Source organism: Pleurodeles waltl, chromosome 3_1 (genome assembly GCF_031143425.1).
Source record: "Pleurodeles waltl isolate 20211129_DDA chromosome 3_1, aPleWal1.hap1.20221129, whole genome shotgun sequence".
In the NCBI taxonomy this organism is placed as follows: Eukaryota; Metazoa; Chordata; class Amphibia; order Caudata; family Salamandridae; genus Pleurodeles; species Pleurodeles waltl.
In genome coordinates this window covers 1,342,617,256-1,342,761,434 of record NC_090440.1, presented here as the reverse complement: position 1 = coordinate 1,342,761,434, position 144,179 = coordinate 1,342,617,256, and the positions used below count along the sequence as shown (strand labels likewise).

At 45.7% G+C, this 144,179-nt stretch overlaps 1 protein-coding gene across 5 annotated transcripts; it reads left to right on the top strand.

Annotated features, from left to right (window-relative positions):
• The first annotated feature begins 28,280 nt into the window (after nucleotides 1-28,280).
• IFT46 (intraflagellar transport 46) lies at nucleotides 28,281-138,227 on the top strand. 5 transcript variants are annotated; one of them, XM_069224750.1, is made up of 12 exons: nucleotides 28,281-28,378; nucleotides 37,293-37,389; nucleotides 40,568-40,641; nucleotides 71,981-72,144; nucleotides 72,758-72,832; nucleotides 93,979-94,072; nucleotides 97,034-97,162; nucleotides 109,858-109,976; nucleotides 110,116-110,182; nucleotides 135,839-135,899; nucleotides 136,021-136,106; nucleotides 136,951-138,227. In XM_069224750.1, exons 1-12 carry the CDS (start codon nucleotides 28,352-28,354, stop codon nucleotides 137,044-137,046), a joined length of 1,089 nt encoding a protein of 362 aa, XP_069080851.1. In that variant the 5' UTR covers nucleotides 28,281-28,351; the 3' UTR covers nucleotides 137,047-138,227. The 5 variants fall into 5 exon arrangements, with proteins under 5 accessions (XP_069080851.1, XP_069080854.1, XP_069080850.1 ...); XM_069224753.1 differs by lacking the exon at nucleotides 28,281-28,378 and adding an exon at nucleotides 28,393-28,456; XM_069224749.1 differs by lacking the exon at nucleotides 28,281-28,378 and adding an exon at nucleotides 28,425-28,564 and having other exon boundaries at nucleotides 109,861-109,976.
• Nucleotides 138,228-144,179: the final 5,952 nt, after the last annotated feature.

Here is a 144,179-nt window from a genome sequence, read left to right as displayed (position 1 = left end):
CCAAAGGAACATGCTGACTGCAGCAAAGCGGACACTGAAGTGACCGCGGAAAGACACAGAACCTAAAAATATCACAATGTCATAGGCAAACGCCGAATCAAACAAGGGAATATGAGAGACACTTATCTTGCCTGGCTAAGCAGCAAAGAAAGAGGAAGTTACGTTGGTGTTCTGGACCTTAATGGGATAGCCATCAGGGGATTGGTGGCTGCACGTTAGGCATGTTGGGATACATAAATACTCTATGGTTTTATGTTAATGTACATTTATTAATATGTTGATTGGCTGCTGTTGAAGAGTAGTAAAGAGAGAGCTAAGCATAATCCGAGCCTCTGGTCCTGTCATAAAATTTAAAAGTAGTAAGACTACATGCTTATCCCTGCTGATGATAAATGTGGGATTCTGCAATGTAGTGACTGTCATCTAAAAATGGTCTTTAGGATGCCTTTTGCACTGGTCCGTGATCCAGATTTTCCACAAAGTATACTTTTAAATTGATCTCTCTGGCTTGGAGGGACTTCATTACCGGACAAAGACCTCTGCCAAGGGCCATGCTGCCAATGAAAGTCCGAATGGTAGGTACTTGTTGTAGGAAGTTGGCTCTGTATGTACTATCTCAAAGTAAGAGATAGTGTGCACAGAGTCCAAGGGTTCCCCTTAGAGGTAAGATAGTGGCAAAATTAGATAATTCTGATGCTCTATTTTGTGGTAGTGTGATCGAGCAGCAGGCTTATCAGAGGTTAGTGTTAAGCATCTGTTGTACACACACAGGCAATAAATGAGGAACACACACTCAAAGACTTTACTCCAGGCCAATAGCTTTTATATAAAAAATATATTTTCTTAATTTATTCTTAGAACCACAAGTTCAAGATTTGAACTAAATCTATAAAATGCAAGGTACTTCACACAGGTAAGTTAGGAACTTTGAATTAACGCAATATCATATAGAGTTTTGGTTAAAATGGCAATAAGCTACTCTAAAAGTAGACACAGTGTAAAAATCAACAGTTCCTGGGGGAGGTAAGTATTGGTTAGATTGTGAGGTAAGTAAAACACTTACAAGTCTCAGTTACTGGGCATAGGCAGCCCACCGTTGGGGTTCAAGGCAACCCCAAAGTTACCACACCAGCAGCTTAGGGCCGGTCAGGTGCAGAGGTCAAAGAGGTGCCCAAAACACATAGGCACCTATGAGAATAGGGGTGCTCCGGTTCCGGTCTGCCAGCAAGTAAGTACCCGCGTCCTCGGGGGCAGACCAGGGGGTTTTGTAGAGCACTGGGGGGGACACAAGTAGGCACACAAAACACACCCTCAGCGCACAGGGGCAGCCAGGTGCAGTGTGCAAAGCAGGCGTCGGGTTTGTGATAGAAATCAATGGAAGGACCTGGGGGTCACTCTAGCAGTGCAGGCAGGCACAGGAGGGGCTTCTCAGGCCAGCCACCACCTGGGCTAGGCAGAGGGTCGCCTGGGGGTCACTCCTGCACTGAGGTTCAGTTCCTTCTGGTCCTGGGGGCTGCAGGTGCAGTGCTTGGTCCAGGCGTTGGGTCCCTTGTTACAGGCAGTCGCGTTCAGGGGGAGCCTCTAGATTCTCTCTGCATGCGTTCCTGTGGGGGTCCAGGGGGGTCATCTCGGGAAAGTCACGGGTCGCAGTCGCCGGGGAGTCCTCCCTGTGGTGTTTGTTCTCTGGATCTCAAGCCGGGGGCGTCAGGTGCAGAGTATGAAGTCTCACGCTTTCAGCGGGAAGAGTGAAGTCTTTAAAGTTGTAAAAAAGTTGCAAGTTTGTTGCAGATTGTTGAGCAGAGCCACTGCTCACAGGAGGTTCTTGGTCCTGGGGGTCAGGGCAGTCCTCTGAGGCTTCAGAGGTCGCTGGTTCCTGTTGGATGCGTCGCTGGTTGCAGGTTTTCGAGTTAGGAGACAGGCCGGTAGGGCTGGGGCCAAAGCAGTTGTCATCGTCCACCGTCTCTGCAGGCTTGTAGGTCAGCAGTCCTTCTTTTTAGTTCAGGTTGCAGGAATCTGATTTCCTGGGTTCTTGGGTGCCCCTAAATACTAATTTTAGGGGGGGGTGTAGGTCTGGGAGGGCAGTAGCCAATGGCTACTGTCCTTGAGGGTGGCTACACCCTCTTTGTGCCTCCTCTCCCTAAGGGGAGGGAGGCACATCCCTAATCCTATTGGGGGAATCCTCCAAACTCAAGATGGAGGTTTTCTAAAGGCAGGGGGTCACGTCAACTCAGGACACCTTAGGGGCTGACCTGACTGGTGGGTGACTCCTTCTTGTTTTTCTCATTATCTCCTCCAGCCTTGCCGCCAAAAGTGGGGGCAGTGGCCGGAGGGGCGGGCATCTCCACTAGCTGGGATGCCCTGGGGCGCTGTAACAAAAGGGGTGAGCCTTTGAGGCTCACTGCCAGGTGTTACAGTTCCTGCAGGGGGAGGTGAGAAGCACCTCCACCCAGTAAAGGCTTTGTTCCTGGCCACAGAGTGACAAAGGCACTCTCCTCATGTGGCCAGCAACATGTCTGGTGTGTGGCAAGCTGGCAGAAACTGGTCAGCCTACACTAGAAGTCGGATTGGTATTCAGGGGGCATCTCTAAGATGCCCTCTGGGTGTATGTTACAATAAATTGTACACTGGCATCAGTGTGCATTTATTGTGCTGAGAAATTTTATACCAAACTTCCCAGTTTTCAGTGTAGCCATTATGGAACTGTAGAGTTCATGTTTGGCAAACTCCAAGACCATATACTCTTATGGCTACCTTGCACTAACAATGTCTAAGGTTTTGTTTAGACACTGTAGGGGCATAGTGCTCATGCACATATGCCCTCACCTGTGGTATAGTGCACCCTGCCTTAGGGCTGTAAGGCCTGCTAGAGGGGTGACTTACCTATGCCACAGGCAGTGTGAGGTTGGCATGGCACTCTAAGGGTAGTGCCATCTCGACTTAGTCTTTTTCTCCCCACCAGCACACACAAGCTGTGAGACAGTGTGCATGTGCTGAGTGAGGGGTCCCCAGGGTGGCATAAGACATGCTGCAGCGCTTAGAGATCTTCCCTGGCATCAGGGCCCTTGGTACCAGGGGTACCAGTTACAAGGGACTTATCTGAGTGCCAGAGCTTTGCCAATTGTGGAAGCAAAGGTACAGTTTAGGGAAAGAACATTGGTACTGGGGCCTGGTTAGAAGGGTCCTGGCACACTTTCAATCAAAACTTAGCATCAACAAAGGCAAAAGGTTAGGGAGTAACCATGCCAAGGAGGCAATTCTTTACACAACCCCCCCCCCCCCACTCCCCCCCAAACGAAAGAGGATGAGACTAACCTTTCCCAAGAGAGTCTTCATTTTCTAAGTGGAAGAACCTGGAAAGGCCATCAGCATTGGCATGGGCAGTCCCAGGTTTGTGTTCCACTACAAAGTCCATTCCCTGTAGGGATATGGACCACCTCAACAGTTTAGGGTTTTCTCCTTTCATTTGCATTAGCCATCTGAGAGGTCTGTGGTCAGTTTGAACTATGAAGTGAGTACCAAAAAGGTATGGTCTCAACTTCTTCAGGGACCAGAACACAGCAAAGGCCTCCCTCTCAATGGCACTCCAACGCTGCTCCCTGGGGAGTAACCTCCTGCTAATAAAAGCAACAGGCTGGTCAAGGCCATCATCATTTGTTTGGGACAGGACTGCTCCTATCCCATGTTAAGAGGCATCTGTCTGCACAATGTACTGCTTAGAGTAATCTGGAGCTTTTAAAACTGGTGCTGTACACATTGCTTGCTTCAGGGTGTCAAAGGCCTTTTGACAGCCCACAGTCCAGTTCACTTTCTTGGGCATTTTCTTGGAGGTAAGTTCTGTGAGGGGGGTCACTATTGATCCATATCCCTTCACAAACCTCCTATAGTACCCAGTCAAGCCAAGGAATGCCCTGACTTGAGTCTGGGTTTTTGGAGCTACCCAGTCCAGAATAGTCTGAATCTTGGGTTGGAGTGGCTGAACTTGGCTTCCACCTATAAGGTGACCGAAGTAAACCACAGTACCCCACCCTATCTGACATTTAGATGCCTTGATAGAGAGGCCTGCTGCTTGCAGGGCCTGCAATACCTTCTTCAGGTGGACCAGGTGATCCTGCCAGCTGGAGCTAAAGACAGCAATATCATCAATATAAGCTGCACTAAAGGAATCTGAGCCTGCAAGGACTTGATTCACCAACCTTTGGAAGGTGGCAGGGGCATTCTTTAAGCCAAAGGGCATCCCAGTAAACTGGTAGTGCCCATCACGTGTAGAGAATGCTGTTTTCTCTTTTGCTCTTGGTGCCATTCTTATTTGCCAGTACCCTGCTGTTAAGTCAAAGGTACTTACGTATTTGGAAGCACCCAATTTGTCAATTAATTCATCTGCCCTTGGAATGGAGTGAACATCTGTCTTGGTGACAGAATTAAGCCCTCTGTAGTCCACACAGAACCTCATCTCTCTCTTGCCATCTTTTGTGTGAGGTTTGGGGACCAAGACCACTGGGCTAGCCCAGGGACTGTCAGAGTGCTCACTCACCCCCAACTCCAGCATCTTGTGGACTTCCACTTTGATGCTTTCCTTAACTTGATGAGTCAGTCTGAATATTTTGTTTTTGACAAGCATGCTGTCTCCTGTGTCCACATCATGGGTACACAGGTGTGTCTGACCAAGGGTTAGGGAAAAGAGCTCAGCAAACTGCTGGAGGACTTGCCTGCAATCAGCCTGCTGTTGGCCAGAGAGGGTGTCTGAATAGATCACTCCATCTAATGTGCCATCCTTAGGGTCAGTGGAGAGGAGATCGCGGAGAGGGTCACTCTCTGCTTCCTGGTCCTCATCTGTAACCATTAACATGTTTACATCTGCCCTATAATGAAAGAGTTTGAGGCAATTAACATGGATCACCCTCTTGGGGGTCCTGCTAGTGCTTAGGTCTACCAGATAGGTGACCTGACTCTTCTTTTCTAGTACTGGGTAAGGGCCACTCCATTTGTCCTGAAGTGCCATGGGAGCCACAGGCTCCAGAGCACAGACTTTCTGCCCTCACCCATAGCAGCCTTTTGGTCATACCACATCTTTTGGAGTTATTGGCTGGCCTCAAGGTTTTTGCTTGCCTTTTCCATGTACTCTGCCATCCTTGAACGTAGGCCTAGTACATGGTCCACCACATCTTGTTTAGGCTCATGGAGAGGTCTCTCCGAGCCTTCTTTTACAAGAGCTAGTTGTACCCTAACAGGATGGCCAAACAGAAGTTCAAAGGGGGAAAACCCTACTCCTTTCTAAGGCACCTCTCTGTAGGCAAAAAAGCAGGCATGGCAAGAGGACATCCCATCTCCTTGTGAGTTTTTCAGGGAGCCCCATGATCATGCCCTTCAAAGTCTTGTTAAATCTCTCAACAAGACCATTTGTTTGTGGATGGTATGGTGTGGTGAATTTGTAAGTCACCCCACACTCATTCCACATGTGTTTTAGCTAAGCTGACATGAAGTTGGTACCTCTGTCAGAAACCACCTCCTTAGGAAATCCCACTCTGGCAAAAATACCAATGAGTGCTTTGGCTACTGCAGGGGCAGTAGTGGACCTAAGGGGAATTGCTTCTGGGTACCTAGTAGCATGATCCACTACTACTAGGATATACTGATTCCCTGAGGCTGTAGGAGGTTCAAGTGGACCCACTATATCGATTCCCACTCTTTCAAAGGGGACCCCCACCACTGGAAGTGGAATGAGGGGGGCCTTTGGATGGCCACCTGTCTTACCACTGGCTTGACAGGTGACATAGGAGGTACAAAATTCCTTTACCTTCTGGGACATATTGGGCCAAAAGAAATGGTTGACTAACCTCTCCCATGTCTTGGTTTGTCCCAAATGCCAAGCAAGGGGAACGTCATGGGCTAAGGTCAGAATGAACTCCCTAAACTCCTAAGGCACTACCACTCTCCTAGTGGCACCAGGTTTGGGATCTCTTGCCTCAGTGTAAAGGAGTCCATCTTCCCAATAAACCCTGTGTGTTCCACTGACATTTCCTCTTTCTTGGTCAGCAGCTTGCTGCCTTATGCCTTCAAGAGAGGGACAAGTTTCTGGCCCCTTGCACAGCTGTTCCCTTGAGGGTCCCCCTTGGCCCAAGAGCTCAACCTGATAAGGTTCTAGCTCTATAGGCTCAGTTCCCTCGGGGGATAGAACTTCTTCCTGAGAAGAGAGGTTCTGTTTCTTTTTCTGTGCTGAAGCTGGTTCCCCAGTCTTCCTTCCTTTTCTCTTGGAGGGTTGGGCCATTATTCCGGACTCCAACACCTATTTTTCACCCCGAGCTCTGCACTGTGCCCTAGTCTTGACACACACCAGTTCAGGGATACCCAGCATGGCTGCATGGGTTTTGAGTTCTACCTCAGCCCATGCTGAGGACTCCAGATCATTTCCAAGCAGACATTCAACTGGTATAGCAGAAGAGACTACCACCTGTTTCAGGCCAGTGACCCCTCCCCATTCTAAAGTTACCATAGCCATGGGATGTACTTTAGTCTGATTGTCAGCATTGGTGACTGGATAAGTTTGTCCAGTCAGGTATTGTCCTGGGGAAACCAGTTTGTCTGTCACCATAGTGACACTGGCACCTGTATCCCTCAGGGCCTCTACTCTAGTCCCAGTAATAAGGAGCTGCTGCCTGTATTTTTGCATGTTAGGCGGCCAGGCAGCTAGTGTGGCTAACTCCACCCCACCCTCAGAGACTAATGTAGCTTCAGTATGAACCCTGATTTGCTCTGGGCACACTGTCGATCCCACCTGGAGACTGGCTATTCCATTGCTAACTGGAGTAGTGGTTGAAGTGGAACCTTTCTTGGGACAGGCCTTGTCTCCAGTTTGATGTCCATGCTGACTACAGCTGCGACACCAGGCCTTTTTGGGATCAAAGTTTTTATCCTTGTACCCAAATGAGGATTGTGAAGAGGCTTTGGACCCACCCTCCTGTGCAGGTTTTTGGGGCCCTGTAGAAGACTCTTTACTTTTTCCCTTGGATGTCTCAACACTCTTCCCCTAGGGAGGCTTTGTGACCCCTTTCTTTTGGTCACCCCCTGTGGAAGTCTTAGTCACCCTTGTCTTGGCCCAGTGGTCTGTCTTCTTTCCCAATTCTTGGGGAGAAATTGGACCTAGGTCTACCAGATGCTGATATAGTTAATCATTGAAACAGTTACTTAAAAAGTGTTCCTTCATAAACAAATTATACAGCCCTTCATAATCATTTACACTACTGCCATTAATCCAACCATCCAGTGTTTTGACTGAGAAGTCAACAAAATCAACCTAGGTCTGGCTCGAGGATTTTTGAGCCCCCCCTGAACCTAATCCTGTACTCCTCAATTGAGAATCCAAAGCCCTCAATCAGGGTAGCCTTCATGAGGTCATAGGATTCTGCATCTTTTCCAGAGAGTGTGAGGAGTCTATCCCTACACTTTCCAGTAAACATTTCCCAAAGGAGGGCACCCCAGTGAGATCTGTTGACTTTTCTGGTTGCACAAGCCCTCTCAAAAGCTGTGAACCATTTGGTGATGTCATCACCATCTTCATATTTTGTTACAACCGCTTTGGGGATTTTTAGCATGTTAGTATTCTCTCTAAGCAAAACCTTAGACATTGTAGGTGCAGGGTAGCCATAAGAGTATATGGTCTGGGAGTTTGTCAAACACGAACTCAACAGTTCCATAATGGCTACACTGAAAACTGGGAAGTTTGGTATCAAACTTCTCAGCACAATAAATGCACACTGATGCCAGTGTGCAATTTATTGTAAAATACACCCAGAGGGCATCTTAGAGATGCCCCTTGAATCCCTACCCGACTTCTAGTGTAAGCTGACAAGTTCCTGCCAGCCTGCCACACACCAGACATGTTGCTGGCCACATGGGGAGAGTGCCTTTGTCACTGTGTGGCCAGGAACAAAGCCTGTACTGGGTGGAGGTGTTTCCCACCTCCCCCTGCAGGAACTGTAACACCTGACGGTGAGCCCCAAAGGCTCACCCCTTTTGTTACAGTGCCCCAGGGCATCCCAGCTAGTGAAGATGCCCGCCCCTCCGGCCACTGCCCCCACTTTTGGTGGCAAGGCTGGAGGAGATAATGAGAAAAACAAGGAGGAGTCATCCACCAGTCAGGACAGCCCCTAAGGTGTCCTGAGCTGAGGTGACCCCTGCCTTTAGAAATCCTTCATCTTGAGTTTGGAGGATTCCCCCAATAGAATTAGGGATGTGCCCCTCTCCCCTCAGGGAGGAGGCACAAAGAGGGTGTAGCTACAAGGACAGTAGCCATTGGCTACTGCCCTCCCAGACCTAAACACACCCCTAAATTCAGTATTTAGGGGCACCCGAGAACCTAGGAATCTAGATTCATGGAACCTGAAGAAACAAGAAGGACTGCTGACCTACAAGACTGCAGAGAAGACGGACGACGACAATTGCTTTGGCCCCAGCTTTACCGGCCTGTCTCCAGATTCGAAAACCTGCAACCAGCAACGCATCCGACAGGGACCAGCGACCTCTGAAGCCTCAGAGGACTGCCCTGGACTGAAGGACCAAGAAACTCCTATGAACAGCGGCCCTGCTCAAAGCCAGCAACTTCTTTGCAACAAAGAAGCAACTTTCAAAGACTTCACATTTCCCGCCGGAAGCGTGAGACTTCACACTCTGCACCCAACGCCCCCGGCTCGAGATCCAGAGAACAAACACCACAGGGAGGACTCCCCGGCGACTTCGAGCCCGTGAGTAGCCTGGGATGACCCCCATGAACCCCCACAGCGACGCCTGCAGAGAGAATCCAGAGGCTCCCCCTGACCGCAACTGCCTGTAACAAGGTGACCCGATACCTGGGACCAGCACTGCACTTGCAGCCCCCAGGACCTAAAGGAACCGAACCTCAGCGCAGGAGTGACCCCCAGGCGACCCTCTGCCTAACCCAGGTGGTGGCTGATCCGAGAAGCCCCCCCCGTGCCTGCCTGCACCGCTAGAGTGACCCCTGGGTCCCTCCATTGATTCCTATCTGAAACTCGATGCCTGCTTTGCACACTGCACCCGGCCGCCCTTGTGCCTCTGAGGGTGTGTTTTGTGTGACTACTTGTGTCCCCCCCAGTGCTTTACACCTGCCCCCCGAGGACGCAAGTACTTACCTGCTGGCAGACTGGAACTGGAGCACCCCTGTTCTCCATAGGGGTCTATGTGTTTTGGGCACCTCTTCGACCTCTGCACCTGACTGGCCCTGAGCTGCTAGTGTGGTAACTTTGGGGTTGCCTTGAACCCCCAACGGTGGGCTACCCATGCCCAGGAACTGAGACTTGTAAGTGTCTTACTTACCTCACAAACAAATCTTTACTTACCTCCCCCAGGAACTGTTGATTTTTGCGGTGTGTCCACTTTTAAAATAGCTTATTGCCATTTTAACAAAGACTGTATATGATATTGCTTTTATTCAAAGTTCCTAACTTACCTATGTGAAGTACCTTGCATTGTATGTGTTTACTTCAAATCTTGAACCTGTGGTTCTTAAAATAAACTAAGAAAATATATTTTTCTATATAAAAACCTAGGTGGTCATTCTAACCCTGGCGGTAAAAACCGCCAGGGCGAATGACCGCGGGAGCACCGCCGACAGGCCGGCGGTGCTCCCAAGGGCATTCCGACCGCGGCGGTAAAGCCGCGGTCGGACCGGCAACACTGGCGGTCTCCCGCCAGTGTACCGCCGCCCTTGGAATCCTCCAAGGCGGCGCAGCTAGCTGCGCCGCCGAGGGGATTCCGACCCCCCCTACCGCCATCCAGTTCCCGGCGGTCCGCCCGCCGGGAACCGGATGGCGGTAGGGGGGGTCGCGGGGCACCTGGGGGCCCCTACAAGTATTGCACTGTCTGCTTGGCAGACAGTGAAATATGCGACGGGTGCAACAGCACCCGTCGCACCTTCCCACTCCGCCGGCTCGATTACGAGCCGGCATCCTCGTGGGAAGGGAGTTTTTCCCTGGGCTGGCGGGCGGTCTTTTGGCGACCGCCCGCCAGCCCAGGGAAAAACTTAGAATACCCTCCGCGGTCTTTCGACCGCGGAGCGGTATTTTGGAGGGGGGAAGTCTGGCGGGCGGCCTCCGCCGCCCGCCAGACTCAGAATGACCCCCCTAGTGGCCTGGAGTAAGTCTTTGAGTGTGTGTTCCTCATTTATTGCCTGTGTGTGTACAACAAATGCTTAACACTACCCTCTGATAAGCCTACTGCTCGACCACACTACCACAAAATAGAGTATTAGAATTATCTACTTTTGCCACTATCTTACCTCTAAGAGGAACCCTTGGACTCTGTACACACTATTTCTTACTTTGAAATAGTATATACAGAGCTTCTTCCTTCATTGGTGGATGACAATTAAGAGAACAAGGTGAAAGGCACTTATCTTATGCTGGAGCAGCAAAGAAAGAGGACTTCAAGATGTTGTTAGGGACTCTAACAGGTCCTGGAGAGATATGATTGGTGGTGATGTCGAGATGTGCAACATGGGAAATGTAGTTTATATTTTTCTGTTTTGTGATTGGCGGCTGTTATAATGAGTAGTAAAGAACGAGATGCATAATCTGAGCCTCCTGTCCTGAAATAGAATTTAAAAAATTCTAGCTTGCGCAACAAGAATTTTCAATTCTATTATGGACACGGAGGCGTGGAGCATCTTTTAAAGCTGATCCATAACAATAGATGCAACATCAACCACAGGTTTAAAATAAAACTTACGAAATGTGTTCTCAGAAGACCAGTCAGCTGTCTTCATAATATCTTGCAAACTAGAACCTAGACCAAAAGATTTGGAAGCCATAGCTCCTCTCACCGAATGAGCTCCAAACTGCTCAGTATTAATACCTGCTTCACTCATTAACCATTTGACCTATCTTGCCAAGTTGGCCGAAGTTACTGGTTTAAATGGTTTTTTAATAGAAATTAACAATTGACCATTCATATTTTGTCTGAATTCTTCAGTGGCTGACTCATAATCTTTCAAACATTGTACCACACATAATCTTGAATTATTCGGATACCAAGGATAGGATACCGACCTGCAATTAGTTTTAGTCCTCCTTGAAATGGAAAAGGAAACACCTTCAGGTGAATATATTCTACCAGATAAATCTAAGGCTTAGACATCAGAAACCCTTTTACAAGAAATCAAGCAAAGCAACATAGTCAATTTAGCTGAAAGTTGCTTGCGCGATAAAAACGTATTACTAGGCCAGGAATCAATAAACTTTAAGACTACATCTACATCCCATAAGGAGTTATACTTGGATTGAGGAGGATTGGAAAACCTAATACCTCTCAATAATTTACAGACTAGAGGATGTTCCCCAACCGGTTTACCATCAACAGGCTTATGTCCGGCCGAAATAGCTGACCTGAAATTGTTAATAGTTCTATAGGCTAGTCCAGTGGAGGCTAAACTTGCTAAAAAGTTAACTACTAGATCAATACTTGACTCCACGGGATTGATATTTCTTCCATCACACCAACTATTCCATCTGCGCCAAGCAGAAGCATATCTCTTGTGGGTGCTAGAAGCCCAGGCCTGTTTGATAAAGTCCCTAGCTTGCTGCGAAATGCCTGGGGTTTCCCAATTTTTCCTGAAACCATCCATGCCATCAACGTAAGCGTCCCCGATGAGACCAGGGGATGTTGAAGGCCCTCCGGACTCAACAACAGGTCCTGACGAGGAAGAATGAGCAACGGTAGAGCACACGTTAACTGGAGCGCATTAGGGAACCAGGGCTGAGATCTCCAAACAGGAGTCACTAATATTGTTGCTGCAGCCAGAGGATCCGGTCTCCAGCTGAAGAACTTGTGAATTTGAGTGTTGAGGCGATAGGCAAAAAGATCCACCTCGCAAGGGCCCCATATCTGAACTATCTGTTGAAAAATATTCTGATCCAACCTCCAATCGCTGGCATCTCTCAGATACCTGGAGTTCCAATCCGCTACAGTGTTCTGGGCCCCCGGTAAATACTCCGCTACAATCACCAACCTGTGATCCAGACAATAATGCCAAAACTCCTTGGCTATCTCCGCTAAGACCCTGGACCTCGTACCCCCTAACTTGCTGACGTATCTCACTGCTGACACATTGTCCATCCTTAGCAGAATGCAACAATCCGTCTTGAGGGGGGTTAAACTCTTTATCGCAAACGAACCAGCTAGAAGTTCTAGACAATTGATGTGAAGGGTTTGTTCCGTCGGCGACCATCGACCCCCTGTCACTACAGGTCCGCAGCGGGCTCCCCAACCCCACTGACTGGCATCGGATTCTATCACCATTTCCGGATGGGACCCGAAGATGGCTCTGCCATTCCAGGCTTCCATGTGATGTAACCACCATTGAATCTCCTCTCTGACTTCCCTGGACAACGGGATTAAAGTTGAGTAACTCCAACCTTGGCTCAGATATTTGATCTTTAACCTCTGCAAAGCTCGATAATGTAGAGGGGCTGGGAATATTGCTTGAATGGATGAGGCCAGTAGACCCACCAATCGAGCAATGCTCCTTAAGGAAATATTCGGACTTGCTAGAGCCGCTCTCAACTCCCTCTTTATATTGCGAATCTTTTGAGAGGGAAGAATCAGTTGCGCTTGTATCGAATCTATCTTGAAACCCAAGAATTCTATTACTTGAGTCGGATTCAACAATGACTTCTGTGCATTGATAAGGAATCCCAAATCCTGCAAAAGATTGATGGTCCAGTTCAACTGTCTTTGAACTGTAGCTTGATCCTGAGCCATCAAAAGGATGTCGTCCAGGTAAATTTTCAATCGAACCCCTTTGGTTCTCAAGAATTCCACAACTGGTCTCAACAACTTCGTGAAGCACCATGGTGCTGAGGATAGACCGAAGGGGAGGGCTTTGAATTCCAAGCATCGACCCTTCCAATGGAACTGAAGGAATTTCCTGTGTGGCGGAAAAATTGGAATCAACAGATAAGCGTCCTTTAGATCCAATCTTACCATCCAATCTCCTTCTATTAATATGTCCCTTAACATGTGGATTCCCTCCATTTTGAAGTGTCTCTTTACCAGCCAGGAATTGAAGTCTTTCAAGTTCAAAACCAGGCGATGACCTCCTCCCTTTTTGTCTACGACAAATATAGGGTTGCAAAATCCCTCTGGGTGAAGGGTAGAAAATATGACTGCACCTTTGTCTAAGAGTGCTTGAACCTCCGTATCTATAAAATTCTGATTTTCTAGGGAAAAATTCATTTGAACCGGAGGGGATACTTGGTGAGGGGTACTGAGGAATTCTAGATGAAACCCTGACACAGTCTGAAGTACCCAAGGATCTCCAGAAATCTTTCTCCAATTGTGAACGCATAAAACCACTCTTCCCCCAAGAACAACCTGAGAAGGATGAATGAGCCTTCATTCATTGTGCCTTATCCAGAGTAGAAAAGGTGGAGCAAAACTTAGCAAGTTCCTTAATAAAGGAAGATCCGAATAAGAGACCCTCGGCCGCTGGACCAGCTTCTGAGGTTGCGAGGTCCACCAATTTAGGGTCCATGCGCATAAGAATCGATTTCCTGCGCTCTGCTGATATAGCACAATTAGTGTTGCCCAGCTGGCAAACCGCGCGCTGAGCCCAACCTAACAAGACATCCGTATCGACCGGAATACCAGATTCTTTAGAACTAGCAGCCAAGCTTGTCTTGGCAAGAACGCCATGATCTGTCTAAACCCTTCTTCGGGTCTTTAGAGAATATTTTCAAAAAGGTAACCATGGTCGGGTCAACCTCTGGGGTCTCGGCAACATTGTCACCTAAATCAGGTCTTGGGCATTCCGTCTTGAGGCGAGTGCGAACCTCCTTATCGTAACCTTTTCTCAAGTTGTCGTGCACATATTGCGCTACCTCTGAAGACGGGAGCCAGTTAAAGGATCTAGGGTGTATTATTTCAGAGGGGTCGAAGTTTAATAGCTGCGAAGTAGAATGTTTCTTCGCTTTCTTACTGGAGGATGGCGTGGATTGGTCATCTGAGTCTTGATCTGACGAATCACCAGAAGAGGCAGAATTTCTCAAATTACTATAATTGTGTTCATCAATACGCCTCTTGCGCAGTTTAGCAAAGGCTTCTGCATGAATATCTTCAGGATCCCCCTCAATAATGTTTTTTGTTTTAGCTTTAGATTTGGAAGCGAGTAGAGGGTTGACCCCCTCGGGGTTATCAGAGGATGGCCCCAGGACCCAGCCTTGAGAGTGAGCGTACTCAAGTAGTTGGCCAGAAAAGGGGCCTAAAGCTCTCACTAAGGCATCATTTACGGATTGCTGCACTCTAGAATCGAGTGCCTCCACTAAATTAACCTCCAATTGGTCCACCGTATCTTCAGGGTAGTACCCTGTCTCATCCTCATTCCATTGTGCCATTGTCAGCAATGGAGTATAATCCCAATAAAAGGGGGAGTGAAAAACCCCTTAACAGGCAGATGTAGATTTTAAAGTTTTATAACACTATAATTTAAATATATATATATTCAGGAGGGAGCCGCCTGTATTCCACTCTAGGCAGAGCCTAATATAATTTTACCACCCAGCAGCACACTGCCTGGGCGTCAGGGATACACCTTTTCAGCCTGCCTCAGTCAGTATTGCTGATTGCCTTAAGCGCGCTGCAATCTACGAGCCGATCCAAGGAAAAACACTCGAAGGAATGGATCGGCTCGTAAAACGCACGTGCTGGGATAAATCAATACCGGCAGTGAAGACAGACTGCGCGCAGCACGCGCAGTGCTCCCGCTCCGCAATCAAAGTTCAAACTTTCCTTAATAAAACTACTATAAATGTGAAAAGAGCGCGCAAAATCACGGCGCTGAAAACCGCAAATATACACAAGCAAATTCTTACAATTTTAACAAATAAAACAGAGAATAGATAAAGTGTCACTTATCTGCTGCAAAGCAGCAAAGAAAGAGAAGTGACGTTGGGGTTCAGGACTCTTATGCTTGGAGGTCACGATTGGTGATTGGAGCACGTGACTTATAGTTCATGATATTGGGAAATGTAGTTTTTTCCTTTAACGTGTTGTGATTGGCTGCTGTGTAAGTTTAGTAAAGAAAGAGAAGGCATAATCCGAGCCTCTGGTCCTGACATAGAATGTAGATTTTCCTAGTAATTTATGAAGGAAAGTCTTAATTTTATTAAAGACACGGAGGCGAGTATTATGCAGTAGTCTTTTCTTTATTTTTAATAGCAGCTCCAGTCAAGATCAACTACAAATCCCATAAGGCAAACGGCAAGTAGCCAATGGGAGAAAAAAAGTAGGTTATAATTTGTTTATTTTTTTTTTAATATATTTTTATTGATTTTTCAAAACAAAAGCCATACATTTCTTGCATATACAGACATTAATAACGATTTGTCATTGGTTACAGTTTGCCGTCTGGCTTTCCCGTATTAAGAACGATATATATAACAAAACTCCTAAGAACTTGTGTGCACTACCCGGTATGTTTATTCTGCCCAACACTTCCGAAGTTGCCACCGCATAGGACGAGGCGTTCAATTGCAATGTGGTTCTATTGCCACTGGTGACAGGGGCCCGCATCGCCACGCGGGCGAGGGCGGGGGGTCAGAAGAGCGTAGGCAGGGGGGAGGGGGGGGGCAAGGGGGAGGGGAATGGCACAGTGGAGCGTAGCGCTGGTGACTATTGGTTGAGTGTGCAGGCTTCTTAGTGCTGTGGCATGCATGCATTGGGAGGGGGGGGCTGCTGTGTTATCCAAGTTGGCGAGGCATTAATGATGGATATATTTGCTTCCCCAAATGTGGTGATGACTTTCTGCCGGGGGGTGGGCCCACAGCCTTCCAGGTGGGTGCAGCCGTCTGCGATTCAGGGGGGTCTTTCATCGTTTTTGGCTTCTAGCCTGGACACTAAGACGCCCCAGGTCTCGCAGCCCGCCTGTCGCAGTCCCCTACGAGCTAAATTTGTTAATACCTGGTGCTCAGCGCGAGCCCAGCGTAACGTGAGGGCGAGCCAGACTTTTAAGTCAGGTGTGCTGCGAGCCTTCCAGTTCATTGCTATCAGTCTTTTGTACATTACATACGCTAGATCCACAAATCTGTGCAAGTGTTTATTTCTTTTCGTCCTTGTCCTTAGTCCGAGTAGACAGGATTTGGGATTCGTGTCCAGGTTGAGCCCCGTGATTTCCGCTAAGGCTGTGACCACTCCCCCCCACCCCCCCCCCCACCCCCCAACCGCGGGCACTCCCAGACCATGTGATAGAACTGTGCTGCTGGTATTTTGCATCTGGGACAGGCTGGGTCCGATCCGGGGAACATACGCTTAATCCTGGCCGGCGCCAGATATGTCTGATGTAGATAATTGAACTGTGTGTATCTGAATCTGGGGTTTCTTGAGACCTCGCATGTGTGGCACAGAGCTTTTGGCCATTCTGTCTCTGAGATCGGAGTGGGCAATACGGTATTCCACCTCTCCCTAGCTTTCTGCAGGTTGTCTTCCGGGGGTCTGTTCAGAAGTTTATAAAGGTTTGAGACTGCTTTTCCTTGGGGATCCCAGTTCAGCATGTGGTGCAGGGTGACTGAGATATCAGGCTCTGCGTCGCCAGATGCCCACGTTTTCCTGATTGCATGGCATATCGCGTGGTATGCCAGGAATTGCCCCGGATTGATCTCTGTGAGGGCCTGTATAGCTTCGAAAGTCATTAATTTCCCTTCCTCGAAACAGTCTCCTACTGTGCTTATACCCGCGTCTGCCCAAGTTGTAGGTTAATATGAGCCGGCTTCCACCCACCAGGGGAGCCGATCCAATGGGAGGAGTGGTGAGTAGGGTAGCCTTTTAATTCCCTTTTGGATATACTTCTTCCAATATGTGTGTGCCACTATCATCAATGGATTTGTGCATGTGCTTTTAGTCTGCTTGTCCAGCAACCACACTAGTACGGGAGCGCCCTGGAGTCGGGATTGTAGCCATATGGTTTCTGCCGAGCTGGGTCTATGGAGCCAATTTAAGATCCACTGCAGCTGTGCGGCCGCAGAATAGAGCTCAAAGTTTGGGGCGCCCAGTCCACCCATTGCAACCGGATGATGCAGCGTGGTAAGTGCAATCCGCCTTCTGCCCTCACCCCACACCAGCTGTAGTAGGATGGAGTTCAAGCCAACGAAAAAGCTTTTGGGGATATTGATTGGCAGGGCCGCGAAATAATACAACAGTCTAGGTAATATCAGCATGTTTGCTATAGCTACTTTACCCAGTGGTGAGAGTGGTAGTTTATTCCAGAAGCGTATTGAGCTCTTAACAGAGGACACCGCTTTCCCCAGATTTCCATCCCTTAGATCTTCCGCCTTATGGTAGACGTTGATCCCTAGGTATTTAAATGTGTCGAAGCACCATTTTAGGTGGCCTGACGGGGCGCTCTCTTGCCTCGCAGGGGGCCAGCTGGTTAGTGGGAATATACAGGATTTCCCCCAGTTAACTATTAGACCAGATACCCTTCCGAACTCGGATAGTAGCGACATCACCGGGGCCAGCGAATCCTCCACTCTGCGTATGTATATCAAGGCATCATCTGCGTATAATGATATGGAGTGGAGAGTACCGTTCCTTGACACCCCCCATTCTTCTTTTTTGGCCCGGATGCGTACAGCTAGTGGTTCCATCGCTAAAGCAAACAGGAGGGGGGAGAGGGGGCAGCCCTGTTTTGTTTCCCTGCTAATCGGAAAGGTTTCTGATATTACTCCTCCCGTCTTCACCCTAGCCTGTGGGGCAGTGTACAGAATACGTACCCAGTTTATGAATTTTGGACCAATACCCAATAACTGCATGGTGGCGAACAGGAAGTCCCATTCTAATGTATCAAACGCTTTTTCTATGTCCAGCGATATCACCACTTCCTCGAGTGCGGTCGGGGAGGTATCTCCCATCACACTGAGCAGCCTCCGGATATTTAGGAAGGTGTTACGTTTCGGGATGAATCCATTCTGGTCATCATGTACCAGGATATGCATGTAGGGAGCTAGTCTATTAGCCAGGATTTTGCCAAGTATCTTACAGTCTAGGTTCAATAGTGAGAGAGGTCTGTAAGACCTGACGTCAGTGGGGTCGCGCCCCTGCTTTGGAAGGACCACTATCATTGCCTCTCTCATTGAGGGGGGCAGGATACCGTTGATCCCTGCTTCTTCGAACGTTTTTAGGAGATGTGTGTTAAGGTGTGTCGCAAAAGTGGAGTAGTATTCTGATGGCAGGCCGTCTGTACCTGGGGCTTTATTCCTAGGTAGTTGTTCGAGGGCCTTATTAAGTTCCCCTAATGTGATGGGGGCTTCTAGTGTCTCTCTGTCGACGTGCACTAGTTGGGGCAGAGGAGAGTCTGCTAGAAAGGACACAAGCTGTTGGATGGTGCTTGATGTGCTTTTGGTGTATAATTGTGTATAATATTCCCTAAACGCATCATTTATATTGACCTGCGTAGTAGCTATTGCGCCTGCGCCTGTTCCTATTGCCCCTATTGGAGGGCACCGCCGGTCCTCCAACAGCAGCCACATGAGCAGCCTACCAGATCTGTCGCCTTCCGACTGTAGCCTAGCCACGTGGTGTTTGTGGTCTTGGAGGCGTAATGTGGCATCAGCCTTTGCATGTTCCGCGCGCGTTTCCTTCAGAGCCGTGTATGGCGTTTCATTGCGAGCAACCGAGTTTTCTAGTACTCTTAGTTTCTTCTCCAGCTTGCTAACCTCTGCGTGAAGTGTGCGCCTCACCCCCCATGTAGTGGAAATACAATGTCCATGAATCACCACTTTGTGTGCGTCCCACTCCATTGCTCTTGATTTTGTGGTACCGGTGTTTAGTTCCCAGTACTGTTTTAGCACTGTTCTCAGTGAGTCTGTGAATGTAGGGTCATGTAATGCTTCCGCTTGTAGCCTCCATGTTGGAATAGCCTGGCGCTTCCTGCCCCAGTCCAAGGCTATATTAAGCGGTGAGTGATCTGATAGTGTCTTGGCTAGATATTCTGTTCCGCTGATCCCTGTGCAGATCTCCTGAGTGCCCCACATCAAGTCTATCCTAGTGTGTACCTTATGTGGTGCTGAGTAAAATGAATACTCCCTGTGTCGTGGGTGTTTCATGCGCCATATGTCATGAAGGCTCATGTTACTAGCCCATGTCGATAATGGGCGGCTGAGGTGTCTAATGACTATTGAATGTGTGGGGGAATTTGACCTGTCCAATGCTGGATCTGGCGTGCAATTAAAGTCTCCTCCCCATATGGCGGGTGCTTCGGGGTTCGTTAATAACGCTGGAGTGAGTGTGCTCAGGAACTCAGGCAGTGCGCTGTTGGGAGCGTATACCCCTATAATTGACAATTGTTTGCCGTCCAGCTTACCCTCCACCACCACATACCTGCCCTCATGATCTATCTTGTGCGATGTTTGAGTGAAGGGGACACTTCCTGCTATCCATATGAGTACCCCCCTCGCGAAGGATGAATAGGATGTGCCCACAATCTGACCTCCCCATTTACTACGTAGATCCTGCAGGTCTGGGTCCCGCAAGTGAGTCTCTTGTAGGATTGCAATATGTGTGCCATGGCGTTTGAGTCGTGTGTGCACCCTGGCCCTCTTGCCCGGAGTCCCCAGTCCCCTGACGTTCCAGGTGATTATGTCATATTTGTATGTGCTATGGGTTGTGGATTGGGCCATATTCAATTTGTGAATGTATGTCTTGCTCCCCGGGACCCGGGAAGCTCCATTGGGTCCCCACCGCCCCCGTCGCCCCCGCGGGCGGGCCCCACACCGCCGGGCGTTTGTCCAGTGTTGTGAGCAGACCGGTAGTGCACAAACTAATAGTTACCCTCCGCAATTGGATCCCAACCCCAACTGTGAACTTGCAACAGGCCACACACCCGTAGTGGGTGCGGGCTAAGGTGTATCCGTATGGATATCTGCAGGGGAGCAATAATACTATCCAGATGCTGCTCATTTTAGGGGCTCGCATCCTTCTGCAGACACGGTCCGCAATTAGCTTGGGGCGCTCCCAGGGCAAGGCCCTCCGCCCACCCCCCCGCTCTGCGCCACCAGCTGCGCACAATATGAATAAAGGAGTTATCTCCAGGAGCAAACATGTAAGGATACAGAAGTACAGGTGATATGATCACCTATTTCAGGAGGAAGTAGCAAAGTTCAGTTCTGTGCTCCGGCTGTGGCGGCTGGACCCCCCCCAGGGGGATAGTTCAGTGGTTTTTGTTCAGAGTGCGTCTGCGGACCTGGGGGTGAGCTCCGGGCCTCTCAATGCCTCCGTTAATGTAGAGTCCGAGCTGATCGAGTCCGAGTCCGAGCCCTCCACTGGATGGGACCTAAGCGTCTCAAAGGAGTTCCGAGTTAATAGGGGAGTTTCTTTAAGGGCCCTGGCTCTCTCCTCTGCAGCCTGTTCCTCCGTGGGTTGACCCCTGGCGTGCCTCTTAGATCGTTTCCTAGGTTTCGTCGTTGACCAGTTCTCGTCAGCACCGGCTGCCTCGCGTGGTTGGGCGAAGCCTTTGGCATGCATCCACGTCCAGGCATCTTCCGGAGAGGTGAACACATGGGTGCGTTCATCTGTTATTACGCGAAGTTTAGCGGGGAACATTAATGCATATTTTATGTCATACTCCCGGAGGCGTTGTTTGACTTGGGTGAAGGAATTGCGTTGCCTTTGCACATCCTGAGTGAAGTCTGGATAAGCATGAACAGTCGAATCCTCATACCTGTATGGGCCCTTGCTGCGGAACTGTTGGAGTATGGTGTTCCGGTCCCTGAAGTTTAGGAACCTAGCTATCAGTGGTCTCAGAGCTTGGCCCGATGCCGGGGGGCGTCCGGGGATTCTGTATGCTCTTTCCACTGAGAAGAATTTGGATGGAGTTCCATTCAAGACCTCTTTAATTAACCAGTGTTCCAACAGGAGCTCTGAGCTTTGATCCAGAGATTTTTCAGGAAAACCGAGAAACCGTATGTTGTTGCGGCGGGATCTGCCCTCCGCCTCCTCTGCTCTTCTCAGCAGTGACTTAACTTCTGCATCTAGGCGGAGAATTTGTTTTTGGTTATCCGCTACCGTGGGGGCCAGTTCACTTAGCGCCGCCTCCGTTGTCTTCATTTTATCAGATAGTTTGCCATGGTCTACTCTGAGGATGTTCAGATCTTGCGAAACTTTGTCTATCCTGGTTTCCAGTGAGGTTTTAGTGTCCATGATTGCTTGCAGAACTTTCTCGAATTGTGAGGAATGGGACATGAGCGTGGACTCCAATGACTGCAGAGAGGGCGTATGGTGCTGGTCTCCGGGTGCCTGGCCTTGCGTGCTCCGATCCTGGTTTTTAGCTGATTTGGGCCTTCCGGCCATTTTGACTTATCTGTTGCGGTCTGATTCCTCCTAAAATCACGCGCACACCTGCGTTCTCTGGGCCCTGCAAGCGAGGAGGGCATACAATTCCCCGCGGGGCCACGCCAGTGCAGACTTCAGTGTTTGAGGCTTCGGCCCTGCTGATGGTCCTCTAAGCGAGATCTTATTCAGGCGAACCAGTACCTCCCGTCGCTAGTTCCACACGCGTGTCACAAGCCCCCGGTCGGCAGCCAGCTCCAGGCTCTAGGTCCTCTTTCGGTGTGGAGTAGGGGAGTGGCATTCCCGAGCTTAGTGTATTACGGGCCCGCACAGTTCTTTAAGCGCTATTCCACCCTGTGGTGCAGGTCAGCACCATTTAACAGAGGATATGGCTTAGCTTGATCCCGACTGACCCTGCGCGGTCCACGTCTGCGGTGGCCTCGGTATCCAGCTGCAGGCTCAGAGACGACTCCCGGGGCGGGCGCACCGCGCCATCAGACATGAGATAAAGGAGGCACCCCCAGTGGCCCACGTAAGGATTCGTCACCCGTCCTTCATCCCCCCTTGTGGGCGGGAGGGGGTAGTCGGCACAGGGCAAAGGCAATGACCCCCAGTTCCCCTCTCACCGTCAGGACCTCCAATCTGGTGCAAAACCCCACCTAAGGGGAAGACACCGCCAGCAGCCTCCTGGAGAGAGCGCGACCGCTGTAGCCGAGCACACAGCCGCCCGACAGACTCCACAGCCTTGTGAAGCACCCGGGAGGGTCCAGGGAGCGGGTCCCGCAAGGCCTTTTGCGGGGGGGGGAAGTGCGTCTCCTCGCTCGTTCCCAGCCGCGGCTCGCCGCTGTGCCTCGGAACTCCCCACGCCCAGCGGAGGGGGGGGGAGAGCCCCGATGTCCAATATCCTGGCGAAGAGGGGGGGGCCGCCCAGGGCGGGACCGAGACAGAATATGGGCTTAACGCCCTCGCGAGGTGGGTCGCTCCTGGCTCCGCGCACCCACCTCTCCTCCAGATTCCGGGGCCGCGACCAGCCCGGTGCGGCCGACAAGATGGCGGCCGCAGCTTTCTGCTCCAGTCCGCTCCGCGGCAGCAGCTTTCTGCTCCGGTCCGCTCCGCGGCAGCACCTCCGCCCGGCCGCCCGAACGCACCTGGAGCCGCCAGCAAGTGGAGAGCGGCCGCAGAAGCGGATCCCGCTGCAGGGATGTGGCAGCGGCGCCCCAGGAGCGCCCCGCAAAATTTTTCCGTGGCGAGCCCGAGAGGAGCGCTTAATCAAGCGTCCTTCCCGGTCGCCATCTTGGCTCCTCCCCAAAAGTAGTTTATAATAATGCACCAATCACCGCCGTATCCATGGAATAATACCCATCTTGACTGAAAACAGCCCTCTTTTCTTGTGCGAAACTCAATGAGAAGTAAACAAAGGTATAATAACACAACAAATACAAAACGCCAAACAGAGCGAGAAAACTTCTTGTAGATAGAATAAAAGTCTCTGAAGGAAGACCGGCAGGTTTTGACGACCCGTCTCTTGACAATCCTTGAAAGGAAACACCGGAGAGGTCACCGTACATAAACGAACTCTATAAAGAGGTTTGCTGAGTTGAAGTAGAAGCTAAAAAGGGAGGGTAACAAAATCACAGAGTTAGAATTTGTAGCGGCGGGATAATACTCGCCTGCGTGTCTTTAATAAAATTAAGACTTTCCTTCATAAATTACTAGGAAAATCTACATTTTATGACAAGACCGGAGGGTCCTATTATGCAATTTTAAAGCGATTCAATCACATTTAAAGAGGCATGCTGAATTGGTTTACAATAAAATACTTTGAATACATTATCATTAGACCAGTCAGCCGACCTGAGAATATCCTCTAGACGAGAACCGGCCCAAAAAGCTTTGGACGCCATGGCTCCTCTAGCTGAATGTGCTCCAAAAGCAGAAGTATCTATACCAGCTAAAGACATAATCCCCCGAACCCAACGGGCCAACGTAGGTGAGGAAACAGGATTGTAAGGTTTCCTAAAAGAGATTAACAATTGGGTAGAAGAGGAGTTTCTCAGATCAGCTGTCCGTTGTTCATAAACTTTTAAACACTGACCCACACAGAGTTTGGGATGATCTGAAAAAAAGGGATAAAAAACTGAAGAGAGGTTAGTTTTGGTACGCCTTGCCACATTAAACAGGACCCCGGAGGGGGTAAAATAGCAAGCGGTAACATCGAGAGCTCTAACATCAGATAACCGCTTGAAAGATACCAAACATAAAAGCATAGCCAGCTTAGATGACAACTGCTTTAAAGATAACAAAGAATTGTCAGGCCAAAAAACAAACAATTTTAGCACTGCATTGACATCCCATAAAGAACTGTATTTAGGTTTTGGCGGATTAGAACATTTTACTCCCTTTAAAAGACGACAAACCAATGGGTGTTCACCAATAGGCTTTCCTTGATAGTAATCGTGAGCAGAAGAAATCGCAGACCTATACAAATTAATAGTACGGAAGGATTTACCTTTACTGGCTTCCGACGCCAGAAAGTTGACCATCAGAGACACATCCGCTGTAATGGGATCAACTTGTCTTCCCACACACCAGCAACACCAGAGAGACCAAGCTGATCTATAAGCCTTCTTTGTCCCAGGAGCTGTAGCCCGGTCAATGAAGGCTGCAGCTTCTGCCGAAATTGAAATGCTAGATCGGGATTCCCTGAAATTTTCCATGCCGATAAGATCAGGGACTCTTGTAGAATTAGACTGTGACGGAGGCCTTGATGATTGGTCAAAAGATCTGGAAATGAGGGTATCAGAATCGGGGATTCGATTGACAGTTCCAGGAGGGAAGGGAACCACACCTGGGAGTGCCAATAAGGTACTATGAGGACTAGAGAAGCTCGTTGACGTCTGACTTGTGCCAGAACTCTGGGAATCAAGATAAAAGGAGGAAAGGCGTAATTGAGGGAAGAGGACCAATCCTGAGTAAACGGATCGAAGGCTAGAGCTAGAGGATCTGGAAGCCAGCTGAAAAATCATGGAAGTTGAGCGTTTAGCCGTGAAGCAAAGAGATCTATATGGAAGGGTCCCCACTTGTGTAGTAGGGCGTTGAACACCTGCAGGTTGAGCATCCAGTCGATGGAATCCCGACAGAAACGGGAGTACCAGTCCGCTACCAGATTGAGGTTGCCCGGAAGATATTCCGCTTGAACAGAGATTTTGTTTTGAAGACAGAACTCCCAAAACCCTTTCGCTAATTCCGCTAAAGGTTTGGATTTTGTGCCTCCTAGCCGATTGATGTAACGCACCGCCGAAATGTTGTCCATTCTGAGCAGAACCGAACAAGAAATCCTGTCTCTTGCGAGGCTCCTGATTGCAAAGGAGCCGGCAAGCATCTCTAAACAATTTATGTGCAATTTTGACTCCTTTAGAGACCATGAACCTCCAGTCGAGATTGCACCACACCGGGCTCCCCAACCCGACAGACTTGCATCTGACTCTAATACAAGATCTGGGGCTGATGCGAAGATAGTTCTGCCGTTCCATGCGTCTAAATGGTCTATCCACCACTGGAGTTCTGCACGTGAATCTTGGTCTAGAGCTATAACATCTGAATAAGCTAGACCTTTTTGGATATGACGAATCTTTAACCTTTGTAATGCCCGATAATGCAGGGGACCCGGAAAAATCGCTTGAATTGAGGAGGAAAGCCGACCCACAATCCTTGCTAGAGATCTGAGGGATATGAAAGAACTGCGAAGAATCATAAGAATTACGGACTTTATGGATTTGATCTTTGATGACGGGAGAAGGAGAGTAGCCGATACGGAATCCACTAGAAAGCCTAGAAACTCGATCTGTTGAACCGGCTCTAAGGAAGATTTTTCGTAATTTACAATAAAACCCAGATCCTCCAACAGAGTGCAAGCAAGACGAACCTGAGACAGTAGCAAGGTGCGACTCTGACTCATGATTAAAATGTCGGCTAAGTAAATCACCAGGCGGATGCCTCGCGCTCTGAGAAAAGCCGCCACTGGCTTCATTAGTTTCGTGAAGCACCAAGGGGCGGAGGAAAGGCCGAATGGAAGAGAGGTGAAACGAAAGTACTGACCTGCCCAGTGGAATTGGAGAAACTTCTGCGAGGCGGGATGAATGGGAACCGAAAGATAAGCATCCTGAAGGTCCAACCTTACCAACCAATCTCCTAGAAGAAGAGTATTTCTGAGATGGAGAATGGTCTCCATCTTGAAATGCCGATAAAGAACAAATTGATTGAACTGTTTCAAATTGATGACTGGACGCATTTTTTTGTTCTTTTTCTGGACTAGAAAAACGGAACTGAGGAAACCTGAAGAGTCTAGTGAACAAGGAGTAATAGCCTGTTTTTGCAAAAGAGACTGGACCTCTAACGAAATTAAATTTGATATTTGATTTGAAAATTGAGGAGGAGGAGGAAAAATCTCTTGAAAAGGTTCTGAAAAGAGTTCTATAACATAACCTTGTACTGCGTTTAAAACCCAAGGATCTTTTGTAAGATCCTCCCATTTTGACAGACATTGCGCAATGCGACCCCCCACCACAGGAGTAAAGGAAGTCTGACTTACCGAGTTGTGTAGTGTTTCTGGAATTACGGCCTCCCTTGGCTCTGAAGCCCCTGCTTCTTTGGGGATAGAATTGGGGCCTGTAATCTTGATAGGTGTTCTGATAGAGACCGCGGGAACCTTGGTTGGCGTAGGCTCGGCCGGCAAAGCGGTTCCTACCTCTACCGGCCCTGGAGAAAACCCGAGAAGCGAACATCTTTTTTAATGATTGCTGCGCCTTGTCCAAGACGAAAAGGTAGTCACATATTTGCTTAGTTCCTTGATGAAAGAATCACCAAACAACAAGCCTTCCGCTTTTACACCCGGATCTGATCCGGCTAAATTAACCAACTTTGGATCCAACTTGAGTAGGAGTCCTTTCCTCCTTGCGTGAGTAATGGAGGAATTAGCATTCCCCAACAGGCATACCGCACGCTGTGCCCATAAAGAGAGTTCTTCAGGATCAATGGCCACCTGATCCAACCGAGCTGATTCCGCCATATCAAATATGCGGGTCAAGGGACCCACAATGTCCAAAAGCTTATCTTGGCACGTGGACCAAGCTTTATCTACCCCTTTACGGGGGTCTTTGCCGTATCTGGTAAAGAACGTCAGGAGTGAAGAGTCAATAGCTGGTGTCGCTGTTATTTTAGAAGACAAAGCAGGGCGGGGGCACCCTGATTTTAATTTCGCCCGGACCTGCTTATCCAGAGGGGTCCGGAGTCTGGCAGTGACGTAGTCCGCCACATGATCTGAGGGGAGCCACTCTGTGGAATTTGGGTGTTGAATGTCCCCAGGATCAAACATAGGAACCCCTACTGAATCCAGAATAATGGTGGACCCTGAAGCATGTTTGGCTTTTTTAAGTGGAGGAGGGAAGAACAACTCTCCAACATCCTCGTCGGAACTATCCGCATCCGAATCCGGGTCGTTCGCCTCATCATCTGTGTCCAGAATTTTAGTTATTTTAATAGGGGACGATATATGTTTAGTTTTCACCATGCATTTTCTTACAGACTTAGCTATTAACCCCTCCTTATTAGGAGGCCCTTGAGGAACCACGTCCTCCGCCTTGTGTGAAACACAGTCACTTCCAGTTAGCGTCGCTTTTACATTTTTTTAAGAGATTTGACGCTTTCTGCTTTCCCCCGCAGAATGGGCCAGCATGGTTTTGGACACAATATTTACCACAGAATTCTCTAAATTTTTGAACGTTTTTGCCAAGAGGCATAGCCTGATCCACCGAAGATTGAATAAAATCATTTAAATGCTCCTTTAGAGCATCATCCTCCTCCTCATGAGATATCTGTGCCTGAGAACTGTCCATGGTGATGCAGAAAGCAACCCCTTACAAACAGGCAGGTAAGGGTTAACCTCTCTCAAAGAGAGGAGAAAAAAGTATCCGGCTCCGCCTACGGGCGGGGTTAAATGGTGAGAAAAACTGAGCCGGGAGCTCAGCCAGCGAAGATCGGCTTGTGTAAACAAACACAAACCGGAGCGTCCCAGGAGAGAAACGAGGTAAGCGCGAGTGCTTTTCAACGCGCGAAGGCTGAAATATGCCTTCGCGCGCTGAAGAGACTCAAACGGTTACGAACAGCGTGCGACGCTAGGGAAAAGAAAAAGAATGCGGCTGACAAGCCGACTCAAACACCAACAATCACCATAACAATGTGAACACTTAGTGCATATTAATAACGCGCTACCACAAATAATAATGGAAAAGCAAATACTACTTATCTTGACTGAAGAGCAGCAAGAAAAGAGGGCTGTTTTCAATCAAGATGGGTATTATTCCATGGATACCGCGGTGATTGGTGCATTATTATAAACGACTTTTGTTCTCCCATTGGCTACTTGCCGTTTGCCTTATGGGATTTGTAGTTGATCTTGACTGGAGCTGCTATTAAAAATAAAGAAAAGACTACTGCATAATAGGCGCCTCCGGTCTTGTCATAAAATTGGATATCATGGGAAAAAACACAGTGGCTCAGAACGTGAATCATCTCTCAAAGCTTGCAAAAAAATGTTTACAAAGCCGTGCAGGGGTGCGCTTTGCTATACACCCGCTGCACCGCAGCATAACACACCCTCGCAAGTTATTGAATTAACGGATGACAGATAAAATTCTACCACTGCACAGTTTTGAACAAGTGCGTACATCTGGTTCATACGAAGCCAACAGCATTTTCATGGCTAGCCATGTTCTAGAAATCAACTGACATTTTAGGGTCTAGACTCTAGTTCCCTTTTACAGCTTCCTTTTATTCTGGCATTGATAGGTGCACACTACCTGCCTAAGCGAATCCCCACTCCAAAATGGCTGTCGAATATCTCGCGAGGGTGGAGGGTACACAGCCGGGTCGTTTCCATGGTAACTATATACAGAGCTCGGGAATCGGACGGTGGCCTTACGAGGTAAAGATTCCTCGACTGTTTTGGGCTTTACAATCAGTGTAGGAGATGGAAGAGGCAGAGGAGGGGCTGAAGGTAATGAGACCGGCGGGTGGCATAATTACATCTACAGAGAGTGGGGACAGCTAATCTTTGTGTGACAGTACTGCTGAGGTAGAGCCATAGTTGTTAACTGGTAGCGGCGGAGTGAGCTGAAGCCAAGCGATAGAAATGTCGAGGCCGAACCTGGGACGGTGTCGAAGTTTGGGTGGCGGTATAATTGTGAGTGCACCGAACGTGAGGTATGCCCGAACTGGTGGGTCAGTGCTGGAGGAGGGCTGTTGACGACAACTCTCAGTTGTATAGCCTTGGCAGTGACTGGGTGAAGTGGAGAGTGACTGAAGAGCACTTACAGTGTATGATTGATGCACAGCTTTACTGGTATTTTATTTATTTATGCATTTTTATACAGCGAGGGCATTACCCAGGGCGCTAGAGCGCTTTACCGCAGACATATGTCCTAAGATGGATAGTTACAGTGAGTTCAAATTTACCGAATGTAGTTACATAAGGTCAAGAATTACAAAATGGTAAAATTACAGAAAAAAAAATGTACAAGAAGTGTATATAACAGTGAAAAGAGAATAAGTGCCTCATGAAATGGAGGCAATGTAGTTCCGTGCTAAGAAGTCAGTGAACATGTTCCCGCTGAAAAGGATTAGCTGCAATGTCTTAGCTAAAATATCGTTAAAGGAGGCGAGTCTTCTGTTTAGGTTCGAAGGTTGCCAGCAAGGTGGTAGCGCGTAGGTTTGTAGGTAAATGAGTTACACATTCTGGTTGTGGTACCCTAGAAGGATTGTTCCTGGATCATCGCTTTTTTTTTTCTTTTCTTTTTTTTTAATATATAAAGGGCAGATGTTCTAGCTTCAGTGCTTTGGCATTTCGCGATGGTCTAGAACCTTCTGATAGCCTAAGATTGCCTGCCATGTAACAAGGAGAGGGTGTGTGTAGGGCCTTATGAGTGATGCAAACATTCTTGTGTATAGCCTTGGCTTCAACAGGCAATCAGCGAAGAGTGACCAGCATAGATGTGATGTTTGCATTCTTTTTGGCCCCATAGACCAAGCATGCTGCGGAGTGTAAGGTCGATTTCAGTGTGGTGAGATGGGGCTTGGGGGACCAGTTAAGGAGAAGTTAGAATAGTTGATTTCTGGAGAGCACCAATGTATGTGCAAGATATTTCAGATTAAGTGGCAGTTCATGATTATATGGAAAATGAAGTGGCCGCAGAATCTCATCATTCCAGTGTCCCTGGTCATAACTGTAGGAAACTGGTTTCTGGTTGCAGAAGTCCCTCACTTTTTGCCTGGTTTTTAATGCAACTCTGAAGTGCACTAGGTTTCTGCTAACCAGGTCCCCAGTGCCAGTGTTCCTTCCTCAAAACAAGCTACCTGGTCACTTGATCCCCACGTAGTCAGGCCCTTTATCACCTCTGTAAGTCCCTAGTAAATGGTGCCTCTGGTATCTAGGGAGGGTACTAAAGAGGATCCCCCAAGAGCTGCAGCCATCTTGTGCCACTCTAAGGGACCCAGCACCAAACTCATACAGACTGCCACTGCAGGCTGTGATATGGTGCTCCTAAACGTGAAAACACAACATGGCATACATGTCCCCTAACATTGCCTGTAATATTTGTAAGGCACATCTGCAGCAGGCCTTAAGGAAGGGTGCATTATATTACTGGTGAAGGCATATCACCATGAACAAATATGCCCCTGCAATGTATTTGTCAATTCTTAGACCTAGTGAGTGAACAGGGAATCCATTTTAAGTACATGTGCTAGACACTGATCAATACAAGTTCATCAGCTACTTGATGGCTTCATTGAAAATAGGGATGTTTGGTATCAAACATCTCGTATTAAACCCTCACTGATTCCAGTGATGGTTTTATTAATACATACACCCAGAAGGCTCCTTAAAGGTGCCCCCTGAAAACCTACCAACTGCTGCTGTGCTGACTGACTAGTTTCCACCAGTCTGCCATAACAGACGTTCCACCAGTCTGCCATAACAGACGAGTTTCTGACCCCCACCAACAGTGAAAGCCTTTGCTCTCAGGCGGTCAGGACCAAACCCTGCTCTGGCAGGGGTGTTAACACACCCCTCCCAACCGAATACCCTGCAAATCTGTATTCCAAAGCAGGGGAGCTTCAAAGAAGCCCATTGCTCTTAATATGCTGACCTGGCTTTCCTCAGAAGGGAGATGCTGACCCCCATCCCATAGCCCATTTCACACCTGGACAGACAGGAAAATTAGCTAAGCAGGAGACGTGCTGCATTTGCAGGCTGGACACACCTCTAGGGTGACCAGCCTAGAATGAACACAGCCTTAGGAATTCTACCATCTCGTGTGTGGTGGAATTAGGAATTTGGGGACAGGGTGACGCTCCCGCCCCCAAAGGAAGGTGTAATGACCCCAGGGGTAAGTAGCCCATTGGCTACTACTCCTCACTCCTCTTAACACCCCTAGATTGAGTATTTAGACGACTCCCTACTACCAGTACCTCAGATTTGCTGGACTAAAGAAGAAGAACCCAAGGTGCTGTGAAAAGCGAAAACTGAGGAGCAGCAACTGACTTGGCACCAACCCAGCCGACCTGCCTGCTGTTCTCAACAATTGCACCAAAGACTGGCTGTCCTGCATCTGTTCTGCCTCCAAAAGCCTGGGAGGACTGTCAGCACTTCGAGAAGTAACCAGGATCTCCAGTGGAGTAGGGAAGCTGCTTCCCTGCACCTTGCAGGTACCAAAGAAGACTCCGCACCGCCAACACACAACACCGGACAGCACCACTGCACCTGTGCCCCCCAACTGGAGTTGAAGTGGGCCAATGGTGCCAGCGTGGTTCCCAGGGCCAAAGCCCACCTTGGGTTTGCCAACAGTGGACTTCTCAGTGTCACTTGCAGCCTCTTTCTGAAGGCCCCCTCCATCCGCGAGTATCCCCTGCACCAGAGCCCAATGCCAAAAGACACCATTGCACCCGAGCTCCAAAGTCTGAGGAGCAGTGGGCTAACAGTATCCCTACATGCCTGAGGATCTCAAAGTTCAAGTCCCACTGTGGGTTCCCCCAGACTGGCTGCCCAGTCCCTGTTTGCAGCCTCTTTCTGACCAGACCAATCTTTATTGAAGTGACCAGGATACCTAACGTAACATACCACTGCACCCAGATGCCCCAGAGCCCCCCAAGGTGAACTGTTGGTGTGGCCTTGGACCTTGCCCCATACCCAGCTCCAGTCCAGAAGAACAGTCCTGTAAGTTGCTGCTAAGTACCCCTGTGCCATGTCTGTTTCTTTCCCATAGAATAACATTAGGGCACCTGAGGCTTAAAGTACCTTTGCATCCTGACGCCTCGCTGCCTCCCGAAGTGACCTGTTGGTGCTGCTTTGGACCTTGCACCATACTTACCTTGACCCCAGATGATGGGTTCTGTGTGTCACTGCTAATTATCCATATGCAGTATATGTTTTTTCCCCCCATATGAGAACATTACCGCTCCAAAAATTGCACTGTCAACTTTTGAAAACTAAAAAATCATAACTCGAAAAGTACTCACCCGATTTTGATGATCTTAATATCCACATTTATACAACAGTATGTGTTCTTTTTATAACTTTTTGTCAGATTTCTTTGAGTGTGTGTGTCGCTTACTGCCTTGTATGTGCAATACATGCTTAGCACTACCCTCTGATATGCCTAACAGCGCCCCCACACTACCACAAAAGAGCATTTGGGGTGTCATTTGTGCCTCTGTAATTTCTCTGAGGTTTGCTTTGACTCTTTACACAGTGTACTTCTTTATGGTCCACTATATAAAGAGTCAGGTTCTGTTTTGCTTTCCTTATCTTATGACCAAGCTGACAAAACTTCTCTGGAATGCACTTCTTAGTTTAAAGAAGACATTTATTATTGTTACTTCACCACGAGGTTCCTGAGAGACGAGATTAGTAGGTTGGAAGCACACATTTAAAAGTAGTCACAGCAATGAAAGCAAAATATATCAAAGTACTTCTCAGTTGCAATGGACACAGCAAATACATGTTATTATATTATAGCATAACTTCAAAGCAAATAATAAAAGTCACAATTTCATCACCATAGGGCCTATCACTGCTTGTCATCTTTCTCATGCCAGCAAGTTGATGACTCCTGTTCAACTGCGAGACAGATTTTCCACCCAAACAGGAGGTCAGGCAGCTGATGTCGGCTCCTGACTGAAGTCCTGGAACATTTCCCCTTGCTGCTGCCCAGGGACACCGTTAAAAAGCCTGCTAACAGGCCCCTTAGTCTAAACATGCTGGCTCAGTGGGGGAACCGAACAAGAGTTTGGAGAGTGGCCAAGTCTCCAAACTTCGCTCGTTCCCAGGCTGGATATAGAGGTAAGCACAAAATATACGCTCTCTTATCACGTTAAACACAGCTTGGTCTATCATGTGGAAAAACATAGCTCATCTGCAATGTCTCAACTGCAATGTCGAACTCCACGTTAAAGCCAATAGGCAGCTAACCTGAATACAGAATGTAATGTCTAATGCCATGTTAAAGCCAATAGGCAGCTAACCTAAATACCAAAAGTAATGTCTAGTGCCACGTTAAAGCCAATAGGCAGCTAAACTGAATACAACATGTAATGTCTAATGCCATGTTAAAGCCAATAGGCAGCTAACCTAAATACCAAAAGTAATGTCTAGTGCCACGTTAAAGCCAATAGGCAGCTAAACTGAATACAACATGTAATGTCTAATGCCATGTTAAAGCCAATACAAAGCAAAAAGGCAAGATATCCAGCAGGGATAAATCTGTATCAAATATCTAAGCAAAAACCTAATTTTTTTACTGAGTGGTCATTTCTTTATTACAAATAAATCAATTAAATCCTAGAGTCCACAAATCACCTGTACATCTAAAAAAGTAATCCACAGAAACAAATTCTAAAATAAATCAAAAACAAGCCTAAGAAAACAAACAAGCACCGTGATACATAAAATAAGAGCTGCTTAACCATCAAGTGGCAAGCAGTCACCATTCCCGGTAGTGACAGTTGTGGGAGGAGAGTATCCTGTTGCAGTGAAGGCAATTATTCACTGAAATGAAAGTTCGATCCACTCTCCGAATTATTCAGTCCAAATATTTCCAAAATTCCAACAGTCACTCCTTAGTATGATATAGTCGACGCGTTTCGGCCTTATCACCTACGGCCTCCTCGAGACAATAACGACAGTGCCCTTGGCTTGAGAAGTTCAATAGTAGCGTAAGCAGCAATTTTAAACAGGACTGCAGCCGAACTGATGCTATCTTATTCACAAGAAGTTTGCAGCCGAGTCAATCGGAATCAGAGCTTCACCATATAAGACGCTGAACCAGTGTGCATTTAAATAGGCTGCAACTACGGCCGCCTGGCAAGTTACGCGTGCTCAGTAGACATGGAAAAAGGACTAAACGTGAAGCTCGTCCTAAATGGAGAATATGGGGGCCATTTTGTAATGTACATAAAAACAAAACATACTATAACGGCAATATACTAAACAGGCTCAAATTATAAGCAAAACAACGACAAACATAACAATTGGCAAATGTCTTATCATATCGTTAATTACAAATATAATAGACAAAAGAAAAATCAATCGCTTAACTCCATAAGCAATGCATAATTCAAGAACTTATCATGGGCACGAAGTAATATATTAGCCTTCTGCCACAATTAAGGATAGAGTCTATCTCCTCGATCTCTATCACCACGAGAAATATTATTTTAAGAAAAATTCGAAATTGTCTATTATACACTAGGGACCATGATGTACAATATAAGGAATGATTAACTAAACATAATATATATCTCTGAGGCAGAAGCTATTCAACACCCCTTACATCACACTAAATCAAAAATTAGAAACAATGAGGAATAGTTACAGTTTAATTAATGCCCACATCTCTGACAGATCATTTAGGCCCGTTTGGCCGTCCCAAATCTTTCTATGAGACGGGGTTCCATTTTGTCCAAAGCGGAAGCTAAAGGGGGGCCTGTTTTTGTTTTGTCAACTACTTGTAAGATAGACCACTTAATGTCATCAGGGTGATGGTCTTGTGCAATGTAGTGGTCAACCCCGTACTGTGAATCTAATCCTGGACATGTGTTGAAGTATCCGTGTTTTAGCAGGTTGTGTCGTCTGGCCAATATAAGTGAGTGAACAAGGACATGTGATACAATATATCACATGGCGTGTATTACAGTTTGAAAAACAACGTTGATGGTGTATTTTGCCATTCAACTGCACCTGTGTACTTTTTTCTGTATATTGGCAAGCCAAGCAATTCATGCATGGAAAATGGCCAATAATCGGGGGTAGGGATAGCATACTTCTTAAATCAACTTACTCCTATCATTTTGAATTTTGAGGCTACTGAGAGCAATTTGTGCATTCGGGTTATTCAGACCAATTAGAGGTTAAGGGCTACTGAGAGTTGCAAAAAAACCAAAAATCTTTTACTGAGAGATGTTCAGTACAGAGGTTAGTATGCGTGGTTAGACCATAATGTTAAAAAAGCATTTAGAGCATTAAGGTTGTGGAGAGCAATTAGAGCATTAAGATTGTTGTCGGGTGTTAAAACATACAAGAGCTACAGAGAGTAGTTAGTGCTGGATTTACTAATTGCATGAGTTTTTTTGAGCTTATTAATTCAACATACTTCCCAACGTAAACAACTATTAACGGTTTATCAAATTAAAAAAAAAACATTATTATAAACTTTTTCTAATATTTATAATCTAGTTAGTAAGATAGAATGCAAAAGAAAAAAACAAAGGCAAAACCTATTGGCTTTGCCAGTGCTAGTTGAGTTTACGAGAGACTGTGGTGCAGTGTTACACAGAACATTGGTCTTTGTGGTGAACACACACAAAAATGCAGTTCGTATATTGCACAACTGTGCACACATCACTTTGTGAGTTCTTCCAAATGTTTCCTTGGTTGTCATGTTAGGATAATGAAAAGCTAACCACTTGACTAACCATTAACCTCGGGTTTACAGAGAACATGCCTACCATCAAAACCTTGTCAGGGGTAGTAGGCATTATATAAATGCAATTTTAATACACTGAAATAGCAATCGTGAATTCTCATTTGTGGCACTCACAGTGCAATCATAGTGGCCTGGGGCAAAAGAACAAGTGAAAGGGGCGAAAGGTTGTAGGGGTGGATTATACATCCTAATAGGTAAATATATGAGCAGACCATAAACTTTAAAAAAAAAAAAAAAAAAAAACAGAAACCTAGACAGGAGAGAATGCAATGTGTCCTGGAAGAACTGAGAAAGATGCTGAAAAGCAGAGTGGGGAGATAGACAATTATTATTCTGAACCACTGGAAATTAGGAAATGACCGCTAGAATCACATGATCGTGACACAAGTTTGTATCATTAAGTCATGGCAGTCATATATTTACTTGCTCTGTTCTGAAATTCTGGAAAAAATAGGAGAATAAAATATTCTGTACATGCACTGTAAATATGCTAGTGAAACTCAAGATTTGTTTCAGATTCAGTGTTCTTTAACAACTGTATTATGGGATTCATAAATCACCCTTTAGAAGATTGGCACACTGCAGCCTGCCAGTCTTAATCTGGATAATATTAGGAGAGAAAGTAGTCCCATATTGAAAAGTGGTGATGTCACTGCACCACCTTCTGCCTGGGTTTGGAGGAACTGGCTCTCGCAGCAGTCGGCTATGAAAGATGGCTGCTGTGCAGGCACAGGGAAGACCTGCTCTAAGGGAGAAGAGCAGATGCGTGAAGGACTGACACATGTGGAAGCCCATACCTGGAAAAGGCGCACGATGGTCCAGCATAGATGTGGCCCCCTACCTATAGAAAGATATTATGTTGCAGCCAGAGAAAGCAGAGTATCCGAGAGAGAGAGGGGGAGCTAAACAAGAAGCAGCGGTGCCTGAAATAACACAGGCCGCAGAAACAGATCAAAAGTCGGAGAAAAAGCATCCCACAGTAATTCCGCCATGCCTAGCAAAAATGAATGTCTCCTTCCCTAATGTAACCGGTGCTCATATAAAGTGCTCCAATACCTCTAAGTTGACGGGTGGAGTCACCAAGAAAAGAGAAACTGCGACATACCCAAACAACATACCACCACAGAGGACGAAGCAAAAGAAAGAAAGAAAAAAATACCTTCAGCGTGGTGCCAGAGAGGAAGGATACTGGGCAGTGTCCAATGAGAAGTGGCCGGAAGGAGCACTTGGTTCACAGGCAGCCCGACAGCAAAGAAGACGAAGAAGACAACAGTAAATGAAGCAGGGTGATGTGCAGACAACGTGCTGGCCAACCAGAAGCACGCAAATCAAAGTGACGTTGGACTGAGCCAGTGGTAGGTGCAGGTAAGTATCGCTCTGGTACTAAGCCCCTTTGACATTTTTTTTCTTAGCAATAGATTTTGCAAGCAGCATGCAAGCAAAACCTAAAAAGAAGGCACAATGAAATGGGATTAGTGTTCCAGATATAGACAGGTGAGATAAAGCAGAGATGAAGGACTGAATGATTAGAGAAATGTCGAAGCACTGAGCTTCTGCTGCAAAGAACAGAGCTAATGGGTAGAGATGGCATGAACTTGTGATCCTAGTGTTAAAGAAATAGGTTGAGGACACAGGTAGATATAAGGAGAGAATTTGTGGTAAAGTCAGGAGACATTAAGGCTCACCGCCAAGGTCAGACAATGAGTGGTCCTCTAATATAATAGTCCAGGTTTGTTACAGTAGGTGATTCATGAGTATAGCTGCTCCACTTTCAATGTTTTCCTGTTTCGGTCAGAGGTGAATTGAAAGTGTCACGTGTGAAGGCTGAATGTTGAGCAAGTGACCTTTCCACAGAGACTGGGGAAGGTGGAACTGCCTTGTAATACATTCTTTGCATTTATAGATCATGTAACAGTTAATCTTACTACCTAGACAAAACTAATTGAAAACCAGCCCTACGATGAAAGCCTTGAGATAAACGATTCAGAAGAAGTAGCAAGCATCTATACCCCAACGCCGCGGCAGCAAGGTAAATATATTAAAATGAGTACGATTCTAGCAATTTTATTTAAAGCTACCTCAGGTCCTATCATTTGAATGCAGTGACCTACATTGACAACCTCGGATGATGCAATAGTGGGGTTTCAAAATCTGATCAAAAAAGGAAGTGAAATGTCACCATCATGGCATCTAGCATCCCACAGGCCAAGAGTTGTACACCTAATTGTAGATTGTGCCATCGAAGTTGAACACAAATCCCCAACAGTGTTGCAAATTTACATGCACAATAATGAAAGAAGAGTTTCACTAGGAAGAGTACCACTGTTATCATTAATGGTTAAGAAAAAAGGGTTGGGTGCTCTTCCTTTGTAATAAGCAGATACCATATAAATGGAAAAACCAAGAAGTGTCTTGAGAAAGTTAAATGACAAAAAACAGTCTGCAGAAATCAACCTCACAAATATAGAAAGTGTTTGCTATTTTGTGGTAATTGGTGGAATGTACAGATTTCTAGGGAAGGGTGATGTTGAACAACTGTTTCAGTTTAAATAAGTCAGAAAGGCTCACATGATATCAGAGATGGCAAACTAGTGAAACTGTCAAGCTTTTATTTGAAAGCTGGAATTGATTAGAAATGGTAAGAAGACAGAGGTAGCAGGCTGGGTTATAGTTTGATATTTGTTCACTAGTGGAAAAACAGAGGTTAATAGCACTCCCTCGAAATGTGGTTGGTGGTGCTTAGAGCCTGCCTTCATGACATTGATATTTTTGCAGCAGTGACCTATGTTGCTAAAACCTTATTCACCTGGTGGGGGGAGGGGCTACAACACTTGTCATTTTACTCAATGAAATCAATATCCAATTGAAGACAATTTAGTCACAGCCTAAACCAGTTTGGGATTTTTGTATCCTTTCTAGAAAGTGCTGCTAACCTCCTTTAGGCCAGTATTGTTCAAGGTTAACTGGCTAGGGAGCTCACTCCAAAGGAATATATTAAGGAGAACGTAGAAGGCTGTTTCAGCCTGCATGAAGTTAATGAGCCCATTCTCATGTTTACAAACATTTGTTGTAGAGATATTTATGCACTCCATTTCCTGGAGGCGTCCTCTAAATGATGAGTTTGTATTTTTGTACAACAGATTAATTTTGAGACCGTATTTAAGACCGTAATTAAAAGAGATCATTGAGGCGAACCTTACGTAGCAAGGTGTGTGGCACTTGGTTGTAAGTATCCAACAAAATGGTTAGGATCTTTTCCTGTCCCTCAAGTGACGGGTGGAAAACCGGGCAGAGGAGAATGATATAGAGAGTGCTGTAAAGGTCTGCACACTAGGTGAGTAGTATTGTATTCAGTGAATTACAGAAGTAGTTCATCTAAGAAAATTGTGACCCGGCAGGGCTAGGGGAAGGGGGGAGGGGGGAGTGTTGGGTTTGTGTGTGTATGTTTGGTGGGGGGAGGGTGTATCCATTCCAAGACAGCAGTCATCCAATGTTTTTTACTTTGACTTGCAACAGTTAATCTAAGAATATTTTGCAGGAGTGGGGTAATTACTCTGTGCCAGGATGCCAATAGAATGCCAGATATAAGGTTCCTAAATCCAAGTGACTTTTGGTAATGGTACAAACAATTCATTGAGTAAATAGCATCTTTAAGTCTGAGGGTTGAGGCTGTTCCGAATAGGTATGAAATGGAACTCTTCTTATACACAGGGAGCAATGCAGTTGAGCAATTTGAACATTTTGCTGTGAGTGCAGTGTATTAAATTGAGAGAAATTATTTATTTTACATAATTGACAATGCAAGTCGTAGATATGGATTTGGATGGCTTTAAAAATCCATAGCTAACCTGACAAGATGGGACAACTTCAGATCCAGCTCCAAGGAAATTTTGTTAGAGTGCGTTTCTGTTGTGGCATGGAGGAGGAGGCTTGAGAGTAAGAGCAACCAATATGAGACTGAAGGGAAAACTCGGAAATGAGGCCACAGTTTGACATAAGGGAGGAGGCTTTGGAGTATGCAGGAGGAATAAGAGAAGAAGAGGAGAGTTTAGGAAGAAAAGATCACACTATAAGGCAGGCTGAGATTCTTTGGAGAGATGGAGCTAAATATAAAGCTAGGTAGGTGCCATGGAGTAACATTAGGAGTTCAAGTGTGAGACAGTAAAGGATCTTTTGAATAATAAACGTCATAACATGATACTGCAATGGGTCTTTGGTATAATAAGTGTCATAATATGAGAGTGAAGGGGGCTTGAGAGTAACTTTGGCAAGATAGACTGGATTGAGACTCCAGAGTGCCATTTGACATCACAGTATGAGGCTGGAGTCAAGGATTGAAAGTAATGGGCACAATGTAAGGCTGGATAGATTTCACAGAGTAACATAAGTGATTACAATATGAGCCTGAAGTCAGTCTTAGGAGTAACAATGCTCACAATATGAGAGTGAGGGAGTTTAGAAGCAGCTGTTCCACATATGCTGTAGAACAACTGGAGTGAAAAATCGTTATAGGAGGTTAATGGGATTTGGTAGTTCCAAATAACATTATTTAGATGGAAGTGATTTCTTAGGTGCTGTGTGCTGCTCTGCTTTGAAGCGCAAAGTAGGGAGAGGAAAGGGAAGGAGGAAGACCTCAAGCAATCACTTTTGCTGCTTTCAAGTGGTGATGCAATTCCTAATAAAGCAATAATAATAGGTATATGTAGCAAAAGGGCAGTGCATCTAGCATTCTCCAGCTGAGATTGTTTATAAGAAAACAGTCAACTGATTGGAAAGTTACAGACTGTGAACACAATGGTACTCAGGAAGTGAGAGTAAAGCTGTGGTGGATCTTGGTGCAATGTGTCTGGAGCACACCAGTCTGGGTAGACTGAAATGGATCTGGTTTGTTGTCTCCCATTTGGGGCATTCTGTATGTCAGCACCACATGCAGTTGCAAAACAAAGGAATCAGAGTACTAGTCTTTCAAAGACACTCAATAGGGCCACACCCTCTTCTATACCATCTCACCAAGCCAAGCCTAGAACCTTTTATATAGATGCAACACATTGAAAATCTAGTATTTTATCTATTTTTCTGGCCAAATGAAACTTGTTTTTTGAAGCAATTGACTGCATCAGGATTAATATACTGGAATATGAGTCATTAACATATTTATGACTTTTCTTTTAATGTTTTTTTTTTTTTTTCCTTGTTGCTCTCATTAGTTCCCAGGACCATTATCCCCCAACAAAAAGCCATGGCGGACAGCAGTGACGATTATGAGGAGTTATCCAATAAGGTAACATATAAGTTAAGATAAATTTGATGAATTATCTTCCAAGCCAGTAGGATTTTGTGAACCTTGGCCCGGGAGGAGCTACAGTGAAACCTAACTTGTTATGTAAACCTGATTAATTGCATGTGTTTTCTTTTGTTCATGATAATTTTACAGTAGAGATAACAAGCGAGGGTGGGGTCTTGAAAAGAAAATTTCTGCATTTAAAGGTTGTATTAAAGTCAAGCACTTGAATAGCCCTACCCATATGTAAGATCCTGAAACATTTTTATAGTACATATTTATATACTTTTGTTAACATGAGCATTTTTATTTGCAGTTAAACACTGTAGCCTATCACAGGCAAAAGCTACTAATTAGCTTTTGTTTTTCTGAAATGTACACAATGACTGTATATCACAGTTGTTGTGTATCTCACATCCAACTTCACACTAAGCAGCATTCTCATCTACGGACCATCTGGACCACACACCAACTTCACCGACACAATCACAGACTTAGTTCTTGGCACTAGTAAGAACATCCTGCTTGGAGACCTGAACTTCTATCTGGAAGACCACGCTGACGCCCAACTCAAAATCACTCATCATAGATTCTGGAAACTCGAGTTGTGCCCAGCGACTAAATGCACCTACCCATACTGCCAAACACCACCTTCACCCTATTTTCAACACCTTTGACATCTGAATTGAAGAGCTTACACCAGTCTCCTGGACAGACCACGTCCTCATCAAGTTCAGCCTCCTCGTCCTGGTCGAACACACAGCACCACCACCAGACCAGCCTGCAAAAACTGGAGCAGCATCCCTGACAAGGACTGGATCATTGCCTTCAATAGTTGCTGACCCGAACACAGCAACAGCCTCTTCAGAGCCATCAAGAGTTTCAACAGTTGGATCACCTTCTGCATCAACTTCCTGGCCCTCCTCAAACACAGCAGTACAACAAGATTCAGACCACAGGCCAGTTGGTACATGGAGAAACTGATAAAACGCCACAGCAAACAGCTGGAGCATAAATGAAGAATGAGCCAGGACAACCAGACAGGTGTTAAAATCTGCTGTGAGATGGTAGCAGCAAGTGATCCAGACCACCAAACATGCTCCTGGCAGACCAGATCGATGCCAGCACCAACAGAAGCAAAGAAATCTTAGCCATAGTGAGGGATTTCACCTCCCCAGCATCTTTCTCCAACTTGATCACCCCCTTGCAGGACCTCTGCAACAATCTCTCTCAGTTCTTCAGCAGAAAAATCAGCATTATTTACAGTAACTTCAACCCCCAATCAGAACTTCCAGACGTTGCCAGCCGCCCGATCTTATCCAATGAACCAATGATAACCACATGGCCTATCGTCACCACAGAAGGAACTGCCGCCACCATGAAGCCCATCCAGTCGAGGGCCCCATTGGACCACAGAGGACTGCAAACCATGAGCCCCACGCTCACACCCATTCTGAATGCCTCTTCCTCAACCTTCCCAGATGGTTGTAAAGACGCAACTGTCCTCCAATTGCTGAAGAAGCCCTCTGCGGACCCATCAATGCTTGCCAACTAAAGACCGACCTCCCTGCTACCATTTCCAGCCAATGTCTTAGAGAAAATCATCAATAGACTCCACACTGAATACCTCAGTGACCACAAACTCCTCAACACCACTCAGTCTCGTTTGACACCCAACTACAGCACAGAAGCTAACCTCATCGCTGACACAGATGACATCTGCATGACTTAGGATGGTGGAGACACAAGTGCCCTGATGCTACTGGACATCACTGCAGCATTCTACATGATCTCCCACCTCGTTCTCATCCAGTGCCTACGCAACATTGGAATCCACAGACACACACTATGATGGACCTGCCACTTCTTGACTTAAAGGACTCTGGCTTGCTTTAGAGTTTAGCGGATGGTGTTACTCTGTCACAGAAGTGACGGAAGTCCCGTCCGCCATATTGAGATCCCATTGTATCCTATGGGAATTGTAGTACAGGCCCTAAGTCAGTTAGCCTGACACTGAACACCTCGGACATCCATGACCTAATCTGTGGAGTTCCACAAGGATCCTCCCTCCTCTTAACCCTTTTCAATGCATACATGATTTCTCTAGCCAGCATAATCTACTCCTACAACATCAACGTCCTCTTCTATGCCGGTGACACACAGTTCAGTCACCAAGTACTCAATCAAGTTCAATGTCTGCATCACTGAAATCGCCCACTGAATGAAGACCAACTGTCTGAAGTTAAAGACCAACAGCACCAAAATTGTGATCTTCAGGAAGATCACTTCACCTGTGAGTCTCCACCTGGTGGCCAACAGAGCTTTGACTGACGTCCATCACCACCCCCCCCATGCCAAAAAAGTCCATATCATCAGCAGCAGCAAACTTGATATGACTTCTCAAGTCAGTGCCACCACCTCCTTATGCTTCCATACCCTGAAGCTATTGAAGATTTTCAAAAGGCTTCTGATCAGCACCCAGAAAAGAAAATCGTCACACACTTCATTTTAAGAAGCAAGCAGGGCTACAGGAATATCCTCAATGCCAGAATCAACAAAAAACTCACCAGAAGTCTGCAGACCTTTGAGAGCTAGGCGTCCAGAATCACTTTCAACCTCCAGTGCCGCACTCGCATCACCCCACATCTGAAGGAGCCCCACTGGCTCCCCATGCACAAACTAGCTCAATTCAAACTCCTCACTCATGCTTCCATGGCACTACATAACACTGACCCAGTATACCTCAACAATCTCCTCTGCTTTCACAAACCTTCAAGACAATCCTCTTGTCAGGATTCCTACCTGCACACATCCTGTGTATACTGCAAACCATATCCAGTGGTTTAGCTTTCCTCTACATTGCTCCTGAATATAGGATTGACCTGCCACTACACAGAAGAGCTTCCTCCTCACTTCTTGAATTCTGCAAGAAGCGGACGACCTGGCATTTTGAGTAGTCCCAATAAACCCTAGGTGTGGCCAGACTCACACCTGCTCAGCACCAGGATACGCTCCTTAGTGATAGTGCACTCTCTACAAATCTGCATAAGATCAAATGTGTCCTAGAAAATCCACGGGATGAGACCTATCTTCCACGTTTCTCTAAAAATTAATGGCCCACCTTTACTCCAGTATCCGAAGATCAATTGAATAATACATTAAAAACATCAAGAGTGCTTTTTACCATGATGGCATAATTCCTGCTGATATGAGTAAAAGTAATTTTCACTTTTTCAGCAAATTATGGTATTGGCTAATAAATAAATTAACTGAGGAGAGCATCTCTGAAGTCTTTAAAAATAGACAAAAATGGATAAACTGCTTTTCTTTTAAAGAAACTCCGACTTAGTCTAACATTTACTGTCCAATTATCGTCCTGTTATAAATCTTCCATGGCTGGCCAGAGTTAGAGAGGTATGTTGTTGAGCATCTTGCTACACTTGTCAACCAAGAAGTTGTTAGCCCAGTACTAACCTGGCTTTCACAAAGGGTGTGTCACTGAAAACACAGCACTAAAATCAACCTTTACTGGATTATGGCATTGTCTGCCATTGTATCCTTATTGATTTATCAGTAGATTCAATATAATTGACAACTGACTGTCTTTAAACCCTGCATTGGCTTTAGAGATAGAATCTGTAGAAGAGGTTTCCTCATTTTTGCTCAACTGAAAACAGCTGGTCCAGATGGGCAACAATTCCTTTTGTCCCACCTCTGTCACATGTGGGGACCCTCATGAATCTATTATTAGCCCAAGTCGCTCAATAAGAATTTTGATGGAAGAGGCAGTGGTTGCGATTCGGAGTGTGATGATATGTATTTGTGTCTAAAAGCACCTTCACCCTGAGACATCCGCACCATCAGAAGTTATCTGACAGTAGTTTAAAATGTAAAATTGACTGGCTTAGTGAGCAATACATATCGCAGATCTTAATCATAATTCTCTGTCTGTGCTCATTCAATCAAGTGGCCATCTTCAGCCCTTTGGGCTTCAGGGATGGATGTTTGAGTGGAGATTGGTATTGGAAGAGGATCGTAATTTGTTTAATGAATATACTTCTATGTGAGTTTTTGGGGATCAATGTTTGCTTGGCAGCTATCATAGTTGTCTGGGATGCACTTAAGGCTTTTTGTCGGGAACCTACACTGCAGTTTGTGGCCCATCAACAAAGGGTGGGCTATATTGGAGGAGTCTGAGGCCCGCCTAGTCCTGAGCACTTTGGAGATTAGTTTGGGTCGAAGTATAATCGCTAGGGACCGGTTGGCTGTCTTGCCGGCCTCTCTCAGAAAGGGTATATGGGATCGGGTGGTTAAAAAGTGCTGAGCTTGGCAACTGTTAAACTGTGAGAACAGTAAGTGATGGGTCAGCTGCTCTCTCTTAGAGTTAAGGACAGCTCTATTCTAAATACTATCAAGAAGATCAGGAAAGAAAAAGGGGGAACTCCTTGTAAACCCGGCTCTTATTATAGAGGTTTTCTGGCAGTTCTATCAGCTCTCTATAGAGAGGACTTTTTCCCGATACTGAGGCTTTGTACCAATTTGTTGGGCAGCATTTTCATCTTAAGCTGAATCACCCCCAGCGGTCTAACTTAGCAGCTTCTACCTCAGAGGGAGGTGTTTCTATCTGCTCCCTAGCTAAGAGTAAGGCATCTCGACCAGATCAAATTCCTTTAGAATTTGAGGTTTTCTTGCATACCTTGGCCCAGTTCTTCGGGTCTGTTTAATTCTTTTAATGCGTCTGGCAGGTCCCCGGTTTTGGGGTGAGACCAATATTGTCATCTTTCCTAAACAAGGGAAAGACCCTACTGTGGGTGGGGGTCATATCATCCAATTTTGTTAATCAATGCCGACTCGAAGATTTATACTCCAAACCTGCCACCCAGGCTGTTGGTGGTTACTTCAGGTCTGGTTGATTTAAACCAGCATGGCTTTATCCCTTGATGTGATACAACCTCACACGTCAATATAGCTATCACCGCCTTGGAGGCTGCCTCTGTTGCCCTGGGCTCAGTTAGTATGATTATGCTTGACGCGGAGAAGGCCTTCAACCAGGTTTCCTGGCTTTTCCCTTGGGTGGTCATGGAGTCTGCAGGACGTCGCTCTGGTTTTATATCTAGAGTTTGTCAGCTCTACATCGGCCTGAAAGCAAGGATCTGCTGTTCAGGTTCTCTCTGACCCCATTGACATTTCTCAGGGCACCAGGCAGGGCTGTCCTCTCTTCTCAGCTGTTTGCGTTATACATCAAGCCCTATATTCAATCTTTTAAAATGGCAGAAGGGTTTCCATCCCTTGAAAATGCACTGATATGAGGTGAAGGACCTAGCTTATATAGACGATGTGGCAGTTCTAACTCCCAACCCGGCTAGGGCCATAAGGGCAGTTGAGGTAGCCGCACAGGCATTTTGTGAAATTTCAGGATAGAAACTCAATCCTGATAAAATACAGATTTTGTCTAATGTTATTCCTACCGCTCAGGATAAATGGTGAAATGATGGGTACATTTGGCTACTTATCTTGGGGTAGAATTGTTGATTCAAGTGCAGGAGATTATCAAATATAACTACGGGGATCTCTACCAACATACAGTTAATGTCTTCAATAAGTGGAATCGTCTACATCTGAGCCTAATTGGCAGATGTAATCTCATCAAAATGCTTATTCTCCCTAGGTATCTGTATCTCTTCCACTGTGTTCTTCTTTTTCTTTCTCTGGCCTTTTTTAGTAAGATAGTCTTGTAGGCAGAAGATTATTTGGAGTTATAGGAAGCCTTGCTGCAAGATAGAATTCCTCCAGCTGCCTAAGGAGGAAGGTGGGGTCTCTCTCCCTGTCCTGCCGCTCTATTAACTTACCTTGTTCTTTGCTCGACTCCATCTGGTTCTGGGCTGCGTGACCTCGGAGCAGGGTTATGTGTTTAGTGATTACCTGCCATTAGGGGAATCTATTGTTCCAGGTGTTGGCATAATCGAAACAGTCTATTTTAAAATAACCCTGCTCAAGACCTTGAGGGTTTTCTATCTCATCTGCAGTTCTGTTAAAAAAAAAAAAAGTACTTCCACATACTACCTTGATCAATCGATATAGTGTATTTTGGATTTAACCCTAATTTACCTCTTTGTCCATCATATCTTCCAGGAGAGCTGGAGGTTGGAGGCGCATAAACTTCATATCCTGAGATAATAGTTTGAGGGGGATGTTTTTCTTTCCTTTGAGATTATGCAGCAGCAGTTTCCCCTTCCCCCTTATTGGTTTCTATAGGTATCTAATAATATTTCCAGTCTTAATAAAGATGAGATTGAGGATATGAGGCTTAGCAGTCTTCTGGTGCAGGGCATTCTAAACCTGTCACGAATTAAGGTCCATCACATCAGATGCATTAATGATTTTTACTATATCTCCCACCACCTTAGGGTTATGAAGCTCAGAGCGGATGGTTGCTGTTTTCACTGCGGGGCAGAGGGGCTGATGCGGTTCATGTCTTCGTCTCTTGTCCTGTCCTAACCTTGTACTGGGCTTTGGTTTTCAGGAAAATGAATGGTATTTTTAACTTATCAGTCGTATGGAGCTCAAAACTGATAATGTTAGGGCACTCACCTTTTATCCCTCAAAACGTGGTGGGTTTATATTTATTTTCAATCTCTCTGTCTAGATTGGTCTTTGTCAGTTTCCTGCCCCGCAGGTGCGGCCCCTTGTCCCTGGAGGTGGTGGTGGGAATTTTCGGATATCTGTCTTTTGGAAATGTTGGAGAATGATATTCGTATATGGAGGCTGAGTAAGATTTGGGATCCAGTCTTGTTCTGGATGCATGGGACGCTGACTGGCCAAGACGATGGGGTTTGACTTTTGATATTACCACAATGCTTCCCCTTAATGCGGATGTTGATGATTTTCATGGCTTTGTCATTTTTTTCTGTTTTTCTGTTCCTTTCTTTCTGTTTAAGGTGGTCTCATAATTATTTAAGAGACTTTGTTCCCCTGTGCGGACTATGTTTTCCAGTTTAAAAAAAATGTACTGGTCAGCTGAACTAAACTTAGATTGTTTCTCACCCTCTTTGGTAGATGAGGTTAAATCATTTCAGTGTGCTCACACTGTCACACAGCTACAGCTGCAAGAGCCTCTTTCCTCTCCCTAAATATCGGAAACCCTCCTTCATCCTAACAATTCCTATTGTTCTGTCTCACTTGGAATATGGCACTTCCACTCTTGTAGGTGTGCCAAGTTCATCCTTAATGCCTATGAAAGCCACACTACATTCTGTACCTACTAAAGCCAGTCATCAACCTGAGTCATAGATGTCTGGAACCAAAAAGTTTGTTCACAAATCACGTACAGTAACAGAACATCACTGACATCCTTTAGAAGCCCAAATGAAATGTACGCTAGCAGTATTTCATACAAAGTCATTCACAATCAACAGCTGGACTACCCACAAGCATTTCTTAAAGTTTAAGGTAGCTTTGAGAACTCGAAGAGAGTTGATCAGCTTGTTCTGGAATCTAAAAAAAAAACGGCTTCTACCACACTGCCATTCTTGCCCTCCATTGATGAAGCTCCTGGCATTTGGAACTCAGTGAGTTCACACACCTTCAATTTTGCAAAGGATTAGAAGCACGTTTGTTCAAAATCTACCTGAGTTAATTCTCCTTCACTGACTTTTTGCTACTCTGCTCTTACCCTGCTTTTTTTTTTTAAGCCCCCCATATAGTTCCCTGACTTCAGTCTTAACCTCCCACCTTTCATCTCTGCCTGCCATAATGTCCTTCTCTATTCTTACCATTTTCCTCTTTTAAACCTTTGATTTGTTTGTATTTAAACAAGCATTCACTGTCACCTTTCACATTCTCCTATCTTCCTCTGGCTCCTTTCCATCCTTACATATCCTTCTCTTAAAATTCATGGATACACCCTCCCACCCTCTCAACTCATCCTACCCTCTCTCGTTTCCTATTTTTCTTCTACCCTGTTTCTTCATGCTAACATTTGGCTCTTTTCTATTTGAGGTATCTCCCCCTCTAGTTCCCCCCATTATTTCATATTTTCCTAACACTCTCACTTATTGTTCTCCCTTAATCTTACTCACCTAAACATTTTGCTGCAGTCCTTTTCCCTCTCACTTCCCTGTGATATTTAGCAACAGTTTTCTTCTTTCATTCACAGTATTCCTTTCCTCCGTCCACCATATTGAGACTGGTTTGAATTGCTCTCCTGGCATTATTCTTTTTGACTGCATACCTTCATTGGTTATTTGTCTCTTCAATAAAAGCCATCAACCGTACCCTGCTTGTTGTGTTCTGCAGAGGACTAACACCAAAAACAGAACTAAAACTCCATGCATCACTTCAGATTGTTTTTTTAATCTCTCACTTAAAAAACAGCTTTTAGCTGCCTGTTGTTGAAAACATGTTGTGCACAGTATCATCATTTTCATTGGACTTTAGGTTAGGCCATAGTTTACATTTGTTTGGTTTCCTCATCAATCTTATTTACTTGATTCTTATTTGATGAGTTTCATTCCTCTTGCATTCGTCTCTCCAGTAGCTTAGCTTCCATAACATTCTTTTGATTGAATAATTTGTATCCTTTCACTGCTGTCATTCAGGAAACTACATCTTTTATTTTCTTTCAGCACTCTATGGAAGTGGATGTGTGTTCCTTCTCCCCACCGTGTGTTCTGCTACTACCTCAAATACTCGCTTCTCTGTGCTGTCTGTGTTCCTTCTCTCCTCAGCTCACTTATTGTTTCTCCCTCTATGTGCAGCTTTATTTCTGCTTTTATTTGTTTTTATTCCCACCTCCTTCCACTATCTACTCTGTTTCAACTACCCCTTCTGACCATGCTTCTTTTGCATTGACTTCTCACCTACCCACTCCTCTGTTGCTCTTCTTGTCAAGTCTTCATGTTGTCTACTTATTTTTTTAAACACTCTGATTGAGAATCCCTCAAAGAAAGACATAGTCTTGACCTGTAGGGGCTGACATTTTTCATTAGCCACCCAAGTCACAGCTTTTGTTGTGCCTGAGATGAGAAATTCATCTTTTGAGTAAAGAGAAGATTTAGGATAGCTGTTAACTAATGGTAACAGTTGTCTAGCTAGGGTCCTTGACTTATTGTTTTCCACTATAAAAGACACCCAAGTTTTAGGAATTTTCAGACAGTATTCAGTTTTGTCTCTTCTCTAGTCAGCAGTTCATTGATTTTGATGATGTCATCTATTGGTGAATACTCTCATGGAGAGCTTTTGATGTAGGGGCATTAGATATGGAATGTGTGCCTTAATCTGTATCCGGTCAGCACTCTTGGGTCAGGGCAGGCCTTGTCGTTTTTACACGCCATCTGACATTCAGCCGAATGATGGTCCGAAAACCATGTAGCGCGGGTTGCGATCTCACCAGCCTCCATCAGCGATGCTGCACGTCGTTTCTCCAGCCGTGAGCATCATTCTTCCGGTCGTGCTGCAGACGAGCGTACATTTTTTAGCCGCAAAGCCAACATCGTGTAGATTTTTCTGCGGTAGTCTTGTCGATCTTTTCCCCGCACGGTAGTCTGTGTGTGGATTTCTCACTCTTGGGCTGCCAGCTTCTCCTTTCAGGGTCCCAGGAACTGGATGGGCACCCCTTGGCAGAGTAGGAGTCTCTCCAGAGACTTCAGGTGCTGGCAGAGAGAAGTCTTTGCTGTCCCTGAGACTTCAAACAACAGGAGACAAGCTCTAAATCAAGCCCTTGAAGAGTTCTTCTCAAGATGGAAGGCGAACAAAGTCCAGTCTTTGTCCTCTAGCACAGGCAAAAGCAAGCAACTTCAGGATAGCTCCACAAAGCACAGTCACAGGCAGGGTAGCTCTTCTTCCTCAGCTCTTCAGCTCTTCTCCAGGCAGAGGTTCCTCTTGGTTTCCAGAAGTGTTCTTAAGTCTTGTTTTGGGTGCCCTTCTTATACCCATTTTGCCCTTTGAAGTAGGCCTACTTCAAAGGAAAGTTTCTCTTGATTGTGAAATCCTGCCTTGCCCAGGCCAGGTCCCAGACACACACCAGGGAGTTGGAGACTGCATTGTGTGAGGGCAGGCACAGCCCTGTCAGGTGTGAGTGACCACTCCTCCCCTCCCTCCTAGCACAGATGGCTCATCAGGAAATGCAGACTACACCCAAACTCCCTTTGTGTCACAGTCTAGTGAGAGGTGCAACCAGCCCAACTGCCAAACTGACCCAGACAGGGAATCCACAAACGGGCAGAGTCACAGAAATGGTTTAAGCAAGAAAATGCCCACTTTCTAAAAGTGGCATTTTCAAACACACAATCTTAAAATTAACTTTACTAAAAGATGTATTTTTAAATTGTGAGCTCAAAGACCCCAAACTCCAAATGTCAATCCGCTTCCAAAGGGAATCTACACTTTAATCAGATTTGAAGGTACCCCTCATGTTAACCTGTGAGAGGGACAGGTCTTGCAACAATGAAACGAATTTAGCAATATTTCACTGCCAGGACATATAAAACACATTACTATATGTCCTACCTTAACAATACACTGCACCCTGTCCTTGGGGCTACCTAGGGCCTACCTTAGGGGTGTCTTAAATGTAAGAAAAGGGAAGGTTTAGGCCTGGCAAGTGGGTACACTTGCCAAGTCGAATTTACAGTGAAAACTGCACACACAGACACTGCAGTGGAGGGTCTGAGACATGATTACAGAGCTACTTCTGTGGGTGGCACAACCAGTGCAGCAGGCCCACTAGTAGCATTTGATTTACAGGCCCTGGACACCTCTAGTGCACTTTACTAGGGACTTAATTGTAAATCAAATATGCCAATCATGGATAAGCCAATTACATACACATTTTGTATAGGAGCACTTGCACTTTAGCACTGGTTAGCAGTGATAAAGTGCCCTGAGTAACAAAAACTGCAAAAACAGAGTCCAGCACACATCAACAACCTGGGAAACAGAGGCAAAAAGTTAAGGGAGAACACACCAAGGATGAAAAGTCTAATAGTATGTATCTGTTTGTATTAGTTTTTTATTCTTTATTTTTTTTTTACATTGAATAGCAGTCAAGTAAAAAATACAGTAGTGTGGATTAATGCAGGAATACTTGTTCACAGTTTACAACCACAGATGGATATCACAGCCGGCATCATAATTCCAAGACCATAAGTACATTGTACACTTCAAAATAATTTATCTATTTCAGTTACTTAAGGTCTATAGATAACAGTGCCCATTCCCAACAAGGTGTACAGCTGGAGGATCCGCAAATAATTTCAGACTTTTTCATAATATCCTTCATCACCTGCTCAGCTGTTCGAGTAGCTTTAATGTGTGTGTGTGTGTGTGTGTGTGTGTGTGTGTGTGTGTGTGTGTGTGTGTGTGTGTGTGTGTGTGTGTATATATATATATATATATATTTTTTTTTTTTTTTTACTTTACATTAAAAAACAATTAGGAATTCACTGAAAAAAACAAAGGTTAAAGGGACATTATAGGTAGCTGAAAATGTCAGTTAAAACATATTGTTTTAAACTACAAGAACCTCCCAAATTCGCCAGTTATGGTTATCGCAAGTCACTACACGTGCAATTTAGTAAGTATAACCTGCGCCATCGTCATGCACTTTTTAAAGACAACACTGTGCATGCACTTTAACTTTATGAAACCCAGCAGCTAATAATCAGCATGCAATGTATTGACAGCTTGCCTTTCATCCTCCGTTCTTTTTTTTTTTTTTTTTTGTGGCTCGTGCTGAATGGATCTCAGGACGCTTAAAAAGGTTTTCAACCTTATTATTCTTGAGGATTTCTCTTCAGAAAATAATTTTTTCAACATTCCCTCAAGTCTTTGGAAGAGCGCAAAATATTCCCTGTGTTTTCATCTTTAGGGACATTTCTTCTCCATTATGCTCTCACTTTTTGTGTCGTGCCTTAACTGTTGGACAAAAAAGGCTGCTTCTGAAGCCTGTGGCCTGTGTGTGGTCTGCCTTCCAGCTTCTTATTCTATTGAAGACTGTCTTTATTGTTCAAAATACCAGCAAGGGCTCTTAATGACAGAGAATGGTTATCTCTGAGCAGTAAAATAGAAGACCTTAGGGCAGTGGATGGAAAGAAGAATAGAGATGGGGCCTAGCTCATCGACCCCACCAAGCTCATGACGTGAAAAGGACATCCACAAAAGTAGATCCAAGTAGAAGAAACATTGGAAGCATTACCACTATTGCTCTGACCTCTACTGTATATCTGGAGAGCACTGGTCGATGCCTAAAACATTGGCATGTGCATGTTTAATGTCGGTATCTCGAAGGTTCCAGCCATGTCAATTCTGAGGACTTGGGTTGTCATCGCCACATCCATGGTACCAATTCCATTTAAGTGGAGACGGTCTTCTATGATGGTGACGATTACCAAACCATCAATATCACTAGTCATGACTCCATCAAATAACAGATGTTCGACAACTCTATAACGGGAGCATTCTACTCCAGGTGTCTCCACTGTGCTATCGTTGAGACTTAATGTCATGTCTACAATCAGATCGATAACCAGAAGGTCTAATGCTGAGGCTCTCTTCAAGCTCAATACACACCCTATCTTCAGCACACTCCAATGCAATTATTCTGATAGATGAACCCAAATTACCACCGAGACCGAGGTGTGACATACTTGCAGAAGATCCATTGCAAATGCGGCTGATTCTTCCACTTCTTTCAGACACTCAAGTGCCACACCATGTCATAATTCCTCTGACACCAACAACACCACAGCCATGAATGCTACAGGAAGATCAAAGGGTACCTAGACTGTCGGAGCCTACTGCACAGGGCCCATCGGATACTCCGGACAGACATAAAAGGAGAACACCCAACACCTTGGCAAGCACATCAAGAGGACATACAACAAACCTCCCAGATAAAGAAACATCACATCCAACCTCTCCATTAAGATCATCCTCAGAGGATGGCATTCTAACATTCCAGGATGTACTGTTTCGAGGTGCAGCAAAGTTCAGCATAAAGATAGAGGTCTCTCATCCTCTTGTAGTAGGTAATAATGAAGATATTGCAAACGCGAGCTTCACCAAAACCAATTTTATTTCACGGAGCTCGAGGAAAAAACTTTTTTAATCTTGTATGCCTAAAAATCGGCCAGTTCACGGCTCAAGAAACACAAGCCTGCTTAACGAAATCCTGTATTTCTACTCCCGTAACCCAACCGGACTCTGTTACAGTCTCTGCAGGGTGCAAGAAGCATCCATCAGCAGGGAGACATCAGTGCCACCAGAAAGAGAAAGCAAGAATGTGGATTCCATGAATGGAATTGTTTTTAAACCGGCGGCCATAGCCTTCAGATCAACAGGTGAGCCTGCTCTTCTTGGCAGGTGTGATGGAACACGGTGGGAATTCCTGCACACTTTTACAGATGACTCAGTAAGAGACCGAAGACATGGCTGCTTCAACAGACATAAGTACAGTCGAAGATATTGCAGACTTAGCAGCTACAACCTTCAGTCATGGCATTGCTTCATTACATGCATCGTGACTTTGATTAGCATCTTTTAAGCCAGATGCATATTTAAAGATAATAAGCTTACCTTTTTCAGATCCTGTACTTTATGCTTACATGGAGATGGAGAGAATGAAAAATGAATCTGAAACCCTAAAGCTCAGGGGCTCGAGAAAGAAAAGTTTTTTAAATTTTTTTTTTTTTATACATAGTTCTCAATTCAGACGTATGTACATCAGAACACAGAGGGTTATATCACCTCAGTGGTCCTACTACCCCCAGTCTCAGGGAAACATACACAGCATGACCAGACCCAATATTCCCTAAGACCTGCTTGTGGCAAACAACAGCAGCCGCATCAGTCTTATAGCAATTCCACTCCAGGGAACTCACGCTCCCGAAACATCATCAAAGAGCAGGACACTATCTTTTCTGCACACTACTCTAATGAGAGTGAGTGTCTCAAAACACCTGGAAGAGTGGAAACTCATTACAAGCAACAAATGAGTTTTACAAACAATTCAGAAATGCAACAACATCCAAATCAAGTCTACACTGCCCACAGTTCCCCTAAAAGAAGCGCCACAACATCAACTGCTTCATCATCAGGTAGAAATAATATCTGTACTCCAAAAACAAGCAATAGAACCAGTCCCTCTTTCACAGAGGAAGAAGGGTATTCAAGATATTGGTAGGTTCCCAGGAAAGGCCCAAAGAAAAAATTCAGACTCATCTTGGACCTGAGGCAAGATAACAAATGCATCAAAAAGGAGAAATTCTAAATGGTCGGGCTACATAAGATTTACCCTTAACTCATGAAAGTAGACTGGATGTGCTCCCTGGATCTTCAGGCTGTTTATTTCCACATCCCAGTAAAGGAAAAGCACAGGTAAGGTATTATCATTCAGCCTCAAATCAGCACCAAAAACATTTCCCAAATGCATGGCAGTACTTGCACCGATCCTCTGCAAAAACGTTTTCGTCTACCCACACCTAGAGACGATTATCTGATTAAAAACTCATAGTGTGTGTCAAGTAAAAAAAAAAAAAAGTTCGACTTCACTGTAGCTTTATTAAATCAACTAGGTCTTTGAGTGAATTTAGAGAAATTTACCACATCTCAAAATCTTGGATTATTCAAGAGCAATCCTAAACACAGTCACATGAAAAGTGTTTCCGTCGATGGTCAGCGTGTGTACCATTTCTCAGAAATGTCACAATTTGATATACAACACAAAGCCATCTGTCAGACAGATCTCTTCTCCCCTAGGATCCATGGGCACTGGCATTTTTCTAGTTCCTAATGCTTTTCTCCACGACACCCCTACAACAATACTTGGAAAACCAGTGATCACAACATCATGGCGATTAGGAAGACAAAACAAACTCAACTCTGCAAGCTCAACTGTCTCTTTAGTGGTGGCTTAACAATCGCAATCAAAACACAACATCCCACGCAACCTCTATTTCTTCTATAATAGCTAAAAGTGCATTGTGGCCTGACCAAAGATAAATCCAAACAATTTACACCTGATATGTTTTCATTATTTTTTTTTGCTTTTTATTTTTCATTGAAAAACATATTGTAGGAAGCTGGAACTTTATATAGTGGACCAAAATGAGGTTCACTGTGCAGAGAGTCCAGACAAACCCCAAAGGTATCACAGAGGCACAAATGACACCCCAAATGGTCTCTTTTGTGGAAGTGTGGTTGAGGAGTCGGGTATATCAGAGGGTAGTGCTAAGCAAGTAAGGTACACACTAATACCGTAAGTGAGACACACAATCAAACAATTTATACATAACACGTACATTTATATACATTGAGATACCAAGATCCCCAGAATCAGATAGGAGTTTTAGGAGTTTTTAAAAGTTGACACTTAGTGCAATTTCTGGGTGCAGTACTGTTAACCTATGGGGGAAAAACATATATTGCATTTGGACACTTCACAGCGACTTACAGAACTGTTCCCCAGGACTTAGGATGAGTATGGGGAAGGGCCCAAGGCCACATACGCAGGTACCCTAGGAGGCTCTGGGGCATTTTGGTGTAGAGGTGTGTTACACCTTTGTGTATCCCATTCACTTCCATAGGAAATGGTCCAGTCAGGAAGTTGCTGCAAGCTGGGACTGGAAGATCAGTACAGGGGAACCAACGGGGGGAGGGTAGACCGTTGCTCCACTTCCCCTCAGGGGGTCGGGCTCTGGTGTAGTGGTGTCTTCTGGCATTGGGTCCGGTGCAGAAGTAACTCGAGTTTCAGGTGGGCCTGCAGAAACAGTCTGCAGGTGTGGACTGGGGGCCTAGCCCAACCAAGCCAACAAGTGGGGCCAGGTCTCACAAGGCGGGGAGAAGTGGGGACCCCCTTGGTCCTCTTCTCCTCTGTCTGGGGCGGACGGGTGCAGAGGTGCCCTGAGGCATTGAGTCATTGTCTCCAGGTCACTCACGGTTAAAGGGAGGAGGCTGCAGATGCCTTCAGGAAGTCCACAGTGGGCACACTCAAGGTTGGCTTTGTCTCTGGAGGGCTAGGGAACCACACTGACACAGTTAGCCCACTTCAGCTCGGGCAAGGGGGTCGGGTGCAGTGGTGATGTCTAGCATGGGTTTTGGCAGTCCTCACAGTTCTTTCTTGGATTGCCTCCAGATGCAGGTAAGCACCTACTCTGCTACGAGGGAGTTATTCTTGGCGATTGGCGGTTCCTCAAGGAGTCTGTGTAGCACTGCAGCAGGCTAGCAGGGTTGGCACCAAGTCAGTCATGCACCTCGGTTATCAGGTTCAGCAGCCTTCTTGTCCACTCCTTTTGTGTCCAGTGAAGATCTGTGATCCTGGTATCAGGGAGTCCCCAAATACTCAATTTAGAGGGCGTTAAGAGGAGTGAAGGTTAGTAGCCAACGAACTACTTATCCTTGAGGTCACTACACACCCTAGATGAATTTGGGGAGTGGGCATCACACAGTCCCATAATTCCACCACACACATGATAGCGGAAATCCTAAGGCTGTGTTCATTTTAGGCTGATCACCCTAGGGGTGTGTCCAGCCTTGAAATGCACCATGTCTCCTGCATAGCTAATTTTTCCACCCGTCCAGGTTCCAGATGGTCCTGGCGCAAGGGGGCTGGCATCTTCCTCTGAGGAAGGCTAGATCTGCATACCAATGGCGGTGGGGCTCTTTGAAGCCTCCTATCTTGGAATGCAGATTTGCAGGTCAACCTGTTGGAGGGGGTGTGTGAACACTTCTCCCAGAACAGGCTTTTTTTCTGACCTCCAGAGGGCAAAGGCTCTCACCCTTGGGGTTTTCAGAGGACAGCTCTAAGGTGCCTTCAGGGTGCATGTATTAATAAATCCATCACTGGAATTAGTGAGGGTCTAATAATAAGAGATGTTTGATACCAAACATCCCGATTTTCTGTGAAGCCATCATGTAGCTGGGGAACTCGTATTGATCAGCGTCCAGCACATGTATTTAAAATGGCTTCCCTGTTTACTTACGATGTCTAAGAATTGACAAAGACATAGCGGGCATATCTGCTCTTGCAGATCTATCCACACATGTAATATAATGCACCCTGCATCAGGGCTGTAAGGTCTCCTGTAGGGGTCACTTACAAATATTACATGCAGTGTTCAGGGGACATGACACATAGGCTGTGTGCCGTGTTGTGTTTTCACTTTTGGGAGCACCTTGTCATGCAGCCTGCAGTAGCAGTCTGCATGAGTTTGGTGCTGGGTTCCTTAGAGTGGCACAGACTGTGCTGCAGTCCTTAGGGACCCTCTTTAGAACCTAGGCCCTAGGTACCAGAGGTACCATTTACTAAGGACTTAGAGGTGCTAAAGGGCCTGGCCACTTAGGGATAAAGTAACCAGGTATCTTGTTGTGCTGGGGGACCTGGTTAGCAGGAACCCAGTGCACTTCAGTCAAAGTTGCATCAAAACCCAGGCAAAAAGTGGGGGTACTGCAACCAGGACCCAGCTTCCCACACACATATTTCTGTATTTTGTTCAACATGTATTCAAAATATTCTTTATATTTCTCAGCCATGTGTCCTAAATATATTTACCGTACTCAAAACCATATTTATGTATTTTCCATAAAAACCGTTAACAGAACACAATATTATAACATTATTACATACATCATTGTTATCTTCCCTATCCATCAATCCACTCTTTCTCTGTTGCTCTCAGAACACATCCTCTAGCATACATCATTCATACCAATCCCAGCCACACCTCTCGTACACTAAGGACTACAATGGAAAAAGATCCTCAATTTCAGCTGCTGTTCTGTTGCAGGCTAGGATCACTCCTAAAAGCAGTCAACTCAAGTTTCGGTGGGTGAAAAACACTTCTTAATCCACCTTCTTCAGGACCCAACTGTATTTACAATGGCTGTAAAAGATAGATGCTTTTGTAAGGACGGTTGGAGTTTGCATCGCCCGCTGCATTACAGAGGAGGATACTTATTGGGGTTTTTCATTTGACACATGTAAGAATAACTAAGATCCTCTAAAGATAACAAGAAGAAGAGTGTTTTTCCATTATACGTGTGGAAGGAAAAGGAACACAGAGGAACCCCTTGACAGTGTAAAGCTGCCCCTGTGATGACCGCACTAGTCTGGATACTTGAAAAGGAATACATTGAAATAGCTCAAAATAAACAGACCTCCGAAACTGGCATAAATCGGCCACTGGTCAACCAGAATAAAATATTAATTATAGTTGGGCCCTGAAGAAGGAGGAAATACAGGTCATGTGGGATGTTGTGTTTTGCTTATGTTTTTAGGGTTTCCCCTGATTCCAGACCTAAAACTAATTAAATAAGGGACTTCCTTTTTCTGTGTATTGGTTAACGATCACAATTTACTCCAATGAGCCTCCTTTCATTAAGACCTTCCTACTCGGGCCAATGTGACTTACACTTCCCTTACTGGATTGGGAGTGGATCTCAACAATCTTACAATTTAGGGTCAGTGGGCTCCCAAACAACAACTATACCACATCAGCATCCTCTAGCTAGAGGCAGTTCACCCGACTTGGAGCTTTCCCCTGGGCCTTACCCACAAAACAGGTCTAGGCCAGACGATGAACCGTACCACGTCATGTACTATCTACACAGGCAAGGAGGATAAAGAACTCTATATAATTTGAAGCCCAGGAATTGGTTAATTGCTAATATTTTTTCCCTTCAGGCTGTACACCTGCTGTGGCTTCAAAACCAACATGTGTATCTACTCAGCAGATACTTTTTTGAAAATCACGAATGGGAGCTTGATAACCTCATTCTTGAGATACAGAATTTAGGGCCATATGTACAAACACTTTTTCCCATAGACACAGAATGGGGAAAAACCTTTGCTACATCTGGCCCTTAGTATGTTGTTATCTTTAAATAGACTTATTTGCCAACAAACTAAACCAAAAATATCCAAACTATGGATTTAGAATGTCGGTCACATATTCAGTCAACTATTCGATCATGATTTGGAGTGGCCAAGGCAATGGTGGTTTCCAGAGCTACTTCACCTATCACTCAAACCCTACCATGAACCACAATCTACTAACCAGGATTAAAGAGAAAATCCTCAATCTCAATACACAATCTTTGACTTTGGCAGCAAGCGTCGTAAGGTCATACAGTACGGGCACCTAAATTTACCACCAGACTGTATGAAAATTCTCAAGAAGGCAAAGCGACCGTCTCTTAGGAGCTCCTATGCTATCAAATGGAAACTATTTTTAAGTGCCTTAACAATCATGATCCACTCTCATATCAAAGGAATATTATCCTCCCTCCCTTTGATACATTTGGTGCAGTCTGAGCTTCAATTCTCTTTGATCAAAGTTCATAAAGCTGCCAAACCAGCTTATCATAATGCACCAAATCAAAAGTTATTCTTCAGAATCCCAGTGATAAAAGACTTCTTGTAAAAACTAAAAAAATATGTATCCTCCAGTTAAAAGGCCTGCTTCCCCATGGGAGTTAAATCTGATCCTCTCTAAAACCATGGCTTCTCATTTCCTTTCAAGCCTGTTCATGAGGCTACATTTCATCAGCCTTTGTGGAATGTTGCTTCCCTGGTTGCCTTTACATCGGCACAGAGAGTGAGTTATTTACAGGCTTTGGCTGCTCTTGAGCCATACTTGATTTTCTACCACAGCAGTGTAGTACCAAGAACAAACCCCTGTGTTCCACTCAGTCATATCTGATTTTCATCTTAATCAAACTATTTCTTTCCGAGTATTTTTCTACAGTCCATCATCGCCAGCAGGAAGAGCTTTGCATTCTCTAACTATAGAGAGTCCTAAAGTTTAATCTAAGGCAGACTGAAACCATCAGAAAAATAATTCACCTTTTTGTACACTATGGTTTATTACTGGCAGGATTAGCATCTTCCAAACAGACTATTGCCCCTTGAATTGCATCCTGCATTAAATGCCTGTTAGGCGTTAGCAAACAAACCTCTACCTGGAAGACCCAAAGCTCATTCCATAAGAGGAAAAGTGACATCAGCTTCTTGGGTCGGGAATGTCCCTCTGACAGAAAAGACTAAAGGAATAACCTGGAATCTGTTAATACTTTCACTGGACATTACTGCCTTGATGAAGATTCTTGACATGATACATTGGTGAATCAGGCTAAATTATGAAATGTGTTTAATTAGCAGAGCCAAAGACTCACTGAAGTTGTACCATGTGCCTTAATTGTAAATAATATTTTCTCTTACGAGTATCTTGCAGTAGGGATATGCTTGTTACTCCAATCTACGTTTATGACTATTAGTGAGAATCCTATATTGCAGAAGAGAATGTTACTTACTTGTAATCCTGGTCTAGCATCATAGCCGTTGCAACTGCATACCTCTCTGCCAGTCTGTAAATCAGCTCCTATTCTGAGAGAAAATTAAATTCTGTAAATTTATCTTGGGAAAGGCTGCAGTTCTTCCACGGTATTTAACACTGTGTATGGGAATTAACGATGAACATCTGATGCAGAATAAAAATACGTTTTAATCATACAGATCTCTTTGTCAGTTCCACTGGTTGTTGAGTGGAGACTATTTGGCCTTGACTCTTCTTTTGAACAATCACATACAGGAAAAGTCAGACTGCCAGGGATTTGTTCTTCTCCTCCAGTGGGCTCCACTCACTGATGAGAACAGTGAAGGAATGTGATCTATCATAAGGTGTGGTGCTGATGCAATTGATACAGCATACTGAAGATGCAGTGCAGTTTAAGGAGATCTTCCTAGGGCAGTGCATCAGTCCTAGTGAGGTGATTATGGCCACAAGGGTCGACGTCCCTCAAAGTCTTCTTGGGTGGTCAACAGAAGTCCAGTTGTGCAGCACAGGTGAATCAACTGTTTTCTTCTTTTGACAATAACTCTCCTTCTGGGCAGCCAAACTGAACTCAAGTGACTCTCCCGGACTCAGAAAACTCTGGTGCAACTTTTGAGCATTGAGTTCTCGTTTGTTAGGTTGCAAAGCGGCAATCAAGTGACTTGTGCTACCAGCTCGCCCCAACATGTTCCTTCAGCTATTTCGGCCCTGTGCTACGAACAGAAAGTCAGCCAGTTGACTCTCGGACTCTCTGCTTCTAGCTGAGCTTGGTGGACTACTTTTTCAATCAGCAGGCACATTCTTTTCCTTTGTTCGCCCAAGGAGCAGCAGGCGCAGGCCAAACTTTGGTGCAGCCTCTTCATTGCCATGGTCATTAGGCAGTCCTTCTTTGTTCTTCTCCAGTCAATGGTGGCAGAAAGCCGGCCCTTTATGTGGTATGTGAATACCGTTAAAAGGGTCCAGGAGTTCCCCAATGAGTTAACAGTGTTTTCTAAACTATGCTCTATTTTGGGGTTGTGTAGTGGAGCAGCCTTAGGCTTAACACAGAGGACATGATACACATGCAGCAGTTAACAAATGAGGCACACAACTCAAAAAGGAGATTTGCACCAATTTATAAAAATAGCAAGGATGTTTTTGTATGTTTAGGCATCAGAGAAAAATTGTTCGGGTAAGTGAGTTTTTAAGTAGGAATTCTTTTCACATTAAAAAGTGGACACAGTGCAATTTCTGAGTTCTGCTAGGTTATCCAGTGGGAGAAAAAACAAGTTCTGCAAACAGGTTGAGTACAGCGACTTACAAGACCAATCTCCAGGAGTTCAGGTGCGTAATGGGCCAGGTCCAAGACATCACCAGCAGTACACCACCAGTGGCACAGAGCGGCTGGGTGCAGGGTGCAAAACAGTGCACTTACTGCAATGTCTGAGTCCTGCAATGTAATCCTATGGGAGGAAAAACATTCTGCAATCAGGTACTATTTGATGACTTATGGGACCAATGTCAGAGACCTAAGATGAGTATTTGGCAAAGGTCAGGACCACACCAACAGATCACTCCGGGTGGCAGTAGGGCTGCTGGGTGCAGAGGCGTAGTACGGCGTTGGGTGTCCAATGGTAATCATTCTCTGTGGAAAAAAGCTGCAGGCTCTGGCTAGGAGGCCAATTGAGGTCAACCAACAGGTAGGTTACATACTTGGCTGTTCAGGGACTTAAGTGCACCTCTAACCCTCTTCTCCAGAGGTCATGGGTAACAGGTTCAGAGGTGTCCTTTGGTGTTTGGTTTCTGTGTGCAGGAGCACTCCCAGTTGAGGGGGCCTGCGGCAGAGACTGCAGGTGACTTTGTGGAGTCCAGGAGGTGTGAAACCATGATGGTCTCGGACTCTGGGGAGCTGGGGATCCTTGTTTGCACCGGGGGTCCAGTTCACCTCTAGTCAAAGATGGCGGGTGCAGAGGTGACTTCAGGTGTCTGGTCTTGGTGGCTCCAGAAGCTTCAGAGTCTCTTCTTTGTTTTTTTTGGGGAGAATAGACCCGCTGTTCATGGGAGGCCGTGATTATTTATTGACGGCAGGTAGCCCTCCCGGGTTTCTGGAGTCACAGCTGCCAGATAAGTCGACTTTGGTGCATATTTTCACGAGGGATACAGACAAGTCGACGGGGTTGGTACCAGGTCAGCTGCTTCTTTTCTCCTCCTAGGCTCTTGCGACTCTTCAGTGTCTTTTGTATTCTTAGGTCATCAGGATCTGCTTCTCTGTTGCCAGAGGCTCCCCTAAATACTGATTTTAGGGTGTGCAGGGGAGTAGCCAACTGGCTACTGACCCTTGAAGTCACTACACCCCCTGTATTACCACTTTCTGTGGGAAGATGTCGACTTGTGAAAAACCGTGCCCCCCTCGCAGTAGCCCAGCTTAGGGGTGGTACTAGCCTGGGGTGGCATGCCTACCTGACTAGTTAATTTGTCCACGTATCCAGGTGCCAAATGGGCTTTGGACAGGGGATGGCTTCTTCTCCTGTGAGGGGAGCCAAATTTGCATTTTAAAGCTGGCAGCCCTTTGAGGCTTGCCGCCTTAAGAAGGCTAATCAGCAGGTCATCCTATGGGAGGGGGTGTAGCACCCTCTTCCTTGACAGGGTGATGTTTTGGACCTCCTGAGAGCAGAGAGCTCTAACCTGTGGGTCTAGAACAGTGTCTTGGGTGGCAGGCTGGCAGAAACTGTTCAGTGAGCACACCAGAGGCTGGTAAGGTTTCAGGGGGCACCTCTAAGGTGCCCTCTGGGTGCATGTATTGGTAAATCCAACACTGTCATTTCCCTTCCCGATGACAACTTACTATGAAGTGTGGCATCTAGCCATCACAGAGTGCTCTAATCTGCCCACTTCCAAGATGTTGGGACCCCTTTCTTGATGTGAGGCGCTCAGTAGCTGGCCTAGAGGTGTTGCTACCTGTGGGTTATATGCCCATGAACGGTTTGCCAGTGTTTTCCCCTGCTCTGTCCCCCAACGCAACCCGTCTACCCGAACAAAATATCAGCCCCTTTCTAGTGTGTTCACCATTTGCCCTTCAAAGCTTCCTTCCCCTTTGAAGCTGGCCTTTTGGGCCAATTCCCTGTGTGGCTTCTGGCTAGAAGGAGGTAACACCTTCTCCAGTGGCACACCTCTATTGTTACCTGTCGCTGAAAGGTCTCCCCATGAGGGCAAAATGCTGTCTCATGGTTAAGCTCAGCAAAGGGCCACTGGAAAACTGGGCAGCAAAGTGACTACTTTTTAAAGTTGCATGTGGTAACAAGTTACATTAATTTCGGCATCAATTTGGGAGTAATGTAATGAGCTGTTTGACTCCTCAAGTACTAACTTTGGTAGTCCCATTCAGGGTTTTAGCACAGCAGAGTTGTCATTGTGTAACTCTGTACTTGCCAATGGAGCTACCAATCTTTCTCACAGTAAAAACTTCAATGTTATGTTAAGGGGATTTATAAAGCACAAAGCTGCCTCAGTAACCGGGTTTTCGAGCGCTAGGCCTAGAGGATGGATAAACTGAAGCCAACAGCCTAACAGAAAAGGACCGACATTAGATGGAGAAAACCCATGTCTTTAGGGATTTCTTGAAGTGCAGATGGTTCTCGATGTTTCTAAGGGGAAGAGGTAGCAAATTCCACAGGACTGGGGCCTTGGCATGAAAGGAATGGCCACCAGCTCTGACTCTTCTAAAATATGGGACAAAGGCAAAATTGGGGTCAGCTGAGTGGAGAAGGTGGATAGGTTGATATCTGGATAGAAGATTGGACAAAATGGGGCCTTCTGGGAGTGCAAAATCTTATGGACAACACGTAAGGTTTTAAAGTAGATGCACCTTTCAGCTGAGAGCCAGCACAGTTTGTGGAGAAACCAGAGACAGAGCAAAATGTCGGGAGAGAGAAAAGCAGCCTGGCGGTTGCGTTTTGGGAAAGCTGGAATCTTTTGATGACTGACATGTTGGTACCTACGTACAAGATGTTGCAATAATCTAGCTGAGACAGAATTACTGCCTGGATAATGGTTTGTCGGGTGCAAAAATCAGAGGTTAAGAATGGGTTTCAGACTACTCAAAAATCCAAAACAGATGCCTGCTACTAATTTGACTTGCGCCTCAAAAGTCAAGGAGCTGTCCAAGATGACTCCTAGATTTTAATTTTTTTTATGGAAGCCTTGGGAATGGGGGGATGTCCGAGGGAGGAGGCCACCCGTGGTCGCTCCAAAAGTGGGTATCTCTTCCCAGTAGAAGGACTTCAGTTTTATTTACATTCAGGTGAAGACAGTTGGCATTCCTGCAACCTGCAACTGCTAACAGTCCTATGAGTATGAGACCAATCATTCATAGGATTATCTGTAAAGGAGAGCACCAGCTAAGTGTCATCAATATAAGATATTAATGTAATCCCTGTAGCTTTGACAACCTGTGCCAATGATGGGATATAGATATTGAACAAAGAGGGGCTCAGTGAAGAGCCATGAGGAATGCTATGTGGTGGTTCAGTGTGTGGTTGAGAGCTGTGCGTAGGCGAAATGACCTGGAAGGAGTGGTTAGGTAAAAAAGACGCAAAACTGGCCAATGCCGCACCACCTATATTGATGCTTTGTAAGCACTGAAGTAGAATTTTATAAGAAACCGTATCAAAAGCGGTGCTCAGGTCCAAGAAGATCACAGCTGAGAACCAACCTTCATCAAGAGCCCTACAGAGTTGTTCAGTGGCTGCAAGAAGCGCAGATTCCATACTGTGTCCTGGCCTGAAGCCATTTTTGGAAATATCCAAGATATGGTTGTCATCCAGGAACTTGGTTGTGATAGCATTAGCATTAGCATGCCTCTCTGTGACCTTTGCAAGAAGTGGAAGTAGAGAAATAGTAGTTTTCTGTCTTGGAGGTGTCCAAGGAAGGTTTCTTTATGTATCACCTTGGCATGCTTCCAAGAGCTGGGAGCTCAAGCTGATGACAATAAAAGATTAATTACTTCCAAGCAAGGTGGGAGGAGTAACTCATGTAATTTGAGAAACAATCCTGGTTTGAGTGGGTCTGCAGGTGAACCAGATTTTACTTGCCCAAAAACAGTAAGCAGTTCGAACAGACTCAAGGCAGTGAATTGAGCACTGGCATAAGGCTGGTTGCACCTGACAGTGCAATGGCATCTACCTTCATCTGAGGAGAAATGCTAATAGATGTCCTCTATTTTGCCAGTGGAGTTTTCAGCTAACTTCTTATAATATAATATGAGCTGGAGATGTCAATAGAATCAGCAGAAAGTGTAGATCTGATAAGGTTATTCATTTCCTTGTCAGGGTTCTTATTGTTCCTGATTTTACTAGCATAATAATCGTCTTTAGCTTTCCAAATCGGTTTATGGTAAGATTTAATGGCTGCTCTATATTGAGTTTTCTGCAAAGGGTCATAGGCTTTCCTTCTGGAACGTTTTAAGGCTTTGCAGCACTTTTTGGCCATGGTGAGAGCTTTATTAAACCAGAGAGCGATGTATTTATTTCTGCAGGCAGTCTCACTAGCTGGAATGGTAGCATTGAAGGCTGAAGTAAGCCAAGAATGCAAAGTGTTATTAGCTGCCTCAACACTAGAGACAAACTGAGGTTGTTTAACCTGAATGAAATCTTCCCATTTAGGAGGATCAGGTTTATGCTAGGGGCGTTTCATAATCTGGTTTGAGGTGATTGTTGATGTATTGCGAGGCGGGCAGAGGGTCAGGGGAACCAGGAAATGTCCTGTCCATAGCATGGAAAGAGGGGTTGCAGCCCAAAGAGTACTAAGGTTGGAGAAAACTGGATCTAAGAGGTGGCCGGCAGAGTTCATAGCACCTGACACCAGTTGTTAGTCGCAAAGCGGCAAGATTATCTAAAAAGCTGGCAGTTTCGCATTCCTGGATGGCATCTAAGTGAAGATTAAGGTCTCCCAGAATGTTGAAGTTAGCTGATTTGATAATCAAAGGGATAATAAAATGAATCAGCCCTTCACTAAAGACTTTAGAGAGGCTGGGAGGACAATAGATGAGAAGTCCTGAGAGAGTAAAATTACGTGACTAAGAGATTTTAAAGAGAGCACTTTCGCAGTTGGAAATGGCGCAGTGGGATACACTACAGCCATACCTATCCCGATAAATCATGGTAATGTCACTCCCAATACCACCAGTCCTATTGATGTTGCTCAACTGGTAGCCAGGAGGGAGTGCTAAGGCAGGTTCTGCTGCTGTGAACTGGCTGAGCCAGGTTTCGGTAAGAAACAGGACATCAGAGGCCTGGCCCTGGATAAGGTCAAAAATATCAGTGTAGTGTTTGGCCAGGCAGTGGCAGGCAGTTCATGCTACAAGGGCAGTGTGACGGGCCGGTGCTGTTCGGCCCGTCCGTGAACGTGTCCGGTACTGTCGCTGCCCGCCCTACACAGGAACTTGTTGTCGGAGCAGCCAATCCCCTTGGATTTCCCTTGTGCCACCGCAACGGGATCGCGCGCCAGAAGAGACAGAAAAGGGGAAGTGGACGGACGGCGAGGGGGAGGAGAGAAGCAAGACGGCGGCAGAAGAAAGACGGACGACCGACGCGGCAACTGAGGAGGAGCACAGACGCGGATGGAGGCGGGAACCCGAAGGAAGGTGCCTGGGGCTATCGGCAACACCGGCCGCGGCGCAGGAGGCGCACAGCGAAACTGCCAGCCACGCTTCAGGAGAAGTGTGGCATATCCAGGTGCGTCCAAAAACCAGAATAGGGGGACAAGGATTATCGGGTTGAGGAACGAAGGGGAAGTAAGAGGGGGAGTGGGGAGGAAAGACACAGAGTAGCGTGACGGAAGTAGAAAGAGTGAAAAGGAGGACAGGAGAAAACAGATAAAGACAAAGAGATAGAGGAGAAAGGGATCACAAGAAAGTAGAAAGGATACTAGCAAAGAGCGGAGGAAATCCTAAAGAGACAGGAAGTAAAAAGGGGTCAGAAAGAGAGAGAGAAAGGCAAGAAACGAAAGATAGAAAGGAGAGAACCCTAGAGAGCTGAGATAAAGAGGTACATAAGGGACAGAACAACAGACAGTGCGGATAGAGAAAGAAACAAAACAGAAGTCGACAAGGAAATACAGAGGAGACCCAAACAGAAGATAGAAGAACAGGAAAGTACTGGAGAAGAGAAGGGAGGACAATCTCCTCAGACCAAAGAAAGAACAAACAGGGTGATACAGGAAAGGCACTTACCAAAGCTTTCTCTTGTTCTTCCCCACATGCGCCTCCTGCGAGCCCTGTAAAGAAGAGAAAACAAAGGAAACGGGAAATCCAGTGGAAGACAGGCGAAGAGTGAACACTACTACATCAATAACGTAAATGTCACGCCAGAATTAATGGCCTTAATAGAATAAATAAAACTCACCTGACCTCATATCCCACTGCCTTCGTGTTGTCACGGACATACTCGGTCACAGGCAGGTTTTTACTGTTGGAACATGTTAAACACGTGCTGCTTTTTTAATATGTTGCATCCTGCCTTTGGGCTCTATAGGCCTACTGTAGCAGCCACTTACACATGTAACAAGCATTGGCATAGCCAATTGGTCTCACCTTTTGGACCTTACATGTATTTAGCCATGCAGCACATTATTCTGGGTGCAACAGCATTTATGTTAACCCCAAACTGATTTATGCTCACATCTTACCAACAATGCCATTTATTGATGTTGCTAGTAATGCCTTTGTCTCAAAATGGACCATCTACGTAAGGTATTTTGTGTCTGGCACCTACTCTACAGACAAGAGGCGAAAAAGACTGAACAGAATGTATGTGAGGTTGTTTGTGCGGTTCGTGTGCAAACCAAACAAGGGTGCATGTTTAGAGTGTATCACAATTGACAACATCATTAATTTCACCCCCTAGATACAAAACAGATTGTGTTCTGGTGGTTCCATTTCAAAATAATACCATATAAACCTTACATGATACACATTATTGTCACAAGTAACAGCCTGCAGATCAGTCCTTCCAATGCATTACTTGGATAAGCACACTAAACTCACTTTTAATTAAGGAAATCTGTTAATAAGTATTACAACCCACTCATGAAGGAAGAGAGAACCGGTTCAAACAGGCAGAAGAAATCCCAGGTCAGATTAGCCAGTCCACGTAGTGTCCCCTAGCAGAATAAGGAGGCGAAGCACTATCCAGCTTGCACACTTACAGCTTCCCGCGTGGGTTCTCGTGGATGGGTTAATAGCATTGCTGGCTCTGTTTGTCTACATTAGGCGATCTTAAGGTTTCACAAGTCAGTCCTTAAATTTGTAACGAACAAAGTGAACATTCAAGTATTATATTCCAAGCAATGGCTTAGAACTAATGATTATAAGTAAGAACCAAAGATGGATTTGGTACCTCCCTCTGCCGACTGTGAGATGTCATTTGAGCAACTGTACGTTTATGCATGGAATGAAGACAAACACCTATGCATTCCTTCCAGTTGCAAGATGGGTAAGGTAAAACAGAGACCATAAACCACAGACGAAATTACCGCAAGCGACCTAATTGGGTGACAATGTAAGTCATGAGGCATTCAACATGGCCTGAAGTACCCCTACCACAATAGAACATACTTTAAAAGCCCAGCTGCTATAAAACGTGCACATTTAGTCATGCCAATATTGTTCTAGTGAGCTGATACAACCTCCTTAAAGGACACGCCGCACATTACCTGCCTTGCCACTGTTAAGTAACGGGAAAGACTTCCCAGCTGTTGGAAGCAAGTAGCGATGGGTGCTGAAGATAAAAGAGCACCGCAAGCGAGGAGAGAGCAGAGAGAAAAAAAAGTACTGCGCCAAAGCAAAACATATGGGCGATAGCGAAAGGATCCGTGTAGCAGAGGCAGTTTCCAGGGTGGAAACAAAACAGCCAACAGGTGGGAGAAATGTAAAGCATTTACCAAACAAACTAAAGGAAGTTTGAAACAATTCCCAAGGAACGAATGAAAACGATGGGCGTGGTGAAAGCCCACAGAAGCAGATTACAGCATGTCGAGAGACCGTGCATGCCCACTACTTAGGCTCAATCTAAAAAGGGTGTTAAGGCTTAGCCATTGCTTATAATGGCAAAGTTGAGTTAGCAGTTTTGAAATGCACTACCAGCCTGAAGTGGCTGGCTGGGAGTCATGTTTGCCTTGTCACACTCACTGGGCACAATATGTGCTGCAGTACCTGAGGGTACACCCTAATTTACAGACCCTGGGTACCTCTGGTACCATAGCCCTGGGTACCTCTGGTACCATAGCCCTGGGATTTAGCAGTTAACTTGTGCCATTTGGGTGTATACCAATCAGACACGTTTAAGTGTCCGGGTACTGGCACAAAGGGCTGTCCAAATCTTTGGGGGGGACCATACAAAGAGAGGTATTTCCTTAAAGGAACTTTAATTTTTTTTTTTTTTTAGACCACCTTGCTCTCTAATCAGGTATCTTAATATGGGATTTTTCTGGTGAAGAAAAAAAAAAGTAGCTCAACCGTTCCTCCTCTCTAAAACGCCTCTTCCCTTGGTACCATAGTGTTTTTTGGACAGCCATCAATGGCCCATATCTTTCTCCACCCTGAATCGCTTTCAGTTTCATCCTCGTTTGTGTGTAGAGCTCTCCCATCAACAAGGGCCACTTAGGTATCATTATGAAAACAAAATAATAAACTCAGTACAATACCCAAAAATGTATTGTTGTATGCAGTTAATTTATAAAAGAAGGATATGACCAAAGAATTATTTTTAGTAGAAATACTTTCTTAATACTGCTCTTATGCAACATACACGTAAACAAGTAAAATGTATACGAGTGCTCAGTATAACAAGTGAATATATGGTGCTCAAACAGTGAAAATGGTTGGGTATTGTACTGAGTTTATTAATTGGTTTGCATAAAGATACCTATATAGACCTTTTAGTTTTGGTACCTCTCTCCATATGAGTCTATGGGTTGCTTCTGTAGTACATGTACATATTTCTATCTTATGGCACATGACTGCTTTTCATCTGTTCACCACAAGCCACAATTCTCCCAGCCCACATGGCACAACGTACACTAGGAGTCACACACCAACCTTATCATCCACCACCCTCCTTTCTGTCCATTCCCGTAGGCCTTTGGCCCAGTGTCTGGTGCCCACATACGTTCACAATATAGAGATAAGAGACAATCTAACATTAGCTTCACACGGGATTTCATATTTGTCAGATTAGATTCTCTCGATATCCGTACTCTCTTCCTTGTTGCCTGTGACAGCAGGCCCCTAACATTAGGACACTCAAATAGTCTGAGGTAATGTCCAGGGGTCGAAAAATCCAAAGATTTGAACTACAAGTGAGGTGGAAACTATTAAGATGCTGTCCAGTCGTGGTACAGTCTATATCCTGGGATCCAGGTAAAATGAAATCCGTAAGACCAATTCAATGTGTGATAGAATCCACTGACACATCTGAACCCCACAAGCTCAGCCAGCTAGTCTTTTGTTAAGGAAAATTGTGCTTCTTACGGCTCCGAACCTACAGCATAATCCTTCCAAAAGGCAGAAAGGATGGCAGAACTTTTAAGGAGAATTGTTGAGCCTTACAAGTGTTTTAAAGTAGTTGAAGATCGTGAGTGCGTGCATGGTACTAACAGCACAACAAATCTCATTAGGTATTCTCTGATTTTTGATAATTCTGTCTCTTTTTTTCCCCCTGGCAAAACTGTGCCCCTTTCCCCCATCAAAATCTAAATGCTTAACTTTCCTAATCTTTCATTTTCTCGCTCTCACTCCTTTCTCTGTAAAACATCTCTTTTCCACATTGTAAAAATATGTCCCACCACAAACATACTACTTAACATTCTGAAGCTTTTCTAGATCAAATGTGCATAGCACCGTTTCAGAATGGTGTGTCAATCAATAAAGCCATGAAGATTGGTGCCTGGTGGACAAGAGCCTATGAACAATTAATACTACATCATCACAGTGGGTATTTTACCTCTATATCTTTGATGCTATTTTACGTCTTCCTTCACAGGAGATCCCAAAGAGAACACAGATGGGCCCTCCACCCACCCGAGGCTTCAATCAGAACGAGGATGACGATGAAGATGAGTCAGATGAATCTGGATCTGAAGACGATGACGACGACGACGATGATGACGATGATGATGATGAAGAGCATGGGGCTCCTTTGGAGGGGTAGGATGAGCACAACCTGTGTAAAAGTGCAAACCTTGATCGACACAGGCCAGTGTTTTGGGGGGGGGAGAAGGGGGAAGGGTCGCACTAGTGTGTCATGCTGAGGGTCTTGAGACGTGTTGACAGCGCAAGTGGGGGAATTTGTTGCCTTCAGCTGCTACAGTGGGAATCATTTTTGTGTGAGATTGTGTGTGCTTGCGTGCATATGTGTTGGCACGTGCCTGCTTTCATTGTGTTCCTATGACTTTTAGGTGTACATCTAAACACACTGTTTTTTCAAGTACCTCCTCAGATGTCCAATCAACATTAAATGCACGTCAACAGAATAGAAGCACAGATTAGGGTTGTACCACCACACCAACATTCACCATAAACTTCTGTTGAATGAGATCCATTGACTCAAAAGGGCCAGACATCAGGAAACATGAGTCCTTGTTTTTTTTGTTTTGTTTTTTTAAGTCTCTAGTGCAGGCTCCAGTGCACAGATCAGTTGTTGCACTGATTCTGTTTTAGTTCCTTTTTTCTAGGATCAGTTTCTTCTCCCAAAGTGCATTCTTTTGCCCATCCTAGAAATAAACTCCTTGCTTTTAAACACATCTTCTCATTTTTTCAGGGCCTATGACCCCGCAGATTACGAGCATCTGACAGTGTCTGCCGAGATTAAGGAGCTGTTTCAGTACATAACAAGGTGAGTTGTCTACCTCCTCTCTGTGCATATGCATGTTTAGCTGGAGAAAGAAACACAGAGAATCTTCCATGGTTTGTTTTCTGTTACTCTTTGCTGATAGGTGAGTAGAAACATCAGTTGATCTAAATCACATTATTTGTAAGAGGTTGTAAGAGAGTGCCTCTTTTTGACATGGTTACCCCCAACTTTTTGCCTGCTATCTGATGTGATTTCACCTAAAAGTGCACTAGGTTCCTGTTAGCCAGGTCCCCAGTGCCAGATTTCTTTCCCTAAACTGTACAATTGTTTCCCCATTTGCAAATACTTTCACACCCTCTGTGAGTCCCTAGTAACTGGTACCCCAGGCACCTAGGGCCTACAGCACGAATTGTGCCACCCTAAGAGACCCCTTACCAAGCACATGTCAGACTGCTATTGCAGGCTGCATGTCTTGGTGCAGACCTAAATGAAAAACACGTCACACTTTCCTGTGTGCCATGTCCCCTAACACTGCATGCAATATTTGCAAGCCATCCTTCTAGCAGGCCTTACAGCCCTAAGGCAGGGTGCATTATATTAAATGCCCCTGCTATGTCTTTGTCAGTTCTCAGACAGAGTAAGTGGGCAGGGAAGCCATTTTAAATGCATCTGCTGGACACTGGTGTTCTTCCTAGCTTCAAACTGAGAGAACGAAGCCAAAGAATGTAGCACTCTTAGTTTGAGGAATGAAGTTATTAAAGCACTTCCTAGAACTCAAGCGAAAGCACACAAAATAATGAACATGAACATTTAACTTGAATGCAGGAAAACACGTGTAGACACCAAAATAATCGCAGCAGTTAAATAATGATAGGCAGAAAAAGTGCAATATATTGACAATGAATATGTGCAGTGCATATGTATATATGGATAGTAAAGTTAGATAATTATTAATTAAAATGCATCACCATGGAGGTGGATTTCTTCATCCTTGCCAACATCAAGCAGAGGAGCTCTGGACGGCTGAGGCAGTTGGAGATCCTTCCAACATGGGATATTTTAACTTGAAACGTGTGTCCATGTTCAGGAGAACTCCTAACTCAGTGCCAAGCCTCCCCAACTGGTATACCTTAAACACAAGAGGAAGGTGCTGGCAACCTCCCCCTCCTTTTGCGTAAGTTATGAAACTCAAGTGCTGGCTGTGCTTGGTCTGTGTCAAAAACACGAGAAGGAATGGGCCCTGCCCTGATTCGCACGCCAGAGAGAGGGAAGCTGTACTTTTCCTTGTTGGAAACTTTCACAGGCTGAAGCTTTCTCTCATCATGTACCTTCCCCCATTCACCATGTTTTATTCAAACACGGTGTAACCTTGTGCTAGAAAGAAGAGCATAAACCTGTTCTGTGTGGAAAATAAGTTGCGTGGAAAAATACCTGTGCCACCGATGTGACGCCATCTGAAGCTAAGCTAAAAATAAAATGGAGTCAGTGGTCAAAATGGAGTTGGTGGTTAAACACAGATAGCGTTACAACAGGTCAATACGAGTTCCTCAGCTACATGATGGCTTCACTGAAGATAGGGATGTTGGGTATCAAACATCTCGTATTGATAAGCCCACACTAATTCCAGTGATGGGTTTATCAGTATATTTACCCAGAGATCACCTTTGAGGTGCCCCCTGAAAACCTACTAGCCTCTGGTGTATTTGCTGACTGTTTTCTGCCAGCCTGCACCTAAGACACAGTTCTGGCCCCCTAGGGTGAGACCCTTCTGCTCTCAGGCCTAGAAAAGAAACCTGGCCGGGAAGAGGCCCCTTCCAAAGGTTGACCTGGTGATTAGCTTTCCTAAGGCGGCAAGACTCACAGGAGAGGCCACCTCCAGGCTAGTACCACTCCTAAAGCGGGCTAAGCTGAGGTGAATACTATTTTCAGAGGTAGCCATCCTTGAGCTGGCATACCTAGGATTTTTGGGACCGGGTTATGCCCAGTTCCCACAGGAAGTTGTCATAAAAGGGGCATAGTGACCCACAAGGAGCAGTAGTCCAGTGGCTACTACTCTACACACCCCTAACGGACCTAAAGTCAGTATTTAGGGGACCCCCTGGCACCAGAGAAGCAGATCTTGATGACTTAAGAAGACCAAGTACCCAGAAGAGCTGTGAAAGCAGAAGAAGAGAAAAGAAGCAGCTGACCTGGCACCAATCCCACCAGCTTATCTGTGTCACTCAATGAAAATCTGCACCAAAGTCGATTCTTCCTGCAGCTCTGCCTCTAGAAACCTGGGAGGACTGTCTACCTTTTGATAAAGATTCAAGATATCCCATGAACAGCGTACCTGTTCTCCAGCAAACTCCAAAACAAGGGACTGTGAAGCCTCTGGAACCACCAAAACCGACACCTGAAGTCACCACTGCACCTGCCATCTCCGACCCGAGTTGAAGTGGACAACCTGTGCCAACAATGTTCCCCAGCCCTCCAGGATCCGAGTCCATCGTGGTATCACTCCTCCTAGACTCCCTGACAATGCCTACAGCCTCTGCACACAGCCCCCATCTACCGTGACCGATCCAGTAAAGAAAACCTGACACCTAAAGATACCTCGCCCCTGAGCCGTGGAGAAGAGGACCAAAGGTGCCTACCTGTGCCCAAGCATGATGAAGCCTGAGCCCCGCTGTCGCTTCAGCTTGCCTGTCCAGAGCCCGAGCCTCTTTTCACAGTGGCCGATCACCATTGAAACACATTAGGCACGCAATGCTGTTTTGCACCCTGCACCTGGCCGCCCCCATTGCCGCAAGTGGTGTACTGCTGATGCTGCCTTGGACCTGGCCCACTACTGGTCTTGTAAGTCTTGAGTTTTGAATAGTTGAAACCAGGTATTTTGAGACAAATATTCTTGAAGGATGGATTTTGGGAGGTTGGAGGAGAACATAGGACTTATAAATGTCCTAATGTTACTTTTAGTACTTGTTTGGTGAAAAAGTGAGTTTTGTTTAACAAGAACAATGTTTGTGAGTTTATACTGTTGTGGGAGGACAGTCTGTGACCCAGGAGATCATCTGAAGGGCCTCAGTTGTTTTTTTTCATTCCTTTTATGGAGCCCTTGATTGGAAGTTTTGAGGGCTATTTTTTGTCATTGGAAGTTGGTGTAAATGCTTTTTGACCCCCACCCTCTCTCCTATTATTCAGGGGTCTCCACAGAACTGTGAACCGGTAGAGCTTGTGCCTGGGGGACAAATAGAAGTTAATGTTAGGAACCGTTTGGCTTGGTGAAAAGCACCTATGTCTCAAAAGTGCTGTTGTGGGACTTATCCTGTGTGATGTTATGGGAAGGATCATGCCTCTTGAAAGGGAAGCCAATTCTGTAGCAAACGAAAGTGAAGACAATAGTTTTCTGAGTACAGAAAGGGTAACTGCAGCAATCTTCCAATATTTTTTTTTTAATGGTTTTATACAGGCAAGTGCTATTAGTTGGCAGAGTGGAAAAGATGTGTCCTCCTTTAGTTAAACCTTTAAAGTTCTAGTTGCTGTAGCAGGACAATGGTGAGATATGGTTGCTGTCCTATTGGCCTTTGGAAAAAAGTGTGAAGAGTATTTTGAATCACGTGGAATAGGTTGGGAGGTGTCCTGGTTATGATAGCTTGTCAATTGTTACTTTAACTGTCTCTAGGTCTCTGTGCTGGGTGAAGCGCGAGGTCATAGAGTGCCAGATCTCTGTGTGGGAAAAGTTTTCAGTTGATGTTGAAATCATATCGGTGAAGATTCTGTTTGGATATAAAGAGGTAGCGAATTGCAAATTTTTGCAGCTGAGACAGAAAGCGCAGTTGCTGAAAGAAGACATTCTCATTTGGGAATCTTTAGCAAAGATAGCTTATTGGATCTTAGATTGGAATTTTTCAGCTATGTAATCTGAACATTCGTGGTAAATTGCCCAATAGATGGTTGTCATATCTTTGAAATAGATCCTTTGTCGTACATGAAGCTAGTTAAGTTGTCTCAAAATTGGGAAAATATGCTTTCATTTAGTGATGCCACATGCTAGATGTACTGCTTTAGTTGGACATTGTTGAAGGTTTTGAGTAGGGCTGCCAAGAGAATGGGTTACTATACGTGATTGGATGGTAGTATTCACTATTGCTACATGATGACATTTATCACAAAGGAAAAGATTTTGCAAACCATCTTCGTATAAAAGAAGCAAGTGTTAGCAGTTTTATTTGTGTGTGGGACAGATGTTAGAATAGTGTCGAGATGAATGCCCGGATGACAAAAAGTAGTGACAGGTGAGCACAGATTCATTACAGGCCAGGACAGGGTATTGGATGTAACTTATTTGTCCGGTGAAATCAAAAGTTCAGTCTGGGATGCATTCAGCTTAGGAAAGTTCTCATGCATAAGGAGTTTGGTCGGGACAGAGTAAGGAGGAGACTTGTTTAACCCCAAAGTTTAGCTGAATGTCATCTGCATAAATGTGAAATTTTGCACCCACTTTAGTTAAAAGTTTGGAAACTAGGCACATATAAATGGGGAAAGTAAATACCTGATTAAATTGGGCTTGTCGAATCTGTCATTAAGATCTCATTGACAGAATCAAATATAAAAATTGATTCTGACATCTCAGACTGCTTAACATTTAAAATGTTGTTTTTCAAGTCGCCAATTTTTCGCAAACTGTAGCAGTAGATAGAATGTTATGGGTCATGAATGTTGCCATTTGGAGCTCCTTAATTACACAAAACAGCTCCTTTAGAAGATTAGATGTGTGGTTAATACAGCACTTGTAGTATAGAGACCTTGCTGGTTTTCTCTTTTGTTTGAATTCAGTAGCCTTCAGGGGAGGAACAGACTTAAGGTCAGCCTGATGGATGTTTCTCCACCGTCTTTCTGCTTACGGAATTCAGAGGTTTAATTTTGATAATTCAGAAGAAAACCACTGGTTCTTAGGTTTTTGAGGATTTTTTTTGAGTGTAAGAAGAAACTAAGTCTAAGCTTTAAAGCAAGGTGTATGTGAACGACGTTAGAGTCTTCTGGATTTGAGTTCTCAATGCAAGTGATGCACTTTTTTTTGTGACTGACAACAATGACCTGCGATTAATTGAGGGGTAGCGGTTTTCAACTTTTTTTTGTCAGAAAGAAATGCTAGATGTGCTGGGTATCTCGTGAAAAAGGCTCTGATTGAAAGAGGGCAGTGATCTCACCGTGCATGAAGAGTAACTTCCCTACTTTAAAGATTGTCTCAATTAGTGAATATGAGGTCGAAAAGATTATCTTGATGTGAGTAGCTTGGTTTGTGATCAACTCTATGCTTAAAAAAAAAAAAAAACTCAAGCAAGTTCTTAAACTGAAGATCTGGGCCTGAGGATCTTCTAGCCACAGACTGAAATCGCCCAAAAATGTTTTTTTTTCTTTTGAGACAGTAGCAACCAATGTCTTCAACTGAAGTGTTGAAGCATCCAACAGGCATTTTGGGAGGGAAGTAGATTAGGATGAAATTCTAACTCGCAGTGGTCAATTTTTATGTTGTGTTCTGCATGGTAAATGATTGTCACTCCTTCTCCTTGTTTAGAGATGTGGTCTTTATGTAACCTTGTTGTGGGGTCTGGCTACCTTGCACTCCTTGATTCCTGTCCTTGCAATTTCTGCTCATTTTTGACCGGCCATGATTCTAATGCCGACAGTTGGATGATGAGGACCTGTGGTTGGCTCAGGGAAGATAGTTACTAATAAATCTTGGGTGGATTGACTTCCCCTTTACATAGTTTTCCTTATAATTGTGTATCCATTTGGGACAAATTCATTGATAAGCTGATAGATGTGAGGGTTGAGCGGTGCCTAGTGGCTGACGCCGGTTGGGTCGTGGGTTCGCGGAGAGCTGAGTCGAGATGTGTATTATGAAGAGAGTAGCATCAAAAGACTCAGTGATGTCATCACTGGAAACTGCATGGGTTTGTGGTTTTGCAGTGTGAGTGTTCCATTACTCCTGCACTGAATGCAGATTTGTTTCTGTGAATAGAGTCTTATGGGAGCTGTAGTTTTATACTGAAATTTGCCTATTTGGAGTAGTTTGATTGTGGGATTTGTAGCCCAGAATTACTTGCTTTAATTAGAAAACTGGAGGGGGCTCTAGAGAGCCCGGCAGCAAAATGGCCACTGCACAGCTCAGCTCTGCCGGCACACTCTAAATTCCGTCATTTATCTGCAGTGTATGAGCGGAATCAGCGCCGCTACAGATATGCCCTTCTGTCTCAAAACTCTGTGCTCATGTCAGTGTTAGTTCTGTAGTGGGCTTCCCCTCCCCCCCCAAAATTGTTGCCAAGAGACTGGCATCTCTGTGGCCTACATTGAAGCATGCCTCGTAGCTTAGGCCCGGCACAAAGTTACGAACCGCTGCGGAAAAGACGTAATGCCCCTGGCCCATCCTCACCGGTTGAGGCTCCTGGATCTGCGCCCCAAAGTGCATGGTTGGGCATCCTTGGATTGCCGTAGAGGGTTCTGTGGGGCATCCCAGAGGCAGTCTGGTGTGCTGCGGCTGGTTTTGAGGCCTGTGACCCGTGGTCGTAGCCTGTGCCTTGTGGGCCGGGCTGCCAGGCCCTGTTTGAAAGAAACCAAGGGAATACACAGGTGTGACCAGTGCAGCTCCCGGGGCCCACACACCAAGGTTGTCGCTTGGCTGAGGACAACCAACCCATTGGCCCGGGCCTGATCAATAATGCCCATCCTCCTGATTCCATGAGGCCCCCGGTGGCCTAGCAGAGGGTGCGGGCAGCTAAGGTAGGCCTATGCACCCACATGAGCCCACATCTGTGATTCCTGTTAGGGGGGATCTCCTGCACTCAATTTATATAAGAAGTGCCCCCTCCCTCACCTGGAACTGCAAAGCAGGGACAACACCACCATAATGTTCTTTTGGCAGAGAAGAAAGCCTGAAGGGAACCTGTCCCAGAGCGCTTTATGGTTCTTGCCTCTTTCTGTTTCCTGCACCCTGCAACCCTCGCTGCCCCTGTGAGGGCTGGCACGTGTTTATTCTGTTGACCCCCTCACATTACCTCCTGCCTGCTCGTGCCCCCATCATCATCCTACTGGTGCTGGGGTATGGCAGAGCCTAGAGTGAGTCAGTAGTCATCCACAAAATCTTTCATGGATACCTATACAAACGCAAGTTGAGGATCCAGACGTGTGTAACTTAACCCACGCAATATCCACCCACGAGACTTCACAGGCCTCACTGGGGACCTTGACGTCAGCATCTGCTTGTGCCCCTTTGGCCCTGGAGTGGTGGGATAAGAGTGTAGTGAGACCCAGCATGTAACCCGTCCCCCTGCCCACTCCCCTCCCTGCCGCTCCCAAACATGTGCAACGTGGGCAGGTCAGATGCATGACACTCCAAACTGATTTTCACGGGGAGGTGCCAAACAAAACACACAGACCGGGAGGAGGAGAGCATTCTCCTAGAACAGGCCCAGAGCCCCGTCACCCACACACAGGACCTTGATTTGAAGGAAATATTTGCACTCCATCGATGACAAAATTGATCGGACAAAAGAAAGGGTGGCCAAGCATGAGTGTTACCTGGACCAACTGGAATCCTGTGCTTTGGATGTTGAGAATGCGCAAACAGCTGCTGGAGAGCACTTGCTTCAGATAGATAAAGTTGTGGAGGTTATCAAGCAGAAGAATCAAGACTCAGAAGCCCGCTCTGGTGCAATAACCTCCGCATTATAGGGATACCTGAATCCACAGCCATTGACCTAATGGAAGACTGTCGCGAGGTGCCAGCGCAATCTGCATCATCTTCTAGGATGACATTGAATTTTGCCCCCCTACATTACAGCTCCTGGTCCCAAATTGGCGATCAGGTGCCAGATTTCGACAAAGAACTCTGGAAAATGGAGGCCAAAATAAGTACGTATGGAGTGTGCTAGTGATTGACATACCGCCCGTCAGTATGAAAAATTGTCTTGTGTCCAAGGGTAGCCTCTTGCGCAGGAATATAGTGGTTCTCCTGGCATAGTTTGAATATAGTGACACATGTCTTGGCCGATAAACTCAGAATATCCACTACAATGGACCACTGGCCCAGTGCACTATCTGGATATATGGCCTAGCCACCGTATGGAGGAACTCTGGCGAACCAATTATGGCCCCGCCATGACATGGCTAGAGGAGCGAATCCCAGCTTGGACTCGTTTACTGTTATCCAGGGTAGGACGGATCGCTATTGCGAAGATGATCATCTTCCCTAAATTTCTCTATCTTTTCATCAACCTCCCAATCCCACTTACCACTCTATTTTTGCAACACCTAAGCTAAAATCTGATCTTCTTACTCTGGGCAGGAAAGCACCCACAAGGTGCATGGAAGACGCTCACCTTGCCGTTCCAACAGGGGAGCCTGAACGTGCCTGATATGCCCCTATATGTGTACTGTGCATGAGCTCAGTACATCCACTGTTGGATTTATCCTACGTGCATTCAGCCTCACACAGGGCTGGAGGCAGATTGTGCTGCATCCTGGTCTTTAGCTACATCGCTATACCAAACATCTAAACCACTGAGAGCCGAAATTGACACAGTATCCTGCGTCCCTTGGGCATCGGATGGCATGCTTTGCCTCGCTTAGCTGCCCTGCCTGTACACTCCCTCTATTGCGATAGTGCGCAACCCTCAAGCTACATGGCTACTAGACGAGGGTGCTAGAGTGAGATCCCTTGCACGAGGACTTACCACCTTTTGCATACCTATACTGCAATGACAAATTTCTACCCCATTCAGTGTGAGTAAGCACCCTCTATCCACAGCACTAGGCATCCTCCTGTACCACCAGCTCCGGGCCACATGCTGTGTGCTAATGTAAAGAAATGGCTCCCTGTTGCAGTTACCCCCCACTTTTTGCCTGATACTGATGCTGACTTGACTGAGAAGTGTGCTGGGACCCTGCTAACCAGGCCCCAGCACCAGTGTTCTTTCACCTAAAATGTACCATTGATTCCACAATTGGCACACCCTGGCATCCAGATAAGTCCCTTGTAACTGGTACCTCTGGTACCAAGGGCCCTGATGCCAGGGAAGGTCTCTAAGGGCTGCAGCATGTATTATGCCACCCTAGAGACCCCTCACTCAGCACAGACACACTGCTTACAAGCCTGTGTGTGCTAGTGAGAACAAAATGAGTAAGTCGACATGGCACTCCCCTCAGGGTGCCATGCCAGCCTCTCACTGCCTATGCAGTATAGGTAAGACACCCCTCTAGCAGGCCTTACAGCCCCAAGGCAGGGTGCACTATACCATAGGTGAGGGTACCAGTGCATGAGCACTGTACCCCTACAGTGTCTAAGCAAAACCTTCGACATTGTAAGTGCAGGGTAGCCATAAGAGTATATGGTCTGGGAGTCTGTTTTACACGAACTCCACAGCACCATAATGGCTACACTGAAAACTGGGAAGTTTGGTATCAAACTTCTCAGCACAATAAATGCACACTGATGCCAGTGTACATTTTATTGTAAAATACACCACAGAGGGCACCTTGGAGGTGCCCCCTGAAACTTAACCGACTATCTGTGTAGGCTGACTGGTTCCAGCAGCCTGCCACACTAGAGACATGTTGCTGGCCCCATGGGGAGAGTGCCTTTGTCACTCTGAGGCCAGTAGCAAAGCCTGCACTGGGTGGAGATGCTAACACCTCCCCCAGGCAGGAGCTGTAACACCTGGCGGTGAGCCTCAAAGGCTCACCCCTTTGTCACAGCCCAGCAGGGCACTCCAGCTTAGTGGAGTTGCCCGCCCCCTCCGGCCACGGCCCCCACTTTTGGCGGCAAGGCTGGAGGGAACAAAGAAAGCAACAAGGAGGAGTCACTGGCCAGTCAGGACAGCCCCTAAGGTGTCCTGAGCTGAGGTGACTCTAACTTTTAGAAATCCTCCATCTTGCAGATGGAGGATTCCCCCAATAGGATTAGGGATGTGACCCCCTCCCCTTGGGAGGAGGCACAAAGAGGGTGTACTCACCCTCAGGGCTAGTAGCCATTGGCTACTAACCCCCCAGACCTAAACACGCCCTTAAATTTAGTATTTAAGGGCTACCCTGAACCCTAGAAAATCAGATTCCTGCAACTACAAGAAGAAGGACTGCCTAGCTGAAAACCCCTGCAGAGGAAGACCAGAAGACAACAACTGCCTTGGCTCCAGAAACTCACCGGCCTGTCTCCTGCCTTCCAAAGAACTCTGCTCCAGCGACGCCTTCCAAAGGGACCAGCGACCTCTGAATCCTCTGAGGACTGCCCGGCTTCGACGACGACAAGAAACTCCCGAGGACAGCGGACCTGCTCCAAAAAGACTGCAACTTTATCCAAAGGAGCAGCTTTAAAGAACCCTGCAATCTCCCCGCAAGAAGCGTGAGACTTGCAACACTGCACCCGGCGACCCCGACTCGGCTGGTGGAGAACCAACACCTCAGGGAGGACCCCCGGACTACTCTACGACTGTGAGTACCAAAACCTGTCCCCCCTGAGCCCCCACAGCGCCGCCTGCAGAGGGAATCCCGAGGCTTCCCCTGACCGCGACTCTCTGAAACCTAAGTCCCGACGCCTGGAAAAGACCCTGCACCCGCAGCCCCCAGGACCTGAAGGACCGGACTTTCACTGCAGAAGTGACCCCCAGGAGTCCCTCTCCCTTGCCCAAGTGGAGGTTTCCCCGAGGAAGCCCCCCCTTGCCTGCCTGCAGCTCTGAAGAGATCCCTTGATCTCTCATTGACTTCCATTGCGAACCCGACGCTTGTTCTAACACTGCACCCGGCCGCCCCCGCGCCGCTGAGGGTGAAATTTCTGTGTGGGCTTGTGTCCCCCCCCGGTGCCCTACAAAACCCCCCTGGTCTGCCCTCCGAAGACGCGGGTGCTTACCTGCTGGCAGACTGGAACCGGGGCACCCCCTTCTCTCCATTGAAGCCTATGCGTTTTGGGCACCACTTTGAACTCTGCACCTGACCGGCCCTGAGCTGCTGGTGTGGTAACTTTGGGGTTGCTCTGAACCCCCAACGGTGGGCTACCGTGGACCAAGAGCTGAACCCTGTAAGTGTCATACTTACCTGGTAAAACTAACAAAAACTTACCTCCCCCAGGAACTGTGAAAATTGCACTGTGTCCACTTTTAAAATAGCTATTTGTGAATAACTTGAAAAGTATACATGCAATTGAAATGATTCCAAGTTCCTAATGTACTTACCTGCAATACCTTTCAAACAAGATATTACATGTTAAATTTGAACCTGTGGTTCTTAAAATAAACTAAGAAAAGATATTTTTCTATACAAAACCTATTGGCTGGATTTGTCTCTGAGTGTGTGTACCTCATTTATTGTCTATGTGTATGTACAACAAATGCTTAACACTACTCCTTGGATAAGCCTACTGCTCGACCACACTACCACAAAATAGAGCATTAGTATTATCTCTTTTTACCACTATTTTACCTCTAAGGGGAACCCTTGGACACTGTGCATGCTACTCCTTACTTTGAAATAGCACATACAGAGCCAACTTCCTACAGCTAAATAACATGGTCCCTGCACAGCCCATCACACTCCGTACGCTAGAACACATTCTAATTCTTGCCTCACAAACTTCTTATTCACTTGTACTCCAAAATGCAAGGCAAGATGCCAGGGCATATTCCAGGGGCACATGCTGTCTGGGCGCTAGACTTGGACCCACCCCTCAGTCATGCACATTGGGACTACTACAATGGACAAACAGAAGCCCTCTCACCTAACTATGGGTTTCAACTTGTATATTTCAAATTTCTACATCAACTATGATGTATTCTGGTGCAACTACATCGTGTGCGGCTGGTGAAATAGTCATGTTGCTGGAGATGCCTGGCCCTGCAGGCCAACTTACTCCATTTGGCCTGGGAGTGCCCCTGCATTGCTGACTACTGGACTGCGGTGTACAGTGAGTTGACTGAGATAACAGGCAATATGTCCCCATAGACCAAGCCCCAAGTTGGCCTTCTGGGGTATTTTAAAGATGTCTCTCCTGATGTCCATCGACTTAGTGCCATGTTGCTGTTAGTAGCGAAACGAGATGTAGCCATACACTGGGGTCATCGGCCTGCTCCCAAAGTTGACACTTGACTGCAGGACACAGTATACCGCCAGGAGCAACTCTCCACTTATTGGGACCTTATGCCCCCGAGATCCCATCCAAAAGCCATCTGGGAACCCCTGTTAACCTTCCTAAGACACAGCCTACTCCTGGCAGGGGCTCTGCCAGAAGCAGAAGTGAACTTTACGTCTGCCAGAGCCTTGGTTGCCACAGCATAATCCCCTGACCCCCCCCCCCCCCCTCCTCCCAACGCACACCCCCCGCCCCAAATCACACACCCCCAATAAATGCCAGCAAGTGACTGGAATTCTGCAGCAGATGCAAAGGCCATACTTACTACCAATAGCTTTGTAGAGATGAGGTGACTTTTGTATCACTTTCCCTGTGCTGAGAGGTAACCAACGCCATGTCTTACCTTTGCCCTTTCCCTCTCCCTCTTCCCTCTCTGGTTTGAGGCTTTTGCCTTGTTGTTGTTATTTCTGCAAAATGTTTCTAAATACAAATTTTAAAAAATAATAATAATTAGGAAACTGCTTTCAGCATGTGAATTATGGTGATGCATATCCTGGTCGGCTGATAACTAAAGCTTTTTGAGTACATCACAAGGTGAAATTAACCTTACCTAGCTAGCGTGAAGAAACAATTTTGATTCTGTAAGGATTCAAAGATAAAGATTATGCATCCAACTTCACTTTTTTCTCCAACAGCAGCGACAAAGATAATTACAAAGACCACATTCCCCATGAAACATTGGGGAAGATAGTAGGCAAAACAATCAATCATGGTCTTCCGTTCTAATGGCATTGCACAGTCTCCTGTTCATCTCCCCGCTACTTTTTTTGTTTGACCTCAGACTTTGTTCATACTCTGATCAATTCTATTCCTTATTTTGTTTGACATCTGCATTCATTGCACACATCTTGCAGTGGTGGGTGGGAGACCACCATTAAGAGCTTTCTGAACAAAATCAATGACTGATTGACTCCTGGAGTTCTAACATCCACCAACAAGCGATAAGCAACACCATTAAGCATTTATGGAGTGCGTCACACATTTTCATACAGTCTTTAAAGTCAGGATATGAAATTACTTTAGTATTTGTTTTGGTACGCCTAGAAACAGCAAAAGTCACTCCATGTGGTGTAAACATTCTGCCAAAAATGTCTAGAACTCTGAAATGTCACACCCTTCTGTACATCACCAGACCTTCAGTGATTAAAAACGTTGTTCTTTTTCAAGAGAGAAATAAATTTAACAGTGTTCATGTCCACGCCTTTGAGGACCTAGGTTCTGGAGGAACTGAAAGTCTCGCCCCTCTCAAAAATTGAAGAGCCATACTGACCTGCTGAAATAAACAATCTAAACTTATTTACTGGCCTGTAAGCCTGTTTTTCTTTGACCATTTGATGGAAAATTCAAGATATGCACATGGTTGAACCCTGTGGGGGCAAACCCCTGTTTCACAAACGTGGTCCATTGTTGCCAAGCTGATTTATACCTTTTGATGATACCTTCTGACCATGCCAGTTTAAGGTCTAGAAAGGCCAGGGATTGCCCACCATTCCAGGTAATCATTCAAGCCATGTGTCGAAGGGACCCCTCCTCCACAAAGCAATGGCAAGATCCCTGCGGATCCCTAGTAGTGTTCTGATGGTGGAGAAGCTACATGAGTAAATCTTAAAGTTCCTTCAATACTGAAAAACAAATTTAAGAACTCCAGATTGGTGTTACCAGCATCAGGTCTGCTGTCTGCCTTCTCACCTGAGTCACCAATTGCATAATCATTGGCAGATAATGGAAATACATAACACCCTTGATGTCTTCTCTCCTGGAGTAATGCATCAGTGAGTGCCACTAACAGTGCCAGTCACAACTGAAATAGTGGGGAAGCTGATGATTCAGACTTACTGCCAACAGGTTCACAGTGAATGGCCCCCATTTTGTCATTGGCACCTGGAAGCTATCCATCCTTAAATTCCACACACTTGAGTCCTGAAAATGTCTCAACTGCAAGTCTGCTGAAACATTCTGATGACCTGGTAGACCTTCTGCTGTGTCTGCCACCTGGTCCTGAAAGCAGCTATCCCACAGGTGCCTAGCCATTTCCCTGAGCGCTTTCAACTCATCTCTGCCAGACATTTTATGTAGCTCACTACTTGGACCTTGTCTAGTCTCAACAGTAGACAACATCTCATTCATTCTTTTGTCAAGCACCTTATTGCATAGAATCCAGCGAGGATTTCTAGGCAATTCATATGTATGTTCAGTTATTCCATTGAGCACCTTCCTCCAGTAGATGACTCTTTGCATCTGATACCCCGCCTCAGTCTGCTGGCATAAGACTCAGTCATCAGAACTGGAACTGAAAATCATGCTGCTGTTCCATGCCTCAACAGATCTTCTCTCTTGCATTTTCCGACAAGACTTGTGAGTCCTTTCCTCAGATGAGATGCCTTCAACTGGTTTAAGTCCCTATAATGAAGTGATCCCAGGAAGATATCCTGGATTGATGATGCTACAACACCCACCAACTTTGTATCTATCACAGAGAAATCCTCTGTTGTGAGCTTCTTCTTAATTTCCGCAATCTTCTTGTTAGAGAGTTTCAGTTTTGCTTGGACAGAGTCTGATTAACACTAAGAAGGTCATCTTTTGACTGGTTAAGCTCCAACTTATCCCTGCTGATGATAAATGTGGGATTCTGCAACATAGTGACTGTCTACAAATGGTCCTTAGGATGCCTTTTGCACTTGTCCGTGATCCAGATTTCCACTAAGTATACTTTTAAATTGATCCCTCTGGCTTGGAGGGACTTCATTACCGGACAAAGACCTCTGCTTAGGGCCATGCTGCCAATGAAAGTCCGAATGGTAGGTACTTGTTGTAGAAAGTTGGCTCTGTATATACTATCTCAAAGTAAGAGATAGTGAGCACAGAGTCCAAGGATTCCCCTTAGAGGTAAGATAGTGGCAAAAATAGATAATTCTAATGCTCTATTTTGTGGTAGTGTGGTCGAACATAGGCTTATCAGAGGGTAGTGTTAAGCATTTGTTGTACACCCACAGGCAATAAATGAGGAACACACACTCAGACTTTACTGCAGGCCAATAGTTTTTATATAGAAAAATATATTTTCTTAATTTATTTTTAGAACCACAAGTTCAAGATTTGAAGTAAATACAAAAAATGCAAGGTACTCCACACAGGTAAATTAGGAACTTTGAATTAGAGCAATAACATATACAGTTTTTGTTAAAATGGCAAGCTATTTTAAAAGTAGACAGTGCAAAAATCAACAGTTCCTGGGGGAGGTAAGTATTGGCTAGATTGTGAGGTAAGTAAGACACTTTCAAGCCTCAGTTCCTGGGCATAGGCAGCCCACCATTGGGGGTTCAGGGCAACCCCAAAGTTACCACACCAGCAGCTCAGGGCCGGTCAGGTGCAGAGGTCAAAGAGATGCCCAAAACACAAAGGCGCCTATGGAGAACAGGGGTGCTCTGGTTCCCGTCTGCCAGCAGGTAAGTACCCGCATTCTCGGGGTCAGATCAGGGGGGTTTTGTAGAGCACTGGGGGGGGACACAGGTAGGCACACAAAACACACCCTCAGCGGCACAGGGGCGGCCGAGTGCAGTGTGCAAAGCAGGCATCGGGTTTAGTATTGGTTTCAATGGAGGGACCCGGCGGTCACTCTAGTGGTGCAGGCAGGGCACAGGGGGGCTTCTCGGGCCAGCCACCACCTGGGCTAGGCGGAGGGTCGCCTGGGGGTCACTCCTGCACTGAAGTTCGGTTCCTTCTGGTCCTTGGGGCTGCGGGTGCAGTGCTTGGTCCAGGCGTCGGGTCCCTTGTTACAGGCAGTCGCGGTCAGGGGGCCTCTGGATTCTCTCTGCAGGCGTCGCTGTGGGGGTGGAGGTGGGTCATCTCGGGCTACTCACGGGGTCACAGTCGCCGGGGAGTCCTCCCTGTGGTGTTAGTTCTCTGGTTCTCGAGCCGGGGGCGTCGGGTGCAGAGTGTGAAGTCTCACGCTTCCGGCGGGAAGAGTGAGGTCTTTGAAGTTGTAGAAAAGTTGCAAAGTTTGTTGCTGGTTGTTGAGCAGAGCCGCTGCTCACGGGAGTTTCTTGGTCCTGGGATTCAAGGCAGTCCTCTGAGGCTTCAGAGGTCGCTGGTCCCTGTTGGATGCGTCGCTGGTTGCAGGTTTTCGAGTCAGGCCGGTAGGGCTGGGGCCAAAGCAGTTGTCATCGTCCACCGTCTCTGCAGGCTTGTAGGTCAGCAGTCCTTCTTTTTAGTTCAGGTTGCAGGAATCTGATTTCCTGGGTTCTGGGGTGCCCCTAAATACTAAATTTAGGGGTGTGTTTAGGTCTGGGAGGGCAGTAGCCAATGGCTACTGTCCTGGAGGGTGGCTACATCCTCTTTGTGCCTCCTCCCGGTGAGGAGGGGGGCACATCCCTAATCCTATTGGGGGAATCCTCCGAAACTAAGATGGAGGATTTCTAAAGGCAGGGGTCACCTCAGCTCAGGGCACCTTAGGGGCTGTCCTGACTGGTGGGTGACTCCTTCTTGTTTTTCTAATTATCTCCTCCAGCCTTGCCGCCAAAAGTGGGGGCAGTGGCCGGAGGGGCGGGCATCTCCACTAGCTGGGATGCCCTGTGGTGCTGTAACAAAGGGGGTGAGCCTTTGAGGCTCACCACCAGGTGTTACAGTTCCTGCAAGGGGAGGTGTGAAGCACCTCCACCCAGTACAGGCTTTGTTCCTGCCCACAGAGTGACAAAGGCACTCTCCCCATGTGGCCAGCAACATGTCTGGTGTGTGGCAGGCTGGCAGAAACTGGTCAGCCCCACACTAGAAGTTGGATAGGTATTCAGGGGGCATCTCTAAGATGCCCTCTGGGTGCATGTTACAGTAAATTCCACACTGGCATCAGGGTGCATTTATTGTGCTGAGAAGTTTGATACCAAACTTCCCAGATTTCAGTGTAGCCATGATGGAACTGTGGAGTTCGTGTTTGACAAACTCCCAGACCATATACTCTTATGGCTACCCTGCACTTACAATGTCTAAGGCAGTGGTTCCCAACCTTTTGACTTCTGTGGACCCCCATTTTATCAGTACCGGAGCTCGGGGACCCCCATTGAATCATTATTGGAATCAGGGGGACCCCCCACTGAGTAATTACTGAAAGCTGGGGACCTAATCTATTAAAATTATTACATTTTCCAAGCAGTCACGGACCCCCTGAAGAGGCTTTGCGGACCCCCAGGAGTCCCCGGACCACAGGTTGGGAACCACTGGTCTAAGGTTTTGCTTAGACACTATAGGGGCATAGTGCTCATGCACATATGCCCTCACCTGTGGTATAGTGCACCCTGCCTTAGGGCTGTAAGGCCTGCTAGAGGGGTGACTTACCTATGCCACAGGCAGTGTGAGGTTGGCATGGCACTCTGAGGGGAGTGCCATGTCGACTTAGTCTTTTCTCCCCACCAGCACACACAAGCTGTGAGGCAGTGTGCATGTGCTGAGTGAGGGCTACCCAGGGTGGCATAAGACATGCTGCAGCCCTTAGAGACCTTCCCTGGCATCGGGGCCCTTGGTACCAGTTACAAGGGACTTATCTGAGTGCCAGGGCTGTGCCAATTGTGGAAGCAAAGGTACAGTTAGGGGAAGAATACTGGTGCTGGGGCCTGGTTAGCAGGGTCCCAGCACACTTTCAATCATAGCTTTGTATCAGCAAAGACAAAAAGTCAGGGGGTAACCATGCCAAGGAGGCATTTTCTTACACTTGTATTCAAAAATCTGGTATTTCCAGTGAAACTTGAGAAATCTCTAGTGGGGAGGAAAAATGGGGATAGGTAGGTAAGCATCCTTGAGGTCAAGGCATACAATCCAGTCCACTTGTTGAAGAATGTCTCAGAATATATGGATTCCTTCCATCATGAAATTATGGGAAACCTACCACTCTTTGAAGACCTTGAGGTTTATCACAGGGCAATGGCCTTAGTCGTCTTTTGCACTAGAAAACAATTGCTAAGGGAACCTATAGGATGTTCCACCAAAGTGACTGTCTCACCTTTCATTAATAATGCTTACACCTCCTGATCTATCGATTTCAATTCCATGCCTGAGGTGATCTCCGCTTCTCCCTTGGAGATCCCTGGAACTACAAATAGAATCCCTGTTTTATTTGGTTAAAGTACACAGGCACCGCTGGTTAGTTCCCTTTATTTGTGTGTAAACAAAGCCAACCTTCCCCTGTTCTTAGATGGGAAGAAAGGACTCTGACATACCAGTGAAGAGCCTGGCTGAGTTTGTGGTCATTCTGAAATATTCTGTGGCTCCACATCTTCTGTTGGATGTACATTATGGAAACTACTAAACTGACCCTTGTCTTGCCACTGACCTTGTCTTAACCAGAATCCCCTTTGATTGGTCTTGACAGGTGGCTTGCTATGTACTACACCACCTACGTAGCCAGGTTTCATTCCAAAGACCGCAGATGGTACATACCTTCTGGATCTAGTGTACCTGAAGATGTCCTGTCTTGCTGTTTGTCAGCCTCATTCTCCTTATGGCATCTATGCTAGGGCTCACTTCATATACTCCCTCAAAATCTCCTTGAAAATCCTCCTCATCTGTCTCCTCCTCTGTGATGGGAATAGGCTCTGAGCCTAGCATGGACATTGGAGCAATAGAACTGCAGGGCTATCCTGATTGCTCTCCACCTAGGTCAGGAGGAGCTTTGGGTGATTTGGACAATTCCGTAAAGGACTTTCGTAGCTGGTCAGAGGTATTTGACTCTGATGACTACTTTCTCTCTTTTGGCTTTAGACTTGCCTGGCGCCTCGCCCTGACACCTACAGGGTTCACCAGTTTCTTTAGGGAAAACCCTTACCTTCCTTCCACGGAGGGAATGGGGATGGCTTGACCCCATCAAAAGAAGTGGATTTGACATAGGTGTTCCCTGTCTCACCAGATGCTCCAAGTATATTGACACCGAGAATGGTGTGGTATTTAGAAGTGTTCACATCTACAATGGCCGCCTCCGCTTTTTATAATTACTGGGTTTTGGCCTTTGCTGTGCACAGAGACAGCCAGTGTAACAGTGGTGTATTCCTACCGACATGTGTCTCACCATGAGCCTGGCTCACTCTAATGTAGCTCTAATTACAGGGAGTGCAGAATTATTAGGCAAATGAGTATTTTGACCACATCATCCTCTTTATGCATGTTGTCTTACTCCAAGCTGTATAGGCTCAAAAGCCTACTACCAATTAAGCATATTAGGTGATGTGCATCTCTGTAATGAGAAGGGGTGTGGTCTAATGACATCAACACCCTATATCAGGTGTGCATAATTATTAGGCAACTTCCTTTCCTTTGGCAAAATGGGTCAAAAGAAGGACTTGACAGGCTCAGAAAAGTCAAAAATAGTGAGATATCTTGCAGAGGGATGCAGCACTCTTAAAATTGCAAAGCTTCTGAAGCGTGATCATCGAACAATCAAGCGTTTCATTCAAAATAGTCAACAGGGTCGCAAGAAGCGTGTGGAAAAACCAAGGCGCAAAATAACTGCCCATGAACTGAGAAAAGTCAAGCGTGCAGCTGCAACGATGCCACTTGCCACCAGTTTGGCCATATTTCAGAGCTGCAACATCACTGGAGTGCCCAAAAGCACAAGGTGTGCAATACTCAGAGACATGGCCAAGGTAAGAAAGGCTGAAAGACGACCACCACTGAACAAGACACACAAGCTGAAACGTCAAGACTGGGCCAAGAAATATCTCAAGACTGATTTTTCTAAGGTTTTATGGACTGATGAAATGAGAGTGAGTCTTGATGGGCCAGATGGATGGGCCCGTGGCTGGATTGGTAAAGGGCAGAGAGCTCCAGTCCGACTCAGACGCCAGCAAGGTGGAGGTGGAGTACTGGTTTGGGCTGGTATAATCAAAGATGAGCTTGTGGGGCCTTTTCGGGTTGAGGATGGAGTCAAGCTCAACTCCCAGTCCTACTGCCAGTTCCTGGAAGACACCTTCTTCAAGCAGTGGTACAGGAAGAAGTCTGCATCCTTCAAGAAAAACATGATTTTCATGCAGGACAATGCTCCATCACACGCGTCCAAGTACTCCACAGCGTGGCTGGCAAGAAAGGGTATAAAAGAAGGAAATCTAATGACATGGCCTCCTTGTTCACCTGATCTGAACCCCATTGAGAACCTGTGGTCCATCATCAAATGTGAGATTTACAAGGAGGGAAAACAGTACACCTCTCTGAACAGTGTCTGGGGGGCTGTGGTTGCTGCTGCACGCAATGTTGATGGTGAAAAGATCAAAACACTGACAGAATCCATGGATGGCAGGCTTTTGAGTGTCCTTGCAAAGAAAGGTGGCTATATTGGTCACTGATTTGTTTTTGTTTTGTTTTTGAATGTCAGAAATGTATATTTGTGAATGTTGAGATGTTATATTGGTTTCACTGGTAATAATTAATAATTGAAATGGGTATATATTTTTTTTTGTTAAGTTGCCTAATAATTATGCACAGTAATAGTCACCTGCACACACAGATATCCCCCTAACATAGCTAAAACTAAAAACAAACTAAAAACTACTTCCAAAAATATTCAGCTTTGATATGAATGAGTTTTTTGGGTTCATTGAGAGCATGGTTGTTGTTCAATAATAAAATTAATCCTCAAAAATACAACTTGCCTAATAATTCTGCACTCCCTGTAATGCTTCAACCAGCTCTGCGGGTCTTATGCCAAAAGGGACACTCCTTGCTGTGGACTTGGTAGCCTGTCTGAGGACAGAGCGATGGCCACTTATCTGCTGCTAGAATAGCAAAGAAAGAGAAAGGTAAATTACATTGTGCAATGTCCTTATAATGGATGACTGTGATTTGCCCACCGCTTTATGTGCAGTAAGGTGTGAATGATCTTTGTTCTTCCTTGGAGCTAGTAACTCTTCCAGCGCATAGCTATGTCAGTCTCTCACCCCTTCTGTTGTGCCTTCTCAGCAGCATCGCTTCTCTTGTATAACAAGCGGAGTGTCTCTAGTTTTTTGACTGTTCCATTCAACCTGATGCATTTTTGCCTTTCTGTTCACATCAGGTACACACCACAGGCTATTGACCTTGACCATAAGCTGAAGCCCTTCATTCCAGACTTTATCCCGGCTGTTGGAGACATTGATGCCTTCTTGAAGGTATGTTTGCACTTGGAGTTTTATTATCATAGTTAGAGTTGTGTTGCAGGGTTGTTGCTGCCTGTTTATGGACCCCGAGATACATTTTTCATGATACTGAAAATAATTGATTATGAAAAATCTTGTGGGCTCACACTCGCTGACACCAACCTCAGCTATTCCGATATTACAGCCTCATGCACTCTGTACTCACTGAGACCTTAATGCCTTGCACATCTACAACTTGACAAACAATATGATGGCAAACTGCTCCAAGACCAAAGTTGTCTTTGGTAACCCTATCAAAAAAACAAACTTCAGGTGGAGCCTGGGACCTCTACAAATCGAAATAGCTGATGCTTATAATTATGTGGGCGTTTTCAGAACCTCAAAAGGATGACCAAAAAAGCATTTGAGGCACACCACTGCAAAGGCTGAGTCAACAGTAAGTGCATGCAAATTGGATAACTCTCTGGAAAGCCCTTCTACTGGCACAATAAGATGCGTACTTCCTGCAACCCTGCTACCAACAATCAGATACGACCAGGAAGCCTACCCAGGGCAATTAGTTCGCATCATGGACAAACACCAGCTCAAAGCACACAAACTGGTCTTCAGTCTACCATCGTACCTTCGGATCTTCCTGATAAGGCTGGAATTCGTACTGGAGACCCAAACATGGGCTAGCATGGCGTCCTTTGTAAACTATTACTATAGGGTAAAAAAAGCGTTCCCCAACACCATGAAAGCCATCCTCCAGCACATCTTTGTCCAAGAAGGGAATCTATGTTCTCGATATCTTCATCAATCAATTGGCACCCTTCAAATTGACCAGACAGTCTTAAACAGACTACAGTTCTTGTTTGCTGCCCTTAAAGCCACTCTGAAAAAACAAAAGCATTATCGAAGGTAAGTGACGTGAACAATCTCAATAAACCAAGTTTACTGCTGTACAGCTGGATTACCTCCGACCTCAGTCGTATCTCTCCTGTGCGCTCTGTAAAGGCTGCCTTAAACAAATCACTTTTGTAGGGCTAATGGGCCTACAACTTAAGAAGTAAATGTAAATGTTTACTGTTTCAGTTGATTAAAACCAAAACAATTTTTCCAAATTACATGGTACAATTATTCTGAAGAAGAGCAGGAAAATTAAGAATGTAATGCAAAGAGATTAAATGAAGATTGAGGAGTTAAGAGTTAAAAAAAAAAAAAAAATCGTTAAAAAATGACTGTTCTGGTGGGGGATAAAAGATGTGCCGGCCGGGGATTTAATCGGTAAATCGGAGATGGTTGTCACTCACTAAAACTGTTAACTGTAGTCTTTCAACCACCTACTGTACTGTTGTCTGTCACTTTTGCTACCACACTGCAGATTGTTAAAACCACTTTTTCACACCCATTGCATTCAATCATGCAATGAGGCCACGAACCTGGTGTTTACTATCACGGAGCCAACGGAAGTGGCAAAATTTGGCAAAAACATCAGCGTAATGCAACAATACCGAGAAGTGGCAAATAATGGCAGCACTTGTACCCCTAAAGACAGTCTGCACTGGAACTGGCTAACCACCGACAAATAACGTCTCGACCTTAGAGCTCAGATCACTAAACTACCCTTTCCCGTACCTCAGAGGCCAGTCTTCTAGAACATTCCTGTTCTGCCGCCTCTGGAGTTGCATTTGTATCATCGTAGCCACTTCTTAGTAAGAGAACAAGCATCTCAAGCACCTTATAGCTTTGCTAGCAGAAGACCTCAAGCTGCTACATATGGTTCTCCAATGCCCTGTGCAGGTGTTATAGCAGCCAATCATTTTAACACAGTTGCAAGAGATGAACGCTGGAATATGATTGCAAGCATTTCAACTGTGATTTAGCACTTTAAGGTACTGTTTGCACTCAACTCAATGCTGATTTATTTATTTCCCCTAGATTAGATTTTAAACACTGCATTTAATACCTGTTCTAATGAGCCTCTTGCCAATTGTCCCCTTTATCTACTAATAAGCTTTGTTTTTTTAATTGATTTTACATACTAGTGTTTTACCAGTTTTTGGCAAGATGTTAATATTGTAAATATTTTTATTATTCACACAATAAAGGAACTAGTCATGCACTCATTCACTCTCTACTCACTGGCACCAGTATGAGTACTCCCTCTACTATAGCTTCTTGAACTATACCCCCACACTCTCTAATTATAATGCTTCCTTATGAGCTCCCCAATAGCTGGCATCAAGCTGAGCGATCCTGTACATTTTCAGTTGTCTCTCTGTTGCTTTGACACCAATCAGCTGTACCAATGCCACATCTTGTAGAGCTCCATGCTTGCTTGCACTAAGCTGAGCTCTTCCTGTAGTAATCCTTATTGGTACAGTACTCACTGCCAAGCTTACTTCTCTCTGTGTATTACAGCCTCATTCTCCCCACAGTAACTGACCCTAACCTGACCTTTTCCTAATGCTGGAGCCTCCTCAGTCCTGCTCTCACTGAACACAAACTGTCCCTCATGGCTCCAAATGCACAGACACCAACTGTGTCCTTGACAGTGCTCTAACTGCAGTCACCCCACTTTCAATAACACCACCTTAAGCTCTCCCAGTACTACAGCTTCTAAATAATGGTTTCACTGATTCAAAGCCGAGGCATCCCAAGTTCTTCTATTGTAGTGGCAGGCCCTGTGGTCACTGACAACACGGAGTGCACTCCCAGCACTCCATCTATATGGACCATGCTCTTACATTAATCTTAGTTGAGCCATCCCTGAACTATTTAAGTGCCAGTCTTTAATAAATAAATATATATATGTATATGTGTGTGTACACTATGTTAGCTATCTAGAACAGTTGTCATAGTTGCACGAGGTACAGGTATTGCTTCTTCCAGTTTTTCTCAGGAATTCTTTCATAGCTTCCCTGGTCAGGAATCCCTTTTTCACAGAATTGATCCTCATATCCTTCATTTGATGTGTTGTGTTCTCTACAGGTTCCACGCCCAGATAGCAAGCCAGACAACCTGGGTCTTCTTACTCTTGACGAGCCGTCCACCAAGCAGTCTGACCCTACAGTGCTCTCCCTCTGGCTAACCGAAAATTCCAAGCAACACAATATTGCAGTAAGTCTTGATGGGGGTGGTAGGCGGTAGGCCATTGACATTGTCCACAAACTTGTGGGGAAGAGGGTGGAAGAACACCAAGCAACACACCAGATACTGAAACAGAGCAGTGACCACTGGAATCCAAGAGACAGATTACCAAAGTCACTCCGTGTAAACTACCATAAGAAAGGGAATGTGTTGGATAGTCACGGCTGATTAGGCAGCTCATTCAGACGTTTATGATGCTAAGATTGATGATAAGGTTATCCTGTATTGTAGGGAGACCTTTCCACTGGGGATGCTAGATGGTGATATACAAAAAGGTAATGGGTGCAATAATGTGGGGCTTACTGAACTTTTTTAAAAATCACCCGTTATTGACTTTTTTATGTATTTGCTGTATTTCAAGTACAATAAACCTATTTCGTTCAATCGCATTACTTGTTTTCAGTTTTGGCATACAATGAGTAACACAAGAGACTAAAACAAACTTGCACAATAAAATGTTTGAAACAGGCCTTGTTTCAATCTGTGATGTTTCTGTCCACCGTCTAGTGTGCAAATTATTCAACGAGTCCCCTTACTGGAACACTTCTGTGTTGGTCTGAGTTATTTATACAAGTCAGGGTGTCATACATATCTTAAGGCTACAAAGAAGGTGTGGCTAGGAACTCTTGGCGCTCACTTAAATTCCCCATTCAATATTATTTGTTAATGTAAATCTGTATTGCAGTGTTCAAAGGGAAAGTTTCCACCCCACACCCTCAAGACACCCTACTGTGTTATAATACACCTGCAAGGCAGGATGTCTAGCCCTCCCCTTACGGTCCTTCTAACAACTTGTCCAACCCTACTGTCTCTTGTTGGAATCCAAGTGCACAGCACTTTTTGCCCACTGCCTGGACGGAGGCACAAGGACCCAAGCGCCCCCTGCTTGATTTAAAAAAAAAAAAAAAAAAAAAAAAAAAAAGAAGTACACTGTGGCCTACAGACTCCTGTCCCTCTGGAACGCACCAAATACTGGCTTACTGGTGGTTTGTTCGGACTGCGCTGCTGGTCACAATTGGCTGCTGTAGAAAGCTGGCCCTTTATGTGGTATATGAATATTGTGTAAAGGATCCAGGTGTTCCCCAATGACTGGATAGGGCTTGCTTTGCTATCCCAAAGTGCTCTATTAAAAAGTGGGCACAGTGCAATTTCTGAGTTCTGCAATGTTATCCTGTGGGAAGAAGAACAAGTTCTGCAGTCAGGTACTGTATGACGACTTACAGGACCAATCTCCAAGTCTTAAGGTGAGTAGTGGACAAGGGCCAGGACCACACCAACAGGTCACTCCGGTCGGCACTGGAACAGCCAGGTGCAGAGGTGTAGTACAGTGCTGGGTGCCAAATATATTTTAATGGGAATTGGTCTCTATGGAAAAAGGCTGCAGGTTCTGGCGTAGAGACCAGTCGAAGTCAACCAACAGATAGGTTACAAACGTGGGGTGCTCGGGGACGTAGGTGCTTCTTTGGGCCTTTTCTCCTCAGGTCAGGGGCGTCGGGTTCAGAGGTGTCCTTTGGTGTTAGGCTTCTATGACCGGGAACACTCATGGTTGGGGGTCATGTGGTCTGGGCCTGCCGGCATTGTCGAGGAGTCCAAGAGGGGTGAAACCACAGTGGACTCTAGTTCAGAAGAGCTCGGGGGACTTCCAAGGGTCCACTTCAACAGGCGGAGGCGACAGGTGCAATGGTTGTTTTAGGTGTATGGTTTCTCTCACCACAGAGGCTGTGGGAGAGGGGGCCTGCGGGCAGAGGTTGCAGGTGACTTTGGGGAGTCCAGGAGAAGTGAAACCATGATGGACTTGGACTCTGGGGAGCTGGGGAACCTTGTTGGCACCAGTTGTAGTAAGCTGGGATCTGCTTGTAATACTCCCCACTTTTCTGCATGGTGTTAGTATGTTTTGGACTGTAGTTCACTGGGATCCTGCTAACTAGGACCCAAGTGACTGTACTCTTTCCTCTAAATTTAGATGTTGGTATCCTTTCACACCCACAATTGGCATTCTGGTGCACACATGTAAGTCTTTAGTATATGAGACTTAGGTACCCAAGGCATTGGTGCACCAGGGGTCCCCTATCGACTACAGCATGTATTATGCCACCCATGGGAGCCCATGCAAACCGTGACTGTAGGCCTGCAATTGCAGCCTGTGTGAAAGGGTGCATGCACCCTCTCACCGCCAAACCTAATCAGTGCACTTAGACATTATAAGTCACCCCTCTGGTAAGCCTTTCAGCATGTCTCTAAGTGTGAGGGTACCCCTGCATGAGCAGGGTGCCCCTACAGACCTCAAGCCAATTCCTGGACTCTGGAAGTGCGGGTTAGCCATCTTAAGGTATGTAGTGGACACTGGTCAACACGAGCGGTCCAACTGCATAATGGCTACTCTTAACATAGGCATGTTTGGTATCAAACATGTTGGAATTATGCAACTGCACCGATTCCAGTGTTAGTTGCATGATACCATGTACTCTGGGGGTTCCCTAGGGATCCCCCAGTTCTGCCTGTGCAGCCTTACGGGGTCCAGCTGCCAGCCCATGCTGCTGCTGACCCCAGACACTGTTCTGCTCCCCTGCTGGTGAGCCAGGCTCAGGCCAGAGGAGCAGAACAAAGAATTTCCTGCAAGGGAGAGGTGTGACCACCTCTCCCTGTGTATTAGGTGTCTAAGGGCTGGGGTGGATTGGCCGCTGAGTGCCACCAGACTGCTTTGAAGGGCACATTTGGTGCCCTCCTTGCATAATCTGCCTTGGTTGGTGCACAGAGCTCTGCCAGTTGACCACTTGATTCTGATATCTTGAAAGTAAGATTTGCAGAGGCCCCTGGGAGCACCTGACTAGTTACGCCTGGTAGGTGACGTCCCTGACCCCATCTGATATGTGGGACACTGCAGAGTGACCAACCCCCTTATAGAGTAATTTGAGGGCTCCCTCCCAGGTGGGTCCTCGGATTCATCAAGCAAAACTCTACAAAGAACGCTCTGCAAGACATCTTCTGCTCCTGGCCTCTGGAACTGCTGCTGGTCTTCTCTGAAACTGAACAAGTCTGCTTCTGGTGGGAAGGCTCCCATTGCAGCATTGTTTCTCCGAGTTCTGCAAGAATTCTGCAACATTCAAGGCTGTGCATTCTCCAGGGTCATAAGGACTCTGTTTGCATCAGGAAGAATGTAGGAATCTCTCTTGGTGTGAAGGAGTCATTCCCTGCAACCGCAGGCACCTCAAGACAACATCAACCGGCTGGTGGGGTCTGCTGTCCAGGGACATCTGAAGACCTGCAACACAGGTGGTGAGTCTGTGGCCTCCTCTGGGTCCTGCCTGGTTTCTATCCAAGTTGGGAGACTGTGGGCCTCTGCTCTTGCCACTGGACTGGCACCCCTGTGCACTGCGACTATTGCACTTGCCAAGACTTGTGGCCTCTTTCTCCGGGAGATCTTCGTGCTACAAGAAGTCCCAGCCCCCAGCACTCTGCAGCGTGAAGATCAGCCCTTGTCCTGCAGCTCCTGCGACATGAGACTTTGGTCTTGTTGTGCTGATAAGGCCTCCTTCTGACTCCATGTGTCCAGTGCCTGTGGGTCACTCGTGGGGGGGCTCCATCGACTTCTGTTGGCCTTTCTGTGTGCGGACGGCCAGCTCTGACACCCCGTCCTGGGTAGAGTCTCCTTGACCTTGCTGGTCCCCAAAACTTTGCAAATCATTCTGCAGTTCCTGTTTGCACTTGCCAGTGCTTGTTGGTGACCTTTCTGGTCACTGACCCGGCTGCAATCCAGCAACCGTCGAGGGATAGTTCGTAGGCGAGTCCTGGGATCTTCTGCAACCTCTGGACCCTGTAGCTTGACTTCTTCCACCGACTTGCAGGAACTTCATCTTCAGGAGCGTGGGCATTTCCACCTGTACCACCTGAGCACCTTGAAGGGTGATGGCCGCTGTCCCCTTCCTTTGCAGGTCCTCCACATACGGAATCCGTCCCTAGGTTCTACTGCCCTGGTCTACGGGTAGTGGCAGCAGCTGGACAATCCGAGGCATCCACAGTCTTCAGAGAAAGTCCCTTTTCCCCTCTTCATCCGTGTCCCAGGTGTAGGTACTCCTGTCCTCTGGGTTTCCTGGGACAGGGGCATTCTCCAGCCATCCTCTTGCCTGCTGGTTTCCTCTGGGTCTTCTGGGAAGGGTCCTGAATTCCACTAACTCCAACCAACACCAACCAACTCCAACCAACACTAAGTGTTAGTTACCCATCCAGTTGTCCCATAGACTATCTTACTTCTGGTTGCTGGGGACATTTACTGTACTTACTTCCAGTGTTTCTAACTGCCTCCAGCCCCTATCTAACAATCACATTCTACTTTTTTAATATATGGTTTGGCCCTCCCTAGTTCCCTGTATATTTCTATGCTATTTCTGATGGTTATTTTATGTGTATATTGTATGTAGTATCTCCAAAGGGTGATATACCAATGTCACTTTAGTAGTAGTGCTGTAATAAAATATCTTTTTTTTGTTTGCAACACTTGTGTGGTTCTTTGTTGTGAGTAAGCTATTGTCTGACTACTGTGATATTGCAAGTGCTTTACATAACTCCTGGATAATCTTCAGCTGCTCGTTTCAGCTATCCCTGGAGAGCTTCTGCTATCTGGACACCTAGGGCCACATGTAGGTAGCTTTTTGCACCTCGCAAACAGCGAATTTGGCTGTTTGCGACGTGCAAAAAGCACATCGCGATCCACAAACCCCGTTTTGCAATTCGGTAACCTGGTTACCGAATCGCAAAACGGGTTTATGACTCGCAATTAGGCAGAGGTGTTCCCTTCCTAATTCCGACTTGCAGTGCAATATATGATTGTTTTGTGACCGCGAACGCGGTCACAAAACAATCGCAGTTAGCACCCATTTCAAATGTCACTGAAAACATTTTTTCAGAGCAGGCAGTGCTCCTACTGACCACTGCCTGCTCTGAAAAAATGAAACGAAAAAGTTAAATTTTTTGTTTTTGTAATGCATCTCGTTTTCCTTTAAGGAAAACGGGCTGCATTACAAAAAAAAAACCTGCTTTATTGAAAAGTAGTCACAGACATGGTGGTCTGCTGGTCGCAGCAGGCCACCATCCCTGTGAGGGCCGCCATTCGCAAGGGGGTCGCAAATTGCGACCCACCTCATGAATATTCATGAGGTGGGCATTTGCAAACCCCTTGGGAATCGCTAACAGTGTAATGGACACTGTTGTGCATAAGGTTTTGCAAGTCGCAAAACCAAACGTACGTACATGTGCCCCTAGTCACTATCACTAAGGGTTGCCTGGACTCCGAGGAAGGAGCCACACCATAGGTGTACACCATAAACTGAGCCAGCCTCCTACACCGGTACTCCACTTCACCTCGGGTTGGAGATGGCTGGTGCAGTAGTGACTTCAGGTGTTAGGTCTTGGCGGTTCCCGAGGCTTCAGAATCCCTTCTTTGGAGGTTTTTGGATAACAGGTCCGCTGTCCATGGGAGGACTTGAGTGTTTATTGAAGACAGGAGGTCCTCCCGGATTTTTGGAGTCACAGCTGCAGGATGAGTAGTCTTTGGTGCAGAATTCGACAAGGGATGCAGACAGACTGGCGCGGTTGGCACCAGGGCATCTGCTTTTTTTCCCCTCTTCTGTTGTTATGGCTCTTTGGTATCCTTGGTCTTCTTAGGTCGTCAGGGTCTGCTTCACTGGAACCAAGGGCTCCTCTAAATTCTCAATTTATGGGCCTTAGGGGTGTATAGAGGAGTAGCCAAAGGGCTACTGACCGTTGGGGTCACTATGCCCCCTAAATGACCTCTTCCTGTGGGAAGTGGGTATAACCCTGCCTCAGAATTCTGAGGTATGTCATCACCAAGAGGGATACTTCTGAAAAATTGTGTCCACCCCGCAGTAGCCCAACTTAGGGGTGGTACTAGCCTGGGGGTGGCATGCTTACCTGACTAACTAATTTTCCCACCTGTCTAGGTACCAGATGGGCTCTAGGCAGGGAGAGTGGCTTCCCCTGTTGTGAGGGGAACCAAATTTACATTTCAAAGGCAGCAACCCTTTGAGGCTTGCTGTCTTAGGAAGGCTAATCAGCATGTCATCTTGCGTGAGGGTGTGTTGTACCCTCTTCTCAGACAGGCTTTTGTTCTGGACCTCCTGAGAGCTGAAGGCTCTCACCATAGGGGGTCCAGAACGGTGTCTCGGGTGGCAGGTTGGCAGAAACTGGTCAGCGAGTACAGCAGAGGCTAGTAGGGGTTCAGGGGCACCTCTAAAGTGCTCTCTGGGTGCATGTATTGATGAATATTGATGATAGCAAACATCCCTATCTTCAGTGAAGCCATCACTTAGCTGATAACTAGTATTGACCAGTGTCCAGCGCATGCAGGTAAAATGGCTTCCCTGGTCTCTTACTATGCCTGATCATTGACATAGCAGGGGAATATCTGCTCGTGCAGATATGCCCACACATGTAATATAATGCACCCTGCCTTAGAGCTGTAAGGCCTGCTAGAGGGATGACTTGGATATTTTGCATGCAGTATTAGGGGACATTGCACACAGTCTGTGTGCCATGTCGTGTTTTTACTTTTGTCCGCACCAAGACATGCAGCCTGCAGTGCCAGCCTGTGATGTGCTTGGTGAGGGGTCCCTTAGTGTGGCACAATTCGTGCTGCTGCCCTTAGGAACCCTCTTTAGTACCCCAAGCCTTCGGTACCAAGGGACCATTTACTAGGGACTTACAGAGGGTGCTAAAGGTTTTGCCAATTGTGGAAACAATGTTGAACTTTTTGGGAAAGCGTTCCGGCACTGGGGACCTTGCTAGCAGGTACCCATTGCACTTGCAGTCAAAATCACATCAGATACCAAGCATAAAGTGGGGGGCGGGGTGGAGGGGTACCATGTCAAAAAGATACACTTTCCTACATCGTCCTACTGCTGTGGGACTACATAAATGGCTCTGTGGGGTTCTATATCCACCCACATACATGTCTGACTGGAACACTGCGCCATCTGTGTTGGAGTACAAAGTTGTGGTGTTAGGACCAGCCTCTTGTGAGCGACCTAGGTCATGATGGTGAAAACTAAACCGGCTAAAATGTCTGCTGGTTATCTTGACATTAGTAATGCCTTCTGTATAGGGGCAAATAAGGACACGCTGCACCAATTGAAGCTGACCATAAAAAAAACACTCCATCCAGTTAGAACGGATTCTACTTGCTATTCAAGAGACAAAATTCACACTGGAATCCATGGTCAACACGGTCACCGCTCCATGCTGATCATAAGAAACTGTCCAAAAGAGTGGATGACGCTGAATCAATCCTGGCCTACTGTGCACATGATGCAGGGTCAAACAGGAAATGGATCAACTGCAGGAACATGTGGAAGACGCAACAGCATCCGCTTACTGGGGACAGCACAACGCGCGGAGGGCTCGAGCTCAGAGCTGTTCCTGGAGAAGTGGCTGATGAAGATGGTAGTGGCTGGTAAACACCCCTCTCCCCCTTGTTTCTTCCCCATTGAACACATGCACCATATATGGGGCACCAACGGTGTCCGGGAACGCCCCCGCAGCCTATTATTGAATCCTTGTTGAACTATAGGGACAGAGACCTGATGCTGCAATTATTCCGCACCTTGGGGACCAGGAAGATGGAGGGCTCAGCTGTCACAGCCTATCCGGATTATACAGCTATGGTCCAGAAACAATGTTCCTCTTAGGTTTCAGTGAAGCATCAGCTACGATCTATGGGCCTCGGGTGGTGGCAGGTGACACCACTCATTTAATTTACACACTTTTGAGGTGGGGTATAGGACTGACTCAGTTCCAGTGGCGTGGATGCTTGTTTGGAGAACCAGGCACCCACTGGCTCCTGGGGGTGCAAAAATTCACAGAAACAGCAGAAATGACGTACCTCCAAAGAGCAGATGGCTAGGGCCAGGGCGCAACTGATGGCCAAGGTGCCCCATTAACACAAAACCTATTTTGATCTGCTGGCACCTGAACAAAGCTTGGACTCTAACTGAAGCCTCAGTGGTGTGGGCGCATTGGATGGCCTACAGCAGCAGGGCCCAGTATTGATTCCTCGCTTGGCAGGTGACCTTTGAGATCTGAACATGGAGAGTTTCTGACCATGGTGGAGGTATCGTGCATGGAGGGGTTGCTGGGAGGAGGTAAAGCTGCATGGGCCTATGCTCTGGAGGGCATGGGTAATTGCGACTGCTGTTCTCTGATTGGACTGGCCATAGTTGTGAGTGCCACGGCTTGGTGGGATGGGTTCCCTACTGTCTGGACTTAGGCTGTACCTCGTCCCCTGTTGCAAGACTGTTACTGCTTCTTTGGACAGGGAGTTTAAGCTTCTCAGTCCTGGGTGAGGGTGTTGGGGATCTTATGGTTAACTCTGTTTGCTGATAGCCAGTTTTTCTCGTTGGGGGATGACCACATTACCTATTGTGGGGAGGTATGTATCGGGGGGCCAGATACAATGGACAGGCACTTCTTAAGCGGTAGAAGGCACAGGTGGCCTTCCTGAAATAGATGCATCTGACCACAGCAGAGGGCCTTGCACTGCATAAAAGATTTAGAGGCAGGGTATATTACACAACATATTCAACATACGCAAGAGGAATACTCATATAGATGTGACCGGATGTGGAGGTAATAGATTGCGAGGGACGGTATGTCATCCTGGCGGGCCAATTAGATGGGAGGGATGTTGACTACTCAACATGTATGCATTTAATTTGGATCAATGCACCTTCCTCAACCCACTGGCCCCACTCATGGCAAGAGTCACTAATTGTCCCCTACTGGTATGGGAAGGCTTTAACTGTGTAGCTGATACACTCCTTGATAGGTTCCATCCCCCCTGCTCACAGCCCCCACTTCCAGGCTGCCAAGGGGATTATAAACTGGATTACACATTGGGATCTAGAGGACACTTGGTGGCTCCGGTAAGCTTAATCCTACAGAGGGAATATTCCTATTACTCTGGGATGCATGCGCCTTACATCCACTTAGATACCATTTTATGCCTCACACTCTTGCAGGGCAAGGTCCTATTGGCAGAAATTTTTCCAGAACACATTCTGACTACAACCTGCTGCTGGTAACATTTGCTTGGGACGTAGCCAGACCCTCTATCCGCACTTGGAAATTAAACTCACCATTGTTGGAAGACCCAGTATTCCGTGACCCATTAGGGGAGGCCATGGATAATTACCTTAGAGAGAATGATGGCACTGCCTCCACCAAATTGTTGTAATTGGACGCCTTCAAGGTGGTAATGCGTGGGTGTTGTGTTGCACAAGAACATAATGCTCCAGGAGGACCTCCTTCAGTGCCTGAAAAAGGAGCTGGGGGTCGACCCCTCTGCAGAACACAGGTTGCATGAGGAGAGAGAATCCCTTCTGTCTGTGGTGGATCGACTTCTGGGGGGGTATGACTCCTACATTACCAGGGCTCATGATGAACAGGATAAAACTGGTCACTTATTAGCCTGGCTCGCCAACCTGGACAAAGGGGTCACAAATTCTGGGCATTCGGACAGACCAGGATGACATGGCTCGTTTGTAGGTGGCGCTCAATCAAGTTTTTCTAGCCTACTACAAATGATTATAGATACCTGTAGTAACATGTGAAGCACAATTGGTCCATGACTGTATTGCCGTGGCCAGGCTGAACCTTGTGCAGGAGGCAGATCAGTTGGGTGAAGCCATCTCGGAGTAGGGGGGAAAAAAGTTAAGGGATAGAGGTCCCAGGGATCACTGTCTTTGTTAATTGGGTAAAAAACAAGAACTTGAACTCGGCAGTCCACAAGAAATAGGAAACCCCCAACACATTGAAGCAAAATCAATAGAGATGTAGGGGACTAAGCTGATTGACCTAATTAAGAATTCTTTGCAATTCATTCACAGTACAATGTACTGATTGGTGTATAACATAGCATTTATTCTTCTTAGGATGAGCTTCAAAATAGAAGTGTAAATAACGAGACTAAATAACAGCCAACCCCGCCTTGTTTCATGTGGCTAGAGAGGCTGGAGAACCACCTGGCAGCTTGCGGGAGGTGGTGATTACAGCCTTGTCTAAAATGGGGAGTGATGGGGTGTAGAGAGAGTCGGTTTGTACCTACCCCTCTCTTTGAACGTGGACTACAAGATTCTGAGCCGAATCCTGGCCGTCCGACTCCTGGCCACGTCCATAACCTAGTGCACCCAGACCAGGCTGGGTTTATACCCACGCGCAATATCTCCCAGAATATTTGGCAGCTAATACATTGCGGAGCCATCTCCCTCCTCCACGCCCCCTCACCCCCAACCAAATGCCACGGCGATTTCATATTGACTTTGTGGCTGGGCAATGGGTTCATTGGCTGGATGAAACTACTTTACACTAAATAGATGGTCAGAGTTAAAGCTGGCACTGTCATTTCAGATAACTAAGGTGTGTGTGTTGGGGTACATGGTAGAGATGCCCTTTATCACCCATCCTCTTCGCCTTAGCCTTTGTACCACTTGCCGACATGACGCATCAAGGTGCACACTATCTAAGTTTCTGCATTAATGGAAAAGCCCTTTCTCTATTCATACACAGATTATATGCTATTATACATGCAGGGCGTCTCACGGATGTCAGTGGTGCTTTTGATGCTTTACAACAGTATGGCGCACTCTAGGGCCTACAGGTTAATTGGGAGAAATCCTGCACGTTCCTGCCGTTGCCAATGGAGGAAGGGACTGCCCTGAAAGCACTGAGCGATAAACTCCGCTGGATGCCCACCATGCTTAAATATCTCTGGGTCCACATTTATCACTCCGCAAGCCAATTTCTCAAGGTTAATACAGCAGCAGCCATGGAGGCATTACGCCCATCAATCTAGTTTTGGCTCACCCTTCCACTGTCGGTCATGGGCAGAGTCTTCTCAACAAAAATAAAAGTCCTCCCTAGATTATTAATACTTTTTCACTGCCCTGCCTGTGCAGGGCCCTAGAGAAGTGTTCTGGGACATTGATACCCTGACTCGGCAATTAAGGTGGGGCTCTATCAGAACAAGAGTGCCACTTGGGAAGCTTGCCTGCCTGTGTCTGAGGATGGATTGGCGGTCCCAGACTTTGAATTGTGCTACCTGGTGGCACAGCTGCTGTTGGCTGCCCGCTGGCGTGCAGACTACAGGGGTAGCAATCATGGAAGGGATCCCGATTGCTCCCCTAGTAGACACATTAGCACCTTTTATTGCTGAGGCTAAGGCCCGACCTCGGCCGCCGGTGGAGAGAATACATTTGGTATCCCTTCGATATGCATGTACACAAGTGCTACTGGGTTGGTGACTTCTATCAACAATTCCATTGCAGCGATGCAGCTCTGTAGGACCATTATGGGATCCCGGTGCCACACTTTCTGTTTAAAGGGACCAGTGCAGGTGGCAGTCCGATGCGGGAGACACATTGGACTGACTGAACCTGAGGTATACCTACTCCTGCAAAGTATATGTGAGATTGAGGGGGGTGACATGCAGTCTTGCTCTTATGTAAGGCACTGCTCCGACGACCAAAGTCAGATCTGAGGCCCTTACATGAGAAGTGGGAGTTAGATCTAAGCACTCCCATTGGAGAGGCAGATGAGCTAATTTACTGGAGCGTATCCCAAGGGTTTCCCAAAACTTGCAGTTTAAACAGGTCCAATTTTACGTGCTTCATGAGGCATATATCACACCCAAATGGCTGAAATTCATGTCCTCATTTGCGAAATCGAGCTGACGCAGAGAGATTGATGCCACGTTTCTCCACATGGTCAGGGAGTGCCCTATACTAGTCCCATTCTGGGATTCGGTGCTGAAAGCCCTGACAGTGGCCACAGCACGCCCATTGCCCCTATCTCCTGTGTCTTTTGATTTGGTCTCCCTGAACCAAGACGGGCAGGTACAACCAGATTTGCAGACCTGATATTAACCCTTGCAAGAGGCCAGTTGAATATGGCCTAAAAAAATACAGAGGGCCTCACCGTCCAGTGATGGTTATACGAGCTCCGCAAATGGGCCTTGTGCAATTGCACAGCACTGATGAGAGAGGCGAACATGGGAGTGCGACCTGTAAGCTCGGTAAAGGCTTAGGCACACATACTAGATGATCTGCCACATAGGGGACAAGATGGACAGTTCATTAGGTACAATGTTGAACAATCTGACTAAGCATACTCTGGTAGTACTAGTGTGTTATTAATGTCCGCACCTCTGACACCATATCACCCCAGGCTAGAAGAGATCTGACCCGTAAGCCCTGCTTGCTCCAAGATGGCCCAACCTCGCCGCACACTACATACCCAATCACAACAACTTCGATTCACCCCCAGTATCTCCTAAACTCTTGTGGGGCTGGTTAACGGTTGTACTTGTTAAATTTGATTTTTGGTTTAGTTCTTCATAATATCACTTGCATCCCAGGTTCATTCTGAACATCTCCCAAACCTGAAAGATTCTAAATGTGAAAAGAATTAAGCATGTGAATTTGTGTTAGCTCAGTGATTGTATGTGCACATGAATCTAGGGTTATTTGGACTAATGCTGAGGGTTGCAAAGCAAGTGTTTAGAAATTTGAGTATATGCAATGCGAAAACTCAAACTATGTTTTAAAGAAAACATAACAACACACCGTTGTATGTGTCTTTCTGTGTTCCATTCCTTACAGCAGATCAAAGTGAAAAGTCTGGAAAATGCAGAAAAGAACCCAAAAGCCATTGACACCTGGATTGAGAGCATCAGTGAACTGCATCGTTCAAAGCCCCCAGCAAATGTGCACTACACCAGGTGAGTCCTGCGCAACCCTTGCACAATAGCACCTGTCCTGTGGCATTTTACTGTGCTTTTTGATTCACTCTTACACAGACTGCTCTTTTGTGCAACACCACGCTTCTACCACTGATGTACCTTATTCTATCTCTCTTAGGCCAATGCCCCACATAGACTCGTTGATGCAAGAGTGGTCGCCAGAATTTGAGGAGTTGCTTGGAAAGGTCTGTAGCCCCACCTGGATCATGTTTCCTATGCACATCCTTTGACTTCATGCTTGGTAATGCAGACACATTCTAGCATTTCAATGTCAATTGAGAATTGTAAATCCCATTGTTTTTGACCTCCTCAAGCAATAAGGTATATTTGTGCTTCTCGCATGTATGTTTTTATGAGTAGTTATTTATACAGTGCAACCCTAGCTGAGAGCAACAAAGTAAGTGTGTATTTGTGCGTACCAAATAAATCTCTGTTTTATCTTTCTGTTTAAAACAACAACTGGGCAAATGTGAAAGTTAATCCGCAACCAGTGGAGCAAGATTGTGATACTAGAACTTTAACTTTGTGATTTGAGGCCCATATACAACCATTATTCAAAGGCTAAAATTGAGTTTTTTACCGCGAGCGGGACCATAAAAATGAAGGTAGACGTCTATCAAAGTGCACATCACATCTAAAGGGGAAAAAGTACTGAACTGTTCAATAGGGTTAAACATGAATTAACATGAGTCATATAGGTTCCATGTAGATACAGTTGTAGTGATGAGGTAAAGAATACTGGCGGTTGAACAAAAAGGGCCTGAGAAATATGTCCTCCGCAAGAATCGTATCTCTATACGTACACAATGCAGATGTTGCTTCTTAGTGTAATTCACAGCTTGATACTCTGGATAGAGTCTTGCTTTACAGTAATAGCAACTTGTCAAACGACTACTGGGTAAGAGGGCAGTGGAGCTAAATGCTGCTAATTTGTTGTAGGAGCAAACTAGCACCCCATCCTGTAGGAAATTGGCTCTTTATATAGTATACCAAAATGAGGTACACTGTGCAAAGAGTCCAGAGGTTCCCTTACTAGTGGACAGGGGCTTGATTTAGCAATCCCAAGGTGCTCTCTTAGGAGGTAGTGTGGTCGAGCAGCCTTAGGCTTATTAGAGATGAGTGTTAGACATTTACCACAGGCGCACAGTCAGTGAATAAGACACATGACTCAATAAGGAGATCTACACCAATTTACAAAAATAACAAGTATCTTTATATATATTTAGGCACCAAAATCAATACAATAGGGTAAGTATGTTTTGCAATAGAAATACTCCCAGGTTTCAAAAGTTTACAGTGTGTGTTTTTTAGAGGCAGCAATGGTGTCCTATGGAGGAAAAACAAATACTGCATACCGATATAGTACAGCGACTTACAGGACCAATCTTCTGCATTTAAGGTAAGTATGCGGCAAGGCCCTAGGCAGTACCAACAGGTCACCACGGGCGGCACTGGGGCGGCCAGGTGTAGAGGTAATTTTCAGCATCAGGTTCTATGGAAGGAAAATATGTACTGCATCCGGGCGCTTCACAGCCGCTTACGGGTCCAATCTAAAGAACGTAAGGTAAGTATGGGACAAGGTCCAAGGCAGCACCAGTAGGTCACCTAGGGCAGCACTGGGGCGGCAGAGGTGATTTTCAGTGTCAAGTGCCCTATGTTGGTCAGTGGGGATCATCCGGTTAAAAGGAGGCTGCAGGTTTGGACTGGGAGACTAGTCTAGATGAACCAGCCAGGGGGCTCCCCTCTCACAATGCTCAGGGGTGTGGGGACATCTTGGGTCCTCTTCTCCACGGGCCAGGGTTGATGAGTGCTGAGTTATTTTGAGGCATCTGAGTTTTGCCACCTGTAGCACTCAAAGTCGAGGGGGCCAGCAAAGAGAGGCTTCAGGCAGCGTCTGTGAGTCCACAGTGGCCTAGTCCAAGGTGGCCTTTGTCTCTAGAGGACCCCTGGGTCACTACTTCTTCTATATGACCACTTCCTGTGGGAAGTGGGTATAACCCTATCCCAGAGTTCCTAATTCTTCTGATGGCAGATTTCTAAATGATGTGTCCACATCAGGCAGCTCACCTTAGGGGTGGGACTTACCTGAGGGGTGGACACACCTCTCTGAATACTAAATTTCCCATCTGTCTAGGTGCCAAATGGGCCATGGAAAGGAGGAGCCGCATCTCCCTTCTGAGTAAAGCCAGATCTGCATATCAAGGGCAGTGGGCTTGTTTGAAGCCCTCTGCCTTGGAATGCAGATTTGCAGGTCATTTTTTTGGGAGAGGTGTTAACACCCCTGCCAGAACTGGCTTTGTTCCTGTCCTCCCAAGAGCAAAGGCTCTCACCCTTGGGTGGGGGGTTGGGGATGTCAAGGGAGGGGAGGTTGAGGGAGGGGTCAATGGAGGATTGGGGGGCAATAACCTGTTTGTTGGTGTCAGGATAGTTAAAACTAGTTAGCCAGCACATGGATAGAGGGTAGGTTTTCAGGGGGTACCTTTAAGGTGCCCTTTGGGTGTGTGTATTAATAAATCCATCACTGGCATCAGTTAGGGTTTATTAATATGAGATTTTTGATAACAAGCATCCCTATTTTCCGTGAAGCCATTATGTAGCTGGGGAACCCGTAGTGATCAATGTCCAGCACATGTATTTAAAATGGCTTCCCTGTTCACTTACTATGTCTAAGAATCAAACAAATCGACAAAGACATAGGAGAGGCATTTCTGCTCTTGCAGATATGCCCTCACATGTAGTATAATGCACCCTGCCTTAGGGCTGTTGGGTCTGCTGTAGGGGTGACTTACATATATTGCATGCACTCTTAGGGGATATGATACACAGGCTGTGTGCCATGGCGTGTTTTTACTTTTTGGGGCACCTTGTCACGCAGCCTTCAGTGGCAGTTTGTATGAGTTTGGTGCTGGGTCCCTTAGAGTGGCACAAGTTATGCTGCAGCTCTTAGTGACCCTCTTTAGTACCTATGCCATTGGTACCAGAGGTACTATTTATGAGGGACTTACAAAGATGCTGAAGGCATGGTCACTTGGGGATCAATTGACCATTGTTCTTGATTTTTTTGGGAAGGAATACTGGCACTAAGAGACCTGGTTAGCAGGAACCTAGTGCACTTCAGTAAAAGTTGAATCGGAAACCAGGCATAAAGTGGGGGGGTTTCTGCAACCAGAACCCAGTTTCCTACACTGCCCCTCCAGCTCACCAGTGGATCGTGGTGCCCTCAGTCACAGTGGAAGTTAGAGCTCGCTGTGCCTGTAGTTTCCTCCTGGCACACTCAGTCACCAGCACTCCAACCATGGCTCCAGAGCGTTGCCAGGTATTCACGCACTGTGGAAGAAATTGACTCCAGCGCTGTAGCTGTTCAGCCTGGTCCCCCTCGATCTCTTTGGATAAGGAAGGACTGCCTCCACCTTTGAGGTGAAGCGGACAGCCCTGGATTAAAAGACCCCCCAGCAATGCTGAATTTTCTCCTCATGTTGGACTGTGGAATCGCCCACACCTGCTAAGGCAAACCTCATTCAACCCTCCCCTCTACTCCCATCAAGCAAGTGCTTGCAACTATGAGTCAGTAGCAACATGACACCAGGGAGTACACTCAGGGCACCAGCAATGTATTTTTTTGTGGATTGTGAGCAATAATTCCATAGCAGCACTGAGAGCACAGACAGAACCATGCTGTTTCAATGCTATAATATATTTGTCCCGCAGAAGGGGCAAGCACCATAACCAGTGGCTGAGAAAAAGGGACATTATTGGCCCGCCTTCTACTTGGTGCCACATTTCACTTGGTGCTAACGCCCAGCTTTCTCTCACCGTCTTGTGCTCAGATTTGTGCCCATTCATATTTTACTGCTCCCTGAGAGCCTGTTCTGAGCTTCTAGAGTGTTAAAAACAAGTCTCTCCAGGAGATCTTCACTGAGCATGCCGCAATCTAAAGTTTGTGTGTTGCATCCTATCCGAGCAGCCAATTTACCAGGTCCAGTGAAGCACAACTTCTGCTTTGATAAGCCTTCATTGACCCTCACCTGACTACCTTGGAGAAAGCAACAGCTAGCTGACGTTTGAAAGAAGGAAAACAAAACTGGGGAAATTGTACATCTTTTTATATCAGCAGAATCCCCAGAGCCTTCCCTAAACAGAAGATCCATTGTAGCTTAAGCGCCCAGAAATCCCACTATGACAACCTACAGATCTGACTGGCTGACTTTATTAAAAACACAAACAAAACAGATTTTGGCAAGACGTTGGCTGATCTCCTCCGCAAACTATGGGTCAACATTGGCAATGATGTTGCTGATTATGGCAGTATACGGAGCATACAGCCTACAGTCAAGGTTATTTAACAAACTGCTACTTCTAGTCCTTGGTTGAGCATGGTAGGCTTCTTCATTGAAGGCACAAATGTTAGAATAGTTCACTTCACTGTGTGAGGGCATCAGAACACTTTCCATTCATTAGATCAGATTCAGACAGCGATAAACGTTCAACACAACCAAATGCAGAAGCTCACCCAAAAAGTCTATGCCTGCCTTATTTTCCACACTTTAGACTGTTTAATGAATAAAGGACCCCCTCCTCAAAACCAGCACCCCTTGCACAACCTGCTGATTAATATGTCCAAATAAATAAATAAAACAGCCTGATGGGCTTATATCAAGAGTTAAAAAGCACCTGCCCCCTTTTCTAGCCCAAATTTTGTGATGCCTTGCACTGGCACTTGCCTCACGGCCAGATCTTTCTGATGAGTAATTGGAGATGAATACAGAATAACCTCTCAGATGTGCATGCTCTATGGCCCTGATTAAAGCTGGGGATGGGTACAGTTTTTTAATGACTTCAGTGAAGATGCCTATGATGCAGAGCCAAGACTATGAGCTATAAACATTTTTTCTTCATTGCAGGTCTTCATTGATAATCATATATTAGAATAGAGTACCAAGCTTCAAAGATCTCCCTAGAGGCTTTTTTTCATCCACTACATGAAAGAGACAGCCCATTTGCGGTGACAAGCTAATTAACAGATGCATATTTCTTCCCCACCCTTTCTTCCCAAGAACGTGGTTAAGCATTATTAATAGCTCTTTTGTGTGGGGAGACCATTGCTCTTCCTGCTTGGCAGCAGAGTAATTAACTTGGCCAAGTAAAGGTGGGGAGGCATAGACGTGGAATCTGATTATGAGCTGAGCCAGGGAAATATAGCAATTCTTAAAGTGTCATAATGGGTGTAGACAATGTGTTAAGGACTGGATCTACACACAGGTTGCACGTTTACCCCTAGCTTCATACCTTGCTGTTCCTTGCAAGCCTAAGTGCGGCTAAACTACATTTTAGGTGCAGACAACCTATAATGTGTAATACAGTTTAAGCATCACAGACTTTCAGGAAGCACTACTGACCTGTTCTGTCAATGTCCACTTGCATTATAAAGCCTAACCCAGGTCAGTGACAATCCCTGAATGATCACTTCTGCAACAAGCTAACTGTGCACATACAGGGAGTGCAGAATTATTAGGCAAGTTGTATTTTTGAGGATTAATTTTATTATTGAACAACAACCATGTTCTCAATGAACCCAAAAAACTCATTAATATCAAAGCTGAATATTTTTGGAAGTAGTTTTTAGTTTGTTTTTAGTTTTAGCTATGTTAGGGGGATATCTGTGTGTGCAGGTGACTATTACTGTGCATAATTATTAGGCAACTTAACAAAAAACAAATATATACCCATTTCAATTATTTATTATTACCAGTGAAACCAATATAACATCTCAACATTCACAAATATACATTTCTGACATTCAAAAACAAAACAAAAACAAATCAGTGACCAATATAGCCACCTTTCTTTGCAAGGACACTCAAAAGCCTGCCATCCATGGATTCTGTCAGTGTTTTGATCTGTTCACCATCAACATTGCGTGCAGCAGCAACCACAGCCTCCCAGACACTGTTCAGAGAGGTGTACTGTTTTCCCTCCTTGTAAATCTCACATTTGATGATGGACCACAGGTTCTCAATGGGGTTCAGATCAGGTGAACAAGGAGGCCATGTCATTAGATTTCCTTCTTTTATACCCTTTCTTGCCAGCCACGCTGTGGAGTACTTGGACGCGTGTGATGGAGCATTGTCCTGCATGAAAACCATGTTTTTCTTGAAGGATGCAGACTTCTTCCTGTACCACTGCTTGAAGAAGGTGTCTTCCAGGAACTGGCAGTAGGACTGGGAGTTGAGCTTGACTCCATCCTCAACCCGAAAAGGCCCCACAAGCTCATCTTTGATGATACCAGCCCAAACCAGTACTCCACCTTGCTGGCGTCTGAGTCGGACTGGAGCTCTCTGCCCTTTACCAATCCAGCCACGGGCCCATCCATCTGGCCCATCAAGACTCACTCTCATTTCATCAGTCCATAAAACCTTAGAAAAATCAGTCTTGAGATATTTCTTGGCCCAGTCTTGACGTTTCAGCTTGTGTGTCTTGTTCAGTGGTGGTCGTCTTTCAGCCTTTCTTACCTTGGCCATGTCTCTGAGTATTGCACACCTTGTGCTTTTGGGCACTCCAGTGATGTTGCAGATCTGAAATATGGCCAAACTGGTGGCAAGTGGCATCGTGGCAGCTGCACGCTTGACTTTTCTCAGTTCATGGGCAGTTATTTTGCGCCTTGGTTTTTCCACACGCTTCTTGCGACCCTGTTGACTATTTTGAATGAAACGCTTGATTGTTCGATGATCACGCTTCAGAAGCTTTGCAATTTTAAGAGTGCTGCATCCCTCTGCAAGATATCTCACTATTTTTGACTTTTCTGAGCCTGTCAAGTCCTTCTTTTGACCCATTTTGCCAAAGGAAAGGAAGTTGCCTAATAATTATGCACACCTGATATAGGGTGTTGATGTCATTAGACCACACCCCTTCTCATTACAGAGATGCACATCACCTAATATGCTTAATTGGTAGTAGGCTTTCGAGCCTATACAACTTGGAGTAAGACAACATGCATAAAGAGGATGTGGTCAAAATACTCATTTGCCTAATAATTCTGCACTCCCTGTAGACTGAGCTGTGCAAGATGGTAGTCTCACACACATACATCACAATGTGTGCTCACATATTGTCATGTAACCAACTGCTACCCTCTTGCCGTAACAGCACAGGTGTAGCATTATCTTAAAAGTCAACCCCTGGCGGTTAGCATTCAGTCCACTTACTGTGAATTTATTGTGGATTAGACGGGGACTGAGGCAGTGAAGCTTGCTCATAATAAAAAAATAAACAAAAACAAATATTTAAAAGCGACAAACCCATAAGGTTCACAGGGTTGGAATCCACTTTTCAACATTAACGTAATTCTTTGTTCTTGTCCAAGTAAGTGTAACACCCTCCTCACATCAAGATAATGAAAGGTGAGTGATTGGATTGTTAAAGAAAACTGAGAGGAGGAATGTTTTGGTTGATAAATTGCTACACTACTTTCAGAAAGAAAGATTGATGGCTCTTCATCTCTTTTGCTAGAATGGAAAATATTGTATTGTTACTCTCAGCCTCCGAGCTGTAGCAATACCAACTAAAAATGCTACTGTGTATTACAGATGGTGCTATGAAGCCTTGTAAATAGGCTCAAATTGAGGTTTGTTAAGATTCATCCGAGTCAAATTAAGCTCCTCTTTCTATCTGCTGTTTTTGTAATGCCTTCTCTGCACTGCTCAGCCTGGCTTGATGTCATAGAATGCTGGTGAATGACTGACCGTGAGGCTGGATCGGCAGATAGAGTAGCCTGAGCAGAGAAGATGCTGCTCCTGAACCTACCGTCTTACTAATTTACAACCTGTTATACAATGTGGACGAGCTGCTTAACTGCTGCTTGCAATGATATATCTTCAATTGAAAAACCGGTGATGACTGGAAAATAAACCTACATGTGCTGAGAGATGATGGAAAAACGTGTAAGGAAAATAGCAAGCGAAAAGAGAAGAAACTCTAATGCCCCACCATTGTCTTTTCAACATACAGCTCAAAGACTGTCAGCTGAAGTTCGTGGACTGCTAATCTGTTTTTGTTTCAGTAAAAAGGATATGTTGTCTACTGATTGTTACTAGGTCCTGAGTAACTGAGAGCTGGAAATGACTGGCTGACAAGTGCAGATTAGGTTTTTTACAGCTTGAAACTGGTAGAAGATGATGGCTGGCAGCATATGGACTGGGTCGCTCAGACATAGAGGCACTGATTTATTTGCAGGACCTGCTGTACCTGGTACGAATTCTAGCCAATTTAGATTAATTCGAAAACAATGAAAGGTAGTCAGAGCTGATGATAAACAGTGGTTATCAAGAATTGTTATAGCAGTGAAATTACTTGAAATTTAAGTGCAATGTTGAGATATTGTGAATTGAAATTCAAAGGATTGTGGAGCTGTCTTGATTTGAATTTTATTTACACAACCTGACGATGGAGGGAAGAGCCAGATCCATCTTCAGGAATTTACAATTGACATATACATGGGATTGTAGAGGTGCACAGGAAACATATGTCAACAGTATTGTGCTTTCAGTACTGAGAGGGGTGGGCCTATTGCATTATTGTTTATCTTAGGGGAAGATGATCCAGCAGCAAGTCAATTCCTGTTAAGGACTGTTAACTTCTAGAACATCCTCTGAGCATCATGGTTACCAACGGGTAATTGTGCAAGACTTACCAGTTCTGAGGGCATGGCTATCATTCTTTTCTGCTCTGGAATGTTTTGTCATATCAGATCCTGACAGCAGTGGAAAAAGAGGACAAGCTTTCACCCAAATGAATATTATGCCATCTCTGTACCCCAGAAGTGAAGAGGGAGAGCAGTTCCCTGAGGCACAGGAATGCTCTGACGAATCGTGTATTGCTTTAACAGCAGAGTGTGGTTCCTGACGGGTTGAGGCAACTACCCACTGTTAGTTTATGGACTGAAGAGCAGTTTTAATGGGTTATGCAGGGCAACACTTTGCAGGTATTGTGAGATTTTGGATATAGTCACTTTACTGCATGCATGATCAAGTAAGATGCCACTCACCATGGAGTAGCATGGGAACCCTCAGTTGGGTTGGGTACCAAAGTATATGTTTCAAAGTTATGCTACGTTATTACTTGTGATGTAAGTTTGAAAGCAGCCATTGTGTTGCACTTTTGTACTGTCATTTCTATTTTGAGAGGAGTTGTCAGAAAAAAAGTGCTCTTTTATTTGCTATGCATAAAGAGTCCTCAGAGGAGTTGGTGTTTATGCTAGGTGTTGCAAATAGTTTTGCAGTGAGCTGGGTGCTTTTGTTTGCCCTGTCATACGAGTGCAGTAGATGTATTATTTAATTTGAGTCCTGGGTCCTGCAAGAGATTTCAGTAGAGGATCTTAAAGCACATGTCCCTGGTCCTGCGAGAGGTCGCAGTAGGGGGTTTAAAAAATGGCTTTTGTTTTGTATAGGTGTACACAGTAGGATAACTCAGTTTTGCAAAGATTGTTTGAATAACTGCATTGTTTAAAGCACTCTTGTGGTTTTCTTCTTAAAATCTGCTAAGAACGTCTGCTTACTTACTCTTTGCACTCATAGCAGGTGAACTAACTTTAATGTCAGCCCTCCGGCTAGGGCACATGGCCAAGTTTGCTTTTTAAAATCCTTTTTAAGTAATGCATGATCGCCATGATGTTCTTCTGAATGAGGATATTGTTCATTGTCCGACATAATAGAAGTGTCTTGAGAGCAAGGTGGAGTGATTTCAGCTGTAAGAAGGCGATGTGACCATGACTTTACTTTTCTGACATAATTATTGACTATTGTATGCACAGAAGGATCTTGTTGAAAAGATACACCTTGCAGAAGAGTGTATTTTTGCACCACCATGAGAGAGGCTTCTTTGCTAATACTGAAAGTTCAAGTTTGTTGTCACTCTTGTCCCTCCCATTGAGGACCTCAATGCTCTAACCATTATTAAAGGGGTCTATGAGAAGTCATGCTTTTGGGACAATGATAGGATGGAAGACTGACGCCTAGTAAGGAGTACATTTGTGAAGTAGTTGGACTGGGAGATTTTGAAGATGAGCTCACTCTTCTCCCGGTTTTTTCTTTGCTCTGAAGAAAAATACCTTTCCTCCTGCTTTGCACAACAGTTGTCCCAGATGTTTGCCTGCTATCCCAGGGACATACAACAGCAATATTGTGATCTGCAAGGCTTATGTCTCTTTCTGGGGACTTGCATCTTTTATCAACCAGTCATCCAAATATGGAGAGGTGGCTATTTTCTGAAAATATCCTCCCAGAAATCGTGGATACTGTTTGTCTTTTTGCAACTTAAATGTCAAAGTAGGTATTCTGCAGGTCCACAGCTCACATCCAGTCTCCATATTTGAGATGTGGAAACATTTGATGAAGCAGCAGCATGAAGAATTTCACTTTTGATCCATTTGTTTGCAAAACGCAGATCTATGATGTGTCTGCATTTCTCCTTCAGGTTTTTTCCTGGATCAGGGACTTTTTTGAGTAAACCTCCTTTTCCCACTGTGGGGAAAGAGGGCTGGTTCCATTGCTAATTTTTGTATTAACAGTGTAGTAAGTACCCTTGCTCAGATCAGTTGTCTGTAAATGTAAAGACTGCTTGGTGCAAACAGCCAGTGGAAGTGGTTTGAAACATAGTGAGTAACTAGTTTTTATCATCGTCCCAATCCATATATCCCCTGTGACCCTTTGCCACTTTTTTTTTTAGATATATTATATACCCCCACCCCATGGTGTGATGAGTCATTCGTTTATGAAAGTGTTTGAAACTGGTGGGCTGGCGCTAACATGACTTCTCTCATAGGGGATTTCCATGTAGTCATAAGCACTGAATAGTCTTGCCCACATTCGGAAACCTCGGATCACTTCTTCAAAATATCTTCTTATGTGGAAATGTTCGCCTTTCTTCAGGAAGACCTGTAAAGTCATTTAGGAAAAGGACAGATAGTGCAGCCTATGTACCTAGGTTATGCTGGCTGAGCTCTTCATCTTATATCAAAGAAAGGGTCAGCACGTTATAATTTGAGAGTAATGTGTTCACAGAATTAATCTCCCTCACAAACCCCTTTTGTATGATAGAAATTAAGGAAAAGGAGGACAGAATAGCCTCATAGGCTGCCATTATATGGCTAAAAAAAAGAGCCTGAATCTTTAAGAACTCAGAGACCACCAGAATCCCATCTTGCACAGCTGTTGGCAGTTGCTTCAGTTCTTTTCTTTCATCTCCTGCTGACAGGACCATAGGGCTTTGAGCTTGACCATTTTTTTTTTTTTTTTTTCTAGAAAAATTAACTTCTGAGTTTGTGACAACTCTTTCACTGACGTCTTTGGTATTTCCCCACCTTTTTCTGCCATTTTCTGACAGAAATGTGTGTTCTTTATTATAAAAAATGCCATACCTTTTTGATAAGTGCCCAGACTGTTGGAGGAAGAAGGCCAAGCCTGGCCCTCACAGTGTGTGTATTCCAGACACCCACATACCTGATTCCTGCAAAATTTGTAAGACCTTTTCCAGGCACGCCCTACATGAGAAGATTCGCCTTCAAGGTATGGAGGAGTGGCGGAAGTCCAAGTTTACAGGTGAAACCTCATGGCGAGGAGAGGCACAGTCCTCTGCCAGGGCTCTGTCACCAGCCTCTGGAGGGCTCTCCAGTCAACAGACCTAAAAAAACATTGTTAGTCCCAGTCGACGTCAAACGTGTCTTTGTCGAGAAGAGGTGCAGTGCTGACCTGTTCAGCGTCTCTCCGTGGGTCAGCATCAAAGGGACGACACACATCGGAGCGAATAAGATCAACGGCGACACAGTCGGCACACCGAAGAGCATCAATGCCGAGGAGCTTATTGACAGCGATGCTCCATCACTGCTCGTCATTGAAGTCCTTTCTTGACGGCGACACATCGTGGCCATTCGATTGCACGATCCAGATCGACGTCGAGACACGCCCTATCAGTCAAGACAGGCTTCCACGACAATCACATTCAGGAAGTAGTAGGTCAGCGTCGAGGAAATGAGGAAGGTCGACGTCTGTTACCATTTGTGCCACTTCACGAATTCAGGAAAAGCGCACTGAAAGTGTAGTAGAATCTACAGTTTACTAGACTCAGACTATTCGCGCACCTATTCTCCGTCCAGGGAGGCACCAGCTGACGTTCCTCCAGTGCCATCTGCGCTTCCTCCTCCTCAACCGATACTTCTGCCTCCTACAGCACCAAGACCTAGGAAGACTTCTCCTATACCTCCTCCACCTCCCACGGCCCCTGCGAGCCCCTGTTAGCGGTCTCCTTCAAGACACCACACCAGGAGTTCAAGGCATACCCCTTTTATGTCTAGACACCATAGATATTGTCACAGAAGATCCCAATCCAGGCATTCCACTGATGCTTTCTCCTCAAGTACGGGAAGATATTCACCGACTCATCTGTGGATGACATTTCAACTTTCCAGGATGTATAAGTGCGAGGTGCAAAGAAGTTAAACATTCCAATGTCTATACCTACTCCTACAACATCTGTCATGAGACATTGCAGCAGAGGTCAGCTTCATGCCCTTTGCTACCCTTGGTTCCAGGTCTTCTAGACCCAGCAATGGACCTCTTCCTAACCCCATCATCAATCAAGCCTGCACCATCAAGGCTCCCGAAAAAGTATTGTCCTCCTGATCAGGATCCGGTCTTCCTAAGCACGGACCCAACTCCAGACTCTGTTGTGATAGTGGCCGCAAGAAATCAGCATGCCACAACCCCTACATCCACATTTACACTGGACAAAGAGAGCCAAAAGCTGGAATCTGTTGAGCAAAAAGTCTGCAATACTTCAGCAACCACAATGAAGGCAGCAAGTGCCACTGCCTTATTAGGCAGATATGACAGAGCCCTCTGGGAATCACTACAGCGGTTTGTTGACTATCTTCCCAGAGATAAGAGGGGATTTTAATGAGATTTTCAGTGAAGGCCTAATGGTATCCAACCAAATCATTAGTGTAGCTGCAGTTGCCTCTCTCCTGTCGGCACATGAATACTGCCTTGGGGTCTCTCAAACCACAATCTCAACAACGGATACTCAGTTTGCCATTTTCAGGTACTACTCTCTTTGGTTCTCAAACGGATGATGAAATGGTGAGGATGAAAGCAGAGCTGGAGACATTAAAAGCCGTTGGCTTAGAGAAACCAAAAGATTCGAGAAACTTTCAGGCCTTTCCAATGCTGTTTCTCTTCACAGAGGGTTCAAGCCCCTTGTTGGTATCAGGGTCGCCAACAGTCGGGTGCACAATCCCAGCGGTACCATCGATCCTACCAGCCCTACAAGAGGAGATGAACAAGTTCAAACCAACGACCTGCTCTGGGAAGCAAGCAACCCACGAGCAAAAGCCTTAATCCTCTCTTCTCCCTCTTCCGTTACCCACTCCGGTAGTGGGAACCATCCGATATTACCTGGAAGACTGGCAAAACATCACACAAGACGCCTGGGTTCTGAATATTGTTCACAATGGATATTGTCTCGGATCCACCAGTCCCCCACCATCCATTCCTCCGAAGCCTTCCAGATTCAACATCCCACAATTACAAGTAGAGGTAGACATCCTTTTACAGAAACAGCCAGTGGAGCATGTTCCTCCTCATCAACGAGGAACTGTGATTTGTTCCAGGTACTTTCTCATCAAAAAGAAAGACCGTAATGAATTCAGGCCCATTCTCGACCTCAAACTGGCCAACAAGTGGATTCGGCGAGAAAAATTCTGGATACCTTGGTTACAGCAAATCTACCCTCAGTTACATCAAGGGGATTGGCTCTGCTCCATTGACCTTCAAGACGCATACTTCCATATACCAGTAGCCAAAAAGCATTGGACATTCGTGAGGTTCTTAGTGGGACACATCCATTATCAGTATCAAGTGCTTCCATTTGGCCTAAAGTCAGCACCCAGAACCTTCTCCATATATATGGCAGTAGTTGCTGCCCACCTCTGAAAACACAAAGTATTCGTCTAGCCATATCTAGACGTGGGTTAATTAAGGTATCCACGTTTCAAAAGGCTCAAATACACTACAATTGGACTTGCAATCTCCTTCGATGGCTGGGCCTTCAGATCAACCATGTAAAGTCAACCTCCACCCCAGTCCAAATGATACAATACTTGGGGGCTTCCATCAACACCCTCACAGCAAGCATGTGTCCTTCAGAGGACAGACACTTATCAATCCTTCGGAAATCTCAAGCTCTCATGAAAACCTCTTGTCCAACCGTGAGAGCAGTATCCTCTCTCCTTGGCTCAATGGTCTCCTGCATATTTCTCACACCAAATGCCCATCTTTACATGAGACCATTACAGGAATGCACCGAGGACCAGTGGGAGCAGCGGACGGGCAATTGGGATGACCGGATTCAGTTTTCCCTTCATGCGAAACTGTCATTGAAGTGGTGGCGCTCTCCAACCAATATCCTGCTAGGAACACCATTCCTTCAGGGCATTCCTCTTTAACCAGTGGTCACGGATGCCTAGGATGGGGAGCCCACATGGACCACCTACGAATTCAGGGCAAGTGGTCATAGAGAAAGTCGACATATGTCAGCAATCTCCTAGAGCTGCGCGCAGTTCATCTAGCGCTGAAAGTGTTTCTTCCATTGTTCACCTCCAACCCCCTGCTTGTTCAGACGTACAATACAACAACCATGTATTACTTCAACTAACTGGAAGGGACGAGGTCCAAGCCCTTGTCTCACAAAGCCCAGACAATCTGGAAATGGCTTCTGGCAAGGAGCTTGTCGATAACTGCAACCCCCACACCCCCCTCTTCCAGGAGACCAAAATACCCAAGGCGTTTCTTTCAGCAAACTCATCCACGAAAACTACGAGTGGGTCTTAAAGGACAACGTTGTTCAAAACATCTTTCAGCAGCGGGGAACTCCAGCCATCGATTCATTCGCCAACGCAGAAAACGCCAAATGCCCAAACTTTGCATCGATGTGCTTCCAACCAGGGACCCTGGGTAATGCCCTATGGATCAATTGGTCTGGCAGATTTCTTTGTGCTTTTCCACCAATTTCCCTAATTCTAGCAGTTGTCATCAAGCTATCCCAGTCGAGAGACAGGATGATACTCATTGCTCCGGAGTGCCAATGTCAATGGTGGTTCACAGACCTTCTTCACCGGTCCATCAATCCACATCTCAGGCTGCCATGTAGACCAGATCTATTAACGAAATTCAGAGGTCAGATGGTGCATCCCAAGCTCTCCTCTTTGACTTTGGCAGCATGGCTCCTGAGCTAGTACAATATGGTCACCTGAATCTTCCACAAAACTGCATGGACATTCTTTAAGAAGCGAAGCAGCCTTCCACACAAACTGCATTTGCCTTCAAATGGAAGAGATTTTGCATATGGTGTTCTTCGAAAAACAAACACCCCACCGCCTGCCAGGAAGATGTCATACTTCCATACTTATTCCATTTGGCCCAATCTGGCTTGCAGTTCTCTTCTTTAAAAGTCCATCTGGCAGCTCTTACTGCATACAGAAAATGTCCTTCACAAACCTCTTTTTCACAGAATCCCTGTCATCAAGGATTTCCTAGAGGGTTTGAAGAAAGACTTCCCTCCCATTAGGCACCCTTCTCCTCAATGGGAGCTAAATATAGTTCTTTCATGCCTTATGTAGGACCCTTTTGAGCCCATATATAAGGCCTCTCTCCAACACTTATCTTGGAAACCACTTTCCTAGTGGCCATTTGTAAGGAAATGCCTCCTTGGCATAGTTACCCCCTGACTTTTTGCCTTTGCTGATGCTATGTTTTGATTTGAAGGTGTGCTGAGGCCTGCTAACCAGGCCCCAGCACCAGTGTTCTTTCCCTACCCTGTACTTTTGCTTTCACAATTGGCACACCCTGGCATCCAGGTAAGTCCCTTGTAACTGGTACCCCTGGTACCAAGGGCCCTGATGCCAGGGAAGGTCTCTAAGGGCTGCAGCATATCTTATGCCACCCTGGGGACCCCTCACTCAGCACAGACACACTGCTTGCCAGCTTGTGTGTGCTGGTGGGGACAAAACGAGTAAGTTGACATGGCACTCCCCTCAGGGTGCCATGCCAACCTCACACTGCCTATGCAGTATAGATAAGTCACCCCTCTAGCAGGCCTTACAGCCCTAATGCAGGGTGCACTATACCATAGGTGAGGGCACCAGTGCATGAGCACTGTGCCCCTACAGTGTCTAAGCCAAACCTTAGACATTGTAAGTGCAGGGTAGCCATAAGAGTATATGGTCTGGGAGTCTGTCAAACACGAACTCCACAGCACCATAATGGCTACACTGAAAACTGGGAAGTTTGGTATCAAACTTCTCAGCACAATAAATGCACACTGATGCCAGTGTACATTTTATTGTAACATACACCCCAGAGGGCACCTTAGAGGTGCCCCCTGAAACCTTAACCGACTATCCGTGTAGGCTGACTAGTTTTAGCAGCCTGCCACACTCGAGACATGTTGCTGGCCACATGGGGAGAGTGCCTTTGTCACTCGGTGGCTAGTAACAAAGCCTGCACTGGGTGGAGATGCTTATCACCTCCCCCTTGCAGGAGCTGTAACACCTGGCGGTGATCCTCAAAGGCTCACCCCCTTTGTTACAGCACCACAGGGCATTCCAGCTAGTGGAGTTGCCCGCCCCCTCCGGCCACGGCCCCACTTTTGGCGGCAAGGCCGGAGGAGATAATGAGAAAAACAAGGAAGAGTCATTGGCCAGTCAGGACAGCCCCTAAGGTGACTCTAACTTTTAGAAATCCTCCATCTTGCAGATGGAGGATTCCCCCAATAGGTATAGGAATGTGACCCCCTCCCCTTGGGAGGAGGCACAAAGAGGGTGTACCCACCCTCAGGGCTAGTAGCCATTGGCTACTAACCCCCCAGACCTAAACACACCCCTAAATTCTGTATTTAGGGGCTCCCCTGAACCTAGGAACTCAGATTCCTGCAACCTAAGAAGAAGAGGACTGCTGAGCTGAAAAACCCTGCAGAGAAGACGGAGACACCAACTGCTTTGGCCCCAGCTCTACTGGCCTGTCTCCCCACTTCGAAAAGACACTGCTCCGGCGACGCTTTCCCCAGGACCAGCGACCTCTGAATCCTCAGAGGACTGCCCTGCTCTAGAAGGACCAAGAAACTCCCGAGAACAGCGGCCCTGTTCACCCAAGACTGCAACTTTGTTTCCAAAGGAGAAACTTTTAAACGACTGCGTTTCCCGCCAGAAGCGTAAGACTTGCAACTCTGCACCCGACGCCCCCGGCTCGACTTGTGGAGAAACAACACTTCAGGGAGGAATCCCCGGCAACTCCGAGACTGTGAGTAACCAAAGTTGTCCCCCCTGAGCCCCCGCAGCGACGCCTGCAGAGAGAATCCCGAGGCTCCCCCTGACCGCAACTGCCTGACTCTCAGATCCCGAGGCCTGGAAAAGACCCTGCACCCGCAGCCCCCAGGACCTGAAGGACCGGAACTCCAGTGCAGGAGTGACCCTCAGGAGGCCCTCTCCCTTGCCCAGGTGGTGGCTACCCCGAGGAGCCCCCCCCCCCTTGCCTGCCTGCATCGCTGAAGAGACCCCTTGGTCTCCCATTGATTCCAATTGAAAACCCGACGTGTGTTTGCACACTGCACCCGGCCGCCCCCGTGCTGCTGAGGGTGTACTTTCTGTGCTAACTTGTGTCCCCCCCGGTGACCTACAAAACCCCCCTGGTCTGCCCTCCGAAGACGCGGGTACTTACCTGCTGGCAGACTGGAACCGGGGCACCCCCTTCTCCATTGAAGCCTATGCGTTTTGGGCACCACTTTGAACTCTGCACCTGACCGGCCCTGAGCTGCTGGTGTGGTAACTTTGGGGTTGCTCTGAACCCTCAACGGTGGGCTACCTTGGACCCAAACTTGAACCCCGTAGGTGGTTTACTTACCTGCAAGAACTAACAATTACTTACCTCCCCTAGGAACTGTGAAAATTGCACTGTCTAGTTTTAAAATAGCTATATGTGTTTTATTTGAAAAGTATATATGCTATTGTGATTATTCAAAGTTCCTAAAGTACTTACCTGCAATACCTTTCATTTGAGATATTACATGTAAAATTTGAACCTGTGGTTCCTAAAATAAACTAAGAAAATATATTTTTCTATACAAAAACCTATTGGCCTGGAATTGTCATTGAGTGTGTGTTCCTCATTTATTGCCTGTGGATGTACAACAAATGCTTAACACTACTCCTTTGATAAGCCTACTGCTCGACCACACTACCACAAAATAGAGCATTAGTATTATCTCTTTTTGCCACTATCTTACCTCTAAGGGGAACCCTTGGACTCTGTGCATACTATTCCTTACTTTGAAATAGTGCATACAGAGCCAACTTCCTACACCATTACATCTGCCTGCAGAGTAAGTAAAATCCAGGCACTCTGTTCAAATGAACCATACACATAATTGTATTCCACCAAAGTAGTCATGAGGACTCACCCGAAATTCCTCCCAAAGGTGGTTTCGGATTTCCACCTTAACCAAACCTCTTTGCCTACATTTTTCAGAATCCCTCCATTCCCTGGATATATAACGAGTTCTCAAGTTCTATCTTGACAAGACACGAACCATCCGCAAATCCGACCAATTGTTTATCAATTATGGCCATTTGTGCATAGACTTAGTTACCTCGAAGCAGTCCATCTTGCGATGGTTAGGCTCATGTATTCTATCCTGCTAACAAAACACTCCCTACTAGACCAAGAGCACACTCTACTAGAAGGAAAGCAGCTACTGCTGCTTTGCTGCGCAATATTCGTATTGTAGGAATTTGCAAGGCAGCAACCTGGCAATGAGTGCACACATTCACTAAACACTACTGCCTAGACTCTGATGCTAGAGCAGACGCTCAAGTGGGGAAGGCTTCCCTCAGAACCTATTTGCTTTAATGTATTCCAGTGCTTCCTCTGTCTCTTTCCCCGCTCTTCATAGGGATGGGCTTGCTAGCCTATTCAGTGCTTATGACTATACATGGAACTTCCCTATGAGAGAAGGAACAGTTTCTTACCTGTAACTCCAGTTCTCAGGTAGGGGAATTCCCATGATAAGTCATAAGCAACCCTCCCTCCTTTCCGGAAGAATAGACAGAGGTATTGATACACAGTGTATAAGTCTAGCGTCGCCTTCAAAAAACTGAATCTACTGCCACCAGCTGTGCATGATGGGATGCCGGTGGTCTCTGAATTCTGAATGTGCTGACCTTTTCTTTGATTTAAGATGAAGAGTTAAGCCAGTGTAGACTAGGTACATAGGCTGCACTATCTGTCCTATTCTTAAGTGACTTTACAGGCCTTCTTGAGGAAAGGCAAAAACTTCCACTTAAGAAGATATTTTGAAGAAGTGCTCTGGGGTCCCCGCACGTGGGCGTGACTCTTCAGTGCTTATGACTTTTGATGGAAATTCCCCTACGAGAGAACTGGAGTTACGAGTTAGAAACTGTTCCTTATTTCTCAAATCTCAACTTTGATGGTGCGTATATTATTGGGTGTGTTGTTGCTCATGCTATTGCTGCATGGCTGCTTTGGAATTATTCATAAGTAAATTTCAGGTTTTGCAGAAGTTATTCAATGCATCACCCAGTAAGATTATTATCCAGTGCATACAAAACAAATGACATGAGTAACCACAGACTATATATGGGTATGCAGATATGTTTTAAGTAGTGTATAACAGGACAGTGAACGTGAATAAGAAAAGAGGGAACAATACAAGACAAAAAAAAAAAACTTTCTTGTAAAGTTTTGGCTGTCCAAGAAAAACATTTACAAGAGCAATTACTAGTAATACTTATTATTACTCCTTTTCATATAAATTGATTAGTCTAAAATATGAGTTTTAATGATGTTGTAAACTTCTTGCAGTACATTTGTACAACACAGTGTTTCTCTGAACCATAAGTGTAACAGGATTATCTCATAATCAGTAGACTGTCCTAAAAAAGATGTAGTGTGAATGATGCAGCTATGTACCACATGATAAACGTCCATGTGCAACATGGTTTTATGTGCAGTCCTTTCTATTAGACTGTTGTTGTTTTATGTGGTGGCTGAAAGGACAAGCCCGTCCACCTCAGGATTTATCTGTTTGACCATGAATGGGAAGTGGATACTTCTAGGAACTAATATATGGTAAACAGATCATTATTTACACATTTTTTGGTCCCATCAGTTTAATGTGAATATGCATTCGTCTGTGGTGTGCCCGAGAGAGGGGGTGGAGCTAGTTCTGAATTTAATTCTATTTTTTTATATTTGTATTGTTGGAATTTTATTGATTTCCAGTTGAGTGGAAGTGGTCAGTTAATCATACACTCTGAAATTAGGCAGAGGAAGTCAGCCCGAGAATAACGTAGGGGTCTTTCAAGGTCACTCTTCATGCTACATTACACCCCTCAGTTAGAGGCATGAACTCGCTGACAGCAGCAGGATCTTTTAAGATTTATGCTCCTTGGGGATGGATGTCCTACGAGTGCAGGAAACACATTTGCTGAAGAGACTTGGAATCAAATACAAGCAATTCCAAGCAAAATACCACACTTCAGCAGTCTCATTCAATGCATTCTCATTGCCAGAGAAAGTCGGAATGGAGCAAGGGACAAGACTTCACCACTGTTGCAGCCCAAACCTCATCCAGTTTTACCAACTGATATTACCAGCCGGCATAATCTGGTACACTGGTACCCCACCATGGAAAGGTGGATGTGAGAACACCAGGTCAGTTCTGATCAGGTGGAGCGATATCCAACCCAGAGATACCACTCCGCCTGACTCATAATCTGGTTCAACTGAGAGAGCAGAGCAAACACTACTTTACTTACAACAAACCTTTTACAAAACTGGGCACAGAGCAAGGAGTGAGGCTGATGTTACCCTAATTCTGAAGCCAGGGAATAACCCAATGGAATACACAGCAAATCGCTCCCTTTCACCGATTGACAACAAGAGCATCGCTAAAATTGTGGTCAATAGGCCCAGTATACTTCTTCTCTTCAGGATAACACTGGACCAGGTGGATTGTGTCCTGGATAGGTAAATGTAAAACACTAGAAGGATAGTCTATCTCAGAAATAGTCCAGCACAGGCATCTCTCCTAGTTTCCTGTCATTAGACGCGGAGAAGGTATTTGACTATGTCAGCTGGTCTTTCGTAACAGCGAAGTTTGCCAGAATGGGATTTGAGGAACAATACAATGATTGGATATTAACAAGACCATGTCCACTCACCTGAATTCCAGGTTCCACAGGAGCGAAGAGAATAAAACCCTCACCCCTAAACACTATTCTCTTGATTCTGAAATGAACAGGGAATAAGCAACTAGCCTCCAGGGGAAAGGGATAGGGAACAGGGATTTGGGAAGGGAAGAGAAACAAAACACTGGTTCATGAAGGAGCATCACTGTTCTAAGAAAGTTGCCTCAGGGCTTGGTGCAGGAATTCTAAGCCCAAAAATAAATCCAAAACAAAAGAACTACAAATATCACAGGGTCTTTCAGCAAAATAACAATAATTATTATCATTTGATTGGGCAATCACGGAGTCTTTCAACAAAGTCACAATAATTATTAGCGCTCAATTGCTCAGCTATTAAGCACGCTTTTGTAACTCACAACAAAATTGTTATAAAACCAAACTTATGAATTTGTCTTGTTATTCGTTTTTCACACAATAGACTCGCTCCAAAACAATCAGAATAAACGTTTAAGTTTGCATTGATATCAAGCGATCCTTTCAGGAGTTCACAACACTTAACTTCAATGCTGCTTTTACAAATACTTCTCAAGCTGTCTTTGGAAAATGGTCTTGTATCACAGGTTTCTCAGCATCGACAAATGTCTTTCATAATGCACCAAAAGGTCACTAACCTCAAGAAGGCTGAAAACAGGGAGACGAGATGGGAATTACTCACAAACCAACTTCTCCAGAAATGTTTCGATTATTTGAGGAAGATGGAATACTGCTCGTAAATTATCCAGACGCTGCAAAAGTAATCCGCTCCAGAGAGGGGAGCTCCGATGAAGCCTCGCACTGCAAAGACGACTCCTGAAAGAATCACGGAACTCCAGCTGAACCGGAACACCTGCGAGCGAAGGAAGACTCAAAGCCAAGCATAGGAAACACCTTGGCAGTTCTATTTATAGACTGCTGTGCTGGTGATGAGTCATCAGACACATGCTGGTGATGAGTCATCAGCCGCTTCTGATGACTCATATGAAGGAATTTGATGTCTCAATAAACCGCTTGGCACACAGTTCAGAAATGGGGCAACACTTGCTTTTATCAATATAAACAAAGATACAATGTAATATTCGTCTTCAGACGGAAGATCATTTTCCTCACAAGTTACAGGGGAGTGCTGTCTGTAAACACACTCATGACATGTTTCATCTTTTTTCATACATACTGATTTATTTTGTGAGGGAGCAGCAAAAAGCGTGTGAGTGTGAGTCCTAACATTACCTCCCCCCAAAAGCGTTTTCACTGCCCATGGTTTGGAGGGGTATCATGCATGAAAGGAACGCACCAGCTGTGGGGGCGTGGACATGGACGGCTTGTTCCCATGACTGCTCTTCGGGTGGGCAGCCTTTCCAGTCCATTAGATAAGAGTCGGCTTTGTCGTCTACAAGAATCAACAATGCAATGGACTTCGAATTATTCATGATTATCCCAAAGTATGGAAGGTGGTGGGGAAATAGGTTGAGTGGTGGGGAGAAATGGTTTGAGCAACGAGACATGAAATACTGAATGCATTTTATGTTCTCTGGGAAGGTTCAGTTTCATAGCTGCAGGGTTGATAACTTTGGTGATGGTGAAGGGACATATGAACCAAGGCTGTAGTTTACGAACCCCTGGTATGGATAAATAACAGGTGCTTAGCCATACTTGATAACCTTCTGCATATGTTCGTGCAGATGTACAGTGTTTGTCTGCTTGTTCTTTCATCTTTTCCTTGGTGTCAAGTAAGGTTTTTTGGGTCTTATTCCAGATGTTTTGTAATTCAGATAAATGTACAGGTACCTTTTGGGATGGTAGGAATGGTATGCTCTTGGGATGATAGCCTAGATTACAATAAAAAGGTGACATGTTATGAGCCGAATGAACACTGGTGTTATATGCAAATTCGGCTAAGGGAAGTGCTTGCAACCAACTGCTAGTTAAGGTGGTAATTAAACAATTTAGGAACTGTTCCATGGTTTGGTTAGTTCTCTCTGTCTGACCATCAGTTTGTGGATGATGTACAGAGCATAACCGATGGTCAATACGAAGAGAAGAACATAGTTCCTGCCAAAATTTAGACACAAATTGTGGTCCTCGATCAGAGATAATTACAGTTGGCAGGCTATGAAGCCGGACAATATGCATTATAAAAGGTTCAACTAGTTCTTTAGCAGTTGGGATTTTAGTGAGAGGAATGAAGTGGGACATTTTTTTTTTAGAATAAATCCACTACCACTAGTATACATGTATTCCCCTTATCTTTCGGTAGATCGGTTACAAAATCCATATTAATAGTTTGCCTTGGAGCTGGCGGTACTGGTAGAGGAATTAGTTTTCCAATGGGGGTGGTGTGTGAAGGTTCGTTACAAGCACATACCGGACATGTTTGTATAAACTCCTTTACGTCTGCATCTTGGGAATCCCATCAGAACCGTTGTGTGCACAAGTTCTTAGTCTTACGCTCTTCCGGATGGCCACTCAAGGAGGACAAATGACACCATTAAATAACCAGCTCTCTCAGATTCTTAGGGATAAACAAAGCCTGATCATGATAAAATAGATTGTCAGAAATTGATTGGATGTGCTAACCATTGTTCCATATTTTCCTTCTGCAATTCTTGTTTTAATGTGTCCAGGAATGGGAGCTCGTCCAAACAACTACCTATAATTTGTTCTGGGGGAATGATCGGAATCGGTGTTATCTGTGTTGTATCTGATTGTGTTGTGGTGTTTTGGAGATGTGACAGGGCGTCAGCCTTAAATTGCTGTGTACCTGGTATATAAATAATTATGAAATCAAATTCATTAAAGAAGGAAACCCATCTCATTTGTCGTGGGGTAAGTGCTTTTGCAGATCTAAAAAATTGTAAGTTCTAATGAGCTGAATAAATAGTGATGAGAAAACCTGCTCCCCACATATGTCCTGCACCAACACAAAACCAAATTCCACTGGATATAGGAGCATGCTGGTGCAACATTTTGCCGACTGAATAGGTCATTAACACGTCCCAAGGGTACTAGCTCTATATTTGCTTTTCTGAGCGCCCTCAATTGCACAATTTGGATTCAGAAAGTTATTTAAGGCTTAGGATATTTACTTGACTTATTGAGCTCATTCCTGTTTACTCCTGTCTCCATTGCACAGATGCAACTGGGGTTCTGGGAGGGTTTTGTTTTACTGGAGGAGTTGATTTAATTTGTTTCTGGTTACCCTGTGAGGTACAAGTAATGTGAACTAAGCATAGCCATTTGGAATGCTTCTCTTGTTATGTAAACAGCAGACTAAATGAAAAGATTGAAATATAAACCTGTGAAATAAGTTACAGAAAAGTAGCTCCAAGGCTTTCAGTGAGCACTTCGATAAGTCCGAAAGGAATGCTGGTTGTGGTGTATTACCTGATAAAATGTGGTGAATGAGCAAGGATTCGCAGCATCCTGTGTTGGAATAAAGCAATATCTTGTTTAAGCTAACAGAGGTCTTGACATGCATCTCATTTTTTCACAGAAACCCTTTTTCGGTTCCTTTTTAGGGTCGAGCCTGCGCTGCATGCGCTTGCGCATGCGTATCGCAGCGAGACGCTTTAGTGTTTAGAAAAGGGCTCGGAGCCCTGTCAACTTCACGTCCGTGTTTTTTATTGGTTCGTGGGCTTGCCTAATAAAATCTGCTTGTTTTCATTAGTCGAAGGCACGCATACATCATGCCTTTTCCGGTGGCTACCCTTCCTCGAGCGCAGCGACCAAGTACAGAAAACATGCGAGGCTCGCTGTTTTCCATCGGGCTCGTGGACTTCTTTTTCTCTAATTTACTAGCGCGATCTCGCTTGGCAGAAGTCGAGCGCTTTACATAGTTAATTTCACTTTTTCGGGTTATGTACATGAATGCACTTTTGCCCGATAGGTGAAAAGTCGGGTTAGGAGTTTACAACGCGATCAGCTCTAACATGAGCAAACGCGAGACCCGTTGCATTGCAAATGCTTATTAGATATGCTTTGATATATTGAAATGATTTTCTTTTGGGCAACAAAACTTAATATTGAAAGTTGACATCTTAGTGTGTTAGTTACACAATCTGCAAAGGTGTGCTGTGATAAAGGAGTCACTGGTTCAAACCCTGAGAACGTCATCTCAGGAACTCACCCTTCCAAGATGGTTTGAATGCTGTTGAGTTGGTCAATATTTATCCTCCAGCATGAAACTCGTCCCTTATTTATATGCTTAGTAATAAGTCCCCGTGCCCATTAAAATTGTTCTCAATGTCGATACATTGCAGGGTCATGAGGCACAATTTCTAGAACCTTTAGAGCATACCAGATAATTTTGGGAAGGATCCCCCTGCTTGGGGATATTACAGGTAAGTAATTTTTTCTCACTGAGCTGGAAACCCACGGCTGTTGACAAAAGCTTAAACTGTTGTAATTCTTGGTATTACCCGGCATGTTATATGTTTGTGGCACATCACTGCAGCAAGTTTGATCTGTCCACGTTGGTGTGTATAATGGCTTTGTGTGTGGATGGTGCATCGATGTTTCCGCAACAAACTTCCTAATTCTGTCTCGATCCATCTCGCAGGTCAGTCTTCCGACAGCTGATGTCGACTGCAGCCTCGCTGAATACATCGATATGATCTGTGGTGAGCAAAAGGCACAACCCCTTTTATAAGTCTGGAGGGCACACCGAAAGGCTGTTAGACCTTTTTTTCTGTATCGAAAGTAACAAAAAAATAAATGATTGCATTTCTGTCTTCTCCTCAGCGATCTTGGATATTCCCGTGTACAAGAGCCGTATACAGTCTCTGCACATCCTGTTCTCACTATACTCCGAATTTAAGAACTCCCAGGTTGGTTGTGGTGCTCTCCCACTTCAAACAAAATCCTGCATTACAAGCAGCACAAATTAAGCTCCAAAGGAGCTCACTTTAGGACATAAAGGGTGGACCGGAGGCACATAGACCACACAATTTATACCATCAGGTATGTTACATAAACCTTCCTGGAAGGCTATGACTATCTAATATCACACAGCAGATTCACCCCCCATCTTTCCCTCAGCACTCTGCAGTTCATTCCCCCAATTCATCCTGGTCACGGACCCTTGTCCAGGGTAAATCCATGTTCGGGTAACCCTTACCAGAATAGCCTGTCATTTACCTTTACATACAGTTAATCTAACCAGAACTGATTTATTTAGTGGACATCCTGAAAAAAGACACTAGTCCAACCTCCTTGCCCTCCTCTGTACACCCCTGCCACAAGTCTTGGTCATTAATACTCTGAAGAGGAATCTAGGTGCGAGTGTCTCAGAACCCGTATGTTTATATCTTAACTATGTCTTTTCTCTGGACTCGTGATGTTCACCTTCTCTCTGATTCGCCTCCTCCCTTTCTCTCCTCCCTTTCTCTCCCACTTCACCCACTTATCCTGGTCTCTATCCATCCCTCTATACTCCCCCACACACTTTGCTGTCTCTCACGTATTGCCCTTCCTCACTCTTTAACCCTTTGCTTTCCATGTGTTCTCCCACCCGATCTTTCTGTCCTTCTTTGCTCTCTTATTTGTTTTCTTTATTCTGCCTGTGACATTACCCATGTCGTGCACAATCATTACGCACCTCCCCCTCCCCCCCCCCCCCCCTCCCCTAAGCTCCCTACCGCGAGTTCACCCTGTCCTTTTCTTTCTTTCCAGCATTTCAAGGCTCTGGCAGAAGGCAAGAAATCTGAGATCTTCCCATCGGACCCTCCATCGCGTGCAGGGGAGGCAGAAACCTTCACCTTTCACTGACGACCCCTCCCTCCCTCACTCACCAGCACATTAAAGTGTGGGTGCGAAGCCTAGCTCTCCCTGAGTCAAGGAGAACCACCTCGCCCGACTCTCTGCCCAGTGCCATGCAAGCTGTTCATGAGCTGTGCGAGGGCCAGTTTTTTTTTTCTTCTTTTTTTTCTTTTTTTCAGCACCTCCGTCCGACCGCTGTTATTAGTCTGCTGTGAAGGGGGCATTCAACTTACAACCTAGTATCTGTAGGATGACAACTGTAAGGAAGGACCAACTCTCCAGCAGCCCCAACTGGTTTAGTTGTGTTTATAATTGTATTGGATGATGCTAAACATAAAAACGGTGCTCCATTTGGGTGCCTATCTTCGGATCTTCTTGTCTGCCACGATCCCTTTCCACTTGCGCACTAGGCTAAGACTGTCTAAGCTCAGGAGAACCATCTCCACTGTATCCTGCCCCTTATAGTCCTTAGAGGGCTCCTGAATATTTAAACTTAATTTTTTGGTATTCCTTTAGATCTGTCTGAAAATCCTCTGTATGCTCCCCTATCCTATATATGGGATGGAAGGGCATCTCGAGTCTTTATGAAAGGTTCTCCTTATTGATCACTGGGACTGTCCCTTCCTAAGACCTCTGCCTTTCCTTTTAAAGGGTACCGTGTCTCTATAATAAGGTCTAAATTGGCCCAGAAGTCCAGCACTTCACCATGTGCCACCAAATTCAGTATTCTTCTTTTAGTTCAGTATGCCCCAAGATCTCATTGTAGTTCATCTCTTCGATGATGGGTATACTCATACTCCTTACGGCGGTTCTTCCTCTGATTTGAATATGCATATTATGAAGTTATTGTGGTCTGTCCATTCCTTGGTAGGTACTCCAATACCGCACATGGGCAGGTCTCTCCTCTGTAAGCGCACATAGGGTTTTGGCATCTCCTAATGTATTTGCAAAGTTTTCTCCACAACTGGACGTGGTACATGCTACCTTCCAGTGACATATCTAGGGTGCCAGAAAGAATCCCAAGTGGAAACATGACCTTACACATTTCTTAAACGTTCAGATTTTTTACATTCTATCTGGAGTCCATGTTGGTGTGACATCGCAAGACTGCGTAAAGTCTTTTGGTGTTTTATGCACTTATTTATTTTATCTTTGGCATTTTGTTTAATAAACGTTTTCTATGTTAATAACATGCCTGTTCTCTTTAAGTATAATAATATTGAGCAGTCCCCAGTCATTTCTCTTAGGGAGTGCTTACATTTTAGTTTTTTGGTTCTCATATTTTCCTCTTACTATAGTATTCCTTTTGTGGCCCCAAATCCTAACCGTTAAGTAAGTTTGTGCTTGTCTCTGAGCTCTGAAAGAATGTCTCGAGCATTACTCCTGGTCTGTCAAAGTGACCTGCTAAGATGATGGATTGGTTCATCTTCTAAGAAGACAGACCGAGTAGCCTGTAATTGGCAGATGCTGTCGCCAATTAGGTATTGGATATACTCTTGAAACGATGAGTTAAAAACACAATTTGAGACCAAAAAGTTTGAAATTCAAATGTTGAAAATTACCACCTTTGACTATTGCCCCAAAATAGATATTGTTAGCATATTTCTTTCTAACTGGCTGCTTCTGAAGTAAATATAAAAAAACCTAGTTAACAATTAAGAAGTAAAGGTTTGAAACAAAAAAATGCATTCGATTTTACATGCTAAGAAGGCAAATGGGTAAACCTCTAAAAATGGCTGAAAATGACTAGAGGCCCAGATGTTGGCTGCTGCGAAGACCTGTTCTGATGGGTACTTCTAACTGCATATTCCTCACCTTGCCAATACCCACAGGTACGAGACTGGATCTATTTTTTTCACAGCAATTCCCTGGCCCACCAGTAGGTGACATAACGTGGCTCTGAAGAAGCATTTGAAGTTGAAAAGCAATTCCCCTGCTTCCTGCCTCTCTTGCCTAGAGAAAACATGACGACGTCTGAATACCTTAACATCTCAGTCTTCCACCTCATAGCCAAATCTTCAACTTGTCCTGATTAAGCCCAAAGTTCCAGGACCACTGGCAACGCTGTAACAGATCCGATCCTTCAAAGAGGCCATGTTGTGGATTTTTAGCACCTTTTCAGACCCTATTTCCTCCTCCAGCATCCCACACCAGAAAATCTGGTGGTACATACCTCCACTGGTAAGTTGAACCTAACTCCATCCCAGCTACGCCGCCAGAGAATCTAAATGTATGGAGGCCTTTGGAAAAAGCATGCTTTCTTCTGCCAGTCTCGCCATCAGACCAATGAACTCAAGTTGCTCCTAGGGCGTTACTTGCACACCTTGTGGAACATGGTGAACAACATTTAGCCTGCTGTTCCTGATGTCCTGCGAACTAATCTGCAGCAGATCTTATAAGATGGCCAAGACACAGTGAAATAAGTCATTAGTTCAGGCCTGGACACTACTGACTGTTTTAGTAGGACAGTTTGTACCAGCGTGGTGCTTAAGCACCTTGCTTAGATCAGATCCATGGGCTTCTCCAGTGATGTCTAAGCATCACTCATGGACATACCATTTGATGACACCATTCTCTTTTGAGACGAGGCAGGCTCCATTCTTGAGTGCTTTAAAGAGGGTAAGGCCACAGTGCACTCCCTTGGTGTTATAGCACCTGTGCAGTAGTTTCTCCAGCAATATCACACTTTTCGAGGCTTTGGAAGGGGCATTTAACAACAGCAGCACCACAACCTGCCTCTGCAACAGCAGACTTCCCAACCCTTTTGAAATAGAGGTTGGGGATTGAGCCGACACTGCCCAGGCCCTCGGGTGCAATGCACTACACAACCTCCCACCCCATCATCGCTGCTGTAAAACCCCTTTAATTGGCTCTCAGTGTTACATTGTCACTCAATTGGCGGCAGAATAAGTTGTTAGCTCTACGGTTAGCAAAGCATCACATTGGACATATGTGTGCTTCAAATAGTCCATATAGGTTACACTCTGCCCTTCTTGACCAATCCCTCCAAACAAGCCACCTACACCACAACTGCATCCAGAGGACCACTTCTTCAATCTACAGAAGAAAGTCCAGTCTCTCTTGGACAAGGCAGCCATCAAGCGGGGACCAGCATCAGAAATTGTGACTCGCTGCTACTCATGTAACTTTCTAGTGCTGAGAAATGACAGAAAACTCTGTCCTATGATCGATCTTAGTCCTCTGAACATCTTTCTCAAAAAGGACAAATTCAAAAGGCTCATTGTGGCCCAAGTTCTGTCTGAACTGGATGTTGGCTTTGGATTTGCAGGGCATCTACTTTTATGTCCATGTCCTGCAGTCCCACAGATGTTAACTATGATTTAATGTAGGCCACAAGCACTTTCAGTTTTCAGTGCTCCCATTTCGCCTCACTAGCACGCCTCAGGTGTTCACAAAAGTGATGGTTGTGGTCACTATACATCTTCAGAAGTCAGGAATACCAGCCTTCCCATCACTCAACAGCTGAAGGTGAGCTTGCCTCAATCTGTCGTGTACCACTTCCAGACGACAGCCAACCTATTTCTATCCTTGGGTTCTTCATCAATGTGCTGAAGGCACACATGACTCCTTTACAGAGGCTCTGTTCACTCAAGCCATTTTTTATGCAGTGCTCTTCTGAGCTTTCCTACCACCTTCAGGATCTTAGGATATTAGGGCTATGATCCTGATGTTCAACCTTTGACCTAGGTCTCACTGGCTAGGAGACTTCTTGGCCTCCTATATTCTGCTAGTGGACCACACAAGGCCGCACATGCAAGCCCTGCAGTGGGATCTGAAGTCTAAGTGGGTTCAGCACCCAGGGAACCTGTCTGATTCCATCCAGGTTCCGGGAGGAGACTACAAAAGACCAGCGTTGATGATTGCATAGTCGCAGTTAAGCCAGCAGTAAAGTCTTCTCCCTGCACTATCCAGAACCAGTGGCTGTGACAGATTCAGCATTGCTAGGTTGGGGAGGTCATCTAGGAAAGGTGGAGATCTGAGAATTCTGGTCTCCAGAGGAAACTTGTTTCTACATCAGTATTTTGGAGTAGTGGGCAATTTGTTTGGCTTTAAAAGCCTTCCACCTGACCATCAAGGGGGAACAGAGTACAGGTACTTGCAGCAACACCACTGCCATGTAGTAGGGTGTAGTGGGGTTATGGCTCCTATGCCAGGATGCTCTATGCCTCTAGAATTGACTGAATTGTTAGGGCATTTTCCTGATTGTACAGTGCCTGACAGAACCTTTACCCCAGGGTGGACAAACTCAGTTGACATTGCCTAGTGGGTCATGAATGGCAGCTACATTTAGAAGTGGTGCAGTACATCTTCCAGCAGTGGAGAGAACCCTGGCTCATTATTTTTTCCACCGCCAAGAACACAGTGTCCAAACTTCTGTATGTTGGAGTTCATAAGTCAATTCTTTTTTTAGATGCCTTTCGGCTGCAATGGATCTCAGCATTCCTCTATGCCTTCCCACCTCTACCTCTCCTACCCAAAGTTCTGAACAAAATCAGATGCAGCTGGGCCCAAGTCATTTTAGTGGCTCCGGTCTGGGCCAGTAGAGTGCAGTACCCAGAACCTCTGGCCATGACCATCTGTCCTCTGATTCTACAGCCACTTCAGGCGGACCAGCAGGACAGGGTCTTGCACCCAAGCGTGCAAATCCTGAACCTCCATGCTTGGAGATTGGTCTGTGACTATTACCTATCTTCGACCAAACCCCCTGCCCCCCCCCCCCCCTCCCCACCGCCATTCCCACATAGTCAATCTAATTTTAGCACTAGACGTTGTTCCATCAAAGCAATCTGCAGGATGCTGGGAAAACTTTATTTGGTGGTGTTCTCAGCCTTCCGCCTTTTTTCCAGCCCATTTGTCTGATGACCTTCTTTTCTCCCTATCATTAGCTCAGGGAAGCCTCGCTTTGTCTACTGTCAAAGGTTAATTGCCAGACCTCTCAGCTTTTTTATGATTGCCTGATCAGCAGTCTGCTTAAATCACCAGTTGGAATGTGTTTTCTAAAAGTGCTCACACACATATTTCTGCTGAGACCTTTTGTTGATGCCTCAGTGTCACCTGAACTTGGTTTTCACATTTCTGATGTGCACTCCATTTGAGCTGATGCACCGCTACCCCCTAAGGTTATTATCCCTGAAGACAGTGTTCTGTGTAGGCATCACAACCCTTGAGTGTACTACAGGCACTCTGTCCAGCAACCATATACTACCTTTTTTCTGGACCATGTTGAGGACTAAGGTGGTGTTTTTCCCTATAGTGGCGACTTTTCATGTTGGGTAATGTATCACAGTGCCAGCTCTATTTACCCCACCATATCCATCCAAGGAGCAAGAAAGACTGTCTGGATCCAAAGAGAGTCTTAAGCTGCTATTTTGATTACACAAAGACCCTTCAGGTGAATTATCAACTTTGTGGGGTTCTCTAGAACAAAGAAGGGAAATGTGGTAGAAAACCAGACTGTCGCTAGATGAATTGTAATTTGCGTAAAGATCTGCTATGGATTAGCCAAGAAACAGCCTCCCGAAGGCCTGCGGGCCCATCCCATCAGGGCCAAAGCTGGGACCATCATACCGGTGTGAAGTGCCTGCCCTGGATATGTGCCAGGCTGCTCTGTGGGTGTCCGCTCTCACATTCACAAATTATTACTGTCTGGATAGCAAGGTCCAAAGGGAAGGGTATTTTGCTTGTTTGGTCCTACAGGAGAAGGTTCCAATTAGAGATATGCACGCTGTAAAATCTGACAAAGCACCCCACGTCTATAGCATGGAAAGAAATCAGAAAGAAACGGATGTTGGTGCGTGGATGTTGTAGGTATGTGAGGCCACAATGTCACTTCTGGGACAGGACTGACCCTAATAGCACATTAGGGAATTGCTGAGAAAAACTCTCTAGATCCAGTCTGGCATCTATGGGTTTTCACAAGATAAGGGATCCGCTGTTACCTAAATAATCCACTGGAAAGAGTGTTACTAAAGGTAAGTAACTTGTTACTCAGGCACCCGGTGAAAAAAAAACGTGCTCAGAATGCTGGAGCAAAGTCCAGTCATATGACTGGCTCAAAAAAAGTGCTCAGATTACCAGCACAAAAACTTTTTAAACTGACTAGCTTGACAGCATGCTAAAATGACTGATGTGATGAGCTCCAAAATCACAAACTGAATGAACCTCTAATATGGCAGATGGGATTTAGTGCTAAGAAGGCAGACACAATGACCCGCTAAAACAGCAGATGGGATGACCTACTTAGATGGGAGATGTGATAACTAGTAAAGATGGCGGATTGGATGATCTGCCAACCTGGCAGACTGGGTTGTCTGCTAATGTGGCAGATTAAATGACTGCCTGCAAATTGGACAGCTTGTCAGGCTTCTTATGCACCTAGCTTTAACCTCCCAGACCAAAATGAAAAGGATAATCTATACATTTTGCTTCAAAACTTGCCTGTATCCCAGGGTCCAAACAGAATGTTAGTAAAGGTGATAATAATTTAAAGGGTTTTGAAAACTTTGTAACATATACCTGTGCACACTCACAACTATGGTGGACTCTGTTACCAGTGGGATTTCTATAAGTGGAATGACTATTGTTGCAATGTCAAGATGGCCATGAAAGTCAGAGCCATGACTGCTGAATCTGAATGCATACACGGTTGTTCAGTCTTGCATGGCGGTGCCCCACCTAGTGACAGTGTGTACGTAAAAGTCAGTCTGTCTTTGTATAGAGGTTATCTGAATTAAAGTTGTGCAAGCCTAGAAGGGCAGTATTTTTGAACATGTACAGAACTGTATAGAAGCCTCGATTAAATACTAACAATAAGTTGGATGCAGCTTGAGCCTCTTCATCTGGGGATGTTTTTAAGCCTTTTTCTTTCTTTGGTTTTCGTTTTGCCTAAATTGAGGACACCAAGCTTCATTTTCTGTCTTGATAACCGAATTGAGGATCCAAGCTTCAGATTTTGTTGTGCATTATCTAAAACAGGTCACTTAAATCCAGCAGGGAGCAGAGCCTTCAGGAGATGCCCCTGTGCTACTTTCTTGGCTACAGAAGGTCTTTGTTGATGATCTGCAGTTGATTTTAAACGCATTTTCGATAATGGTGTGAGCTGTCATTAGGAGTCTAATTTA

Excerpts from the sequence above, each read along its gene's own strand:
- IFT46 (XM_069224748.1), top strand. The coding sequence starts at position 28,514 with ATGTCGAGGCCGAACCTGGGACGGTGTCGAAGTTTGGGTGGCGGTATA. Across the intron at positions 28,565-37,292 it reads GTTTGGGTGGCGGTATAATT|ACAAAACTAATTGAAAACCA; the intron begins GTGAGTGCACCG and ends CTTACTACCTAG. Across the intron at positions 37,390-40,567 it reads CCCAACGCCGCGGCAGCAAG|TTCCCAGGACCATTATCCCC; the intron begins GTAAATATATTA and ends TGCTCTCATTAG.